Genomic DNA, 144,179 nt, shown 5'->3' with positions numbered 1-144,179 from the left:
CTTCAATAATAAGGAAAGGAAGAAAAAGAGAATGTTTTTACCAAATAATAAACCACATAAACAAATTCTTAACGCTTAGTGTACCAGGACCCATCAACATCCTGCAGGGAGGGACAGAGCCAGATGCTTCCTGGACATTATTATTGCTTGACAAAATATCTTTCATCTGTTAACTTAAATATTGGTGAAAATGTCTAATGAAAACATAGGTATCAAGGTTTCAACCACTTCAGTACCATAAGATAAAATAACACTAAGGTCACAAACAGAATTTTGAGTCACATCCTAAGTGGTGCTCATCACTCAGTGTGTGGCTCCATCAGTGAAGCATCTGCCTTTGGCTCAGTTCATGATCCCAGAAGCCTAGAACCAAGTCCTGCATCCGGCTCCTTGCTCAGCGGGAAACCTACTTCTCCATCTCCCTCTGCCTACAATTCCCCCTGCTTGTGCTCTCACTCTTCTTGTCAAACAAAGAAACAAAGTCTTAAAAAAGTTTTCCACAAGGAAAATTTTTCTTTGTAACTGTGTAGTGGCAGATGTTAACTGGAATTATTTTGCTAATTCATCAAATAATACATATGCTATATTTTATATATTTATATATATTATAATTTTATTTAATTATTTGACAGAGATACTGAGAGAGAGAGAGAGAGAGAGAGAGATTGAGCACAGGCAGGGGGAGCTCCAGAGAAAGAGGAAAGTAGGCCCCCACCAAGCAGGAAGCCTGATGTGGGGCTCAATCCCAGGACCCTTGGGATCATGACCTGAGCTGAAGGCAGACTCCCGACCAAGGGAGCCGCTCAGACACCCCTATATGTGCAATATAATGAATCATTATGTTGTACACCTGAAGCTAATATAATGTTACATGCCAATTTTATCTCAAAAAAAGAAAACTCACAAAAATCCCAAAACAGATAGTGTCTCTGAATGATAAAAATGATCACATCAGAGGCAAATTGATTAACTATGAATGAACATCTTTGTTCTGACCCTTGGTGGGGTGAGCAGTTTGCAATCATCTCTGCTGAGTTCTGGTGAGAGGATCATGACTCATCTTTATTTTTAATTTTTTTAAAATTTATTTTTAATTTATTTTCAGCATAACAGTATTCATTATTTTTGCCCCACACCCAGTGCTCCATGTAATCCTTGCCCTATCTAATACCCACCACCTGGTTCCCCCAAAGATTCCCTTGACCTCTAGTAAGTGTGGCTTACTTTCTTGCCTTCAGATCTGTTTTGTTGAGCAGTATATCAGAGAGTGCACAGGAAATGCCCACACTTCTGGTTATTTCCTAGAGTATGTTGTGTGCATTAACATCATCAACTGGATTAGAATCAAGGAAAACAATTTTATTTCCTATAGGGGCTGGATTGTGATTCAAATGGGTCATGAAATGAGGAATAGTGTGCATCTTAAGAAGAGTTTCCCACACATCAGAAACATTTTTTCTTAGGGCCAGAGGTTAGAAATTAAGGGTGGAGGATACAACCACTTGTCATTTGTACTTTCCCCTTTATTCATGTACCAAATACATGTTTGTTTTCTGTTTCTAGTGTCCAGAGCAACAAGGGCTACTTTGGGATAGACTCAGTGTTTGTTGTTGGGGATAAAACGATTAATTATGTGGTTTTGTCCTGAGGAACTCCACCTCCCAGGGACATTAATGGATGCAGAAACCTAACATTGTAATACAGTGAATTCAATGCTAAGATAAAGGCAGTCTGCAAAGTGAAGTACAGAAAGGAGCCCCAAATTTAGCCTGAAGTGATGGAGTCAGGGGGTTATTCCTGGAGGAAGAGATCCCTGGGCAAGGAGTTGTCTATGTTGATGATTGAGTCTGGGCTTATCTGGCACAGAAGGTAGCAAGGGAAAAGGTCCATATGCAAAAAGCAGCATGGGACAGAGTGCTCTTAGCAATCTGCTGAAGCACAAGGTGGGACATGGGAACAGTGAAAATGAGGTTGGAGATGAACAGGGACCACATCTCTGGGAACCTTGAAAAAAATAATGGATAAAAGGTAGGGGCCATGTAGTACCTGTGACATGTAATATGATCCATATCACAATTTTCTCTGGTGCCTGGAGTTAAAGATAGATTTAAGGCAGGCAAAACTAGGGTCAAAGGAAATAGGGTTGGGAATCATCACATCATTAATGTTGAAGGGACAAAGCTACTTGTTTTAGGAAGAGGAACAAAGGCCAGAAGAGGTGAATAAGTTAGTTCAATGTCTTGTTAATGATTCCATGTCCCTACTTAAGAATGAGACCCGATACCCAAGTGCAATCACACGAACTATGAGATAGTGACTTGCAAATTTCAGTATCTCCCAGGAAGTTCCAAGAGCAAAAGGGTAGAATGTCAAGGGGGGACTGGATGTTGGATCTTCCTGTGTGCTTCTCTGTCCCCCCTTATCCACCCTGCATCTTTATATACCATAACCTTGGATACCAGGGAACACGGACTCTTCACTCTTGAAAATCTCTATAAGAAACACAGATAAGGATGAAGAAAGAAGAAGGACAGGTCCTTTTGAAGAAACAGGAGGTGTTCCCCAACAAATGAAGGTGGTAAAGAAGGATTCAGAAAGGATCTGCCTAGGCTGAGTGAAGGTGGAGACTCTGGGGTTTTGGAACCAGGTAGGAGAAAACAAATCGATACCTCATGGTAAAAGTCTATTAGTACCTGAGGCATCCATTGGTACACCTCCCACTGGTGGCAGTGTCACTGCACAGTGTGGTTCTGGAAAGTCCTATGGTATCCAAGAGTGGGTGCTCTGTCTCTTCCTCCTCATCCTTATAATCTCCATCAATCACCCATCCAAATAACATGCAACCAATGTAAAAACTCACTCACAACTGCAACTTTGAACAAGGAGTGTACCCATTCACCCTCTGAAGCAACTGGCCACTAGAGCTCCTTCTGCACAGATATCACATGATGTCCCTGCTATATGCTTAACAGTAGTCAATGTTTTTTCTCTCCAAACACATCTTTTCCCTATTTCCCACAACACTTACTAGGCTATGCATGCTTGGCAAAGTAAGCTCACCACAGGGGCCAACTCTCCTGAATCTTGTTCTCTCATGGAGTGTGGGTAGTGAAGAAAGATTTGTTTCCCAAAAGAGAAGAAATACAGAGCAGGCATGTAATACGGGGCCTGACTTATTTCTCCTAGAGAAGGCTTGTGTGTCTTGAAAGTGGTACATGGGCCTTAGTGACTATAAGTCAGTGTGTTACAGGTTTTGTGGTCCTGGGGACTGAGTCCCCTCTGAAGCTTGTTAGACAAATTGATCAATGGATTTTCCATTCTCTGATTAGTTTGACTCCTCAAAGGTAGAGACCCCACAGGAGAAAGGATCTCTGACCTGCCAATTCCTATGCCCTGGGAGAGTAACAGTGGGGCCAGCTGTGACTCCTCTCTCCTGGGTCCTTTTTCTCTTGGAAGAATCTCTTCAGGCTTTCTTAGATCTCCTCTTGGGGATAAATGACTTGTAGTATTCATGTTAAGCAGATGGTTGAGTGATGAAGGGTCCCAGGAGTCACTAGGTAATGGTTCTCAAACTTTAGCCTGCACCAAGATGAGCTTGAGTATTTGTTTAAAAAGATTTCTGGGTTTCATCTCCAAGTTTCTGTCTCAGTAGGTCTGGGTTTGGGTCTGATAATTTGGACTTTTCACAAGTTCTAAATTTGGTGGTCTCTAGGACAATCTTCTGGGAACGGTTCCCTAAAGCAATGTTTCAAAAGGTAAGCTTTATCGAAAGTATCATCTGGATCTAGTGTTAATGTATAGCTTCCCACCTTACTCCAGACTTACCCAGTCAGTATCTCCAGGAAAAGAGGCTGAGAATTTACTATGAAAAAAAATTACAAAAATTTTACTTTATTTTATTTTTGTTTATATTTTTATTGTGGATATATATTATATATCTAATATATATATTATTGTGGATATACATACATGTCCACAATAATGTATATGACAAAATTTACCATCTTATGCATTTTTAAATGTACAATTCTGTAGCATTAAGAACATTCACAATATTATACAATCATCACACCACACACCATTCCCAGAAATTTATCATTATCCCAAATAGAAGCTCTGTCTCCATTAAACAACAATTCCTCTTCCTCCTCCCCCTAGCACCCCAACCCTTGGAAACCTCTGTTCAATTTTCTGTCTCTGTGACTTTGTTTATTCTAGGTACCGCATGTAAGTGAATCATTCAGCACTTATCTTTTTGTGTCTGGCTTATCTCATTTAGCATAATGTTTTTGAGATTCAACCATGTTGCAACATATATCAGAATTTCAGTCCCTTTAAGACTGAATAATATTTCATTGTATGTATATATACCATTCCTTTTATCCATTCATCTGTTTTCATCTTTTAGCTATTGTTCATACCATAATGCTAATGCCAGTATGAACACTGGCAAGAATCGATTTGAGTTTCTGCCTTCAGTTTTCAAGGGTGTGTATCTGGACTTGGAACTGATGGATCTTGAGAATCTATATTTAAAAGCCAAATAATCAGACATTTGAGGAAACACTGTCCTGAGACACTGAACAATAAATCCTGGAAAGTCCCAATGACCTCTGCACTTTGGTAATCCTTAGGAAAAATACTGAAGAGGCAAAGAGTCAGGGTGTCAGGTAAGTGGATCTGAAAGATTTTGGTAGGGTCTTTGAATCTAGATGTGTCACTAATTAATTAATTAGTCAAATCTTTACTAAACGACTTGGGTCTGGTACTATGTGAGATCTCCGAGTTAAAATGTAAATGAGCCATGGTAGTAAGAAAGGGTCACTGACTAATGCCTTGAGAGAGGGTCAGATGAGTTTTTCAAAGAACAATTTGGGTCGAAGTAGCAAATTCTCTAAAAGTTGTTAGATAGGTTAGGTCGGAGGAACAATAAAATGGCCGCCAGACTGCCATCTTCCCCCTACCCAGGACTTTCCTGCCAGAAAGACATCTGTCAAGGACATGTCACCTTAAGTAAATGGAAACTTATGCGAGAAACAGAAACCAGCCACTTTGGACTTTCCAACCCCCAACCTCTAATCTTACCAAATATGGTTAGAAGCCCCCACTTGGCCTTCGCCCAATAAAAACTCACACAACCCCTTCCCAGGCACAACTTCCCCAAGTCTCCTCTCCTGAGTCTTGGAAACTTGCCTGAGGGTCCCTTTAATAAACCTTGCCTTGTGCCTATCTTGCCTGGTGTTGTGTTTATCTTGCCTGTAAAACCTTACATTTGGTGCCCAAACATGGGAGGAAATCGAGCCTCCACCCTGGTGAGGAGGCTCTCTCCTCTTCCTGCTCAGACCTGGACCTGCCTCTCCCACCGCCACTTCCGAAGCTGTGCTGAGTTTTCCATGATTGCACGTCTCTCCAGAATGCTCTGTCCTAATCACGGCCATGTCAGGGCGGACCCCGCCGGTCACCAGGTGACCTCTGAGACTCCGGGAATTAGGAGATGTGCTAATTTTGTGGCAGTTGACACTGTCTCTCTGCAACCCAGTGTTGGATGAAGGGACGCCTTCCTCCAAACCTCAGATTGCCCGGCAAGGAATCATGGGGACCTCCCAATCCAAATTCGTCCCCAAAACACCCCTAGGGTGTCTACTGACTAACCTGAAGACCCTGGAACTGGACCAGGACCTGCGAAGGCGATGTCTCATACATTACTGTACTGTTGCATGGCCAGAGTACCAATTAGACAATCAATTCCAATGGCCTCTGGAAGGCACTTTCGATTACCAAATTCTTACAGACCTAGATAACCTCAGCAGACACAAACCAGATGGGCCAAGGTCTCTTATGTTCAGGCTTTCTGAACTGGTGCCCTCGTCTACCCCTACCCCTCCCCACTCCTATCCCAACTCCTGAAAAAACTCACCCCTTCCCATCCTGGTATTGCCCCCACCAACTCTCCCCTCACATCTCCTTTTTGGCCAACCCTGATAACTATATAAAGGAATTCCAAAATCTGGCCCAGGCCTATGACCTCACCTGGCATGACCTACATGTAGTCCAAACCACCACCCTCACCACAGAGGAGAGGGAGTGCATTCAGGCTGCTGCCTGAGAACATGTTGATCAGGTCCATTTCACTGATGCCACCCTGCTCATTGGCACTCAGGTGGTCTCAGCTGTAGAACCTGGACTATCAGACTGGCCAAGATGGCCACTGGCGGTGTGACAGCATGGTCCAGTGACTCATTGGCGACATGCAGGCAGCCTCCAACAAGGCGGTCAATTATGATAAAATTAGGGAAATCATTCAGGAACCCAATGAAAACCCAGCCCTATTTCTAAACAGACTTACTGAGGCGCTGACTCAATACACTTGCCTAGACCTGGCCTCCCTGGCAGGAGTGACTATTTTAGCTACCCACTTTGTTTCTCAGTCAGCTGCTGACATTTGGAAAAAATTAAAGAAAGGAGAGGAGGGCCCTCAAACTCCCTTTTCTGATCTGGTGAAAATGGCATTTAAAGTCTTTAACTCCTGAGAGGAGGCAGCGGAACTTAAGCACCAAGCCAGACTCCCAACAGAAGGTCCAACTACAGACCCAAGCCCTGGTAGCAGCCCTGAGGCCAGCAGGTTGTGGGGGACAACAGAGGGGAAACTATATCCCTCCGGGGACCTGCTTCAAATGCGGTGCCAAAGGACACTGGGCCCGTCAATGCTCCAATCCCAAAGTGCCTAAGGCTTGCCATGCCCTCAATGACGCATGATGAGCCCCTGGAAATCGGGTTGCCCCAGTCTCGGGGGATCCCTGGCACCTCCATGTGGTGGTGACCCTGAGATGGTAAGTCCCACTTTTCAACTTCTTGGATTGGAGGATGATCGATGGAGCCCGAACTCAGACACCCCTCTCACCCATGCCGAGCCCAGGGTCACACTCCAGGTAGTGGGAAAGTCCATCCTCTTTCTGTTGGACACGGGGGTTATCTATTCCATCCTGCCTTCCTACTCGGGTCCTACTTGTCCCTCCCCAGTCACAGTTATGGGAATTGATGGTACTTCCTCCACTCCAAAAGCCACCCCCCCCCTTTATGCCGCCTGGAGGGGTTCCCCTTCTCATACTCCTTCCTTATCATCCCTTCCTGCCCCGTCCCTCTATTAGGCAGGGACATTCTCCATAAACTTCAAACCATCATTCGTCTTTCCCTCTCCCTCAACTTCTACTCACCTCCTCCTCCCTCTACTCCCCACTGAATTACCCTCTATCCCGGACTGTCTCCTCTCCATAGACCCACAGGTAGGGATATTTCCAGACCTGTGGTAGCAACCCACCACACCCCAGTCAAGATACAACTCAAGGACGAGTCTACATTTCCATCCCGCCCACAGTTCCCTATTTTAGTGACTCATCACCGAGGACTTAAGCCTATCATCGATCTCCTTCTGCAGCAGGGTCTCCTAATCTCCATTAACTCTCCACTTAACACTCCTTCCTTCCCATTAAAAAACCCTCAGGAGCCTATCACCTGGTACAAGACCTAAGCCTCCTCAAAAAGTCAGTAGTCCCACTCCATCCAGTGGTTCCTAACCCCTATACTCTCCTTTCCAATGTCCCCCCATGAACTACCCACTTCTCAGTCCTGGATCTCAAAGATGCATTCTTTACTATATCCCTCCATCCAGACTCCTATTTTCTCTTCGCCTTCATCTGGGAGGACCACAAAACACATATCTCTGGACAATTGACCTGGACATCCCTGCCCCAGGGCTTCCAAGATAGCCCCCATATCTTTGGTCAGGCCCTGGCCACAGACCTCCAACAGTGTACTCTCATGGCCAGCACTCTCCTCCACTATGTAGATGCTCTCCTCCTCTGCAGCCCCCCCCCCTTCCTCTCAGGAGGATACCGGCACTCCGCTCAATTTCCTGGGCACCAAGGGATACCGAGTGATGCCTTCCAAGGCCCAACTCTGTACCCCCTCAGTCACCTACTTGGGAATATTACTAAATCCCACTTCTAAATTCCTCACAGGAGATATTTGCCTCCTACAAGACCTACAACCTCCTCAGAACTCAAAAGACATATTGTTATTCCTAGGACTTCTTTTTAGAAGTCTTTTTTAGACACTGGATTTTAGACACTGGATTCCCAATTTTGCCATTCCGGCCTGGCCCTTATACCAGGCTGCCAAAGACACACCACAGGGACCTCTAACCAACCCAGGCTCCGTCAGACATCTGTTCTACCAGCTCAGGAGCCACCTCATTTCGGGACTGGGTCTGGCCTTGCCTAACCCTTCAAAACCTTTTCACCTTTTCACTGATGAATGGTCTGGGCTGGCCACCAGCTTCCTGGCCCAACCGACTTGTCCCACCTACCAGGTGGTGGCCTATCTCTCCAAGCAACTAGATATCACCACCCAGGGATGGCAGCCCTGCCTCATGGCCTTAGCAGCAGCCACTTCTCTTACAAAGGAGGCCCTCAATCTTACCTTAGGACAGCCCCTCACAGTATACTCCCTCCATCGACTGGGAGACTTAGTCAGTCACAAGTCCTTGGCACAACTCACTCCTTCCCATCTTCAGCTCTACCACCTGCTGTTCATAGAAAACCCCCAGGCCACACTCTCTGTCTCCCCTCACCTAAATCACACCACCCTCTTGCCAACACCCTCATCTACTGCCACTCCTTCCCACTCCTGCTCTCAACTCCTGGATGAACTTACTCCCCCCCATCCAGGACTTTCAGATCAGCTGCTGCCTGACCCCAATCGCACTCTTGTTCATGGATGGGAGCTCCCTTATAGTGCTGAATGGACAGCGACATGCTACCTATGTGGTAGTCATCCTAGATGTGGTCATAAAGGCGGCCTCTCTTCCCATCAGGACTACTTCTCAAAAGGCAGAACTGGTGGCTCTCACCAGGGCCCTTCATTATTCTAAGGGCCAATGGGTCACCATCTATACTGACTCCAAATATGTTTTCCTTATTACTCACACCCACTCTGTCCTTTGGCGAGAAAGGGGATTCCTCATGACCAAGGGAACCCCCAAAATCAACGAGCCTCTCATTGCCGAACTTCTTGAGGCCCTCAATCACCCTACTGAAGTGGTTATTGTCCACTGCCATGGCCATCAGACCTCCAAGGACCCCATCTCTTTAGGGAAAACAAGGCCGACTCTATTGCCCAATAAATGGCCTAAACTCCTCACTACCCCCCCCCTCCTATTCCTCAACACTCCCCACAGTCCCTCCTACACTGATGAGGAGATTCGGGTCCTTGAGACATTACGTGGCAGGTAAGGCGACAGGGGAAGGTATTATGTCCATGACAAGATTGCCCTCCCAAATGGCCTAATCCACACCCTCATTACTGACATCCACCAGTCTCTCCACATCAGTCCAAAGGCCCTATACCAATTTCTCCAACCTCTCTTTCACCACTCCGTCCCCCAAAAGACCATTAAGGATGTACACCATACCTGCAGAACCTGTTCTGTGGTCAAAGCCCAGGGCAGCCTCTGCAGACCGGAACCCACCCCTCAGCCTCTTGGGCATCAGCTAGATGAGGACTGGCAACTTGACTTCACTCATATGCCTCAACACAAAACCTTCAGATACCTACCAACTCTCCTGGACACCTTCACAGGCTGGATAGAGACTTTCCCCACTTCTAGGAAACAGCAGATGTGGTTTCCATGATTCTCATTGAGCACATCATCCCAAGGTTTGGACTCCCTCGAACCCTACAATCAGATAACAGACCAGCCTTCATCTCCAGAATCACACAACAAGTCTCTGAGAGCCTCAACATTACCTGATACTTCATACTCCCTATCACTCCCAGTCCTCAGTTAAGGTCGAGAAGGCCAAAGATCTTCTCAAGGAGCAACTCACTAAACTCACTGTCGAAACTTGCCTCTCTTGGCCAAACCTTCTCACACTAGCACTCACCTGACTCAGGGCCTCTCCTCCAAGACCATCAAGACTCAGCCCCTTTGTATATGTGCTGCCAAAGCAAGCACAGGACTCAGCCCCTTTGAACACTTGGATGGCAGGCCCTTCCTGCTCAATCACAACCTCCCTGCCTCTCCTCCACCCCTCCTATCTTATCTGCCCTATCTGACTCTCCTACTAGCCCTTTTATGGGCTCTTGCAGACGCGACCATCCTCTGCTCTAACAGCTGGGGTGGAGACTTCCCCCGGCCCTAAATCCCAGGGACCAGGTTCTCCTACAAATATTTCACCCAAAGTCCTTACAACCCAGGTGGACCCACCCCCATACAAAGGTTATTCTTACAACTCCCACCACAGCAAAACTTCTGGGGCACAACCCGTGGGTACACATCTTCAGCCTAAAGTGAGCTCCACCGCAGGATGGCTGGACTTCCCAGACCCTGGGGCCCATGTGGTTATGGATTTCCTGCACCACTTCTCCTCACCCTCTTCCTTCTACCCCCTCATAGCCGCCACCGGTGACCCTGGGTTCAGGTGGCACTTCTTCCTAGTGGAAACTTGGATGGACCCATGTGATGAAGTTCTAGAACCTACGTGAGGTTCAGTGGGCTGAGATCCAGAGCCGATGGCCAAGAAAGAATTCTTGAGACATCTTTGGTGCAAAATGGTGGTTTATTAAAGCATGGGGACAATACCCATGGGCAGGAAGAGCTGCTGCTCCAGGTTGTGGGAGATGGCAGGTTATGTACCTTGAAGTTGGGGGAAGGTGAGGGGAAGGGAGATTTCAATGGAGCTTTCATATGCTAAAGAGGGCCTTCAAGGTGCCTGAGATACCACAGGCCTTGCGGCTAGACCAGTGTTGTCTTTTGGCAAGCCATTCACATTTCTGCTATCAAGAGTCTTTGTTAGTGAGATTTGGGTTTAGAAGAAATTTAACTTTATTTAGGGCTTGAGGAACTGAGTTATTTGCCTCTGGAAATTTGTGCTATTGATAAGGTAACTTCTTTGTTTGTAGATCTCTAGGATGTTTGTAAACCAAGGGAGACTCCTGTCTTGTTGGGTGTGATCTCTGCAAGTTAACTATTTGTTTCTCATTTATGGCAGTCAGGGATGCCTGAGGAATGTCACACACATTACGGAGGGGAGAGCGGGTGGAGAGGGGGTGCAGAGTGCCAGCTTTTGCTCTGTTCTCAGCCAGGCTCCTGCTCCCTCATCAATCTGGGTATTTGTATCTTTTATTAGTTCTGTGACATTTTGTGATAGTCTGGGATGTACACACAACGTTCTGCTTTGATAATTGCGCATGTGCCACTCTTTGCTGCTGTCAGGACATCTAAGGCCATCCTATTTCGTAGGACTGCCTTGCGTATCTGTGAGATTTCTATATTAAGTAGGGAAATTAGCTGGAGTGGTGATAGTTTTAGTAATGCACCCATGAATCCAGGCAAATCCTAAGGTACAGTGACCTATCCACCCTGGAGGAAGGAAGGGCCACAGGTTGGTTCCACATATCCAGTGGGTTCCGTTTGGAGCTAACCATCTAATGCCAGGTCACCTTGCCCAATCAGCAGCAAACCAGTCAGTAGCCTGGAATACTATTACTTGGGAACACATTTCTAGTGATAGCCATCCTAGATGTTGTGTGTTATTTGCCCAAGTATCATACGTATGATTTTTTTTTTTTGTTCCCAGCATAAAACTGCCTTTTGACTGAGCTGTCCAATTGTGGGCGTAAGCCACAGATATGTATCCCAGATTTGATATACACCATCCTTAGTATAGTGATAAGGAGGGTTTTGTAACTTAGGCCCATATTTGATTGGGGAGTTATGGCTTGACAACAATCCCCTTTGCTTCCAAATAGCTCCATGGGCATGTAGTACCGGGAAGGCATATTTGGAGTCAGTGTTAATGTTTATTTTTAGACTTTGGCAATTGCAAAGTGCTAGTGAGCACTATGGCATATCTAGCTTTTCTTATTGTTTTTTTAATGAAAACTACTGTTATCAGTAAACCAACTGTCATTCGTATTTTTAACAGGGGCATCTTAAATCTGGCCAAATAGAGTAAGCAAGATCAATAACCTCTGAACATTTTTGCTCTACAGAGAAAGAAGCACAACGGTCAGGTTCAGGCATATGGGTAACTAGGTTTAAAGTTTGACAAGTTTTAAGTATTATTTCTAGCATATCTGTAAGCATAGCCCAGTATTTAATAAGTTGGCCTCCATCATCCATTGGTGACAAATCTGGACCTGAAGTGAAGTCATTACAGTCAGGGACTGTTCCGTAGTAGCTTTGAGGCTCTTTTTATGAGGAGGACTGTTCTATGCTTAGTCAAAGCATCTGTTTGCAATTGCACATCAACAGAGGTGGCTTCTAGGATAAATATGACTAAGAGATGAAACCATTAAGTAGCCCTTTGAGTGGTCCAGCCTTAACAATATTCTGAATACATAGGATCACTGGCAAGTGGGAGAAAACTTGTCAAGAGATAAAAGGAGTCCCCATGCATCATCCAATCAAAGAAAGTGGGGTCATCCATTATCTCTACAAGTCCATAGTTAATCCTATGGAGTGCGGTATGCTGGCTTTTAGGCAATTTCATTATTCCAGCCATAAACAAGGTGTTAGTTAAGTTATACAATTGTAGGGGAATAAATCCCATTTTCCAGCTGTTTAATCATGTGCCATGGGGTTCTGCTAATATCCCCACAAATAAAAAAGCAAGAAGATCGTCTAAATGAGCTATTGTGTAACTCTTCTGAAGTTTACCTCAAATTGTTTAGCTTAGGTAAGCAAACATTTAAAGACAATCAAATCTAGAATTTATCATCCATAAAGGTGTTATTAAAACATAATTTTTCTCTCTCATTTCTAGAGATAGCCAAATCAGGACTAATTCATTTGAGAAACCAGTCCAGTTTTAACGAACTTGGCCTATTATTTACATAAGCTCAGCAAGAACAGTTGAGTGTGATCATATAGATCTTTTAGAATCTGATTTGCTGGAACTTTTTATAAGGAATCTCTAGGCTGAACTTTTAGTAGCCTCTCCGGGCCAGAAGCCAAGCCACGTACTTGCCATGAGGCATGCCTGCAATACCCGTCGATTTGGGAAAATTCTTCTTCCTGAGGTTCCCAAAGTATCCTGCCAGGAAGTGACATACTTTACTCAGCTGGTGAGGCTACTGGGAACTCTGTAAGCAAGGTATCAGGCCAACAGTCCCAAGGGGCTTTATGGCTCCAGGTTTCATAAAATCAAGCTTAGTTCCTTAAAGCTGTGTGGTCATATCTGAGTCTTTTCAAATATGACATTCCAGTCAAAGCCTTGGTAAAATAACCCATGTTTCCAATGCTGTTCTGTTACAAGGAGAACAGATTCTTATTGAACTTATGCAAATGACTGATTGCCATGGAAGAAAAAATACTTACTTTTGATTTTCAGAGGGTTCAGATAGAGAGAAAAGTTGAATGCCTTGATTTGTTTACAAATCAATACTTTTACATCTCTTTAAGTTACAGATAACTTAAGAAAAAGTATCCCTAGTCTGGAAGAGCAAACATTAGAGAACTAGCAATGTTTAAAATAAGACAAAACTATAGTGTTTTAGTTCATTTAGTCCCATGTTACTTAATCTGGTGAATGCATCTTTAGTTAGTTTTGGGAATTCTCACCCATTTCAGTTTTAGGATTTTCAAATATATCAAATATCTGTATTTGTCCTGAAAGTCCTTTATATGAATCTACTTGAAGATAAAACTCATTTTACAAGATAATTAAAACAATTATAAATGACAAAAACTCGGAATGGATATGGTTAGAGCTGATGAGACGAAAGTTTACACTTTAGCTGGCAAGGAAATCAGGTTATTTCTGTGACACATAACATTTCCATAATTACAATATCAAGTGATGATCTCTCAAAACATTAAAAATTTAGGAAGTACATAGAATCTCTAGAATAGTTATAGCATTTTCCAAATGTAACCCAAGGTTTATCATTGGTTCAGTAGTACTTCATGAGTAACTTTGCATACCAGAGGAAAGCCTGAGTTAAAGAGATTTACAACTTAAGTCTTGTCAGCATTTGCTAAAATCTTATAAAGTACATGCCTATATATAATTAGGGATGTTAAACACCTGATAAAACAAAACATAGAAACTGGGTTTTCTGGGCAGGCAAAGAGAAAACCGTTTACATTTTCTTAACAGTGGATCAATTAACCTAAGAAAACTTCGTCCTTTTGAACAGAGACAATTTCAGTCTTATACCAATATACCTTTAAAACCCATTCATTTCAATCTTAGTCTATCCTGACCATAGCTAAAATTCCTTTTCTGAAGATTTCTCTTCACAAACCTTCTACAACTTTCCTTTGCATTCAGGTTTTGTCCCAAGTCATTTCCTTCCAAACATACATCTCATTTAGGACAAAATCACCTTCTCTTACCCTCAACAAAATGTACTCCCATTCCTTAAATTCTTCTTACATATCATATACTTTTCCACAGAGTTATTTCCCTTATTTCCATCAGTCTTACAGTTAGCAGAATTTTGTACTTTTAGAAACACCTTAATCTCTAGTGAAGACTAAGTACTAACCAATTGTGAACTGTTACAACAGAATTCTTCAGATGGCAAATTTATGAATCAGTTAATCACAAAACATGTGATTTTGCATGTAAGAAGAAGTCAAAAGCAGTAAGAAGTCAAAAGCACAAACCTACATCCAGTAATTAATAACTTAGCATTTTATCCTGTTTGGTTAAGACCTAGATGTCTATAATTTAATTCTGTTTGTTATCCAAGCAAAACTTTAAACTTTCAGGTTACCAAAGACTTTGAAAGCTATCTCAGCAATTACCCGTTAAAACATTGAGACAGACAAGTAACCATCAGTTTAGTCATCTCTTTGCTAACAGATTTTAACAATAACACGAGCTTATTTGACCTTCAGTAAACTTCAGTAGAATAAAAGCTTCACATTTACTGCTATAACTTCAAAGACATGTCTATCTTAATTAAACCAACAAATTTAACTTAGTTCCAATACTGATTTATATTCCACCTGGGCCCACTCCACTTTGAATGTTTACCTGAGACACAGGTGGGGAGGTCCAGAGTGGGGAGTGTTAGGTCCAGGGGGTGCTCTTCTTGCTCCTTGACAGTGAAGAGAGAAAGAGCCATGGTGCATGATCTAGAGGCTAGTCATGCAGGCCGCACGCACTTTGGTGCAGAAACAAGAGAAAGGGGAAACAGGAAACAAAGTGCTGCCAGGAGACAGAGAAAAGATGCCCAGTTTTAGAGCTCATAAGCTCCAATAGAGGAGCAGATGCCATGCTTTCCCTCCAGCAAGTGGGGAGGGGTTAAGCAGTCCAAGTCGGGCCAGAGAAGACAGGGAAACTTCCCTGAAACAAAGAGAGTTTCGGCAGCTGCTTGGGAATATTCCTTATGGTCTCTGTCTTGAGTTAGACTAACCCCAGTTGGCTCCAGTTATAGCCACTAACATGGGAAGTGAGTGAGGGAGAAGCCCTCACATCTATTAGGAGAAACAGAGAGAGATAAAGTCAGAGTCCACTTTGCTAGGGATGGCCCAGCAACCTGGGTTTACTAGAAGAAGGCTTATTTATGTAATTACCATCCAATATGTCAGGAGGAAGTTTACTAGCTGACTCATTCAGGCAAACACACTCTACAAAACCCCTTATTCTGGGGTCCTGGTGTAGAGCAATGAAGGCCTAGGTATGAGCAGTGAAGGTATCCTAGGTCCATTTGCCCTGTTTCCTGCAGATGAGAGCTAACTGATAGATCCCACTGAGGCCATGCAGTGTTACAGAAGCTCAGTTCTTTCCTAAATTTTGCAATCCAAATTATTTCCAGTGGGTTAAAAGGCACCCTAAGGTAGAATCCTTGGGAACTGAAAAAGCCTACTGAGGCCATGCTTCCAGAAAAGTAAAGAAGGTCCATTACCAAATCCCCTGACTCCTGGGTGGCATCCCACGCAGGATATGTCAGAGGTGCCCATGTGTCAAAAGCGACCAGAGGCATCCCTCAACAAAAATCGCTATTGATCACTATCCTGCCTTCCCTAGGAAGGCATTCCTGCCATAAAAGGTCCTGGAGGGGTGCCGGCATCCCTCCCCCTCCTCATCGCATCCTAGGCTGCTGATGGGTGCCTGGTGAATGGACCAAAAGACTGTACCATGCCATGCCATCATCTGTCTTGAAGACTGCATACTGTTTCGCCATTTTAACCCATGGAAATATTAGAAAAGTTTGGCAAGGGGAAATTACCCAATTTCATAGCTTTAAGTAGTCTGTAGAAGACAATGACAAAAAACAGTAAAGACTAAAATCCATCATGGTCTATGCGACATTCCAACACATGTGGTCCTTACAGCCAACTTCCTCAGGAAATGGTCCCGGTTGCATCTTAATTCAATTGGGTACTGGTTTGGGCCAGCTCCCAGTGGAGGTCTCTCAGCCAGAAGTGGCTAGACCAGGGATGTGGAAGGGATCACATTAGATCAATCAGGAGGAAACCTCACATGGGAGTCTTAAGATTGGCAGCCGTCCTGGTGACTTAGGTGGCTGTCCCGGGCCTAAGAGAGACAACTTTATATAAGAACAGGAATAAAGAAAGGGTATCAAGTTTCTGGGTTTTATTGCCATTCTGGCCAGGGTACTAACTTACAGCCAAAAGGCAGACACTCTCCTTCCCATAGAGCAGCCTTTGGCTAGAGGATCACAGCCTGAGCAATTGACATGCAAGTGTTCCAATAAGACCATACTCCTTGAAAAGCCTCTGAAATGAGACTAAAGGAAAAGTAGAGAGAAAGTACTCACCAATTTTGCACCGAAGCTCAGAGTCCAAATGTAAAGACTCACAGCCCCACGTTGGGCACCATAGGATGAAGTTCTAGAACCGAGCTGAGGTTCGGTGGGCTGAGGTCCAGAGCCGATGACCAAGAAAGAATTCTTGAGACATCTTTGGTGCAAAATGGTGGTTTATTAAAGCACGGGGACAGTACCCGTGGTCAGGAAGAGCTGCTGCTCCAGGTTGTGAGAGATGGTAGGTTATGTACCTTGCAGTTGGGGGAAAGTGAGGGGAAGGGAGGTTTCAACAGAGCTTTCATATGCTAAAGAGGGCCTACAAGGTGCCGGGATACCACAGGCCTTGCCCCTAGACCAGTGTTGTCTTTTGGCAAGCCATTCACATTTCTGCTATCAAGAGTCTTTGTTAGTGAGATTTGGGTTTAGAAGAAATTTAACTTTATTTATTTATTTTTTAAGATTATTTATTTATTTATTTGACAGAGAAAGATCACAAGTAGGCAGAGAGGCAGGCAGAGAGAGAGAGAGAGGAGGAAGCAGGCTCCCTGCTGAGCAGAGAGCCCGATGCGGGACTTGATCCCAGGACCCTAAGATCATGACCTGAGCCGAAGGCAGCAGCTTAAACCACTGAGCCACCCAGGCACCCAGAAATTTAACTTTATTTAGAGCTTGAGGAACTGAGTTATTTGCCTCTGGAAATTTGTGCTATTGATAAGGTAACTTCTTTGTTGTAGATCTCTAGGATATTTGTAAACCAAGGGAGATGCCTGTCTTGCAGGATTGTGATCTCTGCAAGTTAACTATTTGTTTCTCACTTATGGCAGTCAGGAATGTTACACACATTACCGAGGGGTGTGGGTGGAGAGGGGGTGTAAGATGCCAGCTTTTGCTTTGTCTTCAGCCAGCCTCCTGCTCCCTCATCACATGGGGATACCACACAGTCTAGTCAGCTGGTCACGACAGATTGCCAGCCCGTAGGGTGCCAGCCTTAACAGAAATGGCCATCCTCACTACCCACCCCCCTGACAGAAAAGGGCTGTATTTCTTCCCCTGGTCATCAGGGTCTCCTTAGCGTCTTCCTTAGTGGCCACCAGACTGGGCACCGGGGCCCTAGCCCACTCCATAGACGCTACCCAAGATTTATCCAAACAGCAACAGCCATCAAGGCCTCAGCCAAGTCTTTGGCATCCCTACAGCAACATATTACCTCAGTGGCCCAGGCTCACATATGTGAGGTTTCCAGAGTCACTGTCAACCAGCTCCTCCTGCATCCCTGCTCCCACCTGCCCACATCTGAGGAACCCTATGAGGAGGCCCTCTGCCAGCAGGAAGTAGCCAGATCTGAATTGCCACCCCTGTTACACCAAAAAAGTCAGAATGTTGGGTCGGTGGCCCTGGGAATGCAGGAGGAGCAATAAAATGGCCACCAGACCTCCATCTTCCCCCTACCCAGGACTTTCTTGCCAGAAGGACATCTGTCAAGGACACGTCACTTTGAGTAAATGGAAACTTATGCGAGAAACAGAAACCAGCCACTTTGGACTTTCCAACACACGACCTCTAACCTTACCAAGTATGGTCATGAGTCCCCACCTGGCCTTGGCCCAATAAAAGCTCACTGAACCCCTTCCTGGGTGCAGCTTCCCTGACTCTCCTCTCCTGAGTCATGGAACCTTGCCTTGTGCCTATCTCACCTGGTGTTGTGTGTATCTCGCCTGTAAAACCTTACAAGATAGACTTTTAAATAAAATTAAATCACATGAAAATTCTAAAAATGAGGGAAAAAACCACGATTGGCTTTGAAACAACAAAGGATGTGGAAAAGATATCTGCTCTCCCATGTTCATTATAGTATTGTTCATGGTAGCCAGAATATGGAAACAACCTAAGTGCCTGTCAAAGGATGAATGGATAAATAAGGTATATATATACATATATACATGTATATATACATGTATATACATACACATAATGAAATATTATTCATCCATGAGAAATAAAGATATTTGCAGCAACGTGGATGGGCCTAGAGTAATTTGCAACAATGTAGATGGACCTAGAGGTATAATGTTAAGTGAAATAAGTCAATCAGAGAAAGACAAATACCATTTTGTCGCTCTCGCCGGCAAGAACGACCCGCAAACGTGATGGGTGGCAAGCTTCTTTATTAGTTCTCTCTCTGTCCCGACAGTCTCTCCGCTTTATATCCTTTACCTCGGCCAATCACCGATCTAGTCCACGCCCCTCTCCCTGATCACGCTGCGAGCACAGGCTCACCCATGCTTGCAGCCAGCCAATCAGTCTCGCTTCCTCAATCCCCGGGCACCTCCGTATACGTGACTCCTTGCATCTATTTCATGGCTCTCCACAGCTCCCCCTTTTTATTTATATATGATGGCGGGGATCGTGCCTGTCTTAGGTTGCCGCCCTCACTCCCTACGCTTACCCGTCATCGGATGTCCCTCCTGGCCGAGGGGTCCCTGTCTTAGGTTGCTATAGGGTGGGGTCGGTCTTACCCGTCTTTGACTACCGATCCAGCATATAAGCCATATCTGGGGGGAGGTACCAGCCTCTAGAGCCATCATAGCTTGAACCAAAACTTGTTGCTGCCGTTGCTGCCGTCGCGCAACTCTACAGATGCATCTTAGTAGGAGCACTTGAGCCAGAATCATTAATATAATGAGGACTCCTATGCCTGCCCAGTTTTTGAGGAGCGAGAGTGATTGTTGTAGCATGACAACCCAATCATGGACAGTGCCAATGGGTACCTTAGTGGCGTTTATAACAATTTGGGCTCGCAACTGTTTGGTCAGGTTCTGGAATTCAACGCTCCAGGAACCATTGAGCATGCGACTCAGTTGTTTGGATAAATTTGCGGCGTGAGACAAATTATTATAAGCTACCGGGGTGACACAGAGTCCAGGCAGGTTTTGTATACACCCAACAGTCCATTAATCTGATTTTGTGTTGCAAGGTCTTCAGCTACCCTCCCGGTGACATTGTTGAGTGTTGCTGCAGTCTGTATCGAGGTTGTCAACGCCACTGCAGCAGCAGTAGCAGCGGCGACGGATGCTGCAATAGCTGCAATAATGGCTGCTGTTATTCCAAAGTCTCGTTTATGTCGAAGCAGCACCGGCAGGTTGTCGGGGTTCACCTGTACTGGCATCGGGATATACGTCGGTATCTTGGCTATTACTGCCGAGTCTCCCACCGTGGCATTCCAACATTCTGATAGCAGACAATTCTGGGACTCACAAGAGAGACTAGATGACTTGTTAATAGTAGAAGCATTAAAAACTATGAAGAGAAAGGGAGCTCTAACACAGACGGGCATTGGTGAGTAACTTATGTGCTTAGCTGAGGTGCAATTGCAAGTAACATTTGTTTCAAATCGAGAGCCTACGTGATCTTAAAACCGCTCTGGCCAGGTTGGCCCAATCTGCGCCACAGCTGCAGCTTCCGCTTCTGCTTTCAGCTGCGCCATTACTTCTCCTTGCATTCTTAATTCCTCTAATGCCTTCTGCAACTCCACCTCCTTACTCTCGAATTGCTGTCTTATGGCTTCCAAATTCTGTAATGCCTGGAGACTGGGAGATTTCTCCTTCTTATCTGCCTCTCTCTCCCCTATTTCCTGCAACTCGCTATCTGAGAGTCCTTCCGAACTTTCACTTTCAGAGTCGGAGTCTTGGGAAGACCCTTTATGAGACTCCTCCTTTACCTGCTCCAGAACCTCCCCTCCCTGTTGCACTGCTTGCTTCAAGGGCTCTCGAGTAGATTGTAAACACACTCTCACCAAGGACCACACGGCAAGGGTTCCCGAGGTTACAAATGGGCATCGTTTCAAGTCCTCCCCCAGGTGCTCCCACTGTGGCACATTCAGGAGCCCCTCCTCTATAAACCAGGGGGCAACTTCTCCTACTTCTCTCAAGAAAGAGCGGGCTGTTTTCGTCTTTAAGGGGGTGCCATTTGCCTTGAGGATATCCTTTAGAGGGCCCTCCATTCTGCACCTAGCAATCTCGTTTCCCATCCTGGGAAAACTTTCTCTCTATCGTCCCTGAAGAGCCTTATAAGCAACCTTACCTCCGATCGTCTTCAGGGAACCTCCCTGTCAATAGACAGTTATTGGTGCACTCCTTACCTTATCGTTGCTCTACCTCGATCACCTCTTTGCGACGCGGGCGAAGTCCCGGGTCTCGGCACCACTTGTCGCTCTCGCCAGCAAGAACGACCCGCAAACGTGATGGGTGGCAAGCTTCTTTATTAGTTCTCTCTCTGTCCCGACAGTCTCTCCGCTTTATATCCTTTACCTCGGCCAATCACTGATCTAGTCCACGCCCCTCTCCCTGATCACGCTGCGAGCCGGGCTCACCCATGCTTGCAGCCAGCCAATCAGTCTCGCTTCCTCAATCCCCGGGCACCTCCGTATACGTGACTCCTTGCATCTATTTCATGGCTCTCCACACCATTTGATTTCACTCATATGTGAAATTTAAGAAACAAAATAAATGAACAAAGAAAAAAAAAGAGACAAACAAGAAAACAGTCTCTTTAAATACAAAGAACAAACTGGTGTTTGCCAGAGGAGAGGTAGATAAGGGGATGGGTGTAATAGATACAGGGGATTAAAAGTACACTTTTATCTTGGTTAGGTTTTGTTTTGGGCATTGTCTCTAAGTCCTAGAGACCTAATACACAGTATAGTGAATAGAGACAGCAGTCCTATATTATAATCATCAAATCTGTTAAGAGATTAGAACTTAATTATTCCAACCACTAAACAAAAAGGGTAAATATATAACATGATAGAGGTGCTAGTTATTGCTGCATTGGCATCATATTAAAATGTATAAATATAAATATGAATTTATAAATATAAATTTATAAATATATATATCTATATATATAAAATATCAAATTAACTGAACTGGGCAGCATCCTAGGAGCTCTAAGAAGCCATACAAAATGAAAGACTTTTATAGGCAGAAGGGAGTAGGGACAAGGCAGCTATACTAAGCAAAAAAGTGTCTTGGGTATTGCAAGGTTATTTTCCCTGTAAGGGGTGGCAGGGGCCCCACCAGGCAGGTCACTTAACTAGTGCAGATGAGGTGATATTAATTATCTATTTTAAAATTCCATTTCTGGGACAGCTGATTATTTAAATCTCTGGTTACATGAGGCTTGGCATAAGTGATTTCATTTTGTTTTTGTTGTTTGTTTTTAAAGAATATAAAAAACAAGGGGCACCTGGGTGGCTTAGTGGGTTAAAGCCTTTGCCTTCAGTTCAGTTCATGATCCCAGGGTCCTGGGATCAAGCCCCACATTTGGCTCTCTGCTCGGCAGGGAGCCTGCTTCCTCCTCTCTCTCTCTCTGTCTGCCTCTCTGCCTACTTGTGATCTCTGTCTGTCAAATGAATAAATAAAATCTTTAAAAAAGAATACCAAAACAAAAAGTAAAAGTTGAAATACAGTGGAGTCATTTATGTCAAGGTATTTTCAAATGGACCTGGGAAGCCATTAAGGAGAAGGGCTTATACTCCTCCTTGAAGGTAGAATTGTAAAAATTCCAAAATTTTTACACCTGCCTGAACACCTGTGACATGTTATAGTAATACAGTTTTGCTTAGTGACAGCCTTAGCAGTGAGCATTCTCTTTTTGCTGTAATAAGCCCTGACTTTTTCTTGGTGGTGGAACACTATTTGGGTTGCTACTAAAATCTGTGTACCCAAATTGCGATTCTTTGATCCCAAATACATACTTCGGCTTCATTATTGCCTCCTGGCAATTTTAGATTGACAAAAAAGACAGCAGTTCAATAGGCAGAAAAAGTATTTGATAATCTTTAATAGCCATTGCTGTAGGTGGTGGTGTGTATGTGGGAAAGAGGAGGAGGATGCAGGCTTTGGAGCTAGAAAAATAAGGATTTATCTTTAAAATGATAAATCGTGAAACACCTGGGTGGCTTGACCTGCTTTCAGCTCAGGTCATGATGTCAGGGTCCTGGAATCGAGTCCCGCTTCGGGCTCCTTGCTCAGACAGAAGCCTGCTTCCTCCCTCTGCCTGCAGTTGCCCCTGCTTGTGTCCCTCCACCCCTGACAAATAAATAAATAAAATCTTTAAAAAATAAAATAAAACAAAATGATAAATTATAATGATTTTTAAATGAGAGAAATGGCCAACTGAACATGGTACATCAAGAAATGACTAATGAGCATGCAAGGGCTGCTGCAATGAACCATGAGCCTTTCTTTTTTTTAATTTTTTATTTTTTATAAACATATATTTTTATCCCCAGGGGTACAGGTCTGTGAATCACCAGGTTTACACACTTCACAGCACTCACCAAAGCACATACCCTCCCCAATGTCCATAATCCCACCCCCTTCTCCCAAACCCCCTCCCCCCAGCAACCCTCGGTTTGTTTTGTGGGATTAAGAGTCACTTATGGTTTGTCTCCCTCCCAATCCCATCTTGTTTCATTGATTCTTCTCCTACCCACTTAAGCCCCCATGTTGCATCACCACTTCCTCATATCAGGGAGATCATATGATAGTTGTCTTTCTCTGCTTGACTTATTTCGCTAAGCATGATACGCTCTAGTTCCATCCATGTTGTCGCAAATGGCAAGATTTCATTTCTTTTGATGGCTGCATAGTATTCCATTGTGTATATATACCACACCTTCTTGATCCATTCATCTGTTGATGGACATCTAGGTTCTTTCCATAGTTTGGCTATTGTGGACATTGCTGCTATAAACATTCGGGTGCACGTGCCCCTTTGGACCACTACGTTTGTATCTTTAGGGTAAATACCCAATAGTGCAATTGCTGGGTCATAGGGCAGTTCTGTTTTCAACATTTTGAGGAACCTCCATGCTGTTTTCCAGAGTGGCTGCACCAGCTTGCATTCCCACCAACAGTGTAGGAGGGTTCCCCTTTCTCCACATCCTCGCCAGCATCTGTCATTTCCTGACTTGTTGATTTTAGCCATTCTGACTGGTGTGAGGTGATATCTCACTGTGGTTTTGATTTGTATTTCCCTGATGCCGAGTGATATGGAGCACTTTTTGATGTGTCTGTTGGCCATCTGGATGTCTTCTTTGCAGAAATGTCTGTTCATGTCCTCTGCCCATTTCTTGATTGGATTATTTGTTCTTTGGGGGTTGAGTTTGCTAAGTTCTTTATAGATTCTGGACACTAGTCCTTTATCTGATATGTTGTTTGCAAATATCTTCTCCCATTCTGTCAGTTGTCTTTTGATTTTGTTAACTGTTTCCTTTGCTGTGCAAAAGCTTTTGATCTTGATGAAATCCCAATAGTTCATTTTTGCCCTTGCTTCCCTTGCCTTTGGCGTTGTTCCTAGGAAGATGTTGCTGTGGCAGAGGTCGAAGAGGATGCTGCCTGTGTTCTCCTCAAGGATTTTGATGGATTCCTTTCGCACATTGAGGTCCTTCATCCACGTTGAGTCTATTTTTGTGTGTGGTGTAAGGAAATGGTCCAATTTCATTTTTCTGCATGTGGCTGTCCAATTTTCCCAGCACCATTTATTGAAGAGGCTGTCTTTTTTCCATTGGACATTCTTTCCTGCTTTGTTGAAGATTAGTTGACCATAGAGTTGAGGGTCAATTTCTGGGCTCTCTATTCTGTTCCATTGATCTATGTGTCTGTTTTTGTGCCAGTACCATGCTGTCTTGATGATGACAGCTTTGTAATAGAGCTTGAAGTCCGGAATTGTGATGCCACCAACTTTGGCTTTCTTTTTCAATATCCCTTTGGCTATTCGAGGTCTTTTCTGGTTCCATATAAATTTTAGCATTATTTGTTCCATTTCTTTGAAAAAGATGGATGGTACTTTGATAGGAATTGCATTAAATGTGTAGATTGCTTTAGGTAGCATAGACATTTTCACAATATTTATTCTTCCAATCCAGGAGCATGGAGCATTTTTCCATTTCTTTGTGTCTTCCTCAATTTCTTTCATGAGTACTTTATAGTTTTCTGAGTATAGATTCTGTGTCTCTTTGGTTAGGTTTATTCCTAGGTGTCTTATGGTTTTGGATGCAATTGTAAATGGGATTGACTCCTTAATTTCTCTTTCTTCTGTCTTGTTGTTGGTGTAGAGAAATGCAACTGATTACTAGTATTCTCATAATTCAAACAAAGACAAAGAGAGGGAATAGAAGCGTTGTAAAGCAAAAGACAGATGTATCATTGTTTGTAGAAAAGATTTTGGCGATGGAGAACCCTCAGACCTCAGAAGTAGCAGCCCCAAGGTGCAGCCCCAAGCGCCATCATCAAGCATTTCAACAAATCCCTTCAGGCCATTGATTTCATTTTAGCATAAGATTCACATGGGTGGCTTATTAAAGGCAAATGGCTGGGCTTGACCCTGGAGTTTCTGATTTAGTAGATCTGGGATGAAAGTCAAGAATTTACATGTCTAACAAGCTCTCAGGAGATGCAGAAGCTGCTGATCTGGAGACACTTTGAAAGACATGGCTCTGGTTTGTGTCCCTAATGCTCTGGCCTAGTAAAAGCTTTTCTCCACTGCTTACATGTCCTCCACCCAACCCCACCCTGAGCCTTTACGAGGCTACCGAGACTCTTTAAAATGGCATCAGGGAAATCCCTGGTTGTCCTGGCTCTTTCTCCTACAGTGACTTTCCCCCAGAAATTTCAAGGAGATGATCTAGGCAGGGAATTCACCACCCATGTCTCTGGGAGGCCCAACATGATCTGCCTTGGAGACACCCAGAGCTTATTCAAAGTTTCCAGGAACTTGGAGGCTGAATTCTCAGAGCACCCATTTAATAAATTGTTCTACTGTCATAGTACTTTTTAGACAATTAAGATCAAAAGAATAAGAGGAATGAAATTATCTTCCTCTTTTGTTACCCCAAAAATAGCTATGCAGAGAGGGAAATTTCTTTCCTTCATTTATTCCTTCTTTACTAGGTACATCCAAACACGGGCAGTCAACAAGAGCATGCTCCTGGAGGTTAAAAAAGCTTTACCTTCCTACAAAGGATATATGGTCCTATGAAAAATAATAAATAATAAAACTAACTAAATAAATAAGCACCATCTTATTGTAAGGGCCTATTTAGCCAGAGCAGCTTCATCTTGGTTGAACAGCCATTTTGTTGTTTATGCAGTAAAACTTAAACTGACCCTGCCCACCCTCCCAGGGGACTTACTTAAAAGCAGTACAGGAAACCAGTACCAGGTAATGGAACCCAAATACAAGGGTGGATCAGGCCAGGTAGAGACATCCAATCAGTGGGACACACATACTGTCTCCCTAAATACCAAGGAGTGTGGGCTCCACCTTTTGGGTGCCAATTCTGACCAAGGTGATAGGCTAGTTCAAATAGCTACTATGGGGTGAATTATAGTTCAACTGGCCACCTGTGTGTGACCTAGCATGGCTGTGCATTTTTCTCTGTGTGTTACAATCTCATCGGCCAACTGTGTGTGGCCAGGCTCAACCACATGGCCTTTGTTCTATAAAAGTTAGTCTGTAAGGTGTGGGGGGGAGGTCCTCCCTCTCTGTAAGAGGCAGCCCAGAATGGTCAGTTTGATTCTTGATGCTTGGCACAAAATAAAGCTTTGCCTGTCTTTTGCTTTGTATCAATCTCATTCCTTTGATTACGGACCCAACATTATTTTCTTGGGATTAAAAAAAAAAAAAAAGATACTACCCTAATTCTCGCCTCCCCTTCTTCACAGGATTTAATTTCAAAGTTAGGAGTTTCTCCCTGATGTGTGTGCTAATGTTACAAAGAACCCAGTAGATGGGGTGCCTGAGTGGCTCAGGCTATTAAGAGGCTGGCTTCAGCTGGGGTCATGATGCCAGGAGTCCTGCATAGGGCTCCCTGCTCAGTGGGGAGCCTGCTTCTCACTCTTCCTCTGTCTCTCAGCTCATGCTCTCACTCTCTCTCTCTATCTCAAATAAATAAAACATTAAAAACAAACAAACAAAAAAACCCACAAAAAAACCCAGCAGAGTTGACCTGCAGAATACCATTTTAACAAAAATGAAATGCATGAGAAATAAGGTCTCTATTTCAAGAGACAGAATGTAGTCATTAGTGACATTGATCCTGAAAAACCAAGCATTTAAAGAGTGAAAATACCCCCTTAGAATTTACTGGGCACCTGAGTTCTCTGCAGACCTTAGGGAGAGAAATTGTGATGGAGGTGGAAAGATTTCCAGATTAGTTGGTTAAACAGACAGTGAACAATGAAGGAAACAGAAGTAGCATGTATAGACCAAATCTGAAGTTTAGAGCAATGCTCAAAGGAGACGACAGGTCTATGAGTGAGTTATATTTCTACTGAAGGAAATAGGCATGTGGAACATTCCCATGTTATTGGAAATTATAACATTACATTCAGACATTGGAATATATGACTTTAAAAAAGACAAATGAAGCACAAGTTCCCCCAAAAGTTAGAAAGGGATGGGATTCAAAGCTCAGGTGAAGGTTTTAAAGAGGCAGTCATTAATAAAATAATTGTACAAGTAATTATTTAATTACAGTGGAGGCTAATGGGGTGAATAGCATTGTGTTCAGTGAGAACATATATCTGGTGGGGCCCATGTAATGAGAACTGAAGGTTTTGGATAGGATTCAGCCAGGCATTTGATTACCTAACTTGACTCTCACAACAGGAATGTCTCACTCTCCTTACAGGTAGTTGACTTATATGACTATCTGCACAGACAGAATATCACCAGACCAATCATTTGGCCTCCAAAATAATTATGCTAATGGGGTGTTCTTCGGGCCCTTCAACCTCTTTCTAAGATGTTTTATCTTCCCCCAAAATGTTGCTTCTCTGTTATCCCATCTCTTTGAAAGCTAACTCCACCAACTTCTGCACTCATGGAATTGTTTGACTCCAGTGTTCTCAGCTGGCCTGATTTTGACTCCTCTGAGACAAATTCTGGTTATCACAACACGGTGCTAGCATCAAGTGGGTAAAGCTCAGGGATGCTGTTAAACATCATAAAATTAGAGAACAGCCTCCTATGACAAACAATACAGACCCCAAATGTCATTTTTTGGTTGAGGCTGAGAAACCCTGGTCTAAACAGTAGAGGAATAATATTAAAAATTTTATCAAAACTCCCAATCATTCAGTATTATTTTAATAATGACATTGAAAGTATCATTATAAAATAGATCTCATTTTTTTTCTTTTTTTCCGTTTGTGCTGCTTAATATTTTTTATTGTGGTTAGATTAGGTTCATATGACATAAGATGTGCCATTTTAGACATTTTGAAGTGCACATTCCTACACACTTGTACTGAGTGCATTCACATTGTTGGGCCACCATTAATTACCACCATCCATCTCCAGAATTTCTTCATCTTCCCAAATTGAAGCTTTGTATCCATTAAACACTAACCTTCTATTTCCTCCCTTCTTCCAGTCCTTGACAACCACCATTCTAGTTTCTGTCTTTGTGAGTTTGACTACTCTTGGTACCTCATATAAGTGGAATCCTATAAAATTTATCCATTTGCAATATCTTAATTTCAACATTCTCAATTTTCAAAACCTGACTCCTGATGTCCAATTTCCTTTCATATTTATTCCACCATAGCCCTCCTTATCTCAATGGACACAATTCCATTCTTTCATGGTTCAGGCTCCAAACCCTGGAGCCAATCTTGACTCCTCTTTTTATCTCATACTCATGTCCTGACAGACAACATATCCTCTTGGTTCTACCTCCTGAGCATAGCCCTAAGGACCACTTCTCAACCCTTACACTACTCGCACCACCCTGGCCGTAGCTATATGTATCTCATCTGCTTGCTGCTCTCGGCCCCAAGCAGGCATCCTCACACCTTGAAACCCATTCTCAACTCAGCAGCTAGGATGATCTTTGAAGTCCTGAGTCTTATGGTGTCATGCATCTGCCCAAAGCCCTGCAATATCTCCTCACATCACTCAGAACAAATGAAAGCAAAAGTTTTTCAAAGTTAGGGACTCACATGATCCCTGTGGAAATCTGTCTTCCTCTTGCATTATGATCCCATTCTCCACTCCAGACACATCCTCGCCAGTGAAAGTCCCACCTCAGTGTCTTTGCCATTAACATTACTATCTGTCCAGAGCACTCCACCCCTAGATGTGCATTCACCTTCTTCACAAATGTAATGCGTACTCAATGAGATTTATTATGAACAGGCTTTTTAATAGGACAACCCATTCTTCACACACACCTGTACCTATTTATCCTTGCAGTGAAGCTAAAATATGACTGGCATATAGCTAAAATATGACTGACATAAAATATGACTGACATAGGACAACCCACTCTTCCCATACACCTGTACCTATTTATCCTTGCAGTGGTTGAAGCAAAAATATGACTGACACAGTAAAAACTCAGTAAACAATAAATGTTGTTCTAAAGGGGCTGCTAAAAACATTGTTTGCTGACCACAGTTGATTGGCCCAACCTGGAAAGAGAACATATTTGTGCAGATCAGAATAATTTCCTCAGATGTTTCCCCTCTTTCCCCCTTTTTCTTCCTTCCTTCCTTCCTTCCTTCCTTCCTTCCTTCCTTCCTTCCTTCTTCTTCTCTTTCTTCTTTCTTTCTTTCTTTCTTTCTTTCTTTCTTTCTTTCTTTCTTCCTTCCTTCTTCCTTTCCTTTCTTCTTTTTGGCACATGGGTAGCCAAAGTAATTCCAGTTCTTAAATAGTACAGCTGTGAGGTGTGAGTTGTGAGAGATGCTGGCCTCTATGTCTCCGTTTGAAAGTGGCCAGTTTGAGAAACCAAAACTGATAGCCTGAAAGGAAATACTCATGGTGTTTGAGTCTCAGTGTCTAGTGTGTGTCCAGCTGAGCCTCTGCTTGGTTATGTTCAGATGAATCAGGGATTCTCTTCTATCACTTGTTGTCTAAGTTCACCTGTCTAGTGCAACCTTATCTTTATGTGAGACAGGACCATGAGATGATCATACCCACTGAAAATCAGCAAGGAGTGCTGTGACAGATTCCATATCCTCAGCTCAAGGCCTTATCAACTAATTGGTGGCAAATTCTAGATCACACATCTCCTGTGGTAAGCTAATTAATAGCCTTGCAAAAATGTCCAGGTACTAATCTTCAGAATTTGGGAATGTGTTACTTTGGATGACAAAAGGCACTTTGTAAGTACTGTTAAGTTAGGGATCTCGAGATGGGAAATATACCCTGAATTATCTGGGTCAACTCAATGTAATCATCAGGGTCCTTCCAAAAGGAAGCAGAGAGCCTAATACAGATTTCAATCCAAAATCTGGGATCGTGACCTGAGCTGAAGGCAGATGCTTAACTGAGCCACCTAAATGCCCCAATAAAAATATTTTTTAAATAAAAATTTAAAGAATTTTTAAAAATTCCTCAGGGTGGGTATAAAACTTTTACTTTTGTTTTCAATTGGATTTGACACACCAATATCATGCTCACCACTTTGTGTTGTAATCATTTGGTTCCCTCCACAATGTGTACACAAAAGAAAATAAATTCACAATGGATTAGACTTAATGGAATTAAAGTGAATTGAAGCCACATCAAATTAGTCTTTTCTCTCTAACAAACTTTAATTTTTGAGTAATTTTACGTCCTATGTTCTCAATACTTAGCTCCCTTTGTTTCCTCCTCCAAAAGTTTCTCCTTTCCTGATGTTGTTTTGATACGTTATAGGTGTTACCACTTGCCTTAGTTTCTTATTCTGGGTTCACAGAGAAGCCGATGCTGAGCCAAGAATTTATGTGCAAGCACTTTATTGGAAGGAGCAAGGAATATGGAACATGGGTAAGAGAGAGAGAAATGACACATGGAAGAAAATACATCAGTTAATTTTATATTAAGTCAGCTTCCACAGGGAATGAGAGAGTTTTCATCCTGTGGGGAAATTCTGGAAAATGCTACAAAATACAAACCTCAGAAATATCCTAGACAATGAGTGAAAGACATAATAAACCTCATAACTCTCCATCAAGGGCTGTTTTTGTTGCGGCATAATTCCCTGGTATTTTTGCCATGGCTATTGGACAAAGTTGGTGCTGACTGAGGCTGGCATTTGGCAGTCATGTGGTGGACATGTAGGGAGGATCGCAGGTAATGTGGAGAAATGTGGACAGCATCTACCACTCCATCCTTCACTGAACACTCAATTCTATCAACATTCTTCTCAGATGAGCTAAGTTCAGAACACATACTACATGTGTGTAAATACCATTCTTGATGACACCTCCAGAGAGTCCCAGAAAAAAAAAATTAAACCATGTGAGAGAATAACTCTTATTCTATTGTATTGATCATCACATGTTTTAGGATCTTAGAGGGTGTATCTTAAAATTGCATATATGAGAAATAAAAGTCAAGTAAAAGAAGGAAAGAGAGGAAGGAAGGAAAGGGGTAAGGATCACAAGGAATGAAACTACATCTCAGGTATACTAGGCAGCATATTGCTATGAATATAATCATGGAAATCTAGATTCTTATTTTGAAGTTGAAAATCACATCACTGTTCATGTAAAAAGTAGAATAGAAACTCCGTGTCAGCCAGCCAGGTTATAATCCAACTCAGTTTCACTCTCTTCTTTTGAGAAGTCAGGTGAATGAGGGGAAATGTCTTCAGGACATATTTTCAAGGTGACGTAAAGTCAAACATGTGAAGGAACAAAGAGGCACAGTTCTGATATGGTAAACACTTTGGTATGATCATGCATGCATGATTTCATTCCATTTCTTGTGGGGAAAACAAGCACACAAATAAATGAAGGTGAAGAAACTTAATGTTTTAGAGGATAATTTTGGGGGCAACCACAGCAGCTCAATAAGACAGGTAGTTTAAGCCTAAAGTTAGAAATCTTAAGAATGGCTACAAGAAGGCTGGACAAACATGGAATTTTATGTACAGCATATAGAGAAGACAAGTGAGAAAGTTCTTTGGAGGGATTGCTGAGGAGAGACTAATACAAAAACAAATAAAAGAGAATTCATGGCAACTTTGGGGAATGGATAAATCAAACATGTCTATGAGAAGAGAAGAAGACAGATTCAAGGTCACATTTCCCTTTGCAGCCCCCAATGTCCACTTGGTTCTGAGGCAAGTGGCCCATCATGGACATGAAGCCTTCACAGGGCTCCCTTCACATCCTTGTTCCTCGTGCTGTAGATGAAGGGGTTCAGCATGGGGGTGACCACAGTGTACATCACTGAGGCAACTGAGCTTCTCTGGGAGAAATGGGTCACAGCAGATGTGAGGTAGACCCCTAGGCTTGTGCCATAGAACAAAGAGACCACAGAGAGATGAGACCCACAAGTAGAAAATGCTTTATACTTGCCCTCAGTGGAGGTCAACCTCATTAAGGAGGAGACAATCTGAGAGTTTGAGAAGAGGATCCCGGTGAGGGGAAACATGCACAACAGGGCAGAGGCAACATACAAGCAGATGTTATTGATGAGGGTGTCAGAGCAGGCCACCTTGAGAATCTGAGACAATTCACAGAAGAAATGTGGAAGTTCCATGCCTGGACAGAGAGTCAACCACCCTACCAGTAGAATATGAATCAGGGAAACCCAGAAAATGGTGAGCCAACAAATCAGAACCAGGAGGACACAGAGTCGTGGGTTCATGATGACAGAGTAGTGCAAGGGATGGCAGATGGCCATATACCTGTCATAAACCATCACCGTCAAGAGGAAATCATCCATTCCAGCAAAAACCATAAAAAAATACACCTGAGTGATGCATCCTATATAGGAAATATCTTTGCTGTGTGCCTGGATGTTCAGCAGCATCTTGGGGATGGTGGTGGAGGTGAAACAGATGTCAACAAGGGACAGGTTGGAGAGGAAGAAGTACATAGGGGTGTGGAGATGGGGGTCAAAGAGGATAGCCAGGATAATGAGCAGGTTTCCCAGCACAGTGACCAGGTACATGGACAGGAACAAGCCAAAGAGGAGAGGCTGTAGTTCTGGATCTTCTGAGAGGCCCAGAAGGAGGAACACTGATACTTCTGTTTTGTTTCCTGCTCCCATGTAGCTGGTATGTTTGCTGGAGAAGGAGACAAAAGCAACCTTCAATGAACAGCCAGCTGGCACTTCCTAGTATTTACCTTTGATCCCATTTTGCATGGACATCCTTTACCCTTCATTAGTCCTTCCAATGCCAGTGATCCACTCATTGAAGTGGTAGCCCATTTCCATTCTAAATGTGCATAATAATTGAGACTATCTTTGACTTGGTGGAAATCTTTCTCTTTTTATCTGCTACTTACTGGTTCTAATTCTTCTATTCAAATCTGTGGATATAAAGTGGTTTCTTCCTTGAGATGATCTTCCAAAATAATTGAAGACATTTAAGATCTTTGATAACTTTCTTTATTCTGATAACCCTATCCTAATGATTAAGATAGGTTTTCAACTCAAATAACCTTCACTCTGCAACCTGGTGTGTCCTACTGATGTCATAGTTAACTCTCAAAAAGTCTTTTCTCCCCCCAAAAATGTGTTTAGTGCTATTGCCTTTTTAAAATAATGATTCAAAATGCTTTTGTGCTACAAAAGTTGGGTGCATATGGACCACATCTTCCTTATCCATTCGTCCATTGAAGGGCATCTTGGTTCTTTCCACAGTTTGGCAACCGTGGCCATTGCTGCTATAAACATTGGGGTACAGATAGCCCTTCTTTTCACTACATCTGTATCTTTGGGGTAAATACGCAGGAGTGCAATGGCAGGGTCATAGGGAAGTTCTATTTTTAATTTCTTGAGAAATCTCCACACTGTTCTCCAAAGACGCTGCACCAACTTGCATTCCCACCAACAGTGGAAGAGGGTACCCCTTTCTCCACATCCTCTCCAACACATGTTGTTTCCTGTCTTGCTAATTTTGGCCATTCTAACTGGTGTAAGGTGATACCTCAATGTAGTTTTAATTTGAATCTCCCTGATAGCTAGTGATGATGAACATTTTTTCATATGTCTCATAGCCATTTGTATGTCTTGATTGGAGAAGAGTCTGTCTATATCTTCTGCCCATTTTTTGATATGCTTGTCTGTTTTGTGGGTGTTGAGTTTGAGGAGTTCATTATAGATCCTGGATATCAACCTTTTGTCTGTACTGTCATTTGCAAATATCTTCTCCCATTCCGTGGGTTGCCTCTTTGTTTTCTTTGCTGTGCAGAAGCTTTTGATTTTGATGAAGTCCCAAAAGTTCCTTTGCTTTTCTTTCCTTTGCCTTTGGAGACATATCTTGAAAGAAGTTGCTGTGGCTGATATCGAAGAGATTACTGCCTATGTTCTCCTCCAGGATTCTGATGGATTCCTGTCTCACATTGAGGTCTTTTATCCATTTTGAGTTTATCATTGTGTACGGTGTAAAAGAATGGTCGAGTTTCATTCTTCTACATATAGCTGCCCAGTTTTCCCAGCACCATCTATTGAAGAGACTGTCTTTTTTCCACTGTATAATTTTTCCTGTTTTGTCGAAGATTAATTGACCACAGAGTTGAGGGTCCATATATGGGCTCTGTACTCTGTTCCACTGGTCTATGTGTCTGTTTTTATGCCAGTACCATGCTGTCTTGGTGATCATAGCTTTGTAGTAAAGCTTGAATACCCAACTTTTGTAGCAACATGGACAGGACTGGAAGAGATTATGCTGAGTGAAATCAGTCAAGCAGAGAGTCAATTATCATATGGTTTCACTTATTTGTGGAGCATAACAAATAGCATGGAGGACATGGGGAGTTAGAGAGGAGAAGGGAGTTGGGGGAAATTGGAAGGGGAGGTGAACCATGAGAGACTATGGACTCTGAAAAACAATATGAGGGTTTTGAAGGGGTGGGGGGTGGGAGGTCGGGGTACCAGGTGGTGGGTATTATAGAGGGCACAGATAGCATGGAGCACTGGGTGTGGTGCAAAAATAATGAATACTGTTATGCTTAAAATAAAAAATAAATTAAAAAAATAAAAAACTAAATGCTTTTGTGCACAGTACAATGTTAATAAATAACTATTTTCATTAATGTGTTCCTTTTATGGCAATCACTTTTTGGTAAATAACTGTCCTCAAACACAGTATTATAGAACTGTCATTTAGAAAAAGGGATCTCGAGTCAGACTTTCTGGAATAAAACATTTGGTCTACCAACTTACTCTCTGTGTGACCCTGACAAAGTTGATAATCTCTTGTAGCTGCAGATATCTCAGTTCTACTATAGGAGTAGTAAATATTCCCTGCATTGCATGCCTGGGGAGTGAATTGAATGAGATGACACATGTAATGTTTCTAGTGTGGTTCTTGTGACATACAGAGGACATTTGACAAATGTGGGCTTCTGTTCTTACCATTACAAAAACATTGTCTTGTATGGCTATCATTTATCAATATTCTACTTAAACTGTGGCAGCCATCAAAGATGGAATTCTGATCATCATAAACACAACAGGTATGTCACCTCTTTTGACTACCATGTAGCACTTCTAGTTAATGAAGCCCCTATGCTTCCCTCTTTCTGATACCACCTGCCAAGTGGATTCTTCCAAGAAAGAAGAAAAAGCCTATGGACTACATAAATAAGAAGGGGGGAAATCACAAATCATCAGAAATCATTAAAATGAAATACATAGCATGTGTGAGAGTTTATATTATATGTTCATGCTCACAAGTGGGAGTGTGTTACATTAAAAACCAGAACAGTTAATTGCAAAAAAGATTGATTTGATAAAAAAAATATTTAAAGCTTCTATAAATCAAACCATCCTAAAAATTGAAAGGAAAATTTAAGATGTGAAAATAAATGTCTACATCTCAATAATAGAAAAAGTTTTAGTATTATTAATGTTGATAGAATGCTAATTAATTAAAAGGAAAACAGAACCACTGAGGACCAGTTTAGCTTAGGACAGTGGGTAGAAAAGACTTCTCTGTAATATGAACATTTGAGCTGCTAGAGATAATTAATTAATTAAGAGAAATAAGGAGAGGGGACACATTTTGGGCAGAAAGAATAGAATTTGCAGTTTCCCCAAGTTGGGTGAGCTTGGTAATGGAAGGGATTTAAGAGGCCAGTGAGATGCAGAGCAGACAGTGAGGTTCACGAGGGAGAGAGTATGTGAGAAGCACATGGGGAGCTTCCTGTACTATTCCTTAATGTGCCTATCATGTTAGTAATTATATATATATGGTTACATATATAATGTATATCTACTGATATCTAGATATATAATATATATTTTCTGGGCTAGAAACTGAGTCTGTTTTTGCTCACCATTGTTTTCCCAGGGACTTACATAGTGTCTGCACATAGTAGTTGTTCAACACATGCAAATGTTAGATATATAATAAAGACTGAGACCAAAAGTGTCAACTAGAATGCAAAAAAGAGAATCTTCAAGCTCATCGTATACCTGAATGTGAACACAAAATAGAATAGTAAGGTTAAACACAATGCATTTATACCTACTTAAAAGAGTAGCATATCATGAACAAGTCATACCTATTCTAGGAATGGAAAGATGTTTAATGCTAGGATGTTTGCAAAAACAGCTTACCACAAATAAAGGGAAATGAAGAGGAATCATAACCATAATCACAATAGAAAATGGATTTGAGAAAATGCAGCAGCCGGGTGCCTGGTTGGCTCAGGTGGTTAGGTGATTGCCTTCAGCTCAGATCATGATCCCGGAGTAGAGTCCCAGAATTGAGTCCTGCATTGGCTCCCTGGTCAGTAGGGATTCTGTTCTCCCTCTGATGCTACCCCCTCTTATGCACTCTCTCTCTCTAAAATAAATAAATAAAATTATATTTAAAAAGGTGGGGGTGCTTGGGTGGCTTAGTAGTTAGGTGTCTGCCTTTGGCTCAGGTCATGATCCCAGGGTCCTGGGATTGGCCCCTGTGTGGGTCTCACTGCTTAGTGGGAAGCCTGTTTCTCCCTTTCCCACTTCCCCTGCTTGTATTCCCTCTCTTGCTCTCTCTCTCTCTCTCTCTGTCAAATAAATAAATAAATAAATAAATAAAATATTTTTTTAAAAAAAGGAAAATGTAGTAGCCATTCCTGTAGTTAGTTTCCAGGATAGAGCTTCTAATTAAGGAGGAAACTAAGAACAATTTCTTTCTTTCTTTCTTTCTTTTTTTTTTTAAGATTTTATTTATTTATTTATTTGTCAGAGAGAGAGAGAGTGCGGGAGTGAGTGCACCCACAAGGAGGCAGAGTGGCAGACAGAGGCAGAGAGAGAAGTAGGCTCCCTGCCAAGCAAGGAGTCTGATGCGAGACTCCATCTCAGGACCCTGGGGTCATGACCCCAGCCGAAGGCAGTGGCTTAACTGACTGAGCCTCCCAGGCATCCCAGAACAATTTCTTAACCCAGTGAGGAATAGCTGTTGAAAATTACAATCAACGGAATACTCTACATTAAAATACTGAAGTATTTGTGTTAAATTCATGAAAAGGACAAGGCCAGTCCATTCCAAATTTAATCATTCAATATTCTCATGAACATTTAAAGAGACTGATGAGAAAAGGAAATTAGCCTGAGTGTCAAATGCCAGAAATAATGACATCATTTATAGATATATAGTGGATACAAAAGGTAAACAAAATAATATAGAACTATTAAGTGCTATCAGTAAGTCAGGAGATATAATAGAAAAATCTAATCAGAGGAGGAACAAAATAGTCAATACCCTGTGTTTAATAGATCTTCAGTTTTAATGAAGATCAGTTAATGACTAAATAGTGGGACAGGCAATTGAACAGGAGCCTACAATTCATGTGTAAGAATAGAGGAGGAGACTCACTGGAAAATAACTTACCAGAGAGAGGATCTAGACTCTGAAAGAGAGAAAAGGAAACTTAGCAAGAGCTAGAAAAGACTGACTTAAGTAACATATAAAGCAACTTCTAAATATAGAGACTTCAGCTTTGTTGACTAACTAAATATGGGACTGTTTCATTATTTTACAGATAAAGTCCAGTGCCCACCTTCTTACCCCTTTTCCTCATACTCCTCCAGCTATGACTGGGAAGCAATGATCCTACCCTTTCTGAGGGTCATCACTGAAGCTTTCACTTCTCTATAGTCCATCTTGGAGAAGCCCTTTTGGGTTTTTCTTTATGCTGACAACAGAGAATTGTAGGAAAGGGGCAGCAGGGATCTGTTATTATCATCTCAAAGGTTAAGTTCTTAGAGATCCTCATTAAGTAAATTGCTCTACTGGTGTTCTTCTCTCTGAACCATTCCATTCCTTTAGGATAGAAAGATGACAGAATGGGAAAATGTCAGATAATGCTATGTCTGTGTAGACAGCAGCTGACCAAGATGAAGATACTTTCTTCAAGGGGAAAGTCTTTTCTCTTTGGTTTGACTTCAATGAAAGGTTTCTCCCAAGGAATGTTAGACCTCTATGAGAACCAAACCCAGGAGTGAATGTCCCATGATGTTCATCTCTTCAGAAGTCTTTGAAGATTTCAAAAATCACTTGGTGTCTGCAGTGTTATGGGGGCAAAGAAGTTCTTCCTGAAGAAAAGCAGAGTGGTTAATAGTTTTGGTTCTGCCAAAATGACTAACCAAATGAGGACTGAAACTATCCCTTGATATTTTCTGGTGACATGGAGGCTAGGGAGGGCTCCATTTTTCATCTCTAACATGAGGGAGAGGGTCATAAACAATCCAGGTAGAGTGAGTTGATGAATAGATGATATACAGATGCCAATATAAATCATCTATAAATTTTGTCAGGGAAGGTGAGGATAGAGGTAAAACATGCTATGGGAAATCATGGAGTATGGATGGGTAACACAATTTTTGTTTAATGGAAAATAAGGGAACACATTTCATTTCAAAGAGTGTGATCATATTTACTGCAGAAATTTGAGTACACAACACATACAGACTACACAATTCAAAGGATGCATGTACAATCTAAATCAATGGCAATCATAAGGTGATGTATCACTGATGTGTAGGATATGTGGGTCCAGAAATCAAGGCTTGTTAGTAGAAGCAGCCCTCTCTAATGTCATGCCCAGTGAGATGAGTGGGCAGTATTTGCTTCAGGTCTCCTCAACTCTGGCCTCAGCAGCTTTAGAGCTCTTGATGCCTACAAGGGTAGCACTTGCAGAGACATAAAAAAAAGTCCCATAGAACTTCAAGTTATGCAGTTGCCTGGTACTTGAGGTCCCTCATAGCAGAAAGAGGAGTCACCATCCTGGCAGAGTTAATTGACCCTAGTCATGAATATTATTGTTTGAGCATGACATTGGCACACACTGGTATCCTATTTTGTTCAGTCCATGGGTGGGAGCAGCCAGAAGCATCCTCAGAGCAAAGAGTGGTGGGTATAGATGGCTCTCAGGCAGTTATGCTCCCACAGCAAGAGATTCGAGTAGTATGATCTTAGGTAAGTGAGTCAGCTTCCTTTAGGTGAGGGCAATTCTCTTCCGAGGGTTAAAGGCTGGGAGCTGTCAGAAGGCCTCACTCCCTGAATCTGGAGAATAACCCCATAATTCTGAAGGGAGAATTTGGCAACCCAGTCCCAGTTTACTGTCCACCCCATCACCATTTGGATAGTGACCCACAGCCATGTGTACAGGGTCCATGAGAGTTTATTTGTGATACATGAACATCAGGATTTGGGAAGAACTGTCTTTAGGAAGTGGGAGCCACACTGAGAAATTAAGGATCTTGAGTAAGGCTGAACCAAGTATAATGTTGTCTTTCTGACCTGCTCCTTTGTAACCCAATTCTCTCCCACTAAGGCCATTAAAACAACATGAGATCAACCCATGCCACTACCAAGTGGAAATTATTTGCGGGGTATTTTACAGGCACATCAAACTGAACCTTTCCAACAACAAACTCAATTTTTTCCCTCCCTCTCTCCTTCCTTTCTTAATAGGGATGAGATTGGGGGCACTTGGATGGCTTTTTGGTTAAGCTGTTAAGCATCTGCCTTGGCTCAGGTCAAGTTCTATCCCAGGGAGACTGCTTCTCTCTTTCCCTCCACACCTCTCTCCCCACTCATGCTCTCTCTCTCTCAAATAAATAAATAAAATCTTAAAAAATTTAAAAAATAAGGATGAGATAGGTATTTTGCATGGTCTATCTTTTCAAAACTTTTTAATGAAAAACTTTCAAAACTTTTGAATTTGAAACCTGAACCTATTCCTAAGACAAATAATAACTATTTTAAAGCAGGATAATAAGTCTCAAATTACTAATATCACAAAATTACTTTAGGGAAAGCCTGGTGTAGATGCAATTTGTGAAGAAAAAATATGGAAGCCTTATTTAAAACAATTTTGATAAACAGGAAAGTGGACAAATTGGAGTTCATAGAAAGGATATTGGTAATTTGGGAAATTGTATCATAAAATGGATAGATTATACAAATTCTTTCACCTACTTGAAGAGTGATGTATTAGTTTGGGCTGTTATAACAAAATATCATAACCTGGGTGGCTTTAACAACAAAAATTATTCCTCACAGTTCTGGTGGCTAGACATCTGAGAGTAGGGTGCCAGGACAATCAAGTTGTGGTGAAAGCCCTTTTCTGGGTTGCACATGGCTGACTTCTCATTGTATCCACACATAGCAGAGACAAGAAATAAATTCTCTTTTGTGCTTCTCATAAGAATATTAATTCTATTCATGGGGACTTTATCTTTATGGCCATCTAATCCTAATTACCTTCCAAGGATCCACCTCCTAATATCATCACTTTGTGGGTTAGGGTTTCAATGTTTGAATTTTGAGGGAACAGAAACTTTCAATCCATAATAAGTACTAATGGGGAAATAAGCTTCCATTGAGGATGTGAATGGCTGCTACAAAGGTTAATGGCATAATTTCATTCTTTCTTATAGATGAGTAATATTCCATTGTATATATAGACGACATCTTTTTCCATTCATCTATTGATGGGCACTTGCATTCCTTCCAAATCTTGGCTATTGTAAATAAATCTGGAATAAACATAGGGGTACACATATCTTTTTGAATCAGTGTTTTGTTTTTTACTTCTTTGGGTAAATACCCAGCAGTGAAATTACTGCCTCATATGGTAATTTTATTACTGTGCCATGAAAAAATAATGAAATATTGTCATTAAAACAACATTGAAATGGGTTGCAAATGGAGTCTATAATGGAGGGTATAATGCTAAGTGAAATCAGAGAAATCAGAAAAAGACAAATACCATAAAATTTCACTCATATGTGGAGTTTAAGGAACAAAACAAATATGGGGAAAAAAAACCAAACCCAGACTCTTAAATATAGATAACAAGCTGGAGGTTGTCAGAGGGAAGATGGGGGGGGGGGTATGGGTGAAATAGGGGAGGGGATTAAGAGTACATTCATTGTGATGAGCATTGAGTGATGCATAGAATTTTTGAATCATTCTATTATACACCTGAGATTTATATAACACTGTATATTTATTTGTGGAGCATAATAAATATCATGGAGGACAAGGGGTGTTAGAGAGGAGAAGGGAGTTGGGGTAAATTGGAAGGGGAGGTGAATCACGAGAGACTGGACTCTGAAAAACAATCTGAGGGGTTTGAAGTGGCGGGGGTGTGAGAGGTTGGGGTACAAGGTGGTGGGTATTATAGAGGGCACAGATTGCATGGAGCACTAGGTGTGGTGAAAAAATAATGAATACTGTTTTTCTGAAAAAATATAAATTGAAAAAATTAAAAAAAACACTGTATACTAATTATGCTGGAATTTAAAAAATCTAATTTTTTAATGAAATGAAGAAAAATATTAGTGGCACATTTGTTCCAAGAAAACTGTAGTATAGTTTAAGTTCTATAATGTACTTGGAGAATGACTCATCTATCTTCCACAAACAGTCCTTGGTATTAGCGGATCCATTACAGGGAATTCAGTCTTGCTTAAGGAAATCCATCTGCTCATTTAAAAATTTTAAGATTTTTTTTTCTGAAAAACAATCTGAGGGTTTTAAAGGGGAGGGGAGTGGGAGGTCAGGGTACCAAGTGGTGGGTATTATAGAGGGCACAGATTGCATGGAGCACCGGGTGCGGTGCAAATACAATGAATACTGTTATGCTGAAAATAAATAAAAAATAAATTTTAAAAAATTAATATTTTGATGAAGTCCCAAAAGTTTATTTTTGTCACTCTCGGCTTGCAAGAACGACTCGGAGACTCACGTAGCGGTGAACCTTCTTCTTTAATCGCTTTTTTCTTTCTCCCTCTCTACCCTCGGTGCATGTGTTTTTATACAGGCAGTGTTAACCAATCAAAATGCAGTGCTCATGCACCTCCCGTGAGAGTGGACCTAAATGAACAGCCAATCATATTCAGTCCCTTACAGCTCTTAGAGTAGGCCTCCTGTACTGGCTCCCGACATCTCCCCCTTTTTTATTTATTTATAATGGCTGAGATCGTGCCTGTCTTAGGTTGCCAATCCTCAGCACACATGCTTACCCGTCATCGGGTACTCTCCCTGGTTGAAGAGCCCCTGTCTTAGGTTGCTATGGTGTGGGATCAGTCTTACCCGTCTTTGACTACCGATCTAGCATGCTTAGCCATATCTGGGGGGAGGTACAGCCTCAAGAGCCATCATGGCTTGAACCATGAGGTGTTATTGTCGTTCATTGCAACGGACATGGCCACACACCCAACGTAACATTAGTATGTTAGCTGTGATTAAGAGAACAGCCATGGCACCAAGTCCGGCCCACTGTTTGAGGAACGAAACAGATTGCTGTAACATTTTTTCCGCTCACTAACAGGTGCAATAGTTACTTTGGTAGAATATATGGATATAATTTGAGCTCGTAATTGCCTAGTTAAATTTTGAAATTGACGGTTCCAGGTACCATTAAGAATTCTTCCCAATTGTCGAGACCGATTGGCCGCTACTGACAAGTTATTGTAAGCTACGGGAGTAACACAAAGTCCCGCCATATTATGTATACATCCTGTTGAGATTATAGATTCTAAGACATCTATTTGTTCCTGTACTAGATCAACTCTTTGATTTACAATAAGGATCCCAGCATGCAAATGTCCGTTAATTTGTTCTTGCGTAGCCAATGCTTCAGCGACCATTCCTGTGACGTTGTTGAGCGCAGCTGCTGTCTGTACCGAGGTTGCCAACGCTACTGCAGAAGCAGTAGCAGCAGCGGCAGATGCTGCAATAGCCACAATGATGGCCGCTGTTATCCCAAAATCTCTTTTATGCCGTAGCAACACAGGCAAGTTATCGGAGTTCACTTGCACCGGCATAGGGATGTATGTCGGTATCTTGGCTATTACTGCCGAGTCTCCCACCGTGGCATTCCAACATTCTGATAGCAGACAATTCTGGGACTCACAAGAGAGACTAGATGACTTGTTAATAGTAGAAGCATTAAAAACTATGAAGAGAAAGGGAGCTCTAACACAGACGGGCGTTGGTGAGTAACTTATGTGCTTAGCTGAGGTGCAATTGCAAGTAACATTTGTTTCAAATCGAGAGCCTACGTGATAGTTGTACATACAGTTATGCCATGTAGACCCATTAATAAAGTGAAGGCTTTCCAAGCCTGTACATGCCTGTGCAGCGTTGCAGAGCAGCCACCTATCTAGAAGGTGAGCTGACGCGCCTTGCGCCGGGTCTTGGTAGGTATAATTATAGCCAAAAAAGGTGGAGTTAGAGTAAGTGGGGATTTTAGGAGTGAATGAGAATCCTGTTCCCACCCAAACTCCTGAGAGGCTACTATGGCAGCCACTCGTGCGGTGTAGCTCGCACAATAGCAGGCCTTGGTGCAGCAAGGTTTATACGGAGGAGGCCCCTCATAAGGTGGCGCTGTTGGGGCTGGGCGCGTGGGCATAGGATCTAAGTTATCTACCACTTCCGTCTTTGTTTGTAACTGCGCCATAGCTCCTTCTTTCGCTTTTAATTTCAGCTGCGCCATAACTTCCCCCTGCATTTTGAGCTGCGCCATAGCCTTCTTTAGCTTTTCCTCCTTTTTTGCAAGCTCTCTTTTCATCTTGCTCACCTTTTGGCTTTTGGGTGATTTCCCTCCTCTGCTCCTTTCATCATCACTCGAGCTAGATCCCTCACTGTCTGAGTGTCCGTTTGAGCTTTCACTCTCAGAGCTAGTGTCCTTCAAGGAGCCTTTACAAAATTCCTCTTTCACTTGTTCTAAGATCTCCCCTCCCAGTTGCACTGCCTGGCGTATGGGCTCTCGCGGGGATTGCAAACAAACTTTCACTAAAGACCAAATGGCCAGGGTTCCCAGCGTAGTGCGCGAATCGCGTCGTAGGTCTTCTCCTAAATGCTCCCACTGAGGGATGTTTAATATCCCTTCCTCCAAAAACCAGGGAGCCATTTGTCCCACTTCTCTCAAAAACAAATGAGCTGTTTTATTTTTTAAAGGAGTACCAATTGCTTTAAGGATATTAGAAAGCGGCCCCAGCATTTTATATGTGGCCATCTCGTTTCCCATACCGGAAAGCTTTACTCTCGTCCTTATCCTAGGAATTTTGCAGCCATCTCGTTTCCCATACCAGAAAGCTTTCTACACTCATCCTCGACTTGAGGAACTTTCCCTGTCACTAGACAGAAATAGGTGCCGACTCCGTGCATCTCTCACGATGAGATTCTCGGGTTTCGGCACCACTTGTCGCTCTCGGCCCGCAAGAACGACTCGGAGACTCACGTAGCGGCAAACCTTCTTCTTTAATCGCTTTTTTCTTTCTCCCTCTCTACCCTCGGCACATGCGTTTTTATACAGGCAGTGTTAACCAATCAAAATGCAGTGCTCATGCACCTCCCGCGAGAGTGGACCTAAATGAACAGCCAATCATATTCAGTCCCTTACAGCTCTTAGAGTAGGCCTCCTGTACTGGCTCCCGACATATTTTCGCTTTTGTTTCCTTTGCCTTTGGAGACATATCTTGAAAGAAGTTGCTGTGGCTGATATCGAAGAGATTACTGCCTATGTTCTCCTCCAGGATTCTGATGGATTCCTGTCTCACATTGAGGTCTTTTATCCATTTTGAGTTTATCTTTGTGTACGGTGTAAGAGAATGGTCGAGTTTCATTCTTCTACATATAGCTGCCCAGTTTTCCCAGCACCATCTTTTGAAGAGACTGTCTTTTTTCCACTGTATAATTTTTCCTGTTTTGTCGAAGATTATTTGACCTAGTGTTGAGGGTACATATCTGGGCTCTCTACTCTGTTCCACCGGTCTATGTGTCTGTTTTTATGCCAGTACCATGCTGTCTTGGTTATCATGGCTTTGTAGTAAAGCTTGAAATTAGGTAACGTGATGCCCTCAGTATTATTTTTTTTATTTTTTTAATTAATTTATTTATTTTCAGCATAACGGTATTCATTATTTTTTCACCACACCCAGTGCTCCATGTAATCTGTGCCCTCTATAATACCCACTACCTGGTTCCCCCAACCTCCCCCGCCCCCCCCGCCACTTCAAACCCCCCAGATTGTTTTTCAGAGTCCATAGTCTCTCATGATTGACCTCCCCTTTCAATTTCCCCCAAATCCCTTCTCCTATCTGACTCCCCTTGTCCTCCATGCTATTTGTTATGCTCCACAAATAAGTGAAATCATATGATAATTGACTCTCTCTGCTTGACTTATTTCACTCAGCATAATCTCTTCCAGTCCCGTCCATGTTGCTACAAAAGTTGAGTATTCATCCTTTCTGATGGAGGCATAATACTGCATAGTGTATATGGACCACATTTAGCTTATCCATTCGTCTGTTGAAGGGCATCTTGGTTCTTTCCATAGGTTGGTGACCATGGCCATTGCTGCTATAAACATTGGGGTACAGATGGCCCTTCTTTTCATTACATCTGTATCTTTGGGGTAAATACCCAGGAGTGCAATAGCAGGGTCATAGGGAAGTTTTTTTTTAATTTCTTGAGGAATCTCCACACTGTTCTCCAGAGAGGCTGCACAAACTTGCATTCCCACCAACACTGTAAGAGGGTTCCCCTTTCTCCACATTTCCTCCAACACATGTTGTTTCCTGTCTTGTTAATTTTGGCCAATCTAACTGTTGTAAGGTGATATGTCAATGTGGTTCCAGTTTAATTTTTGTTTTTCAACATTTCCTTATCAATTTGGGGTCTTTTCTGATTCCATACAAATTTGTGGATTATTTGTTCCAGCTCTTTGAAGAATACCAGTGGATTTTTGATCGGAATGACATTAAAAGTATAGATTGCTCTAGGCAGTACAGACATGTTAACAATGTTTATTCTTCTGATCCAAGAGCATGGAATGGTCTTCCATCAAAATCAAAAGCTTCTGCACAGCAAAGAAAACAGTCAAGAAAACAAAGAGGCAACCCACGGAATGGGAGAAGATATTTGCAAATGACAGTACAGGCAAAAGGTTGATATCCAGGATCTATAATGAACTCCTCAAACTCAACACCCACAAAACAGACAAGCATATCAAAAAATGGGCAGAAGATATAGACAGACACTTCTCCAATCAAGACATACAAATGGCTATCAGACACATGAAAAAATGTTCATCATCACTAGCCATCAGGGAGATTCAAATTAAAACTACATTGAGATATCACCTTACACCAGTCAGAATGGCCCAAATTCGCAAGACAGGAAACAATATGTGTTGGAGGGGATGTGGAGAAAGGGGAACCCTCTTACACTGTTGATGGGAATGCAAGTTGGTGCAGCGTCTTTGGAGAACAGTGTGGAGATTCCTCAAGAAATTAAAAATAGAACTTCCCTATGACCCTGCTATTGCACTCCTGGGTATTTACCCCAAAGATACAGATGTCGTGAAAAGAAGGGCCTTCTGTACCCCAATGTTTATAGCAGCAATGGCCACGGTTGCCAAACTGTGGAAAGAACCAAGATGCCCTTCAATGGATGAATGGATAAGGAAGATATGGTCCATATACACTATGGAGTATGATGCCTCCATCAGAAAGGATGAATACCCAACTTTTGTAGCAACATGGACGGGACTGGAAGAGATTATGCTGAGTGAAATAAGTCAAGCAGAGAGAGTCAATTATCATATGGTTTCACTTATTTGTGGAGCATAACAAATAGCATGGAGGACAAGGGGAGTCAGAGAGGAGAAGGGAGTTGGGGGAAATTGGAAGGGGAGGTAAACCATGAGAGACTAAGAACTCTGAAAAACAATCTGAAAAACACCCTTTGAAGTCAAGGGTTTGGGAGGTTGGGGGAACCAGGTGGTGGGTATTAGAGAGGGCACGGATTGCATGGATCACTGAGTGTGGTGCAAAAATAATGATTGCTGTTATGCTGAAAATAAAAACAATAAAAAATAAAAATAAAAATTTAAAAAGTGGGGCACCAGGGTGGCTCAGTGGGTTAAATCCTCTGCCTTTGGCTCAGGTCATGGGCCCAGGATCCTGGGATTGAGCCCCACATCGGGCTTCCTGCTCAGTGGGGAGGCTGCTTCCTCCTCTCTCTCTCTACCTGCTTACTTGTTATCTCTGTTTGTCAAATAAATAAGTAAAAATCTTTAAAAAAAATTTTAAGAAGTGAAATGAATGACATGGATTTCTTTCCCACCTCTATGAGTCTATAAACCTCTTGGTCCACATTTATTTAAAAAAACGTGGTTCAAATCTGGTTTCATTCATTTAACAAATATTTGAGTGCCTACCATGTGGTATGGACTCACTGTGTATAGTCAGATCAAAGTTGGCTAAAAACAGATCATACAATGACTATGTTGTGTAAGAGGTGGCAGATGGCCACAAACTGGTCATAGGCCATGGTGGTCTTGAGAAAAATGTTCAAATACCCAAACACTATGAAAAGATACATCTGAGTGATACAGCTTGCAAACATAACGGCTTTGTTCTCTGTATGGATGTTCACCAGCATTTCTGGAACCATGGTGGAATTGAAACAAATATCAGAAAGACAGGTGAAAGAGGATGAAGTACATGGGTGTCTGGAGGTCATAGCCAGAGCTGATGGCGAGAATGACAAGTAGGTTTTCAAGGATTGTGACCAGGGATATGGACAAGAATAGCCTGAAGAAGAGAATCCCAAGAAGAAATTCTTGGGGAAAAAAACCTGTTTGGTTTCCTGCCCCAATTTAGTTGATGATTCTGCCAGGAAACAGGCAAAGCAATGCTAATTCAATAATTAGCATTACTTTATTTATTTTTTAATTTTTTCAATTTATTTATTTTAAGAAAAACAGTATTCATTATTTTTTCACCACACCCAGTGCTCCATGCAATCCGTGCCCTCTCTAATACCCACCACCTGGTACCCCAACCTCCCACACCCCCACCACTTCAAACCCCTCAGATTGTTTTTCAGAGTCCATAGTCTCTCATGATTCACCTCCCCTTCCAATTTACCCCAACTCCCTTCTCCTCTCTAACACCCTTTGTCCTCCATGATATTTCTTATGCTCCACAAATAAGTGAAACCATATGATAATTGACTCTCTCTGATTGACTTATTTCACTCAGCATAATCTCTTCCAATCCCGTCCATGTTGCTACAAAAGTTGGGTATTCATCCTTTCTGATGGAGGCGTAATACTCCATAGTGTATATGGACCACATCTTCCTTATCCATTAGCATTATTTTAATTAATTAAACGTTCCTTTGGTTACTTACTTTTTTCTAAAAAATATTTTATTTTTAAGCAACCTCTACACCCATTTTGGGGCTTGGATTTATAATCCTGAGATCAAGGATCTCATGCTCCACCGACTGAGCCAGGCAGACGCCTCCTGTTATTTTATTTCTAAACAGCTTAGCTAATTGGGAGAGCGAAAACCATAATAAAATGGAAACTGTGCTTGACAGTTCTATTCCAGTGTGGGAAATTTGAAGGTGATCATGTTTTTCCTCACAGTGGGAGTTCTTCTCTCCCTAGGTATGATCTCATAGCTCACATTTCCTTCCAAAAACTATCCCATTAGAGTCTGAGCTACATGTTCCTTGCCAATCAAAATACTTAAATAACAATTGAAAAAGGGCCTTCTAAGTGTCTGATGGCACCCTTAGTCAAAGACTTGCCCTATCAGATATGAATATAAAAACACATAACAGTGTCAATAAAACCTACTAACAAAACCAATAGTAAACACCATGGTCTTTAACATTATTATTTACTATGAACAGCACCCCCTTACATGTGTTATCATTTTTATTTTAGAGATGAGTAACAGATGTAGAGAGAAGCTGACTGGCTTGCAAATGGCAGAGCTAGAATTGGACTAGATGCCTGACTTCAGAATAGGTAGAAAATGCAGTTTGAGAATTTGAAAATTAAAAGGTGACTTTATAAGTCAGTGGGAAAGAGAGGACTCACATAAAGTGTGAGAACAGATTTGTTTTTTCATTTGGAAAGAATAGATTTCTACCTCTCACTGAACAGAAATATATCATTGGTAGAGTACATTTTCGAAATGAAAAGACAAATCTGAACTCTAGGAAAGAACTGTTGAAAAATTTGTTTGTTATAATACATGGACAAAGATATTAACAGTATGATGCAAAACCCGAGCGGATTACTCACCCCGGCCCCGGGTAAGGGCGGTGTAATTCCGCCTGGGGCAAAGACACTTGAGAATCACTACAACAGGCCCCTCCCCCAGAAGATCAACAAGAAATCCAGCCGAGACCAAGTTCACCTACCAAGGAGTGCGGTTTCAATACCAAGGAGAGCAGCAGAATTCCAGAGGAGGAGAAAGCCAAGCACGGAACTCATGGCTTTTTTCCTGTGATTTTTTTTAGTCTTGCAGTTAATTAAATTTTTTCTTTTTCATTTTTTTTTTTTCTTCTGGCCTTCGGGTAAAATTTTTTTTTAACTGTTACCTTTTTCTTTTTTAACGATTTTTTACTAGTTTATCTAATATATATATATATATATTTTTACATTTTTCTTAGGTGTTTTCTTTCTTTAAAAATATTCTTTTCTTTTCTTTTTTTTTTTTTCTTTTTTCTTTCTTCCTTTTTGAACCTCTTTTTATCCCCTTCCTCCCCACTCACGATTTTGGATCTCTTCTAATTTGGTTAAAGCATATTTTCCTGGGGTTGTTGCCACCCTTTTAGTATTTTACTTGCCCCTTCATTTACTCTTATCTGGACAAAATGACAAGACGTAAAAATTCAACACAAAAAAAAGAACAAGAGGCAGTACCGAAGGCTAGGGACCTAATCAATACAGACATCGGTAATATGTCAGATCTAGAGTTCAGAATGACAAAATCCCAATCCAAATCATGTCCTATTAGAGATATGACATATCACACTGGAAGGAGATTGTGAATTATGACACTAAAGAAATGATATTTATATGTTAAAAACCCTATTCAAAATAGAACTTCCCTATGATCCTGCAATGGCACTCCTGGGTATTTACCCCAAAGATACAGATGTCGTGAAAAGAAGGGCCATCTGTACCCCAATGTTTATAGCAGCAATGGCCATGGTTGCCAAACTATGGAAAGAACCAAGATGCCCTTCAACGGATGAATGGATAAGGAAGATGTGGTGCATACACAATATGGAGTATTATGCCTCCATCAGAAAGGATGAATACCCAACTTTTGTGGCAACATGGACGGGACTGGAAGAGATTATGCTGAGTGAAATAAGTCAAGCAGAGAGAGTCAATTATCATATGGTTTCACTTATTTGTGGAGCATAAGAAATATCATGGAGGACAAGGGGAGTTAGAGAGGAGAAGGGAGTTAGGGTAAATTGGAAGGGGAGGTGAATCATGAGAGACTATGGACTCTGAAAAACAATCTGAGGGGTTTGAAGTGGTGGGGGTGTGGGAGGTTGGGGTACCAGGTGGTGGGTATTAGAGAGGGCACGGATTGCATGGAGCACTAGGTGTGGTAAAAAAATAATGAATACTATTATGCTGAAAATAAATAAAAAATAAATTTTAAAAAACCCTATTCGAATTACCATTTTGGGAACTAGACTAATATTCTTGAGGGGTCCAGTTAGACAATGTGATATCTCCTACAGTCCTCTAAGTGGTTAGTGCCAGTCTTGTTTTAAGTTATACAGGACTCCAGGGCTACCATAGAAAGTATTACTTCTTCAGAGGAACTTACCTTCCATTGAAAGAACATTTCTGGGAGCACCTGGGTTGTTCAGTCAGTAAAGTATGAGACTCTTGATTTTTGCTCAGGTCATGATCTTGGGCTGTGAGATTGATCTCCCCATTGGGCTAATGTGCTGGGCATGGAGTCTGTTTAAAGCTGTCTCTTTCCCTCTCCCTCATCCCTCTACACAACTCTCTCTTAAAAAAAAAAAAGAGAGAGAGAGAGAGCATTTCTGGTACAATAATAAATTAATTCTCCTCTTTTAAGGATGTTGGCCATGTACATATTAACATATATATGTACATGTGTATTTTTGTGTGTATAAGTATTAATGTGAAATTGAGTTAAATTTCTCAATAAAGAGTGGAAGGATCACAAAGGAATGAAAAACGTGACCTCAGATTTACTCTTAGCGTGACAGTAAAAATCATCAAAATAATGGATTTCCAGCTTTGGGATAGATAACAGTCAGAATAGGTTAGGCTCTATTGTTGAAAACAGCAACGGTGTATGTAACAGAACTAAAATTTTTGATTTAATGAATAAATGATTTAAAGAACAAATTCCGGTTTAATAAAACAAAATCTTGTTTCTTTCTCTTGAAAAGTGTCTACCAACTTGGGCAACCATCCAGCGGAGTCCCCCACCTATTGGCCAGCTTTCTAGACTCTTTGGATTTTGTGATGTCTTCATCCACAATAGCTATATCAATGGAAGAATGAACATGAAGTATAATGTACCAGCTCTTCAACTGTTTCGGTCTAGAAGGGACCCACAACTTCCATTCATATTTTAGTGGACACATCAAAACCTATTATTACCACCTTTAACTTCAAGGGACAAAGAAAATGCCATTCTTTGGGGTATCCAATAGGAGACGATAACCAGAAATATTGTCAACCAAGCAATAAAATTCACCATTGATCTGTACACATTGAAATGCATGTGAAAAGCTGGGCAGCCTGCTCTAAAAATATGGGCTCAGGGTCAGAGTTCTGGATTTTAATCCTGGTTTTGCCACTTGGTCTCTCTGTAATGTTGGGAAAGATTTTTAAGCTCTTAGATTCTCAATTTCCATAACTCTAAAACGAAGACAGTACTCATTCCCATTGAGAAAATCTCATAAGATAGTAGAGAGATGTTAACATAGGCTTCCCATATAATAAGTACTGAAACACTGACTGTATTATGATATGTATTTTATCCAGTTAAAAAAAACCCAAAACACTGTTGGTAATACATGCACATGAACAACACAGATCTACAACAAAGCACATAAAAACAAGTTAAGGTAAATTATCAATAGTTTAGCATTCTCTGCCAACATCTGAGATAACAAGGCTAAAGCAAATGCTCCAAATCCAAGTTAGAACTCACTTGTGAGGAAGTAAGAGAGAAGATTGAGGACATAGTTTTTGGCCAGCAGAGAGGGCAGAAAGATCATCAGATAAATTATGTGGAAGTTAATTGTTTAAAAGTGTGTAGAAACTAGGAGAGAGCAGTCATAGACTTCAGGATTAGGTGAAAGAGGATATGCAAGATTCAAGAGTAAATTTTAGAATCGAAGTTTTTTCCCTTGGGATCCATAAAACTTCTTAGTCCTGGGGCCAAGAGATCCATCACAAACAAGAGGTCACTCTACTGAGAAGTCTTCCCAAAGCCCCCTTCACATCCTTGTTCCTCAAGCTGTAGATGAAGGGGTTCAGCATGGGGGTGACCACAGTGTACATCACCGAAGCCACAGAGACTTGCTGGGGGGAATGAGTTACTGCAGAAGTGAAGTAGACCCCAACACCTGTCCCATAAAATAAAGAAACTACTGAGAGGTGAGACCCACAGGTGGAAAATGCTTTTTGCTTCCCCCCCGATGAAGACATCTTCCTAATGGATGAAGCAATCTGTGAGTAGGAGAAAAGGATCCCAACAAGGGGAAAAACACCCAGCACACCAGTCATAAAGTAGATCAGTGTGCTGTTTAGGAAGGTATCAGAGCAGGCCAGCTTGAGAATCTGTGTCAGTTCACAGAAGAAATGTGGAATTTCAAGATCTCTGCAAAAGCTTAGATGCATCATCAGAGAGATGTGAAGAAGGGATGTCATGACACCAACAAACCAGGTCATAAAAACCAGCAGGCCACAAAGGCGGGCATTCATGATGAGTGTGTAGTGCAGGGGGTGGCAGATGGCCACAAACCGGTCATAGGCCATTACAGTCAGGAGTAGAGTGTCCAGGATAGGAAAGAACATGGAAAAATAGACCTGCGAGAGGCAGTCCATGTAGGAGATGGCTTTGTTCTCTGTGTGGATGTTCAGCAGCACCTTGGGCACTATGGTGGTGCTGAAACAGATGTCGACCAAAGACAGGTTGGAGAGGAAGAAGTACATGGGGGTGTGGAGGTGGGGGTCAGAGCAGATGGCCAGGATGATGAGCAAGTTCCCAAGCACAGTGACTAAGAACATGGACAGGAACAGCCCAAATATGAAGGGCTGTAGTTCTGGATCCTCAGAGAGCCCAAGGAGGATGAACTCTAAAATTCCTGTTCGGTTTCTTGCTTCCATGTACCTGATAGAACTACAAAGGAAGAGACAAGAGCAACATGAATGAGCAGCAAACTGGTACCCTCCATGTAATAAAAATGTTGGCCATGCCTTTCACTCAAGTTATTTATGAAGTCAGTCACTTTGTCTAAGTGTTGGGTCTCCTTTCATTTATAAGTGAAATCTGAAAAAAATGGAATCTCTTATGCCATCCACTTATCTTGAGCAAACTAAGTCAGCTAGAGAAGGACAAATATATGATTTCACTTGTATGTGGAATTTAAGAAACAAAACAAACAATTACAGTGGAAAGAGAGAGGAAAACCAGAGTGCCTGGGTGGCTCAGTAGGTTAAGCATCAGTTTTCAGCTCAGATCATGATCTTAGTGTCCTGGGTTCCAGGCCCATGTTGAGCTACCTGCTCAGCAGGGAGTCTGCTTCTCCTCCCTCTGCCCTTCCTACTCTCATGCTCTCTCTCTTTCTCCCTCTCTAATAAATCAATAAAATCTTAAAGAGAGAGAGAGAAACCAAGAAACAGACTCTTAACTATAGAGAAGAAGCTGATGGTTACCAGAGGAGGGACTGGTAGGGGGTTGGGTTAAATAGGCGATGGGGATTAAAGAGTACATTTGTTGTGATGAACATGAGGTGTTGAATGAATGTGTTGAATCAGGGACACCCAGGAGGCTCATTCAGTTAAGCATCTGCCTTTGGCTCCAGTTGTGATCCCAGGGTCCTGGGATGGAGCCCTGCATTGGGCTCCCTGATGACCTGGGAGCCTGCTTCTCCCTCTGCCACTCCCCTGCTTTTGCTGTTTCTCTCTGTCAAATAAAGGAAATCTGAAAAAAAAAAAAAACACAAAACAACAACAACAAAAAACCCAAAAACCAAAAAAAGAGAAAGTGTTGAATCTCTAAATTATACTTGAAACTAATATTATACTATATGTTAACTAACTGGAATTTAAATAAAAACAACCCCCCCCCAAATTGAAAAAAAAATCCATTTTACAACAACAGAAGTAAAATGCAATTCTACAGCATCGACTTTAGAATTCATAATTACCTATCTTTTAAAAAATTTTTTAAATTTAAATTCAATTTACTCAGCATATATTATATTTTTAGTTTCAGGGGTAGAACTTAATGATTCATCAGTTGCATGTAACACCCAGTGCTCATTACATCAAGCACCCTCCTCAATGCCCATCACCTAATTACCCCATCTCCTCCTCCTGACCTCCCCTCCAGCAACCCTCAGTTTGTTTCCTAGAGTTAATAGTCCCTATGGTTTGCCTCCCTCTCTGTTTTATCCTAACCACCTCTCTTAAGCATCCATTTTATAGTAAGCCTGTCACATGTTTATGGAGCCTCAAAAATGGCACATCAACATTATGTACCTCCTAGTAGGAGGCACCAGAAAGGATCCAATGCTACTTCCCTGAGATTCCTGCCAAGGATGCAGGACTTCAAACTAAAGACTAGGGAGCATTGGACAAACCCAAATTGAGGGACATTCTACACAAGCTCTGACCTGCGCCCTTCAAAAATGCCAATGTCATCAGATACAAAGATAGTCTAGAACTATTCCAGATTAAAGGAAGCTTAAGAGATGTGTCAACCAAGAAATGCATGATCCTGGACCTTTGTTTGCTTCAGGATAATTTTCAAAATAGGAATGAGTTCTGTAAATTTGTAGTAGTATTATATCAAAGTTACTATCTTGATTTTGATCATTGTATTGTGGTTGTGTGAGGAAAATGTCCTTGTTTTTAGGGAATACCAAAGAGTTAGAGGTAAAGAGGTACCATATCTGCAGTGTGACTTACTTGCAAACGGTTCTGAAAACACATATGAAGAAGAGAAAGAGAGAAAAATGGTTGAAGAAAAAGTAAAGGTGGTAAAATTTAACATTTGGAGGATCTGGTCAAGGATATACTTAGGAGCTCTTTATGTTGTTCTTCCAACTTTTCTGTCAATCTGAAATGAGGTCAAAATTAAAAGTTAAAAAGTAGCAGTTTCACACAATGCGCAGTCCAAAAAACAAAAACAAAAACAAAAACAAAACAACCAACCAACAACATAAAAACCCATCCATGATTGCATGGAGCACTGAGTATGGTGAAAAAATAATGAATACTGTTATGCTGAAAATAAATAAAAAATTTTAAAATTAAAAAAAAAAAAAACCATCCATGAGATATTGTCAGGAAAGAGTCAAACTTCTAAGACCACTGCAGGTGAAGTAAACATTCACAGATTTAGAGCCCACTTTCACACTTCCCTAGAAACCTCAGCCAGGGGAAGTAGTCTAATGTGGTCCTAGATGAAACGCATTCAGGTCTCAGGCAGAAGCAACACAAATCTCTTGGAAAGAGCTTTCACTTGAGGATGTCTGCCTCCGTGTCCGCAAGGGAGATTGGTCTGAGATTTTTCCATCTTTTAACAGCCTTTCCATGCTTGCCTGTCAATGCTGGTGCCATCCAACTTCCCAGTCTTATTAAGGGTCACACCAGCCCTTCCCTTCTGAAGCACCAACACTTCTGCCTTCTTAGGAATTCTAAAAATGCTGTGATTCTTCCCCTAACCATGCCTGTGGAGCACTGCCCTCCCTGCCAGGGTTCTTGCATGCCTTTGTCTTTCCTGTGATCATCCCCGTCCTTATTTCTCAGAGGAAACATCACTTCCTCAGAGGGGCCTTCTCTGAGCCCTCCCTCTCTGCCCACCATGTGTAGTTCCCTAATCCATGCCTTTATAGTCTCCTGCATTTTTCTTCGCTGCACAAATCATAACTATATATTCACATTTACGTATGGAATGCTTAATATCTGTCCCTCTCACCACTGAATCATAAACCACACAAGTTCAGATCACATGTTACAAAATTTACTTTTCCTCACATTCTCCCCGTGCTTTGTACTCAAACGTCATGGAAAGTGGAATAAAGACTGAAACCAAAAATGATCACATATATTACAAACTAGAAAGCTAAAGGTTGATCTCACATTGACTGTGGAAGCAACAAACTGAAAAAGAAAAAGATTCATGGAGCATGAATCAATTGATGCAGAAAATAGTATAGCTTCAAAAGAAATCAAAATACATTTAATTAAATCAACAGTTACTGATGGGAAGGGAACAGGGTAAAATTTTAGTCACAGGTAATCAAGAATACTGCCAAAAGGTGATCAAGAATAGCTATGCTAAAGCAAGGGTTAATCCAAGGTCTGTTATTAAACCCTAAGAAACAGACCAAGGAAACAAAAAGCTGAAAGGGGAAATAATGCCCACTGTTGTAATTATTTAACATTGTCTCCAATTATTCAAAAGAAACGCCCTAAGACAGAAAAGTGAATGCAATATATTAGGAAATCAGAAGAAAATCTGGCCGCTGTCAGTTGCTGCAATACTGAAGAAAGTCAACTTAAACACAATGAGGATGAATCAGTGTCATTAACCTCTTATGGATCTGTAAACAACCGTTAGGAAAGACAAGAGAAAGGCCTGTTCACAATTGCAATGACAACATAGATAACACCCGGCACGGAGTGAGCGTTCAGTACATATTTCATGAATCACAGAGTGTATACAGCCTGGTAGAAACCAAGTCATGGTGATGGTGGGGTGGAGAAGCAGATATCCTTCTGAACAGAGATTCTTCAATTATTGCACGCACTAGAATCACCTAGAGGATTTGCTAAAACAGATTTCTGGGTCTCCCGCCCAGAGTTTTGTCAGCAGGTCTTGGGCAGGGACTGGGAAGATGCATTTCTTTTTTTTTCTTTTCTTTTTTTTTTTTTTTTAAGATTTTTTAAATTTATTTGACAGAGAGAGAAAGAGAACACAATTAGGCAGAGAGGCAGGTAGCGGGGAGGGGAGAGGAAGCAGGCTCCCCGCTGAGCAGAGAGCCTGATGTGGGGCTTGATCCCAGGATCCTGAGATCATGACCTGAGCCGAAGGCAGAGGCTCAACCCACTGAGCCACCCAGGTGCCCCAGAAGATGCATTTCTAACAAGCTCCCAGGAGATGCTGCTGAGGCTGCTCCAGGAACCCCATTTTGAGAGCTACCACACTAGAGAAGCACAAGGAAGCCATGAGCAGGTGGGTTAGAAACTCTTAAGAGTCCACTTGAGGGAATGCCCATGCCAGTGACACTGAGAAGTCGCTAGTTTCCAGAATGAGGGCCCATTAGAGCTGGCAGCAACAGAAAATAGTAGCAGCAGAATCCAAAAAGACATAAATAACCAGGGAAATAAATTCCAGAGGTTAAAAAAAAAAACCAGCCATGAGTCATTATCCATCCTATTACCTCCTTCCCCCAACCGATTTTTAATCCTCTTTTTCACACCCAGTACTCACTAGGACAGTGTGACTCAACTGGTTGGCACTGCATAAAGAAATATTGGTGAAACCTCTTTCTCCTCTACTAGATGTGGATGACAGATTCTATACCAGAGTATAGCAGGGAGACAGAACCTGTCACCAAGTCATATCCGTGAGAGGCACAGGGGTGGTCTCCTCCTGGTCAGGTGTCACTGAACTATGGGTGAGGATGCTAGGGATGTGTTTATGGTTTCTAGAGTCCCTGGGGGGATGATTTCTCATTGCTCTTCATTAAATAAATTGTTCCTCTGATGGGCTATTCTTCAAGTCATTCAACTCCTTTGGGGTAATGAGAAAATGGTAGAACAGACCCATGTGTGCTAATTCTGTTTTCCAGGAAGGCATCTTTGGAGCCAGATGAATCTCTCTGCCCCCATGGGCTTATAAGTTCTTGGAAGAGCTTTCATCACTATGGATTTGCCTTTGAGGAAAAGAGGTTCCCCCTCAGGAATGTGTCCTTGCTGCAAAGAACCATCTCCCATAGCCACAGAACTTGGGATCTGTCTCAAAGTAACCCAGAAGAAAGAAAGTTGCACCTGTCTCAGTGAATCTCGTGTGACCATACTGTGACTGTATGGTATTGAACACGGGTATGTAGATAAACAGTCCTGCTTCAAGAGAGGGAGGGTCAACCGTGTAAAATGATGACACTAGTCAAGTAGTAAAGGCTGAACAATGCCCTTTGGATTTATTAACATGGAAAATAATAGATAGAGTGATTTGGTAAAGGGGTGGGGAGGAGTCTGCTTATACAGGGACTGGGGGGTGACTCAGCAGTGAAAAAGTTGACCTCTTGAGTTGCAGAAGAGTGACCTCTTCATCTGTCAAGAATGTTCTCAATAGAGGGAGGGTAATACCATGTATTTTTTTCATTTTGGACATGAGAAAATATTTAAATGACAAAGGAAGCACTCCAGTTGATGGTACAAATTAAACTGATATTCCATGATTTACCATAAAAACAAGTTCTGCCATATGTGTTTTTTTACATTCTTCACATAATCTTTATTTATTTATTTATTTATTTTTACATTTATTTTCAGCGTAACAGTATTCATTGTTTTTGCACCACACCCAGTGCTCCATGCAATCTGTGTCCTCTCTAATACCTACCACCTGGTTCCCCCAACCTCCCACCCCCTGCCCCTTCAAAACCCTCAGATTGTTTTACAGAGTCCATAGTCTCTCATAGTTCACCTCCCCTTCCAATTTCCCCCAACTCCCTTCTCCTCTCCATCTCCCCATGTCCTCCATGCTATTTGTTATGCTCCACAAATCAGTGAAACCATATGAAAATTGACTCTCTCTGCTTGACTTATTTCACTCAGCATAATCTCTTTCAGTCCCGTCCATGTTGCTACAAAAGTTGGGTATTCATCCTTTCTGATGGAAGCATAATACTCCATAGTGTATATGGACTACATCTTCCTTATCCATTTGTCCATTGAAGGGCATCTTGGTTCTTTCCACAGTTTGGCGACCGTGGCCATTGCTGCTATAACATTGGGGTACAGATGGCCCATCTTTTCACTCCATCTTTTATCTTTGGGGTAAATACCCAGTAGTGCAATGGCAGGGTCATAGGGAAGCTCTATTTTTAATTTCTTGAGGAATCTCCACACTGTTTTCCATAGTGGCTGCACCAACTTGCATTCCCACCAACAGTGTAAGAGGGTTCCACTTTCTCCACATTCTCTCCAGCACATATTGTTTCATGTCTTGCTAATTTTGGCCATTCTAACTGGTGTAAGGTGGTATCTTAAAGTGGTTTTAATTTGAATCTCCCTGATCTGCCATATGTTTTTAAATGAATAAATCAAGGGCACTTGGGTGGTTCAGTTTGTTAAGCATTGACTCTGATCTCAGCTCAGGTCTTGATCTCGGGTTCATGAGTTCAAGCCATGAGTTGGGTATGGAACTTACTTTAAAAATGTTTAAAAATGAATAAATCATTTATTTTACAAAGTATTTACTCTTAATTATAAGTGAAATGTATTATTTTTAATTAGTTGAGTAAATTAAAACTGGAATGATGAAATCAAAGTCATATGTATTATTAACACAACTTTAGTGACTAGATGAAATTTCCTGTCAACAAGTATAAATAGCTTTCTACCATATGTGTGTGTGTGTGTGTGTGTGTGTATAAAACTGAACAAATAGCATGGAGGACATGGGGAGTTGGAGAGGAGAAGCCAGTTGGGGGAAATTGGAAGGGGAGGTGAACCATGAGAAACTATGTACTTTGAAAAAAAATATGAGGGTTTTAAAGGGGTGGGGGGTGGGAGGTTGGGGAACCAGGTGGTGGGTATTAGAGAGGGCACGGATTGCATGGAGGACTGGGTGTTGTGCAAAAACAATGAATACTGTTACGCTGAAAAGAAATAAAAAATTAAACAAAACAAAACAAAACAACTTAAAAAGCATTTGTAATCTCAGTGGTATAACCCAACAGCCATTGGAACCATAACTATAAGACTTCAAATAATATATGGAAAATTTCTTCATCCCTTTTAGTAAATAGTCTTAGAGAGCAAAAAATTCATAATAGCAAGATTCAAAAAACCTATGACATGAATTCGGATTTTTAGACTATGAACAGAACACATTGCTTAATAAATTTAGAAATTCTTTGAGACAAAAATGTATCAAAACATTAATTGGACAGGGTCTCTTATACCACAAGACTCAGTTAAAGAAAATTATGTCCATTTTTTCAAAATTTGAATCAAGTGCTGTGTGATATTCTTTAGACTGTGGACAATTATACAGTTGAAACTTCTATGTTAAAAATATCCTTTTTCGACTTTTCCTGATATTTTCCTAACAAAATTTTGAGAACTGAAAAATATGTTTTGTCATCCATCTAAAAAATCTTTCTCTTTATTTTCTGTGTAAGGTACTGACCAATACATGTAGCTGATCAAAGTTCTAAGAACAAATCTGGAAAAAAAGGCTTCAAAACATCTGTTGGTTATACACCCATGTTCATAGAAGTTTATTCACATAGACAAAAGCTGGAAGCAACTAAAGTATCCACTGTGAGACTCACAGATGAACAAAGTGTCGTGTAAACATACGGGGAATATTATTCACCCTAAAAAAGGAAGAAGTTCTGACACACACTACAACATGGATGAACATTGGAGACATTGTTCTAAGTGACATAGGGCACTCCTGAAACTGAAAACATAGACAGAAACTATATGACTCTGTTTATGGGAAGTTCCTAGGGTAGTCAAATTCAGAGAGACAGAGAGGAGATGGCGGGATCCAGGGGTGGGGCAGGGAATGGGGGTAGTCATTGTCTCATGGGGACAGAGTCTCAGCTTGGAAAGATGAGAAAGTTCTGGAGATGGATGGAGGGGATGGTTGCACAACAATGTGAATGTACCTAATGCCACTGAGCTGTGTACTAAAAGTGGTTAAAATGGTACCTTTTTTTTTTTAAAGATTTTATTTATTTATTTGACAAAGATCACAAGCAGGCAGAGAGGCAGACAGAGTGGGGGTGGGCGGGGAGCAGACTCCCCGCTGAGCAGAGAGCCGGATGCAGGGCTCAATCCCAGGATGCTGGGATCATGACCCAATCTGAAGGCAGAGGCTTTAACCCACTGAGCCACCCAGGTGCCCCAAAATGGTAACTTTGATATATTTTTTATTAATATATAATTATTAATATATATTATATTTATTATATACTTTATATAATATAGTGTGTGAAAAATCATATGGAAAATAATAGAAAGAGTGATCTGGTGAAATAGTGGGGAATTCCCAGTGCATATATATGATATACCATATAATATATACACATACACACACATATATATAATATACAGTGATACATATTATATATATATAAGAAGTTGTCTGACTTCTAAAATTGATGCATGTTCATTTTTTTAAAAATATTTATTTATGGGTTGCCTGGGTGGCTCAGTGGGTTGAGCCTCTGCCTTAGGCTCAGGTCATGATCTCAGGGTCCTGGGATTGAGCCCCACATCGGGCTCTCTGCTCAGCAGGGAGCCTGCTTCCCCCTCTCTCTGCCTGCCTCTCTGCCTACTTGTGATCTCTCTCTCTCTCTCAAATAAATAAATAAAATCTTTTAAAGAATTAAAAATATACATTTATTTATTTCAGAGAGAGAGAGAGCAGGAGGAAGAGCAGAGAGAGAGAATCTCAAGCAGACTCCCCACTGAGTGACGAGTCAGGACGTGGGGCTTGATCTCAGGACCCTAGGATCATGACCTGAGCCGAAATCAACAGATGGACTCTTAACTGACTGAGCCACCCAGGGCATAAAAATGAAAATAGTTCATTTTTACTATTAATGACTTACATGTGTTGTCCCATTACAAAAATTAGTTGCTATCAACAGCATCTCATTATTATTAAGGGATGCAATCAAAATTATCCTTGAAATCTGTCTAGGAATAATGATTCTGTTGCTTAAGAGGGTATGTGTGAACTAAGGATGTGTCCTGGAAATCCTTCAAGTGAATGTCTTAATTAAAATATAGCAGATAGGATAAAAAAATCATAGGTTTCTATAGCTTGATGATGCTCTGTGGTGGTTATACTTGCATACTGCCAACAAGATTGAGCTCTGGAACAATTCCAGCACCCCAGAAATATACATTACTCCCCAAGATCATCATTATTCCAACATCCATCACCAGAGATTTGCTTTGTCCATTTGGGGCCTTTATATAAATGAGATCATGCTGGAAAAACATTTAAAAGAATGATTCCAGGACATCTGGGTAGCTCAGTGGGTTAAGCATCTGCCTTTAGCTCAGGCGGTGATCCCAGAGTCCTGGGATGAGTCCTGCATTGGGCTCCCTGCTCTGTGGGAAGCTTGCACTCCTCTCCCTGCCTCTGCTTCTCTCTCTTGGCCTCTCATGAATAAATAAATAAAATCTTAAAAAAAAAAAAAAAAGACTTGACTAAAGATGTTTCTCAATCCTTAGATTTGTAAAGAAACTGGAGATGAAGTGAGATGTTCCTTAAAGGAGGCTGTGTACCCTGGAGGCCACACCCAAGAGGAAAGGAATATTTTAGGGAGAAAACATCCCAGTAGGGACTGAGGAGTGGGGCTGGAAGACGTGCATGTATGTCCGGGGGTGGGGGGAACCAGGGCTGGTGGAAGTTGTACAGATCCTACATGCGGCTCCAACTCTGCTCTCAGGGTATAGACATGGCACTAATTCACCTCCCTGCCCCTTGAGAGGGGGTGGGGAGTCTCCAGAAACAATCAAAACAGCAATTTAATGAGAAGGGAGGGAATTCAGCCCCAAAGAATCCTCCTGTGCCCTTCACCTCAGGGTCGCCTCTCCCTTGTCAGAAGGAAATGCCCTTGGGTCAGGCCAGGTGTCATTGTGGCCCTGGGCCCCCATGCTTAGTGGTCCCTGTTTCTCTGCCCTTATTTGTCTTCCATTGGGAGAAGCTAATATAACAGAGCCCAAATCTTCAGCAGTACCATTATGCTGCCCTAGCGTTGCTCAGAAACTGCAGTGGCAAAGAGGTAAGACGAGGGCCGAAGACTTCACTTGCATGCTTTCCTGGCACATAGGTAGAAATGCAGAGAGGAAAAGCCCACCCAAATCAAGAAAAAGTCCCTGGCTCTGGACAGGACTGTCAGAGCCCCACTGCGCTTGATGTCCTCACTTCATCTCCAGCTCTGTTCTCCTTTCCCTGCCTCTTAGTTCTCGGTCTCCCCCTCGGTCTCTACCCACTTGAGCATCCCTCCCTTTTATTTTCTAGAGGGAACTTGACACATGTAGGAAGTGTCTCCCTTATGCCTAACACTGAGCTAGGTACTGCATATAAGGAGGAAACTACAATGCTTTGCTTCCCTGAGAAGATGAAAGCCTCAGGATCAAACCCATGCAGGCACTGTGACAGCTTGCCCCACATGTGGCCGGTGTCTAGAAGGTACAGAGGAGGTGCAAAGAGAGAGTGGTCAGCACTGCCTGGGGCGCGTCAATGAAGATTTCAGGATTTCAGGACAGAGCATGGGAGGAGACATAGGATTTTCCCAGGTGAATAGGCAGGAAGAAGTCTCCAGGGGAAGGTAAATGCAAAGGTCCAGAGCTACAAAATTGCATAGGATGTACCTAGAATCGTAAGAACTGTCGAGTAGCTGATGTCAAAGCCGTAGTTTCCGATAGATAAAAATGTGACTCTCATATAAATATATGGTGAGTATTTGTCAAAGACTTACTTATTAATAAGGGAGCCAAAGAGAGTAAAGCTAGTTTGCAGAGCATTTGAGGAACAGGGATTTATACAGGTAGGAAAGGAATAATGAAATGAGGTTTCCAAGCTGGATGCAGAAATAGGCTCTCTGCTCAGCTTCTCTCTCTACCTCAGCCTCTCCCCCTGCTCATGTCCTTTCTCTCTCTCAAAGGAATAAATATTTTTTTAAAAAGTGCTCGTAAAAAAGGGGATAGGGCATTGCCATAAAAATGTTGTGAGGCTCTGGCACCTTGTTTAGATTCTTAAAAATTGGGGCACCTGGGTGGCTTAGTTCGTTAAGTGTCTGACTTTGACTCAGGTCATGATCTCGGTGTCCTGGGATCGGAGCCCCATGTGGGGCTCCCTGGTCAGCAGGGAGTCTGTTTCTCCTTCTCCTTCTGCCCCGGCCACTGACTCATGTGCTCATGCTCTCTCTCTCTTTCTCTTAAATAAATAAATAAAATATTTAAAAAATTTTTTTTAAAAAACCCTGTAGCTTTTGGCATTATCTTCTTTACCAGATAGAGATTCATTGTCCCACAGGGCAAGGAACAATAACCATTGGGGTGATCTTCTTAGCTGAATAGAAACATTTTGCATCTCTACTAGACAAAAATCACTTGAAGTTTATTAATCTCTATGTGTTAGCACTGATGTCACACAGTCCAGGTCTCAAGCAAATGAAGGGACGTTCCCTCAGAAAATGGGAGAATTAGGGGCGCCTGGGCGGCTCAGTGGGTTAAAGCCTCTGCCTTCAGCTCAGGTCACGATCTAAGGGTCCTGGGATCGAGCCCCGCATCCGGTTCTCTACTCAGCAGGGAGCCTGCTTCCCTCTCTCTGCCAGCCTACTTGTGATACCTCTCTCTCTGTCAAATAAATAAATAAAATCTTTTTTTTTTTTTAATGGGAGAATTAAGTTGGCCCATTCTGCAATACTTCAAGGTAGTGTTCAAAAGAAATGCAGCCATCCTTCTGAGTAATTTAAAAGTTTTGGGTAATTTCCTCCTTAATACAAAGGATGGATCAGAAGACAGGAGGGGATTGGGGGAATCAGTGATGAGGCCAGAGCAAGAAGACAGGGGCCAAACCATGAAGGGAGTGGAGTTAGGACCTTCCCCTGGAGGGATACCGAGCGGCTGAAAGACTTTTTTTTTTTTAAGATTTTATTTATTTATTTGACAGAGAGAGAGAGATCACAAGCAGGCAGAGAGGCAAGCAGAGAGAGGAGGAAGCAGGCTCCCTGCTGAGTAGAGAGCCCGATGTGGGGCTCGATCCCAGGACCCTGAGATCATGACCTGAGCCGAAGGCAGAGGATTAACCCACTGAGCCACCCAGGCACCCAGCTGAAAGACTTTTAAAAGATGTGAACAATGATGAGGTGGGAACCATGCTGACCTCTCCTGCATAATGGGCAAAGAGGGTGCCAGTCCATGTGTGGCCCATATGAGAAGCTATAAGGACCTGAATTAAAGCCCCACTGGTGAGTGAAGGTGTTCAGTGAAAATTTTTGTTGCCATTTTGATACCAAAGACAGCCAGATTCTCCCAAAATACCGATCTTCAGGATAAGTTTTGCATCACAGCCATCCTTACCCATTCCTGACTCCTCATGTCCTACTGCATGGAAGGTCTCAGATGCTCCTACTAGCAAAGTTCCTCTCATTTGTCTTGCTACTATCCATGGAGTCCCAAAGCAATCAAATTTGCATTTGCCATCTAGGCTAATTATATTCTTCTCACATCTGAAGAATCAGCCCTAAATCGAATCTTTCATTCTGCATGCCTGCCACATGCACACCCCACCACCACCACCACAACTGAGAGCACATACTCAGAATCAAAGCATGGATCTCCAGCACTTTGCCGGAGACATCAGCACGTCCACCTTCCATCAGTGGCCTGCAGATGGTGAACATTATTCCCAGTTCACCATCAGACTCATTAATGTTGCATCCCAGTGGAGAGGTTTTAGTTCTGCAGGCTGTTACCTTTTATTTGCAATCATCAGATACAATTCAAACGCTTCTGTGATGGGAAATATTGGGCCAATTCTGGGTATATGTGTGTGTGAGGGTATTTCTGTCCAGGAGATGGACATTCAGACCCCTAGATAGAGCAAAGAAGATTGCCCTTTCTGATGTGGGTGGGCCTCATCAGAGCTACTGCAGGCCTGTAGAGATCAAAAAGGCTGAGTAAGAGATCATTCCGTCTTCCTGACTGCCTTCTGGCTGGCTTGTCCCCTTGCAAAACTCGAGCCTGCCAGGCTTTTCAGACCAGAAACCACGCCAACAGCTCTGATTCTCAGGCCTTCAGGCTCCACCTATAAATATCTGTCGCAGATCTGTTGGTTCTGTGTTTCTGGAGAATCCTTATTTTATAGCTTCTTCCCCTTGTTTCATCTCTGGATTTTTGTTTCTTTTACTGCTGCTTTCCCTTTTCTTCCCTCTTCCAAACTCCATTCCCTCTCTCCACCTGGCATAATGGCTCATGCTATCTTTTATTTAGGGATTACTGTGTTCCTGACCTGCCCAGGGGAACAGGGAGAAGAAGGGGCCATCCTGAAATCGGCTCAAGTACATGAATATATTTCTCCATAATTTTTTTATTATCACAAAGTAATATATGCTAATTATGGAAAATTAAGAAGACATAGAAAAAGAGGGAAAAAAAGAAAATAGGCACCTAGACTCTTACCTCTCAGGAAAAGCAAGGTGGACACTCTGGTGAGTTTCTTTCCATTACAATTCACCTCTGGATGGCCCCTGTTCTCAGTAAACATCTCTTTAGTCTTCCCATTTCATTCTCTTCTTTCTATGTTCCACTCTACCATGGACACTTTGCTATGTTAGTTAAGGTTTCCTAACTGTCCTATTTAGGTTTTGAAAATATGCACTAATATAAACATTATGTCTGACAGCAATACTTCCAACAGCATACTCTAACTTGGCAACACCTGGCAAATATTCTACTCCAACAGCAGAACTCCGATGCCAATATTCTAAATAATGTGATTGAACAGGAGACTCTACAGTGATTCTAGAGAACCATAAACAGCAATGCCATCAACAGTCTCATACCTAACTCTTTTTCTGGCCCATATAACCTTTTCGTTTTTTCTTACTGCTTTTATTTTCTTATTTTGTAGCTCTTTTGTAGTTTTCAGTTTTTACTTAAATCCCCATTAATGTACAGTATAATATTAGTTTTCGATGTAGAATTTAGTGGTTCATCATTTACATACAACACTCAGTGCTCATCACGAGTGGCCTCCTTAAGGCCCATTCCCCATTTAGCTCATCCCCCACCCTCCTCAGTTTGTTCTCTATAGTTAAGAGTCTGTTTCACGGTTTGCCTCTCTCCTTTTTTCCGCCCCATATTCATCTGTTTTGTTTCTTAAGTTCCACATATGAGTGAAATCATACGGTATTTTTTCTCTGACTTTTCACTTAGCATAATATACTGTATCTCCATCCACGCTGTTGCAAATGGCAAGATTTCATTCTCTTTATGGCTGAGTAATACCACAGTGTATGTATACACCACATCTTTATCCATTCATCAGACAATGGACATTTGGGCTCTTTCCATAGTTTGGCTCTTGTTGATAATGCTGCTATAATCATCAGGGGGCATGTGTCCCTTTGCATCAGTATTTTTGTATCCTTTGGGTAAATACCCTGTGTTGCAACTGCTGGGTCATAGGGTAGCTCTATATTTAACTTTTTGAGGAACGCTTTCTAGAGTGGCTGCCCCAGTTTGCATTCCCACCAACAGTAGAAGAGTGTCCCCTTCCTCCACATTCTCACCAATACCTGGTGTTTCCTGTGTTGTTGATTTTAGTTATTCTGACAGGTGTGAGGTGGTATCTCATTGCAGTTTTGACTTGTATTTCCCTGATGATGAGTGATATTGAGCATCTTTTCATGCGTCTATTGCCCATCTGGATGTCTTCTTTGGAAAAATATCTACTTATGTCTTCTGCCCATTTTTTAACTGGGTTGTTTTTTGGGTGTTGAGGGTAATAAGTTCAACTATTTTTAAAAGTTTTCTAATATATTAAACTGTATTTTTACATTTCCTTATAATTTTTCCCTCTCTCAGACTTTAATTCGCTTTTTAATGCCATTTGATATTATTATTTTTTTGTGTGTGATGATTTAAAATTTTTTTAAATTTTTTATTTTTTAAATTTCTTTTCAGTGTACCAGAATTCATTGTTTATGCACCACACCCAGTGCTCCATGCAATACATGCCCTCCATAATATCCACTACCAGGCTCACCCAACTTCCCACCCCCTGCCCCTTCAAAACCCTCAGGTTGTTTTTCAGAGTCCATAGTCTCTCATGGTTCATCTCCCCCTCCGATTTCCCCCGACTCCTTTCTCCTCTCCATCTCCCCATGTCCTCCATGTTATTTCTTATGCTCCACAAATAAGTGAAACCATATGATAATTGACTCTCTCCGCTTGACTTATTTCACCCAGCATAATCTCTTCCAGTCCTGTCCACGTTGATACAAAAGTTGGGTATTCATCCTTTCTGATGGAGGCATAATACTCCATAGAGTGTATGGACCACATCTTCCTTATCCATTCGTCCATTGAAGGGTATCTTGGTTCTTTCCACAGTTTGGTGACCGTGGCCATTGCTGCTATAAACATTGGGGTACAGAGGGCCCTTCTTTTTACTCCATCTGTATCTTTGGGGTAAATACCCAGTAGTGCAATTGCAGGGTCATAGGGTATTATTTTTTTAAAAAGATTTTATTTCTTTACCTGAGAGAGAGAACATGAGCTGGGTGAGGGTGAGGGGCAGAGGGAGAAGCAGATTCCCCACTGAGCCCAGTTACAGGGCTTGATCCTGGGACCCCAGGATCACAACTTGAGCTGAAGGTAGATGCCCCACCAACTGAGCTACCCAGGCCCCCTATCATTTGGTATTATTGATAAAACCGTAATTTATTGTATATACTTTAAACAACTGATCTAATTCTTTATAATCTATCACTACGCTGCTTAGGAACTTTGTATACATTTTTTTGAATGTATATAAAATTGAAGGCAACTGCCTCTGAGTCTAGAAATTTCCTCCTGTCACAGAGACCTAATATCCAAACATAAACTAAGGCTTCTTACTTTTTTTTTACCAGGTGAAATAAAAGGTAGGGCCTGCATTCCCTTTATGTTCATTTGGAAAACCTTCATGATAAATGGTGTGTCTTCCTAGTTAGAGGATTTTATGATAGGGAATTGTCTTTACTATACCCTGAAAATTTCTTCTGTTACTCTCACTCAACCAAAATATACAGAGAGCACCAGGTATTGTGTTAAGGGCTTGGGATATGAAATGAAAATGAAATAGAAAAGGCAGAGTTGTCCTAACCTAAAGAAATGAAAGGAACTACAATACGAACTTGCAGAGAATAATTAGAATGTATGGTTCGGGGGTGGGGAGGGTGTCTGATTTACTCTTTGGAATTGAAGCATATTGTGGTACCTTGATCATTATGATGGTGATTGAGGGACAAATTAGGACAGCAATGGAGGAGTTACTGTAATAATTAAAGAATTATCTATAAAATCTTTGCACAGTATCCTTATCAGAACCAAACAACACAGAGAATGTGCTGTTCCTAGATACTAATAAGATACCAGGCACACACTAGTTAGGCATGAGAACAAAAAATATTATTAAATTCTGCAAGTCTCGATGATCTCCTTCTTCTCTGTTTCCCTGGACTTGAAGAGACCACAGACACAAGGCAGGATGAAGATTCTCATGAGGCTAGTGGTCCTCTCATAGGAATTATACAGCAGAGGTGGGGCACCCATGCATGGGGGATGATGCAGAGGAGACCCCGACATGGTTTGGAACATTTATTTTTTTATTTTGTTTTGTTTTATTTTAATTTTTAAAAGATTTTACTTCTTTATTTGAGAGAGAGAGAGAATGAGCAGGTAAAGTGTCAGGCAGAGGGAGAAGCAGGCTGGGCTGAGCAGGGAGCCTAGCCTCCGCCCCTGATGCAGGGCAAAATTCCAGGACCCTGAGATCATGACCTGAGCTGAAGGCAGACGCTTAACTGACTGAGCCACCCAGGAGCCCTTTATTTTATTTTTTTAAGTTTTTATTTTTAAGCGATCTCCACACTCAATGTGGGACTCAAACTCATAAACCCAAGATCAAGTGACCCATGCTCTGCCAACTAAGCCTACTGGCTGCTTTGGGACATTCATTTTAAAGAGGTGATCCTGGTAGTAGTGATACAAACAGGAAGGGGAGGGTGTTACTGAAGAGATTTTGGTCAACTAAAGAAATCACAACCACAACTCTTATGTAATGCACAAGACCTCATGAGTTTGAAATATAATGGCACATTCTTCTTTTGTCATTGTTTTAACATTGCCTCTTTCCAGGCAATTTCCATAAGTTGTATGGAAGCTGGGAACCAAACAGTGGTTTTGAAATTCATCCTTCTGGGACTTTCAGAAGATATGGACTTGCAGCCCCTCCTCTTTGGGTTGTTCCTATCCATGTTCCTGGTCACCATGCTTGGGAACCTTCTCATCATTCTGGCCATCAACTATGACTCCCACCTCCACACGCCCATGTACTTCTTCCTCTCCAACCTGTCCCTCACTGACATAGGTTTCACTTCCACCACTGTCCTCAAGATGCTAGTGAACATCCAGACACAGAGCAATACCATCACATATGAAGGCTGTCTTACCCAGATGTGTTTTTTCATGATTTTTGCTGGACTAGATAATTTGCTACTGACGGTGATGGCCTATGATCGGTTTGTGGCCATCTGTCATCCCCTGCGCTATACAGTCATTATGAATCCTCGCCTTTGTGGTTTCCTGCTTCTACTTTCTTGGTTCATCTGCCTGACATATTCTTTGTTGCAAAGCTTGATGTTTTTGAGGGTGTCCTTCTGCAAAGAGATAGAAATCCCCCACTTCTTCTGTGAACATACTCAGATCCTCAAGCTTGCCTGCTCTGACACCCTTGCCAATGACATCCTGCTGTATTTTGTAACTGGCCTGCTGGGTATCATTCCCCTGACTGTGATCCTTTTTTCTTATTATAGAATTATTTCCTGCATAATGGACATTTCATCGGTGGCAGGGAAGTATAAAGCCTTTTCCACCTGTGGGTCTCATCTCTTGGTTGTCTCCTTGTTTTATGGGGTAGGCCTTGGAGTGTACCTCACTTCTGGAACAACTCATCCCTCCAGAAATGGCTCAATAGCCTCAGTGATGTACACGGTGGTCACCCCCATGCTGAACCCCTTCATCTACAGTCTGAGGAACAGGGACATGAAAAGGGCTCTGAGGAGACTTTTCAGGAGAGGAGTCTACTCTCAGTGAGATAACCAAAGCTAAGGACAGACAACAGAGATCCAAAGTGCTGATAGCTGGTGTTCCTGAGTATGTAATCTGAAGACAAAACATAAATACTACTCATGATTTACTAGAAGAAAAACATCCCTAAACTGAAGACAAGCTTGAAGCAGCACACCGAAAGTCTTATTGTTCATGCAAGAAAAAGAATGGTCAACCAATAACTAAACTCATGAAAATATGTTATTTCCAGGACACAGACTCCTGTAAGCAAGCATCAGGGGAGGAGAAAGCAAATTGAGGAGTGCTTTGGGGAGAAGGGGGGCAGGAGTGACAAGCATTTCACATTACTGATTCGACTTTACTCCTCTCAGTTATATTCTGGATTTTAGCACCAGGAATGCTGGCCCATGGGTCTCCCTGGTCTCAGTGTGGAAACCGTTATCTATCTGGGCAGTCTCATACTGATCTCCCTCACTCCATAAAATTTTACATACTGAATCTTGATTTTGTGGTGGCCATTGACCTATACATGGGATGTTAATAATAAGCTTCTTTAGGAAACTCATTGCGGTGTCTATTTTAAGGGAAAGAGAATCCTGGCCTTTGTTGATCCAAGTAAGAAGCAATCTACTTGCCATCTTCCTTGCCTGGTACACGCTTTGCCAAGTCTTTGCGTGCCTGACTCCTTCTCACAATCAGGCTTCAAATCAAAACTGTCAACTCTTCAGAGGCCTACGCTGACCACCAGCTTCCTACAAGTCCAGATTTCATGGCACTTGCCATATTTTGAAGGGCAGCAGAGCAGTGTGCAAGAGGACTCTGGGCTCAAATCTGCCATCATTCACAATGGTGTGATCTTACACAAGTCACATCTGTGTGCCTCTATGTCCTTATCTGTAATAGTGATGACAATACATTTCCTGAAGAGTTCTGGTGGGGATTAAATGTTACACTTGAGTGCTCGGAACAGTGTCTGGTATAAGCACTCAGTACGTGTCAGCCATCATGATCCATGAGGGCCACCAAACTCTATATTGGCCACGAAAAGGTGCAGAGCTTTTCAACAGTCTCCATTCCTTTAACCCTATTAACTATAATAGCTTATACTGCCATGGAGCGAGGGGGATGGCACAGGGAAAGGATCTCCATTACCAGCAGGACAGGTTTGGAAAAACCGGGTAGAGAGGATTGAACAGGCTATGGTAGATTAGATGGAGCTGAGTGACTCTCCAGAGCTGACTCAGGGCACCAATGGAGCCACATAGGGGAGAGGCCTTGTTCAAAGCCAGCTCTCTGAACAGCCCCAGGAGCACATGCTGGAGGCTAGATCTGCACAAACCAGGAGAGGACCTTCCTGAACTTAGAGTTTAAGGATTACACCAGGAAATGGCCCCAGATAGAGACTCCCCACAACAGGGAACTGAGAGGGCAAAGCATCCTTTTTTACTGGTTGAGACAGAATGGGTAGAATGGGTAGAGTCTTCTGAACTGAGAACAAAAACTGTCTTACATTGATTTGAGGACCGTTGAACCCTCTTGGTGATCACTAGATTTGGCCTCAGGCAGATTCCAATGTCTGAATCCTAACTTCACCATTTACTAGGATATTTACTAGCTCTAAGCTGCCTCAAATTTTTCATCTGTAAATAACTGTTGGGGTGATTACAGAAAACTAGTGTTAATTGTCTCACATAGAGATTCTCACAAAGTAGTGGGCACCATATTTATTAACACCATTGATTTATTTGAGTCCCCATCTAGTGCCAAAAAGTTAGCTCTATTGGCTTGGATCCTGTAACCTGGAAAACTATGCCCAGTTGCATTCTTCCCAGCAGGTGTCTGAGGGTGTGATGCAAACTGACTCTCTCAAACAAAGTCACTTTATTTTATTTTATTTCTTTATAATTTTTTATTTTTTTATTAACATATAATGTATTATTAGCCCGAAGGGTACAGGTCTGTGAATCACCAGGTTTATACATTTCACAGCACTCATCATAGCACATACCTTCCCCAATGTCCATAACCCCACCACCCTCTCCCTACCCCCTCTCCCTGGCAACCTTCAGAAACAAAATCACTTCATTCAGTGCAATAAGGTCTTAGCTTCCAACCTTTTCATGAAACTTCTTCCCTAGTGACCTCAGCAGAATTAGATGAAGCCAAGAGGATAGGACCATCCTAATGAGCCTGGAATACTATCTGATTGTCTTCTGTCTCCCATTTAGTGCCTAGTATAGAAATTATTACTCTACCACAGAGTTTTTCAACTTGGGGACTGTTGACATTTGGGTCCAGATGGGCTCTTGTGGTGGAGGCTGTCCTATGTGTTGTAGGATGTTTTGCAGCATCTGCGGCCTCTGTACACTAGATGCTAGTGGCATCCTCCCCAACCCTAGTTAAAGATAAGAAAGGTCTCCAGACACTGCTAAATGTCACTGCTAAATGACTACGAGCAAAGTCACTCCTGGACGAGAACCACCTGGTCTGCCATGAAACAAAGGAGTCAAGGAAAGGAAAAATGAAAGAAGTATGAAGCAAGGGGGAAGATCCTGGTTTTCCTAAGTCCCAGAATAGAATGAATCCAGGATACTGGCCTGTATTCAAGAGTCTTTGTATGCAGGAGGCCACAGGTCAGGAATGGAAGCACCAGTGCACATTCATCGAGTAAACAGATGAACACTTTCAGTGGTCTCAAAACCCCAGGGAAAAGAACCCTGTCTGTTATTATCTGCTTGAACGCCAATGCCAAGTGTGTGGAACATCCTAAGAAAATACTTATTAGATTGACTGTTTTGTTCTCACAGTATGACTGGCCTTAGTCCAGGCACCTACATGTGTTAACTCAGTTCATCTTCACAACCACCTTAAGGAAACAGATACTACTATTATTTCCACTTTGCAAAGCGGGGTGCAGTGGCACAGACTGCTGATTCACAGTAATCTCTGTAACTATATTATCTGAAAATATCCTCTGCTGATCTCTGAGGTGAAACATTCCTATGAATTCTGTCTCCAAGTGGATTCCTTTGGAGAAAGACATCTCTCCACCTGCTGACCTCCCTTCTTGGAGGAGCTCTGTCCTCCTTAGGTCTGAGGCCGGAAGTAATTCCCAATAGCCTATAAGGTGCACTTTCTCCCACCAGCTGAAGGACTAAGAGGTTCTTTTGGACAGAGTTGGCTGAGTCTCTATGGCCTTGTCTCAAGGATGTGGAACCTCACTCTCTTGTCCCATCTAGCAGGGAAACCCAACTCCATCAAGAAATATTGCCTAAACTTACCATAAATCCCATTGTAAACCACTGGAGACACAGCCAGTACAAGAAAACACATAGGATCAAAGGCCAATGTCATCCAACAGAGTTATATTTCTCTACTGAAAAGGGACTTCTATTAACCAATCAGATAGGATGCCATCCATAGACAACACCTATCATTTCCAATGCCCAGAAAAGAGACATTAATAAAGGCTCAAATGTCTCTAAAAACACAAAGCAATGGTGGGACTCACATAGAACCTGGCTGGAAAGTGCTGCTTCCACTTGCCTACATCAAGACGTCAAGGCACAGAAACATGAAGCCAGTGATTCGAGCTTGTAGGATTTACTCTTCCCCAGTAGTACCCAAAAGCTAATTAGCCAGATTTATAGTTTTTGAGGCCTTTCAGATAAAAGCTGCTTATTACTGGGGTCTTAGCAGCTGTACAACGGCTTGCAGTCTCCTAAAAGAATGTGCTTTGGTCTCCTGGGGTGATCAGCTTCTCACTGGCAAGCCGAATTTTCTCCCATTTCAGCTTACTTTGTTTCCAAGCGTGTTCCAAGCCTGTACGCCACATTAACTCTAAGGCCCCTCAGACAAGTGCTTGCTCAGATCTCTGAATGTTCCACCAGAGAGCATGAGAACCTCCACCGTGAGCTCTGGACACAGGCAAAAAGGTATCAACTTGTTTGGTAAGCAAAAACTTAAATTGTTCAAGTGTGTGCAATTCATTAGATGTCAGTTATAGCTCTATAAAGCTGTTCTCTCATTTGGACTGTTTTTTTTTTTTTTTTTTTTTTTTTTTTTTTTTTTAAGTTTTACTTATTTGGGAGAGCGAGAGAGAGAAGGAGAGAATGAGCAAGGGGGAGAGGTAGACTCCCCGCTGAGCAGGGAGCCCGCCCTCAGGACTCGACCCCAGAACCCTGGGATCATGACCCAAGCTGAAGGCAGACATTTAACTAAGCCATCCAGGTGTCCTCTCATTTGGTCCTGTGGGGATTCCAGAAATGGCCACCATTTCTTCCCTTTCCTGGACCCACACCCCTTCTGTGTGACTGGTTACCTTCACTCTGGGCCCAGCCATGTGATTGCACTCGTCCATGGGGCGCAGGCAAAGAGGACACAAACAGGGACTTGATGGAAAAATTGCACAGGAGGGGGTCTTAATCTTCTGGAATGCTCTGGAAGGGCAGGTACAGGCCTTATCTGGACTGTAGGATGAGGAGCTCTTGAGTGAAGGTGCTGGCCAGACAAACTGGCAGTCCATGGCAGACACGAGGGAGCCTTGCCAAGCACAGCGCAAACTATCAATCAACAATAAACCATATGGTGGTGGTTTTAAGCCACCGTTCTGGATAGTTTATTATGCAGCAAATATAAATAACTTGTCCTAAAGGGCCTAGGTTACCTTTCTAAACAGCAAATCTCCTCACATAGCACTGGATTTTCACCAACTTCCAATTAACATTTGAGGCTGATAAATAAAACGTTGATAGATGGGTGGGGGGGCACCTGGGTGGCTCAGTGGGTTAAAGCCTCTGCCTTTGGCTCAGGTCATGATCTCAGGGTCCTGGGATCAAGCCCCACATCGGGCTCTCTGCTCAGGAGGGAGCCTGCTTCCCCCTGCCTCTCTCTGCTTCTCTGCCTGCTTGTGATCTCTGTCTAACAAATAAATAAAATCTTTTAAAAAAAGTATTGATAGATGGGAAACCTCAATGGCTCAGTTGTTTAAGTGTCTGCCTTTGGCCCAGGTCCTGATCCCAGGGTCCTGGGATCGAGTACTGCACAGGGCTCCTGCTCAGTGGGGAGCCTGCTTCTCCCACTGCCTGCTCCTCCCTGCTTGTGCTCTGAAAAATAAGTAAAATCTTTTAAAAAATGTTGATTCATATGTTGTGTATTACATAATCTATCCTATGTTGCCCCTTCAGCTTTATCTACTATTTCAAAGAGAATCCTGTTACCTGTCAAAGAATGTGCCTTTGCACCCAAGACTGGCATGTTTCTTCAATTCTGATCATGAACAGCATACGTAAGCCATCTACACTTAGCTTGCATCACCCCTATCTGGTTTTCATTGATTGCCAATATACCCTCCTCGGGACTTCCCGAATGGACTAATTGCCTACACTATCTTACTGTTTACATGTCTCCTTCTAGACTACTATTCCCTTGAAGACGGTACCTAGTCTTACTGCCCCTCTTCTCGAAGTGGAATTCAGTGTAAGGCACTTCAGTGATACTTGCTGGCTCCCTAGAGGGTGACCTGACTGGACTGGAGTTCCCAAAACAGTAGAGGGTATAGCTGGTTCCTAGTGGAAAGAACCAAAGGACAGAAAGCTAGAGTAAAACATGAAGACTGGGCAAGAGTGTAATTAGAAGGTCTCTCCAGAGAGATCATGTGCGAGATGACATTTGTCCTGACAACAGCAGGGCAGTGCAAGGAGAAGCAAGAGTTCCAGGCCACCGAGGTGTCACTGGGAATTGAGTTTTCCTTCTCCTCCTGTAATTGATGTGATTATGGGACTGCACAGACTGTGTAGCTGTGCTGGATTCCCAAGGCTCCTAATTACACAGCCCCAATTTCATCAATGCAGAGAAAGTGCTCTCCTCCTCCTGGGCCTGGCCTCTAGGGTACACCTTTTTTCTTCCCCACCGACCCAGCAAATGCCAATGACTGCTCTTCACTAATGAGCCTGGGAACACTTTCACCGAGGCCTTTGGGACGTTGAGCACTTCTGCTCACAGATGTGCAAGTGCCATCACTGCTCACACAATTGCCTGTGTGGAGGCACTGCACGTGGAAAGGAAGGGTGCAGAGATTCCAGGAAGGCAAATGGAGGACGCAAACCCATGACCATGCACCCCTGTTCGCCATGCACCATCAGCCAAACTGATCCACTGCAGTGTAAGCACCTGGCAAATAAATGGTTTGTTTCTAGCAGGTAAGCACTCTTCTTACCTGTGTCTTCTGTAGGCAAAAGACTACCTCACAGTGGTGTGCAGAGGACAGCAGGTTTATCTGGTAAAGTATTCAAATTTGCCACTTCTTCGATAAAGTGGAGAAACTCTTTTTAAAACAATTATGACAAATATTAATTATGTCAAAGGCCCAAGGCTGGAACTTGTCTTTAGGAAGCGTATTTATTCATTTTATTCTCAAGGAGTAATTGGTAGGCTTAAAAAAAAAAAAATCAGCTTTTATCCTAAATTCAGAAAAGTAGCAATGGGCTAAAAAACACACAAAAAAAGAAACTCCTGTTGCTTGTAACTGAAGAATGAGAAGGATCTCCTGTATGAAGAGGACTAGTTAAAAAAGTTGCTAGTCTTAATCCAGATTTAAGGAATCTCTAGAACCCAAAGGAAAGAGGGACACCAGAGGAAACTCTGGCCTCTCACATAATAGCTACAGCACCCCATGAACACAGGCTAACCTCTAGTCAGAAAAACTAAAACACACTGAGGGACTATTACTGCTGATCCTTTAACCTACCACATCATGTTCAACTTAAAAATAAAAGAACAACAAAGAAACAAAAACTGCAAGGCATGTTAAAGGCAAAGTAAGAACAGTCTAACATGAGATAAGCATTGGAACCAGATTCAGTTATAGCAGATTTTGGAACGGTCAGACCAGGAATCTAAAATAACTATAGTTAACATGCTACATGTTGTTGGTTTTTTTTTTTTTTTTAAGATTTTATTTATTTGACACACAGAGAAAGATCACAAGTAGGCAGAGAGGCAGGCAGAGAGAGAGGGGGAAGGAGGCTCCTCTCTGAGCAGACAGCCCGAGGCGGGACTCAATCCCAGGACCCTGAGATCATGACCTGAGGTGAAGGCAGAGGCCTAACCCACTGAGTCACCCAGGTGCCCCCATGCTTTGTGTTCTAATGGAAAAAGCAAATGTGCAAGAACAAATGAGTAACATAAGCTGAGAAATGAAAACTCTTAAGAATCAAAAGGAAATGTCAGAAAGCAAAAACACAGCAACAGAAGTGAAGACTGTCCTTGATGGGTGTGGCAGACTGGACCTGGCTGAGAAGACTTGGTGAACTTGAAGACGCTTCAATAGAAACTTCTAAAACAGAAATACAAAGAGGGGGAGGAAAAAAGGATGAAAGACAAAATATCCAAGAACCATGGGACAATTTATAAAAAGTGTAATGTAGGTGTTATGGAATATCAAGGTAGGAGGAGAATTAACAGGAAAAAACAGAATATTTTAAGTAATAACTGATGAGAACTTTCCAAATTAGTGACAGACACCAAACTATAGATCCAGAAAACTGAGAGATCATCAAAGTAGGATTAATGCAAGCCCCCCCCATCCCCCACCCAACACATCTCTATCTAGGCTTATTATATTCAAACTGCAGAAACTCAACATTCAATAAACCTGTAATTCATGAACAAAAATGAAAAAAAAAAAAAAAAACCCTACTGGGAAACTTAAAAACCCCTTATTAACTCCTGAATGAAAAGGGAAGTATAAACTGAAATTACAGAATTTCAAAGAAACAGTGATGATGGAAACTATGTATCAGAAGCCATGGAATGCAACTTAAAGCAGTAATCAGAGGAAAATTCAGTGCAGAAAGCACTTAATAAAATGAAAGATTAAGAATAAATTAATTGCTGGTTAAGAAAAAAGGCAAAAAAAAAAAAAAGAAAAAATAAACCAAAACAAAGTGTAAGGAAGGAGTGGAGATAAAAGCAGAAAGTAAAGAGGAAAACAGAAAAATAATAGGTCTAATTAGTCAAAATTTCATTTTTAAACAAGCAAACAAAGCAATAGCTCATTTGACCCAGGAAAAGAGCAAGTAAATAGATAAAAAGAGATGATGACCACTAAAACAGAAAACATTTTAAAAATCCTTAACTACTTTGCTGATCTCCATGCTAAATGAAATAGACAATTTCCAAGGAAAATACAGATTACCAATACTCATTCAAGTTAGAAAGCTCAAGACTAATTTCTATGAGAGAAAATTCCTAAAGAAATATACCACTAAAAGACACGACTCAGATGGTTTCAAAGGGAATTCTACCAAATCATCCAAAACCCACATTGTCCTAATGCCATATAAATTATCCCCAAGCACTCAGAAGGAAAAATTCCCAATACTTTTTATGAAGCAGGTATAATACTGATACCTAACCAGACACAGTACAAAGTACAGACCAATTATCATACATGAATACCAATGAGAACTTCTAAACAAAATACTAGCAAAAAGGATCCAGCACCACATTTACAAAATAATAGACCACGAACAAGTGAAATTCACTCCAGGAATGCAAGTTTTGTTGAATATTGAAATATTTATTAGTATCACATACTTTATTAATAAGTCAGAAGACTCATGATCCTCTTCATAGATGTTCAAAAAACCTGACAGAATTCAACCCCCATTCATGACAAAACATTCAAGAATATAGGATATCTTCTCAATATGATAAAATAAATATAACACCTTAGTTCTAAAAGACATTATCTTAATTAATGGGAAAACAACAGGAGAACCTCCTCTAGAAAAAGGCAAGGATGCCCTCTATCTCTGCTACTATTTGTCACTGTACTAGAGGTTACTAGCCAATGCAATTAGACAACCAAAAACAATTAGAGGTGTAGAACTGGTAAACAAGATATTTCAATTTGCAAGTGATACGGCAGCATACCTAGAAAACCAGTAATACAACTAACTCAAAAACTAATTCAGTGCACTGGCAAGTTACAAAATTAGTAGCTTTCATGTACAAAAACTGTGAACAGAAAACATAATGGAGAAAAGCTCATTTATAATAAATGACTAAATACTTAGAGAAAACGTAACAGGAATGTATAAAACTTGTGTAAGGAAAAATTTTTAACATTCCAGATAAACACTAAAATAGACCTGAACAAATGGAGAGATACCCTTTGTTCTTGGATAAGATGACTTTACAATACAGAATTGTTAGTTCTCCTCAAGTTAACTTATAAATTCAAGGCAATGACAATAAAAATACCAACAAGGTAATTTTAATAGAGTTCAACAAGATAATAGGAAAGTGCATATAAGAGTGCCTTGCTGGTTCAGTCAGCTGGGCATGGGACTCTTGATCTCGGGTTGTAATTTGAGCCCCACGTTGGTTATAAAGGGTACTTAAGAGAAAAAAATAATCTTAAAAGAAAAACAGACAAGAATACCTAGGAAGACACTGAAAAAGAATAATATGAGGGGGAACTAGACATTCCAAACATTAAAGCTTATTATAAAGCTTCTTATAATTTAAACACTGTGGCAAGGGGCATAAACAAATAAATCAGTAGACTAAAAAGCCCAGAATTAAACCAGATACACATGGAATTCAATATATGACAAAGATACATCTCCAATTCTTAGGGCCAAGATGTACTTTTTATATAAACAATGCTGGGTCAATATGGAAAAAATAAAACTAAGATTAACAGCTCACACAGTACATACAACAATTAATTTCACATGGACTATAGATCTAAACATAGATCTACAGGTATATACTAAAGCCAAAAACCAAACCAAAGCCAAAACCAACTTGTAGAAGAAATCATAGAATGTCCTCTTGCCTTCTGGGTGGCAAATATTTCTCATGCAAGAACTGTCCATAAAATTAAAATTAGGAATTCATTTCAACCAAAGACACCACTTAAAACACTGTAGACAAGCCACAGAGTGGGAGAGAGCATGCAAGACTCCCATCCAGAGGATTCGTAATACATACATCACAGTAAGAAAAAGGCAGGCAACTTTAGTACTTTATCCAACTCTACAAAATAGCTTGCTGGGAAATAACCTTGCACAAGCACTTTCGAAATTTGGCGTCATCTACAAAAATGAACATACGCACCTTGTAAGACCCAGCAATTTCAGTCCAGGGTATACACCCAAGAGAAATATACATGCACCTGTGCATGATCAGGAACGCTGAAGTATGTCTGTAGCAGCATTATTCACAACAGCCCCCAACTGAAAAGTGAAATGTCCACTGACACAAGTTGCTTAAATAATTGTGGAACATTCAGTGTTCAATATGCACGCGCGCGCGCGCACACACACATACACACAAAATATACTAGCTAGAAATACTCTAAATGCTAAGGATCAATTTCACAGAAATAATGAGCGAAGTCAGACCGACAAAAGAACACATAGCGTATGGTTCCGTATTGAGCTCAAAGACAAAACAAAAACAAAAAACCCACGCCGTGTGGGTAGTCAGAATTCTGGTTACCCATGCACAGTAGGGCAGGGTTTGTTGTGGGCGCAAGGCAAAGGGATGTCAGCTATGCTGGTAGTTATTCTTCTTGCCTGATCACATGGATTTGTTCACATAATAATTAAGTTGTATGTGTGTGAATTAAGCATTTTTGTGTTTTCAGTCAAACCTGTTTTAAACGTTTACACACACACACACACACACAACACACACACAACACTGTAGACATGATTTTGGCATCAATACCGTTAAGCCGAACATGCACAGACCTCACACCGACAATTTGCTTCTGGGATAACTCACCAAGGCTCCACAAAGTATGCACGCCATCTCCTAAAGTAGCCATGCTCTTAACTGGGGAAAATGGAACTAACTGTAAGTCATGTCAGCGAGAGGAAAGGTGCACTGCCGGGGAATAAATGATTGCTGTCTGGTAGTGAAAATTAACAGCTACATTCATCCCTGTGCTTCTCAGACCTCCCCTGCTAACACCAGTCTGGCCCCTAGTGTCTCTTAACTGTATTCTGCAATGGCTTGCTAGCAGGCTTGTTTGTCCTTTGTCCTTCCTTAGTCTGTCAACTCAGAAGCCAGCGATTCAAACAGAACTTGGACAGTCACCACCCCTCTGTTCAAAGCCCTCCACCGACTTCCTACCACGTGAAAGATAAAAGGCAAAGTCCTTCCAGGAAACCCACAAGATCGGGATCCTGACCCAGCTCTGGCCTCATCTTCTGTGACTCCCAAGCTTCCTCCACTCCAGCCACACTGGCCTCGTTGCTACTGCATGGCGGTCGCAGGCCGAGTTTTCGTTCTCACGGCCCGTGAACTGCCAAGGGTGCTCTTCCCGATTACATATGGCGCACTCGGAGTTCAAGGACATCTCCGCTCGAACACCCAACTCTCTGGCTGAGCTCACTCTTTCCCTGCCCATCTGACCGGTCTGCTGAATCCCTGTACTCCCTCACTGGCGCCATGCTTAATTTTGCCTTCACTGTATGTACCACCACTTGATATACGATATATTTAGTTACTCATTTGTTTATCAGGCGCCTTACCCTAAGCAGAATGTAAGCCCCATGAGGGCAAAAATCCCAATTCGCTGCTCTAGATGTGGGGCATAGACAGAATGGGGCCTGACACAAGAGGAAGCATGGACTCAAACACCAGCACTAGGACCGGCCTGAACCTGGACTGTGTGCCTTTGATTCTCCATTTGCCAGGGGGAGACAGTGATGGTACTGGCTTCTTAGGGCTTTTGTAAAAACTGATACACTTGAAGTCAAGAACTTAAATACTTAAGTATGTCAAAGACTTGAAGTACAATTTTAAAACGTGGCTTAAAGATGTAAAAAAAAAAACCCATTTCCAACAGTTCCGAGTGTTAAGCCGGTAATAACCCCACAGACAGCAGTTATAGAACCTTCCAAGGACTGAGTGTATGTATGAGACGGCAAACACCAGGAGTGGAACCCTCCCCCGACTGAAAAAATTATTAAATTGACAAACAATGAAATATCCAAAGCTGCTTACTCCAGTAATGTTTTATTTTTTTTCTCCTGTAATAGGAAGTCTGGAAATAACAAATCCATGGCTAGTGGAGACAAAGAAGTTATTGGGGAGGCCAGGATCATTGTGACTTTTCTGCAGGTTCCTCTGGAGCCTGTGGCTTGCATCCTCATGGTCCCAAGACCGCTCCTGTAACACCAGGTACTTGGTTTCCTTGCAAGGTGAGCAGCAGGGCCAACAGCAAAACAAAACATAGAAGAATCCAATTAGGGAGAACTCCTTTTCAAGCACTTTCTCTCACAGCCCGCACAGGGACATCTGCTGATCTGTCAACAGCCAGGCTGTGAGACAAAGACTTACTAACCGCAGAAAAGTCGCAAGAGGCTTTTAAAAATAGCATTTGTCAGTAATCTGACAAAAGCTGGATTTTCCTGACATAAAGAGAAGACACTGGGAGAGCAATGAGAGGTGTACGTCCCTCTCAGCTGGACAGGAAACCAAGAACATTCCAGAGGATCCATCGGATGGAAGACATTGTGTGGTGATCCAGTACACCTGAATTAGATACTCATAATAAACAGGTATTAAAAAATACCCACGTTACACAGTATGTAACATAATTCTAACCAGTCCACTGGTCAAGTAAGTTATCCAGAAGGAAATTAACATGTATCAGGAATGGAATTATAATAAAAATATTATATACAAACCTTCTGTGATAAAGCATTAGCGTTAGAGGAGCATGATCTTAAAAACAGAGACTACAAATTAATGAGCTGGGGTCTGTTTTCATGAATAAAGACTGACAAATGAAATTTTATGGTCAATGGAAAATTCCACCAGGGTAGCAATTCTCCTAAGCACAAGTGAGGGGGGCTGTGGCTAGAGTCATCTCCACGTGGGGATTGTCTAAAGTGTGGGTTCTCACGTTCCCTGAATTACACTGATTGTATTTTTTGAAGTTTTAAGTAGAAACCTCTCCTAGCATGAATAACATTTCACAAAAACTGTGAATCCCTTAGCTGTCCCTTAACCTCGGCAATACTGACATTTTGGGCTGCGTAATTCTCTGCTGGAGGGACTCCTGTGCATTGTGTGCCAGAAGGATCTCCCCCCAGTTTTAACAACCTGAAATGTCTCCAAACAAGCAAAATCACCCCCGGTTAGAAACTGCTGCGGTAGACCCAAGGCTGGCCATGTTTTCCTGTAAAGGACCAGAAAGCAAGCATTTTAGGCTTTGTGAGTTGCAAATGGTATCTGTCACACATTTTTCTCCTTTTAAAAATGGAACAACTGGGGCACCTGGGTGGTTCAGTGGGTTAAGCCTCTGCCGTTGGCTCAGGTCATGATCTCAGGGTCCTGGGATCGAGCCCCGAATCGGGCTCTCTGCTCAGCAGGGAGCCTGCTTCCCCGCTCTCTCTGCCTGCCTCTCTGCCTACTTGTGATCTTTCTCTGTGTGTCAAATAAATAAACAAAATCTTTATAAACAAAAATGGAACCATTCTTAGCTTGCAAGCCATACAAAAATAGGCAGTTGGCCCATTTTCTGACCTATTATAGACCTTTGCACATTCCTACTTGACAAGTTTTTCTCCTTAGTATGATTTCTTTTATGAGGAATACAGAGTGAGACCGGCAAAGGTTTGCCCAGACAGCGGATTTACAGAGGTTCTCCCTACTGTGCTTACTCAGATGCCCTGAAAGTGCCAGGTGGTGCCAAAGTCATTTTGACTTTAAATACGAAGCTACGGTTTCTCTCCCTGAAGTCCTCATTTTCCTCAAAGAGCTGGATGTACACAGTTGGCTTCTGCCCAGGTTATGTCTTTGCCCCCAACATGAGTCCTCACAAACCCCACAGTGATGAGAAGAAACAGCTCTTCCGCAGCCATGACACAAACTGGGTCTCTCCTGTCACAAAGTACGTACTCTTCTGTGTCCAGTAGAGCTCATCAAAGTGCTCCTGCCTCCCTCACACCAACAATGCTTCTTCCCAGTCTAAGCTCTTGTGGCTTCCCTTAAAGATGACGCGTCACTGGAGCCTCTTCCACACGGATGACACGAAGAGCTTCTCTCCCCGGTGAGTCTTCACATGACTCCGGAGGGACGAATGGTCACTGAAGGCTTTCCCGCAGGCCAGGCACTCGTAGGGCTTCTCGCCAGTGTGTATCCTCCTGTGCACATTAAGGTTGGAGCCGATGCTGAAGGCTTTCCCGCAGTGATCGCACTCGTACGGCTTCTCTCCTGTGTGACTTCTCATGTGTGTCTTGAGGGTCGACTGGTTTCTGAAGGCTTTCCCACACTGCCTACATTCAACACGTTTCTTTACCAGGTGAATGCTCATGTGCCTCCTCCGGGACAGGTAGTCCCCGAACACCTTCCCACAGGCCGCACACTCATAGCGTCTCTCTTGAGTGTGGATTTTCCGGTGGGTGGTCAGGTTCGAGCTGGCGCTGAAGGCTTTCCCACACAGATCGCACCCATAGGGTTTCTCTCCAGTGTGAGAGTTCATGTGTGTCTTAAGAATGGACTGGTTTCGGAACGCTTTCCCGCACTGTCTACATTCAATGGGTTTCTTGACGACGTGAATTCTCATGTGTCTTCTCCGCGACAGGAGATCACCAAAGGATTTCCCACATTCTTTACATTCGTATGTTTTCTCTATCGTGTGGTTCTTCTTGTGCAAATTGAAGTTCGACTTCCATCGGAAGGCTTTCCCACACTGTGTGCATTCGTAGGGCTTCTCTCCGGTGTGATTGCGGACGTGCTCTTTGAGATGGGACGGATGCTGGAACGCTTTCCCACAGTCGTGGCATTCGTACGGTCTCTCTCCAGTGTGTGTCCGTTTGTGGGCAATGAGGTGGCAGCTCCTGCCGTAGGCCTTCCCACACTCGTCACACTTGTAAGGTCTCTCCCCAGTGTGAACTCTCATGTGTATCTTCAGGGAGGAGAGGGTTCGGAAGGCATTTCCACACTGGCTGCAGTCAAAGGGCTTCTCTGTGAGGTGAGTTCTCGCGTGACTCCGGAGGGCAGAGGGATCGTTGAAGGCTTTCCCGCAGGCGCTGCACTCGTAGGGCTTCTCCCCCGTGTGTATTCTCCTGTGTCGTGTGAGGGACGCGCTCGTGGTGAAGGCTTTCTGGCACTGGTGACATTCATGCATTTTCCTCCCATTGTATATGCTCACGTGTTGGGCGAGATGGGGCCGGTTCTTGAAAGCGGCCCCACAGTCCCGGCGGTGATAGGGCCTCTTGCCAGCGTGCCTGCCCATCTGCTGAGTAAGATGAGAGCCCACGCTGAAGACTTCAAACAGGTGTGCGTACTCGGTGGATTTCTCTCCAAGATGAGTTCTTTCCTGCTGATTAAGAGAGGAACGCTGACTAAGGCACTTCCCACAACTCACCACGTTCCTATAAATCATCTAGTCATCCCCACACGAGCAGATGGAAGCAGAAGCGCGTCACTGTGACGAGTGACCTTGTGATCTGCAGTGCCAAAACCCTGTTCCTGCCCCATCTGGGCTCGATCACATAAAATGCAGGACACCGGGGCACCTGGGTGGCTCAGTGGGTTAAAGCCTCTGCCTTTGGCTCAGGTCCTGATCCTGGGGTCCTGGGATCGAGCCCCACATCGGGCTCTCTGCTCAGTGGGGAGCCTGCTTCCTCCTCTCTCTTTGCCTGCTCCTCTGCCTACTTGTCATCTCTATCAAATAAATAAAGAAAATCTTAAAAAAAAAAAAAAAAAAAAGGGCTGGATGCCACCCCCTAAGGCTCCACAGATAAGACCTTCACAAAGCTTTTTGCATGCATATTTTGTTAACCGTTTAAATCTGAATCCAGCCCTAACACTTACTACCTGAGGCACAGGTACAGAAAGAGTTAGTTGTCATAACCTAAGCCAAGAAATTTAAGGCTAGGTTTAGAGTTTCCCCGCTAAGCTGTGACAGTCAAGTGTCTGAAACAACCGCCCCTCAGGGAAGGCCACTCACTTGGTTCTAGATCTGCTTCTCCGAGGCTGTCCCTGTCTCCTCCCAGCACGGGAGACCTGGGATTATCCCAAGGGAATCTTACCACTATCAAACTGCTGGGGGCTTCCTTCCCAAAAATATCTTCCATGAGGATGGACCATTTGTTTTTAGATGGAGTCTCCCAATCTGAAACAAATTGGTAAAGTATTAACCTGGGGAGAGAAATAGTAGCTGCAGAAAGAAGACGGGGAGATGGTAGTGACAGAAACAGGGGGGATTTCTTTGCAATATGAGCCCTAAAGAAGGAAAGGTGATGTCAAAGGGGAGAAACACACGTGAGGAAAAAAGTCTATGAACCAGAGAGAGCCAATTATCCTATGGTTTCACTTATTTGTGGAGCATAACAAATAGCATGGAGGACAAGGGCAGTTAGAGAGGAGAAGGAAGGACTCTGAAAATCAATCTGCGGGTTTTGAAGGGGCGGGGGGTGGAGGGTTGGGGGAACCAGGTGGTGGGTATTAGAGAGGGCCCGGATTGCATGGAGCACTGGGTGTGGTGCAAAAACAGTGAATACTGTTACGCTGAAAAGAAATTAAAAAAAAAAAAAAAGATGTCTGTGAACCGTGGCTGTGTGAGACATCTGCCAGTGACAGGGAGGACATTTAACTTGATTCCCTAAGGAATAAATTCTTCAAAGACTGACACTGATAACAATGGAAAAAGTATGACCAGGAATGTGGAGTATGAAAGGCGGGGACAAAGCTCATGTGGACATGTCACATTTAAAGGGGACTCCAAACAATTCAGCTTCTAGTAATTTACCCAAAGAAAACAAAAACACCACCCTGAAAAGACACCCACATCCCCACATTCGAAGCAGCATCATTTACAACAGCCAAGGCAACGGGACTGATCGAAGTGCCCGCCCCCCCGGTAGATACAGTAAAGAAAATGGGGTATATACAGACGATGGAGTATTATTCAGCCATAAAAAAGAAAGGCATTTCCCCATTTTCAACAAGGATGGAGGGCATACTGCTAAGTGGGATTAGACAAAGAAAGGCATACCGGATCTCACCGAAGTGTGGAATCTAAGAACCAAAAACCAAAAACCAAACCAAACCACCCTCCCCTCCCCCAAAAACAGTACAACCGAGTTCACGGACACAGAGAACAGACTGGTGGTAGTTGTCAGAGGTGGTGGGTGGACAAAATGGGTGTGAAGGGGGACAAAAGGGACATCAAAGGTACAAACTCCCAGTGATGAAAGAAGTCCTGGGGATGTATCACCCATTGCAGTGAAAGATACTGCAATGCACGGAAGTTGCTAAGACAGTAAATCTGGAAAGTTCTCATCACAAGGAAAAAATACTTTTGTTAACTGTGCGGCAATGGATGTTAATGACACGTACCGTGGCGATCACTTTGCAATACATACAAATACTGAATCATTATGTTGTACACCGGAAACTACCACAGTGTCACGTCAGTTCTATCTCAGCAAAAAGTAAGTAGGTAAGGGAAAGCGACAAAAGAAATACACACATAGGCAAACACCCTGGAGAGGACAGAGAGACCAAAGCGCCTGTGACAGAATGGGGAGGGTTCATGCTCAAATTTCCCTGGGTGGCATTTCCTAGTGGCTCTCCCTCCATCCCATCACTGAACGGAACAGGTACCGACAAGCATTTCCTCCATCGCATCACCGAATCAGCAGGTACCCAGAAGCACCTGCGTCTGCCTGCTGCTTACCAGGAGATGTGGCTCGGTGACGTGTCCTCTCCTCGGTCCTCAGCTCCTCTTCTTGCTCCAAGTGGGAGATGAGGCTGGGTTTGCCCACCTGATACCCTACTCACAGGGAAAGACGTGTGTTGAGGATCGTGGAGAGAACAAGCCCTCCGTTACGCTGGGGTCAGTGTTTTGGTCTTCAGTGTTCTGAAGATGGACAAGTCTGACTTAGGAGCGGCAATTTTATGGTGCCAAATTTCTAAGGAACACAGTGAAAGGCTTTCATAAAACACAACACCACCAACACCCACATGCACTGCCCTTCAAAAGAATGAGGATTTCCTAACTCAGAAACCTAACTCAGACACACGTGACAACGTCTAAGGTCAAGGGAATGAACAGGTCTCAACAACCACCAGGAGACACTGGGGGTGGGGTGGGGGCAGCACCAGGTCGGCTTGGTCACAATTATGTTCCAATTCCCCACAGTCCCGGGGTAACACCAAGTACTTAGAACAAAAACACTTGCGACTCAAGCCTTACCCACAGAGGCGAGGTTGCTGTAGTTCTCCAGCATCACATCTTTGTATAGTTTTCTCTGAGAAGAATCCAGCAGGGGCCATTCCTTCTCCGTGAAGTCCACAGCAACATCCTGGAAAGTCACTGACTCCTGAATCGCCACACACATTTGGGGTCAGTTAAGAAACCAGCCTATCGCGTTCACAGAAAAGACGGCTGAGGCTGAAGCCTGGGCAGGAGAGACTCCACACACGGGATTTTCAGATGGGGTTCTGGGGTCTCAAATGTGTTCCAGAAGCCAGTCCTCAAGATTCTTCCTATGAGATGATCTCATCTTTTCCAATTCAAACACTGCTGACATGGGACCAAAGCTCTCTCCATGTCTAGCCCAAGCCTTCTGAGCTCTATGATGAGAGATCCGCCAGCTACACAAATTCATTTCCCCCGACCAGGTCCCTGATATCGCGGGGAACACTGCAGCCGTCTCGGGCTTTTTTCCCCCCAGTGCCCTGATCAGGCACTGATCAGCCTGGCTGAGGCTCTCAAAGAACTCGAACAAGTGGTGCTGGGGGCATTCTAGGGAAGTGCCTCTCCCACCCCTAGGGGCCCAGAGAGCTCCTACCTGAGAACCAATACCAGCCGGCACAGGGCATTCCAGGCCATTGCGAGCAAATTGCTCCACGTCCTGAGAACAGGAATGGTCTTTGGAAGGAGGAGGAACTTCCGACTTACGGATATAGGCGGGGTCCTGGGGGGACACAGCTGGAGAAGAGCAGATCCATGAGGATTAGAGCCTGCCAGACACTCAGAGATCAGGAAACTGGCCCACACCCGCTGTCTAGGCGTGCGGTGCCTATCCCTGTCTCTCACCACACACGCCATGTCTTGTAAGGAGCCAGAGCAGCCCTGCTCCACGCAGGGACAGAGAAAGGATGGTGGGCTCACATACCCACAAAGAAAGTGATGTATATGCTCAATCAATGAGTGAGGAAATTAAAGCTCTAAGAGGCAGAGCTGCTACTTCAGATTCACCACAGTAATAAATGGATAAAGGAATACAACCGGGTGCCTGTCTGGCTCAAGTGGTGGAGCACGTGACTCTTGATCTCAGGATTGGCAGTCTGAGCCCCACGTTGGATGCGAAGATTACTTAAAAATGAAATCTTTAGTAATGATAATAGTAATAAAAACTAATTAAGGGTTGCCCATTATAGTCCTTCCTTATAAACCAACAACTAACAATCCCTACTTCACCCAGACCCACAAAGACCCCAAATCAGACGCAGCCACTAGGAGGCTACCAAGACTTTGCTCCTACCCCTATTCGGTTCCTCCATGCTCTCTGGCAGCCCTCCCTCTGGCCATGCACAACCCTGAGCTCTGTGAAATCCAAGGGCCACGAGAGCTGACTTCTGAGGGCATCCATTCATCACACCCAGAACTTACCACATGTGGGAGACAGACCAAGGGCTGCCATCCCGTGAGGATGACCGTCAATCTGCCTGCACAACTGGGCACTGGCTGTAGGAGGCGTCCCTCCCGCTGTCACGGGACTCTTCGAGCAGGCATCTGCAGCAAATGAGAGAAAGACTTACTAGAAGCAGTCCAAGGCTTTCTGCCTCTCAGGCTCAAAGGACAACTGTGACTTTTGCTTTCCAGCATCTTCTCTTTAGAGCAGCCAAGTTCTGTCTAATACGGGCCTTTATCTTCAGGAAATCCTCCAGGCGATGTAGGGAAGGTCCCTGATGTGCCTCAAAATTCAGATCCACTCTCCCAAGTAATCTGTCCCCGAGCACAGCTCAGTCAGACTCCCTTACTCATAAATGCCTGGGCTCCAATTTCCCTTCTTCCTTTCAACTTCAAGGCTCACCATGGCTTCAGATGGCTCTAGCGGCCATGGGATGGTCCACCTATTACCACGTGTTCAAATCTCCAGAGCCTTTTGGCCGCACACTCCATACACATACACCAACATGTCCACCCTGGCCATAGACCAGGCCTTCTCGTCACTGGAATCAGCTTCATGTTGCAGATACTGATTCAGAAATCTTACTCTCTACAAAACCTCCTCCATAATACTTCACCCAAACTCTCCCACTTGAGAGAGGACTCCAGGCCACCCATGCACCTACCATCTTGTTCCCTGACAGCAAATCACCTTTTTTCACCACCCTACCTACCCAGCCAGAAGTCATCGTGGATCTGTAACATCCATGACTCTCTGCCCATTGTAACTACTACTGACCAAAAGACCGGCCCTGGATGGTTTCAGCCATTTACCCCCTGTCTGAAGGTACCTGGCAAAATGATGCTGCACACAACCCCAAACTTTCAAAACTCCATCGGGAAAGGAGCACCTACATTCAAGAAAAGCGTCCTATGCAACCTGACCTTACAACCTCCCCAAAACCACGTACGCATCCTACCAGTTTGTCCTGAGTCACAAACTAACTTATCATTACTCTTACTTTCAACAAATCACCTTATTTTCATTTCACTGTAATCTCAACTAAAAAAACATACCTCAGCAAAGAAGTGGGAAATGAAACATATAAGAAAAAAGCCATTTACGGTAGCCTAAAAACTTTAAATACCTAGAAGTAAATTGAAAGCTGCTTAAGACCTTGACAACAAAAACTGTTTAACACTGGTGAAAAATACTGAAGGCCTAAATAACTAAGCAGGGACATCATTTTCAGAGACTACAAGAGTCATTATTATTAAGGTAGTATTTATTCTCCCTAAGTGTACCGGTCAATACAATGCAATCCCTATCAAAATCTTAGGAGGCTTCTTCTCTAGAAGTTGACAGCCAAAATGTACACCAGAGGTGCTGAGTGGAACAGCTGGTTAAACATCTGACTCTTGATTTCAACTCAAGCCTTGATCTCAGGGTCGGGCAGAGGGAGAGGGGCGGAAGATAAAAAGGAAATAAATACAGGATGTGTGCGCGGCTCAGTTGGTGAAGCGTCTGCCTCCAGGTGAGGTCATGATCCCAGAGTCCTGGGATTAAGTCCTGCATCAGCCTCCTTGCTTGGTGGGGAGACTGCCTCTCCCTCTGCCTGCCGCTCCCCCTACTTGTGCTCTCTCTCTAACAAATAAAATCTTTTAAAAAATGTATAACAAAATGCAAAAGATCTAGGGAAGCTGGAATAATGTTAAGAAAGAAAAACAAATTTGGAGGATTCACACTTCTAAGTTACCACAATAATGAAGAGTTACTGGAATGAGTAACAAATAGGTCAACGGACCAGAACAGAGTTAAAAACAAATCTACATGTGCACAAATTATTTTCAGTAAGAGAACGAAGCGATTCAGGAAGGAAAGAAGTCTTCTTTATAAATGGCACTGAAAGGGACTTCTGGGTGGCTCAGTTGGTTGGACGGCTGCCTTCGGCTCAGGTCATGATCCCGGAGTCCCAGGATCGAGTCCCACATCGGGCTCCCAGCTCCACAGGGAGTCTGCTTCTCCCTCTGACCTTCTCCTTGCTCATGCTCTCTCTCACTGTCTCTCTCTCAAATAAATAAATAAAATCTTTAAAAAAATAAAATAAAATAAATAAATGGTACTGAAAGAACTCAATGGGTAAAAAATAACTGCATTTTCTCTTATCACTGCATAAACAAAGTGAAATAAGCAGTCTTAGAATAAGCAGACAGAAAAATAAATATTTTATGTTTTCACTTCTATGTGGAATCTTTAAGAAAAACCAGAAAACAAAACCAAAACAAAACAAAACAAAAAAACACAAGAAAAAGAAGAACCAGAAAACAACCTCATGGATACAGAGAACAGACTGGTGAGTGACTGAGGCAGGGGATGGGTTAAATGGGTGAAGGGGGTTAAAAGGTACAAATTTCCAGTTATAAAATGAGTAGGTCCTGGCGATATAAGGCACAGCATGGTGACTATAGTTAATAATGCTGTAGTAGATATTTGAAGGCAGGTAAGGAAAAGGGTACAACGCAGGCAACGCTGTCCAAGGTACTGCAGTAACACTGTATGATGACAAGTAGTGGCTACACTTGTGGTGAGCAAAGCATAAGGTTTTTATACCCCAAACTACTGTAACATGGTGTGTTAACTCTACTTCAGTTTAAGAATATTGAGGGGAAATCCACTAGGAGTTGATCTTGAGAGTTCTCATCGTAAGATAAAAAAATCTGTAACTAAGTATGGTGATGATATTAACTATAGACTTATTCTGATCATTTTGCAACATACACAAATATTGAATCTTTACACTGTACACCTGAGATTAATATAATGCTATGCCAATTATACCTCAGTTAAAAAAAAATGAACAGGCAAGCCACAGGTTGGGAAAAAATGTTTGTAGTACATATACTTAATGAAAAGTTCATGTTCTGAGTATATAAAGACCTCCTACAAAATTAGAAAAAATCCAACTCAAAAAAAGGGGCTCGAGACACTTCACAAAATTTAATGAGTGACCAGTAAGTTTCACAGAGGTAGTCAACATCATTAGTCATCAGATAAATGTAAAACAAAACTGAAGATGTAAGATTTCAATCCACTGGAATGGCCAAAATGAAAAAAATGCCATCAAATGTTGGAAAAGATGGATGGCTGGGGTTGAAATAGTTCAACCACTTTGGACAACAGTTTGCCAGTTTCTTAAAAGTACACTTTCAGGGGTGCCTGGGTGGCTCAGTGGGTTAAACCTCTGCCTTCAGCTCAGGTCATGATCCCAGGGTCCTGGGATCGAGCCCCACATCCAGCTCCCTCCTGGGCAGAGAGCCTGCTTCTCCCTCTCCCTCTGCCTGCTGCTCTGCCTACTTGTTTTCTCTCTCTCTCTCTAAGAAATTAAAAAAAAAAAAGTAAACTTCCAACTTGACTCAGCCATTCTATTCACGGAAATTTACCCAAAATAAATTTCTAAACACATGTTACAAAGACTTATACAAAAATGTTCACAGCAATCTGATTTCATAACAGCCCCAAACTATGAACAATCTACCTCAACAGCAGAATGGGTAAACAAATCGTGGTGTGTACGATGGAATACTGAGAACAAAAACTGAGCCATACAACATGGCTGAATGCCTACAATGCCAACAGAAACTAGACAGAAGGGTGCCTGGGTGGCTCAGTCGGGTACACATCTGTATTCTGCTCAAGTCACCATCCCCGAGTCCCAGGGTCTAGTCCCTGCATCAGGCTCCCTGCTCGGGAGGAATCTGCTTCTCCCTCTGGTCCTCTCCCCTCTCGTGCTTTCTCTCACTCAAATAAATAAATAAATCTCAGAAAAAAAAGGAAAAAGGAAAAAAAGAAACTAGATACAAGGGCATCGGTTGGTTGTTGTTAAGCCTCTTCCTTCAGCTCAGGTCATGATCCCAGAGTTCTGGGACTTAGCCCCTCATCGGGATCCGTCTCAGAGAGAAATCTCCATCTCCCTTTGCCCCTCACTGTACTGTCTCTCACTCTCTCTCTCTCAAATAAATAAAATCTTTTTAAAAAAAAGAAACTAGGCACAAAAAAAATGCTCTAATTCCAGTTATATGACATCCACAAGTAGGCAAGCTTATTTCGGTTGTTGGCAAAACTTGTTTATTTTGGTCACCAGAAAAAAGTGGCTGTCTCGATGGAAGAGTATGAGATGGAGAGACTGAGAGAAACAAGAGGAACTTTCGGGAGCAACTGAAATATTCTTCATATTTTCATTAATTTTTTTAGTTAGTCATTACACAACATACACAACTGTCAAAAAAGTCATCAAACTGGATCTAACATCTATAAATTGTCTTCAATGTAAATTATACTTGACTTTAAAAGGAGTATTTCTGGGGCGCCTGGGTGGCTCAGTGGGTTAAGCCTCTGCCTTCGGCTCAGGTCATGATCTCAGGGTCCTAGGATCGAGCCCCACATCGGGCTCTCTGCTCAGTGGGGAGCCTGCTTCCTCCACTCTCCCTGCCTGCCTCTCTGCCTACTTGTGATCTATCTGTCAAATAAATAATAAAATCTTTAAAAAAAAAAAAAAAGGAGTATTTCTAACCCTCTGGTCTCCAGTTCTACCGAAATTCCTCCCCAAACTGGTCTTGGATATTCTCTTCCTCTCCTATTACTAACAAGGATGGAGATGTCTGCCCTTTCTTCTAAGGCCAATGTCTTCAGGGTAAATAACACATAAATAAATTCAAAAAGGAGAAAGGGGTGTCTGGGTGGCTCAGTTGGTTTAGCAACTGACTCCAGATTTCAGCTCAGGTCATGATCTCAAGGTCCTGGGACTGAACCCCATGTCGAGCTCTGCCCTCAGCATGGAGTCTGCTTGTCTTTCTCCTTACCCCCTTGCTTGCAAATAAATAAATAAAATCTATTTAAAAATAGACAGAGAGAAAGGTGAAATTAAAGAAAAATATTTAAATCAAAGACAGCTAGAGGAAAGAAAAAAACAGAAAAAGGGCCAATTCAACAACTAAATATATTTCAACCAAAATACAAAGAGTCTCAGAATGGATTAAAAACAATCCAATTATATGTTGTTTATAAGAGCCATCTAAAACACAAAGATAAAACAAGAATGGAAATAAAAAGAAGATATACAGGGCGCACACACACACTTTTTTTTTTAAAGCTGCTTAAACATATTAGAATTGGACAGAAAGGATTAAGGCAGAATGGTTCATCGAGAAAACTGAGGTATTATAGAACAAAGAGGTATAATTCAAGAAAAAGCTGTATATATGTTTTCATAGCCTCAAACACATGAAAAAAATAAAAAAGGGCAGAACTCTGCAAATGGACAAAGCTACCAGCAGAGCTCTTACTAATACTGTTCGAGCAGACAATTCAATTAACTACAGGCAGACTGAACAGGATGAAACCGTATCCCACACCTACTATAAAATGCAACCACACTGGCACGATGTGTCTCAGAAAATGGCATCTGTCTATGAAACCAGCGAAATGAGGTTAGCAAACAATGCCCAAAAGACAACCAGAAAACTGTCAGAGCAATGGATATTAAGGGGGGAAAAAAAAGCCTAAATAATTCATATGTCAAAGAAGTCCTAATATTCAATATTTAGAACTGAAATGCAGTAAGGTATTCCACTGGAATCCTCTGGAATGTGACAGGTGTGCAATGTTAGAAACTGGAAAGAAACATCCCAAAAAAATAAAAGGAAGAAAGCTATAAAGAACAGAAAAGTTCTAAAATAGAAAACATCCATACAATGAAGTGGCTCAATCAAGCCAAAAGTTCTCTAAGAAAAACAAAACTGACAAAATTCTGGCAAGATTTATTTTTTAAACAAGGAAAATATAAAAAGGAAGAACTGGATTACATTACAGATGTGATGAACACTAAAAATACAGTAAGAACTTAAATTAACAACTTTGACTATACAATTCTAGTAAGAACTTTATTAACAACTTTGACTATACAATTTAAACCTTAGAAGGAACAAATTTCTTTTCTTTTTTTTTTTTTTAAAGATTTTATTTTTTTATTTCACAGATCGAGATCACAAGTAGGCAGAGAGGCAGGCAGAGAGAGAGCGGAGGAAGCAGGCTCTCCTTTGAGAGTCCCAGGCGGGGCTCCATCCCAGGACCCTGGAATCGTGACCCAAGCCGGCAGAGGCTTTAACCCACTGAGCCACCCAGGCACCCCCGCTAGGAGGAAAACATTTCTAAAGATATTTTATTCACCATAATGAAATAAAGAACTTAGACGCCGTACTGATGAGGCAAACAAAGCCAGAAGAAAAATTATTAAATTTCCTTACTACTTACAGCCTCTTGGCCAAGTCCTTGAAACAGGCAGAGTGACATTCTTCTAGGGACTGCTTTGATGTTAATTAACACGCTGCGAAGAGCAAAAGTCCATCTTAGCCCGGCTGCCCAGATCCTGTAAGTCTACTTTAACATATAAAAATTCCTTCAGAAACTTCCTTCATCTCCCTTATCCCCCAAGATACATGATGGCAATCACCCTCCAAGCATATGACCCACTGATGGACATCTGAAGGGTCTCAAGACTGCGGGTTTACTAAATAAATGACCTTTTCCTAACAATAGGTAGAACCTCAGAATCCTGTAAACCTTGATTCCAAAATACCTGGGAGACTTACACTATCCCTAACCCCCACCCAACTTGAAAGTATGTAATGGGCCACTCCTCGTGACCCCAGTGCAGCTCTTTCTACCCGCAGGTCCCATCTTCATGCTTTTCCAAGTTTTTAAAAAAATTTGTATTTACTTATTTATTTCTGTCCTGGTGCTTTAATAAAACCACCTCTCTGCACCAAAAAAGTCTCAAGAATCCTTTCTTGGCTGTCGACTCTGAACCCTAACATCCTTCTTACATCACTAAGACCCTTAAAGGAATTGAATCAAGAGCTCGAAAAATTTCCACAACAAAAACTCCAGACCAAAATGGTTCTTCTGGCACAGCTCCCCTTTAAGGAAAAACTGATTCTATTCTTAGTCAAAATATTCCAGAGTTTAGAAAACAGTGGGAGTATTTCCACCCTATTTTATGAGGTTGGCATAAACCTGACACAGAAAGGAAAATCGCAGGCCCATTTTACTCACACACAGATCCAAATAACCAACTACTAGCAGACAGAAGCCAAAAAATCGATAGAACAGTGCCTGTCTTTCTCAAGTTATTTTTCAAGGCAAATGTAGTGAATCACTAAGAAATCAATTGGTTTAATTCTCAACATTATCAGATAAATAAGAAAAGCAAAGTATTCACTCATTTGTTCAATGCACTACAGTAGAAGCACCTACCATAAGCGCCATTGTTTTCGGAGCTGGAGATACACAAGATAAACATATCGAAGTAGATGCCAAAAGGAAAAAAAAAAAAAAATCACTCGTTAAAAACCTAAAACCATTCAAGAGGAAAAACTCTTAAACTAGGAAAAGTAGGGAGCCTCCTTTACTATCTTAAAAAAAAAAAGCCCCCGGGGGCACCTGGGTGGCTCAGTGGGCTAAGCCTCCACCTTCGGCTCAGGTCATGGTCTCTGGGTCCCAGGATCAAGCCCTACATGGGGCTCTCTGCTCAGTGGGGAGCCTGCTTCCCCCTCTCTCTGCCTGCTTGTGGTATCTGCCTAATAAATTAAAAAAAAAAAAAAGCCTCCAGCAAACAAGGTCAATTCTCTTCAAGTTCAGAAAAAAAAATGTAGGACTGCTAGAGTTTCCTATCCAAACTCCACGCAATGCTACCAGTCCTCAGCCCGTCCAAAAAAATAAGTAAATAAAACATGAATGATGCAAATGGAAAGTAAAAAAAATTATCTATTTATTCTAAACAGATGATAACACTGTCTTTGAAGAACATTCAAAACACTATACAAAAACTAACCCAGGGGACCTGGGTGGCTCAGTGGGTGAAAGCCCCTGCCTTCGGCTCAGGTCATGATCTCAGGGTCCTGGAATCAAGCCCTAAGTCGGGATCTCTGCTCAGCGGGGAGCCTGCTTCCTGCCCTCTCTCTCTCTCTGCCTGCCTCTCTGCCTACTTGTGATCTGTCACATAAATAAATAAAATATTTAAAAACAAACAAACAAAAAACCAACCAAAATTCAATACACCAAGAGGTTGGGGGGAAAAATCCTAAGCGCTAAAAATGAAAGCTCCTATGAATAAATCCAACAACAAAAAAACCCCCTCTCTCTTACACAACACAGCCCTAGGGGCACCTAGGTGGCTCAGCAGGTTAAGGGTCTGCCTTTGGCTGAGGTAGTGATCCCCCAGGCTCCCTGCTCAGTGGGGAGTCTGCTTCTCCCTTGCCCTCTGCCCCACCCCTATGCATGACCTTTCTCAAGTAAAATCTTAAAACAAAAAACAAAAAACTCTAAATCCTTTAAAACTTTCCTGAAAGGCATTACAGTATATAAATAAAAAGACATAAATTGTAAGATACAACGGAATTATGCCAATATTATCCAAATTCATATACAGATTCCATGCAACTTGAAAATAAAACTCCAGTATGTGGAACTTCGCAGACTCTAAAACTTAAGCCATGAAGTGCCTGAAAAAGAATGGCTAAGTGTACTTACTTCATCTACAAGATACTCAGAAATCTCTCAATTAAAAACTGAACTTGCATTAATGGAAAAAAGGATATTTCTGAAAACACTTAAGAATGGGAGTCCATTCACAAATAATTACCAAAATTAAGAAATGCTTTTTTTTTTTTTTTTTGAAAAACATGTAAGCAGTAAAATCCATAAAGGAAATCATGGGGAAAGAGGAAGATGCAGGAGAGCACCCAGGTTCCAAGGATTTTATCATCTCTTTTTGGTCTGGTCTGTAGATTTGCTTTAGAGAGAGAGAGAGGTGTGTGTGTGTGTGTGTGCACACAGCAAAAGTGTGAAGTGGGTTCTGGACACTAGCTGGACATTAGTTAACCACGTCATTAACCATCCTTTTATCTGACGGTCCTGACTGCCACACTTCATCATCGTATGTCTTTGTTAGTGCTTTCATTCCATTCTACTCTAAGTGGGTCATAAATTTCCATTATTCATATTAAAAATGATTAAACCCCGACGCCTGGATTTAATCTGGCTCAGCTGGTTGAGCGGCTACCTTCCGCTCAGGTCATAATCCCCAGGGCCTGGGATCGAGTCCCACATCGGGCTCCTGGCTGGGCAGGGAGCCTACTTCTCCCTCTTCTCTGCCTGCCACTCTGCCTGTGCTCGCTCGCTCTCTCTCCCTCTGACAGGTAAATAAATAAAATCTTAAAAAAAAATGATTAAACCCTTAAAAAAAAGAGAATGTGTGTGTTTTCGTACCCTTTTTGGCGTATGTTTTATATTCCAATTAAAAAAATACCTGACAGTCAAAAGGATAAATAACAAGCACGTAAGACGGTAAAAATCAACGCAAAATATCAGTAGTCACAACAAATATTAATGGATAAGTCTCAAATTAACAGAATGTTGAAGGGAAGTGGGTCTTTTTTTTTTTTTTTGACGTGTACTTTTAAAACTAGTTACAGGCTGTTTACGGGAGTCAACTAAACAGGTAAGTGCACCAGAAACTTTAAAAATTTAAAATTCAACACTCAATACAAATGTTACATAAAGCCAGCGTGCCTCTTATTAATGCCGGGAGAAAATGGACCGCAAAGCCAAGGATTATGTGCTTCTCTCCTCGCGGTCTCCCATCCCTGACCGCACCATCAAGTCCTGAACTCACTTCCGTGGGGCTTTTCCCTCCCCCACCCCGAGGAGTCCTTTAAAAAAATAATAATAATAATAAAACCAGATCACCACTGCCTTCCCCTTGTCATAAACACAGGGGTCCTACATTCCGGTCCTCGCGTTCCAGCGCTTCATACCGCCGATCAGAGTTCAAAGCGCACTCCTCGCCGGGCTGCCGGACTTTCCCGTCCCAGGTCCCTGAACCCATTTACTCGTCTCTGCCTATGGGCCTTTCCCGTTCTCGGAAAACCGAGGGTTAAGGGTTAAGGGAGGAAAGCAGAGCTTACAAGGCTGAGGGCAGAATCGGGTGGAGTGGAGGTCACGGAGGCTGCAGGTGAAGGGACGCCAAGTGCACACAGCAGGTCCGGTCTGCGACGGGGAAGCGGACAGTCCCCAAAAACCCAGACGAAGCCACGACGGACCCCTCCCCTGCCCATGTGTATAGCCGCAATCGCCTCCTGAGAGCAATGGCTTCCGCTTCACTTCCGCCTTCTAAATCTCGCGGGACTTCATGAGCGGCCTCGAACTCGGAAACATGGGGCGGAAAGGATTCTGGGAAATGTAGTTCTTCAGTTTAGACGGTCAAGGTGGTGGTTCCCAGGACGAGTCTGGCGTTCCACAGACTTCCAATTGTTCCAGGATCCCGAGACTCAGTCCTCAGGTTTCTTTCTGTTTTCTTATCGTTCTCTCTGTGGTAGCAGTGAATCTCACCATTTTAAGTACTGTGGATGCACTCAAGGCTCAAATTTCCATCCACAGCCCCACACGTCTATCCTGGATTCCAGATCATATGAGACTTGCTCTCTCAGCTTGGCTATTTTATAGATACTTTTAAAATGCCACAGATCAAACTCCTGACTTCACCCTCTCAACCTCAAGTAATAGCAACCCTGTCTTTCCACTTGTCCACTAAAAACCTTGACAACACTCTCAACCCTTTGGTTTGTGCCATCTATCCACTGGAACGTTCAGTTCTTCCTTGACGTCTACCCAGAGCCTGATCACTGCCAAAAAAAAAAAGAAAAAAAAAAAAAAAGTTTTCCTTGCTTCTGAGTCAAGAGAAGTCATGATGGGGCTTGGAAAAGTCCGAGTTTGTGTTTTGTGGTCCTCTTACAATGCCTTAGCCAGAAGTTTAGGAGGCCTAACTTCCAAGTGAGGGAAGGTGACTACAAAAGGAATGCAACAGTGGTCCGTGTCTGCTTCTTAGCACGAGTTCTAATTCCAACTCCACCAAGACAGGCATTCAGTATAGTGCCTATAGCCTGTCCCTTCTATAGAAATGAGCTACCTCCTAAATTGTTGTAAGACTCAAATGGGAAAAGTAAGTAATTCTGATTTCTCTTAACAGGAACAAGATGGGGACAGAACAAGCCCACTGCAGAGAGGAGAGCAAAAATGGAATGACCTGGGGCAGTGGGTGGTTGGGTCAAGACTGGGGGAAACTCCAGAGAGGGGAAAGGGTCACATCTTAAAGATCTGGAACCAGCACAGAGGAGGAGAAAAGGGAGAAGATTCAGTTAGGACTCAGGCAGGACCTGGGGGCATAAAAACAGAAATTGGGTATTTGAAATTAGTAAACAATGCTCGGTCAGGATCAGAGTTTGTCTAGTCAATGCTGAATCCCAGTAAACTCACAAGGATTAATTGGTGGAATGAATGAAAGGGAAAAATATCACTCACCGAAGTCTTCAAAATTAAGAGTAGGAAAATTCTGCAATACTCCTTGGTGCTAAGTATTATTAAGGAGGATAGTGCTCTGAAGGTTGGACACACTTCATGCACATCGTATTTCTATATAAAGATATGATTGGGGCGCCTGGGTGGCTCAGTGGGTAAGCCTCTGCCTTCGGCTCAGGTCATGATCTCAGGGTCCTGGGATCGAGTGCTACATCAGGCTCTCTGCTCAGTGGGGAGAATGCTTCCCTTCCTCTCTCTCTGCCTGCCTCTCTGCCTACTTGTGATCTCTCTCTGTCAAATAAATAAATAAAATCTTTAAAAAAAAGAGATATGATTATTGTAATGAGATAAAATATGTTAACCTTAAAAATGAAACTACCAGTTATTTTACCAGCAAAAAAAAAAAAAAAATTATGTGGGAATAGTAGAGAATTGCAACTCAGGACCAGCAGCTACGGAGTCCACAGAATAAAGGAGAGGAACCGTCTATGATAAAGGAAAGCAGGAAGTTGGGAAGGCTGTCATAAACAAAAAGTCCTTTGGAATGAATTGGTAGATTGAAGTATAGTGGTTTTTCGTTGGCTGAGTGGTGAAGTCTCATTGCCTGGGCTGTTGCTAGGAGAGGAGAAACCTTTCATCCTCTTGCTGGGGTAGTAAAGTGGTATTAACTTGCAAGGTACCTCTCTTCCTGTTTGGTCTGCAATTGGCAACCAGTGGTGGGGCTGAGAACACCCCCCCCCCATCTTCCCACCTTCTAGACTCCATTCTAACAAGATTTCCTGTTATTATTAATTTTTGCAGTTGATGAGTTTATACTGGTAAACATTCCCCTACTTGTTTAAATGGCTTTTAGTCGTTCACACTACCTTGAGAAGATGGAAAGAGATAAAACGGACTTTTAAAAATTATTTGTTGAAGTATAACAGGGGCGTGTGGGTGGCTCAGTGGGTAAAGCCTCTGCCTTCGGCTCAGGTTGGGATCTTAGGGTACTGGGATTGAGGCCCGTATCAGGCTTTCTGCTCAGCAGGGAGCCTGCTTCCCCACCCACCCCCCTGCCTGCCTCTCAGCCTAGTTGTGATCTCTGTCTGCCAAAAAAAAAAAAAAAAAAAAAAAAAAAAGGAAGAAGTATAACAAACATGCAGAGAGTCTGTGAATAAATTTTAAAAGTGGGCACATCTATGCACAAGTCATCAAAGTGTTCACAAAGGATACATACCTATGCAATTGCTACCTAGGTTTTTTATTTTTTATTTTGTTTTTATGTATTTTTTTTACTTTTTAATTTTTTTTCCTACCCAGGTTTTTTAAAAAGAAAATTACCAGGAACCCAGAAGCCTCTTTCATGTTTCTCCTGGTCACTACAACCCCTCATCCTCCAAGAAAAACCCTATTATAAATTCTTTTAACATCTGACAGGGTTCCAAATACGGCTGCCTTAAAATATGACATCTTCTGACATTGAATATGCTAAGTTGAAGGAATTTGAGAAATGGCGGGTTCAGCAAGGACTCTCTGCTTTCCCCTGACGCAGACCGTAAGATGGGCATATGATGGATGTCCTTTCTATACCCAAAGGAAAGAAGCATCCTTGTTTCTAAAGATGGAGGAACACATGGGGTGCCTGGGTCGCTCAGTGGGTTAAGCCTCTGCCTTCCGCTCAGGTCATGATCTCAGGGTCCTGGGATCGAACCCTGCATCAGGCTCTCTGAGCCTGCTTCCCCCTCTTTCTCTGCCTGCCTACTTGTGATCTCTCTCTTTTTCTCTGTGTCAAATAAATAAATAAAATCTTAAAAAAAAAAAAAAAAACAAAAACAAAAGATGGAGGGACACAGAGAGGAATCCAAATGAATGGGATTGCTAAATTTGCCTCAGTTTACTACTCTTAAACTCATACCCTATTGCCCTAACACATTTTCCCACGACTTTCTACTCTTCATCAAACCTAGCAGAAAAACGTCTAGGTTAACAACTTTGTGCTTTCATTTCCCTTTAAAGGGTCCCGTGCCAAATAAAACTTAAATACATTTGCATGTTTTCCTTTGTTAATCTGACTTTTCTTACAAAACCCCAACCTAGAACCTAGAAGGGTAGGAGGAAGTATTTTTTTCACCCTGTCTTATGCATCATAGAATAGTTCTGCCTGGTTTTTGAACTTTGCGTAAATAGCCTTAAATTCCCCCTTTGGGATTGATGCGGGAGTAAAACCTGACCAATGCAAGAGAACAGTGCCACCTAGTGTATGATGGCAACGAGTGCAGTGAGGTAAGGGACCATCTTTTCAGTAAAGCTGAATCCATTCTCATACTATCCATAAAAATCAAAATCATTCTAGAATGAATGCAGAAATAAATGTGAGAGGTAAAACAAAAAATATAGAGAAAAATGTGTCTTCATGTCGTGGAATAGGAAGATATTTCTTAATTAGGAGGCAAAGGAAAGAAATATTTGATAAACCAGAATGCATTAAAATTAGAAACTGCTCAAAAAACCCCAACCAAACAAACAAACTACTCATCAAAAGATATCATTGGGGTGCCTAGGTGGCTCAATCTGTTCAGCATCTGACACTTGGTCTCAGCTCAGGTGTTGATCTCAGGGTTGCGATTTCAAGCCCTGCATAGGGTTCGACATGGAGCCGACTTAAAAAAAAAAAAAAAGAAGAAGAAGAAGAAGACATCATTGATGGTGAAAAAGCAGCCTTCTCTTAATAGACATAGGGTTCCACACTACTCCTTGTGAATTTCCTAAGCCCACCCATACCTTTGTAAATATTGCCTTATTAAGCTCTACTCAAGTTATTCTTGAGTCATCTGAATCCTACTGGGCCTTGATAAATATAGTAAGGGGTACCATGATTGGCCTCAAGAAAGAGGGTCTCTTATAGGGGTCTGAGGTTGGGTTGGTTACATGCTTGAGGAGCTCATGGATGACCTCTTTGTGACGAGGGAAATGGGGCATGGATAACACGGCTGATAGTGGTACCGTGATTACTCAAATGATCATCCATGGTAGTTAATGAAGATCAAGAGAAAGCACTGGGGGGGGAGTGAAGTGGTATTGCACCCACTTTACTGCTGTAACAATAGTGACTATGAAATTTGTAGAATCTCCTGCTTTTTAAAACATCCCTAGAGAGAGACACACGGGTGAAAGGAGAAACAAAAAGCTGTAAAGACACAGCTGAGACCATGCATAGAAAGTTAGAACCTTGGGGGGAAAATTGGGAATTTGGAGGGTGTGTGTCTGGCTTTGTGATGAGTAAACAAGGGGGTCACCAGTGAGTCTTATCCAAGTCATAGGGGGAAGGGAGCTCTCTGTGGTAAGTAGTTTCTGGAACACGAAAGGGTGGGAGGTGGGGGGATTAACCGTCTTGGTTTTCCAGCAGCACAGATGACGTTGAATATTGTCATTCTCCTTTACATGTTGGTATTCGAACAACAGACATAAATGACCGGTTTTCTCTGAGATGCCTTACCTGTTTTCAGTAATAATAATAATTATTATTATTATTTTGAGCAGGGGTTCTCAATGAGAAGTGATTGGATGTCATAGCTGAGTTTGGGCGGTGAGCTCCTGGCACCTGGTGGCAGAAGCAAGGACGCCGGTAAACATCCCCCAATGCGCAGGACACTCCCATTACAGGTACACTGGGCTCCAAACGCGGTTAGTGCCCAGGTGGGGGTATAGGGGGCATGAACACAAAAAAATCACTGCTTGTCTCTCCTTTGAGAACAAGAGCTCTACATGCTGGGCGGCCATATCTGAAAACCTCTCCTCCTTCGGAGATGCAGGAAGCAGACAGGATCTGAGGATTTTGAGGTGCACCTTGATTTTCCCTTGGACTTACTGATCATATGTTTGTTAACTTGCATTTGAAATAGCAGTTCAGACTTCTAGGATTTTTATATGGAGTTTGTCGAATTTAATTATAAAAATTCAGAAGCAAGGGCCTCTGAGTTTTCGCTGAGAGACAGAAAAGAGTAAGAAGCCAATCTTTTTCTGTAATGGACCATATGGTAAATATTTTAGGCTTCATGGGTCTAAAGAAAATTTTACTTCCCCTCTGCATCTCCTTTAACCTCACACAACCCTTAGAACTCCTGATACCTCTAGCCTCCAAATGTGCATGTGTTTGTTTCCTCACACTGAATGACACACGTTCTTTCTGGCTACCAGCTGGGTGTTTTGTCATTCAACTTAGTTCTGATTCTATCTACCTGGATAGAGTGTCACATCCCACGAATTAAGGGTTCAGTCCCACAAGGCTACTGCTGCCCCATTTGAGAAACCAGTTGCAAGTCCAGATTGTCTCCTATGCTACTGACTGACTGGCTGTAAATCAGAGGGGTTCCCTTGGCCCTCTCCTCAGGTTTGATGAGTTTCCTAGAGCAGCTCACAGAATTCAGGAAAACAGGTTACTTACTAGATTACTGACTCTTTTTTTTTTCTTTACAAAGGATGAGAATGAATAGCCAGATAAAGATATGTAGGGCCATGTCCAGAAGGGTCCCGAGCTGCCGTCCCTGGGCAGCCTGGGGTGCTCTACCCTCCTAGAACATGGGTGTGTTCTTGTCCACCAACCCGAAAGCTCTCTGAACTCTGTCCTTTTAGTTTTTTGGTGGGTTTTTTTTTTGTAGGTTTCATTACATAGGTTGGGTTGATTGAATCCTTGGTCATTGGTAGATTAGTTCAACCTCCAACACCTGGAGGATGGAGGTTGGAGCTGAAAGTCCCAATCTTCTAACCACTTCTTGGTCTTTCTGGCAACCAGCCCTGAGGCTATCTAGGAGTCCCAGAACAGCGACTTGTCTCATTAGCATGCCCAGGACACTCTTATCAATCAGGAGAGTCCCAGGAGTTCTGTGCTGGGAACTGTGGACAAACACCAAATAGTTTTCCATAGAGACAAAAGCCAGCCTTCCATCTGTACAAATTTCCTTCCCACGCCACTCTCAGAGGGCACACAGAACACACCCCAGAAAGTAAGTTCTGCTTAAAAACAGTTTCCTCCATAAAGCCTGCTTAGTAAGGAAATTTAGCTTCGGGGCGCTTGGGTGGCTCAGTTGGTTGAGCGACTGCCTTCAGCTCAGGTCATGATCCTGGAGTCCTGGGATGAGTCCTGCATTGGGCTCCCTGCTCAGCAGGAAGCCTGCTTCTCCCTCTGACTCTCTCCCCTCCCATGCTCTCTCGCTCACTCTCTTGCTCTCTCAAGTAAATAAATAAAATCTTTTTAAAAAATTTTTAAAAAGAAAGAAATGTAGCTTCAAGCATGATAGCATTGATTTAATAATCAAATGTAATATTACTCGGCCCATTTTATAGATGTTGATGTGAACTCAGAGAGTTAAGTTAGTTAATAAATGACAGGCACTAAAACATGGGACTGTAGGACTTAATACAAAATCTGACCTGAAAGTCATGATTAACCAGTTTGTTAGAATTCAATTAGGGGGAAGTCAGAATTTCTAGCATACGCAGTATTTCATTCCCTTTTAGTCCTTACAGAAACCTATACCCAAGCCAGATGACAGAATCATGAAAAGGAAGGTGTCGCAGAGATGATTTTCCTCAAGGCTCCCTTCATGTCCCTGTTCCTCAGGCTGTAGATGAAGGGGTTCATCATGGGCGTAATTACCGTGTACATCACTGAGGCCACTGCTCTCCTCCTGGAGGAGACCGAAGCTGCAGAACTAAGGTAGACTCCAACACTAGTCCCATAGAATAAGAAAACAACAGACAGGTGAGACCCACAGGTGGAAAAAGCTTTGAACTTCCCACCAGTTGATGGGATTCTCAGGATGGAGGAGACAATTCGAGTGTAAGAGAAAATTATCCCTGAGATGGGACCAACCCCCAACAGATTGGTCATGAAATACACCAGAATGTTATTGGTAAGAGTGTCAGAACAGGCAAGCTTGAGGATCTGAGCAAGCTCACAGAAGAAGTGGGGGATTCGTAAGTCTGTGCAGAAGGACAGTGGCAAGACCATCAGACTGTGGAGCAGGGCATTCCCAATGCTCATGAGCAAGGAGAGAAGAATCAGCAGGCCACAGAGGCGGGGGTTCATGATCACCGCGTAATACAGAGGACGGCAGATGGCCACATAGCGGTCATAAGCCATCACAGTTAGCAGTAAATTGTCCATACATAGAAAAACCATGAAAAAATACAGCTGAGTGAGGCAGCCTGCGTAGGTGATGGCTTTGCTCTCCGTCTGGATGTTCAGCAGCATCTTGGGGACGATAGTGGAGGTTAAACAGATGTCAACAGAGGACAGGTTGGAGAGGAAGAAGTACATGGGCGTGTGGAGGTGCGGGTCAGAGCTGACCGCCAGGATGATGAGCAGGTTCCCAAACACAGTGATCAGGTACATGGAGAGGAACAGCCCGAAGAGAAGGGGCTGCAGTTCTGGATCCTCGGAAAGTCCGGTGAGGAAGAATTCTGATACTTCTGTCTGGTTTTCTGATTCCATATGGCTGACGTGTCTGCTGAGTTAGAGACACGAGTTAGTGACAGTGAAACAGACACACAGACATCCCTTGTTGGAGAGAAGTCTTTTATCTATTGCTTTAAAATATTTTAATATTTAGAGGCACCTGGGTGGCTCATTGGGTTAAAGCCTCTGCCTTCAGCTCCGGTCATGATCCCAGGGTCCTGGGATCGAGCCCCACATCGAGCCCCACATAGGGCTCTCTGCTCAGCAGGGAGCCAGCTTCCCCCCCCCTCTCTCTGCCTGCCTCTCTGCCTACTTGTGATCTCTCTCTCTCTGTCAGATAAATAATAAAAAATTTTTAAAAATCTTGTAATATTTAAACAATTCTTCTCATCAGGTTCCTTTATCCTTTCTTCCCTCACCAAGGAAATTTTGAATGACTTCTATGTATCACCCATTTTTCTAATTCTAAAATTAAGAATGAGAATAAGTGCTGTTTTATTATTTTTTTAAGGAACTATCATGCCTGCATGCCAGTTTAAGATCTAGCGCTAAACTCTAATGGTTTCTTCAAACAATTAAACCTTGTTAGACAACTTTACTTTCTCAGAAAATCTTAACTGTGTAGTTAACTCTGAACTGGGTCTGCTCATAATTGCCAATCTCAGGTAATCCTGGAAATTAAACTCTGACATTCTCTACTGCCTCCATGTGAGGAATAACACTATTAATCCATTCCTTTAAATATCCTGAATTTTATAATTACATCAGATCCTTCTGTCGGGACCTGTCTGTTTCAAAAGAATTGCTTTTGCAGGACTCGTGATTTGTCATCACAAGCCTACAGTGACAATAAACGACATTCTAAGAAAAGGCTGAATAAGTCTGTCTGTTGTGTCTATTGAGGAAATGTCACATCGAGAGGGAAAATTCTTGTCTGTTCCTTAAAACAAGAATAGCTAATGGGCACCTGGGTGGCTCAGTGGGGTAAAGCCTCTGCCTTCAGCTCAGGTCATGATCCCGGGGTCCTGGGATCAAGCCACACATTGGGTTCTCTGCTCTGCAGCAAGCCTGCTTCCCTTCTCTCTGCCTGCCTCTCTGCCTACTTGTGATCTCTGTCTGTTGAATAAATAATAAATAAAACCTTTAAAAAAAAAGAATAGCTAATTCTTTTTATGAGCAACTGATTATTTTCTCTAATAATCATATTTCTTTTTCTCTTCCCTTCTCTCCCTCCCTCTCTTCCTTCCTTTTTTCTTTTCTTTCCTTCATCTTCTTTCTGCTAGTAAGCTTAGAGCCAGATACATGGGTCATGTCCAGAATCTGAGGAAGAGTGATTTGATTTTATTTTTAAAATTTTTAAAAGATTTTATTTATTTATTTGACCAAGAGAGACAGAGCAAGAGAGGGAACACAGCAGGGAGAGTGGGAGAGGGAGAAGCAGGCTCCCTGCTGAGCAGAGAGCCCAATGTGGAGCTCAATCCCAGGACCCTGAGATCATGACCTGAGCTGAAGACAGAGGCTTAATCCACTGAGCCACCCAGATGCCCCTAGTGTATTCTTTTTTTTTTTTTTTTAAGATTTTATTTATTTGGCAGACAGAGATCACAAGTAGGCAGAGAGGTAAGGTGGCGGGGTTGGGGGGAAAGCAAGCTCCCTGCTGAGCAGAAAGCCCAATGCGGCGCTCGATCCCAGGACCCCGGCATCATGACCAGAGCCAAAAGCAGAGGCTTTAACCCACTGAGCCACCCAGGCACCCCTATATTCTTTTTTAAAAAAAAAGATTTTAGTTTGAAGTAATCTCTACTCCAGTGGGGCTCAAATTCGCAAACCCATGATCAAGGGTTCCATGTACCAATAGGTGCCCCTATAGCATATTTCTTTTGACCGATTTTTTTCTGAGTAGCCATTCTCTAGGATATGTCCAAATAGCAATGGTTTTGTAATTATTCCCTACCTTCCAAGTACTCTTGAGTGCATTTGATTTTGTGCATCTTTACAGAGCAATCTTCCCCCTAGGGCCAGCAGAGGTCTAGCACAACCTTGCAGGATTCTTCAGTGACATTCTGAAATCCATGAAACCACCAAGTCCTCAATGGCATTCAAGTCCCTTCATTATCTGGCCCCTGTAATAATTACAGATGGGATGATGTACTCCCAGCAGCTGCCACCTCGTAAAAGCAACACTCCACCTCACCGCTGAGTCAAGAAATCTTCACGAGTGAGTAATTCTAGGCGCTGGTATGCTGGTTCGTCATTACTGACAAACCTGTATCATTTCCTGCTCTAATCAGAACCAAACTCTCTTAGGAAGGATCCATATTCATAACAGAAGTACAGGGAGGATGGAATGTGCAGAGTCTTGAGAGACCAGAGTGGGTAAGTGAGCATTTTTTCTTCTGCCCTCAGACTGGCCTAAGTTGGGGAGAGAACTGTTGAACCAGCCAGTGCTAACATCCAGGCCACTGGACAGGATCACAGTCCGCAGGATGGTTTATGAAGCAAGGGTGGCAGGATAGTTCATGAAGAGAGAAGCCGACCAAAGTTCAAAGGACTTTTATGTCCTTCAAATGAGTAAGATGCTCTATGCATTAAACAAGAAAAGGTCTCAGTGCGAGGGACATAGTGAATACTCCAGAAATATTGGCTATAATTATTGCTGTTGTTGTTATTTTTATAAATAACAGTATAGTGTTTATACTAATCTTTACATTTGATCTTAGCCAAAAGGCCAAGAAGCAATGTAGTAGTCTTTATGGAGAAGAAAATGTTGAACTTGGTTTAGGATATTCCCTTTCCCTTTGATTTCCTGACACACAGACTGTTACCTTTTTCAACAGCAACTATTGCAGAAACATGAACGGAGGTTATACATTTGGGAAACTTAAAAATGTGCAAAAGAGTCTTTATAATTCTTCTGTTAAAATGTTGAAGGGTTTCATAAAAAAATATTCAATAGTAGAATTGCCATATGATTTAGCAATTCCTAATCTGAGTATATACTTGAAAGCATTGAGATTAGGGTCTTGAAGATATATTTGTTCATCCATGCTCATAGAAGCATTATTCACAATGGCCAAAATGCGGGAGCAACCCAACGGTCCACTGATGAATGGATAAACAAAATGTGGCGTATCCATACAATGGAATATTAAATATTATTCAGGGTTGGAAAGGAATGACATTCTGACATCTGCTACAACATGGATGAACTTTGAGGACATTATGTTAAGTGAAATAAGCCACTCTCAGAAAGATAAATACCGGTGGCGCCTGGGTGGCTCAGTTGGTTAGGCGGCTGCCTTTGGCTTGGGTCATGATCCCAGGGTTCTGGGATCGAGTCCCACATGAGGTTCCCTGCTCAGTAGGGAGCCTGCTTCTCCCTCTCTCTCTGCCTGTCTGTGCCTACTTGTGATCTCTCTCTGTGTAGCTCTCTGTCAAATAAATAAATAAAAATCTTTAAAAGAAAAAGATAAATATTGTATGATTCCACTTCTGTGAGGTCCCCAGAGGAGTCACATTTATAGAGACAGAAAGTGGGATGATGGGTGATGGACCTGGCAGAGAGGGATAGAGAGTTAGTGTTTACGGGGGACAGTTTCAGTTTTGCAAGTTAAAAGAATTTCTGGAAATGGATGACGGGGATGGCTGTTCAATGTTGCGAATGTACTTAATACTACTGAACTGGACACTGAAAAATGGTTAAAACAGTACCTTTTATGTCATGTATATTTTTTATGGTTAGAAAAATAAGTTAATTAATACAAAACGTTGAAGAAACCTTTATCTGATTTAGTTCATTATGCTCCTGTCCTTCATAGTGCTTTGAGAAATCAGCTGCCCCTCATTTCTCACACTTCACGGATGTTCTTAGAGAACACAACGCCAGGGGCAGATGGATGAAATAGGCAAAGGGGAGGAGTGCCTGGGTGGCACAGTCGGCTAAGCATCCGGCTCTTGGTTTTGGCTCAGGTTATGATCTCAGGATCCTGGGATTGAGCCCGAGTCAGACTCTGCACTCAGCAGGGAGTCGGCTTGAGATTCTCTCTCTCCCTCTGTTCCTCCCCACACTCCTAGGCACTCTTTCTCTAAATTAAAAAAAAAAAAAAATAGGCAAAGGAGATGAAGAAGTACGAGCTTCCATTTATAAGAGAAATAAATCATGAGGATGAGGAGTACAGCATAGGGAATATAGTCAATAATACTGTAATAACTTTGCACAGTGGGAGACAGTGACTACACTTACATGGTGTGAGCATTTTTTAACATATATAATTGTCAAATCGCTGCGTCATACACTTTAAACCAATGTAATATTGTAGGCTGACTATATTTCAATGAAAAAAAACCCACACAGATCTCTCTTCCCTACCCAAGAATTTCCAGCTGACTAGGTGTGGGGTGGAGCCCTAGTATTCACATTTCTAATGAGTTACCAGGTGATGCTGATACAGTTGGGTGGAGGGCCGGGAACCACACTTTGAAAACCATTGCTGTGGAAGTTTCTAAAGCACAGTGTAGAATGAGCCCATCTGGATTCAATCCAATCAAAGCCAATTTAGGAAACCCATAAACATGCTTGAGGTTTTGTTAGGGTGTTTCTTTCTTTTTTTATTTTATTTATTTGACAGAGAGACACAGTGAGAGAGGGAACATAAGCAGTGAGAGAGGGAGAAGCAGGCTTCCCGATGAGCAGGGAGCCCGATGTGGGGCTGGATCCCAGGACTCTGGGATCATGACCTGAGCCAAAGGCACTTAACTGAGCCACCCAGGCACCCCTGTTTCTTTCTTTCTTTCTTTTAAGATTTTATTTATTGGGGTGCTTGGGTGGCTCAGTGGGTTAAGCCCCTGCCTTCGACTCAGGTCATGATCTCAGGGTCCTGGGATTGAGCCCCACTTCGGGTTCTCTGCTCAGCGGGGAGCCTGCTTCCCCCCTTTCTCTCTCTGCCTACTTGTGATCTGTCAAATAAATAAATAAATATTTTTTAAAAAGGATTTTATTTATTTATTTGCCAGAGAGACAGAGAGAAAGCACAAGCAGGGGGAGAAGCAGGCTCCCTGCTAAGCAGGGAGAATGACGCAGGACTCGATTCCAGGACCCTGGGATCATAACCTGAACCAAAGGCAGATGCTTAACCAAGTGAGCCACACAGGCATACAGAGCTTTCATTTTTTATGTGCATAATAGAAATGAGAATATAGTATCAACATTCCAGGAATGCACATAAGAAGGAAAAAGCAAAGTACATATCTGAGTGTCTCATATTATCATGAGTGTCTCATACTTGTTTGCTCATATTATGTATATTACTATCACTGGAACTTGAGAAGATCTTGACATGATTCCTCCCTTTGAATGGCATGTATTGGAGGGTGTAGGGGAAAGGGACAGGAAGATAAAGGAGCAGCAGGAGGAGGAGAGAGAACAACTATGGGGCAACACCCCTGAGTTATGAGGGAAGAAGACCGTTTTGAAAATTCTACTACAACTCTTAAGTGGCAAGTAGACTGGGGAGATTGGCCTCCTTCCCTTGAATTTCAGTGCCTTCCTCAAAGGATTGGATTTAAAACTAGAAATGTGGGGAGAGAGCAGAAAGGTCCCCTCCTGTTCTACCAGGGAGAGAAAGTGGTGCACTGGAGCAGCCTGGCATCTTCAGGTGAGGAAAAGGTGTCAGCAGAGACAGCAGCAATTGTGAATCCAGAGTCAGAGGACTTGGAAATACGCCAAGTAGTTAGTGAAAAATCGGGAGTGCCTTTATGAGACTGACTCAGGACCTTCTTTGGAGTGCCTTTAGACAACTATTCCAATCTGACCACGCATCAGACTCACCTGAAGGGTTTCTTAAAAACTGATTGCTGGACACCTCCCCAGATTTCAGCATATCTAGGTGAGGACTGAGAAAGTGTATTTCAAAGAACTCCCCAGGTAAGCATACTTCAGGTGAAACCAGCTGCACCATTTTCAGGTCCTGGGGCAAAATGAAAATGTAGGACCCCCTAGTTCAAAAACTTCAAGACTGTGACAGCAAAGCATTAAACCAAGAGTGGGGTTCCCTGTGACTGTCCATGTTGTAGATATATGAACCCAGTCCTGGCTCCTAGTCTGGGGACAACATTTTGAGAACCACTGCTTTAGCCTTCCTACTTAACCTAGGACTACCCCTACATGGGAATAATAATAATAATAGTAAATAGCCCCTTTTCTCCAGAACTTACAGGGGATTTCTGTATCTCCAGGATGGTCCCACAGAAGGCCCCAGGAGTTGAGTTTCTTTCCAGGATGTAGATGTTGAAGACAAGTTGGCCTTTGAGAAGTTCAAGGAGATGGTCTTGTGTGGAGTTTCTGGACAAGAAAATTCTCTAAGAAGTGATGTGGTGTCTTCCTCCCTGGTCTGGTTAGGTGCAAGATTGTGTTGATAGGGGACAGGGAGTCTATTTACATTTTTTTCCTGTCCCTAGAGGCCTCATTTCCAAAGCTCCTCATTAGCCAAATTATTCTCTCTCTTTCCTTTTTAAATATTTTATTTATTGGAAAGAGAGAGAGAGAGAGCGTGCGCGTGCTCAAGTGGGGGGAGGGGCAGAGGGAGAAGGAGACGCAGACTGCCTGCTGAGCCTTGAGCCCCATGCGGTGATCAATCCCAGGACCCTGACATCATGACGGGACCCAAAGTCAGATATTTAACCGACTGAGCCACCAGGTGCTCCCAGATTGTTCTCTCTTCATTCTACTCCCGCAGCAGAAGGCGGGAAACTGCCGGCTTGCTAATTACCTCACAGGGCGTAATGCATTTGCCCTTTCCTTCTCCTGCCTCTCCTGTGTTCGAGGATTAGAGCTCACAGTCCAGGGCTGATGAAGATTATCATTCGTCATGTACCACTCCCCTTTCCAGGAGGCAGTTTCCCGAAGCCCAGTCGTTCCTGATTGTCTTCATGGTTCTTGCCAATACCCTTATTGACTTGAAAGCATCTCTTTTTTTTTTTTTTTTTTTTTTTTTATTTTTTTATTTTTTATAAACATATATTTTTATCCCCAGGGGTACAGGTCTGTGAATCACCAGGTTTACACACTTCACAGCACTCACCAAATCACATACCCTCCCCGTTGAAAGCATCTCTTAATTGGCAAAGTTTAACTTACCACAATCCTAAGCAATTTTTTTCCCTAAGCAAATGTTTTGTGAGTATGTGTTGGCAATATATATTTTTTATAGGTTCTAAAATATGTAATATTTAAAATAAAATATGTAGTGTTTAAAAATGCTTTCTGCATTCTATTGTGGAAACACTAGTGATGGCATCTCCAGATTTTTGCCTTAGCAGCACCTGCTTGACTCTGGTCCTGGGCAAGTGTTCTTGATTTGGGGCTCTCCTGCATGGTGGCTAGTCATTGATGGCACTCACAACTGTACAGAGATGCGGGATTCCTGCCATTGTTCGAATAAAGCCCTCTTTGTGCTGTAAGCTCCAACTCTGAAAGAACAAGGACTTGCCATTTTTTGCTCACCATGACCCAAATAAGAGTCGATTAAATATTACTGGTATGAGCCAAGAACTTGTCTCAACCTATGAGGTAGGTGCCATTTTTATACCCATAACAGAAATGAAGAGACCAGTGGTAAGAGGCAATGTTTTGCTGGGAAGTTGGTAAAAAGTTCTCATTTGTGACAGTGGCGGGTTTCTGTAGTGTAAATTCTCCTCCCATGATTGCATTCCACTAGTGGGGAGTCGTTGAACGTAGGGTTGGAAAAGGACTGAGTGGTCAGCTCTGCAGAGGAACTTGGCTCCCCCATGAGAGGGAGTCTGTCTTCTGCCAACTCTCCAAGCTTGTTCATGCCTGAAGACCTTTGTACTGGCATTTCTCTTTGGAAATGTCTTCTCCCAGGTAGTCCCCATAGTCGGCACTTGTAATTCAGGTTGATAAATTTCTTTTCAAAGGGTACTTCAAAATTAATATGGAAAGACTTTTTTCTTTCTTAAAATTTTTAAATTTTTTTTTTATTTGACAGAGAGAGAGAGAGTGTATGTGGCAGGGGCAGAGGGAGAAGCAGACTTCCTGCTGAGCAGGGAGCCCGATGTGGGCTCGATCCCAGGACTCTGGGATCATTACCTGAGCCAATAGCAGACACTTAACTGACTGAGCCACCCAGGTGCCCCCGAAAAGACTTTCTTAAGACTTTCTCTTGCGACGGGAAGACATGCAAAGTTTATGCCACAATGGGGGAGGAGTGGGTGAGCAAAAGTTTAATATGCAGAGAGGCTGGTAGCTGGGGAAAGGGAAAGAAGCCTGTGTCTTGAAACTCAACGGCCTGCATTAAATATTGCACTAACAGGAAAGTTGAGGTAGGAAGGTTCACGTGTTGTGGGCTGTGGGAATCTGGACCTGATGTGGATGAAACAAGTTCACAGAAAATTGAGGACCCAGATGTCTCTGTCAATTTGGCCTAAATTACGTCAAGCAGGAAGTGTGATCAGTCTTGTCAAGGTCTCAGCTGCAACATTAGCTCCTCAAAGGGAGCCTGTGTTGTGTCAATTATAACTCATTAAAAAAAAAAATAAAAGCCCACAATTGCTAACTAGGGAAATAAGAGTTCCTGTCTTCACCTACACTAATCACTCACTATTCCTTTACCATTTACTTCTCTTTAAGCAGTTGTCATTGTGAGAGCTTTCTTACTTGATTTTTCTGTATAATTGTATGTGGTTTCTTCTACATTCCCGATATTTAGAATCGTGCATGGTACACAGTAGACACTCAATTAATATTTATTCAATTAATGAATGAATGAGCGAATGATAAAATACCCTGCAAAAAGAAGCAATTTAGACTTTCGTAGGCAGGGAATCACTCTACTGAGATTTCTGAGTCCTCGTATTTTTCTGGATATTTAGGAAATACCAAGTAAGTGGAATTAAGGTCATCAGGGCATACTCTTTGGTTATCAGTACCCCTATCCAAAGTGCACTACTTAAGTCTAATTGAGGAGACCAGGGTGTGTCTTTTAATCCTTTTGTCCTTTCAATTGCATTACTAGGAAAAGGCAGTGACCTTGTGTGCTTCTCCAGACCAGAAGCATGGTATGGCTCAGGAATTTGTGAACAGCCATCTGGCTCAAACCCTTACCTTGCTCACATATGGATTTCTGTGTGTCTTGGTGAGTAATTGTGGCGGAGGTTCTCCTCTACCCTTTGCTTTGTAAGAGAATTTTTAATTTATAGAATGTTTGCTCTTTTTTTTTTTCTTCTTAAAAGGTTTTATTTGTTTACTTGAGAGAGTGAGAGAGAGAAAGCATGAGTAGGGGGGAGGGGCAGAGAGAGAAGCAGGCTTCTCATTGAGCAGGGAGCAGGGAGCCCAGTGCCTGACTCGATTCCAGGACCCAGGGATCCTGACCTCAGTTGAATGGACAGAGTCATCCAGGTGTCCCAGAGTGTTTGCTCCTGACTGTGGGCATCAGGGTACACTTTGTGATTGGGGTGTTTTGTGAGATGTAATTTTTCAGTTCTTTATGTTGGGTAGGTTTTGTTCATAGGGTATCAGGATGGGGAATGTATTACCTTGTGAGTTCTGTTACCAGCTTTGTTCCTTTCAAATGAGCTCAACTAAAATTACAAACCCACCACTTGAAAATCAAGAGATTGTAGAAGAAGTAACACAACTTCATTAAGAAGTTAATGAAATTGGAGTTGAATTGACTACACGAGATGAGTTTTGTCTAGTGTTAATGAGATACATGTTTATTTTCCCACAACCAGATAAAATATAATGGACAAATTAGGTATCAACTTCGATTTTAATACTAAGGATTTGGTCCAAAAAAAAGTAGTCTTTTATAGAATTTGAAGCCTTGTTTACTTAGATAGAATTCATCTTATTTTAAACTCAATAAACTTCATTGTTTTAATCTCTTATTACATAAATGTCAGTGATTCTTATCATTTAGTGTGTTCACACTACAAGGTTTGGGGGCTGTGTTTTTGCATTTTTGTTGCCTGTGTGGGCCACAGATAGTTACTTCTTGCCTACGCTAAGCTTGTTACTGTTAGCTCAGTCCCACAGGACTAAGCAAGCAAAATTAATAAGGGTCTTATCCCCTGGATTGTACAGTCCAGCCATTAAGTGTGATAAATGATAGCTTTTGGTGAGATATTGTAAATCAATGGATGCCAGAGGAGGACTTGATCTGAGCTTCATAAAGCTTTTTGGAAAGAAGAGATGTTAAAGCCACAGTGTTAGAAATAACTAGTGTAGAGGCTGCTTTTAGGCAAACAGGCTTGAGCGATGGAACCCAGAAAGGGTCACCATGACCCCCTGGCTGAAGGCAGGCCCATCAGGCAGCCCACTTCAAATTATCCATAGGCCCTAACTTACCAATGGGCAACTTATAACCAGACACAGTTCCCAGAAAAGGGAAGATGCCATTTGTTGCTGTACTTCCTTACCTTGCCCTTTTAAGGATTAAAAAAAAAAAAAAAAAGATTTTGAGAGAGAAATATAGTGAAAGCGGGGGCAGGGAGAGAGGTTATGGGGAGGGGGGTGTGCAGAGGGAGAAGCACACCCCTCACTGAGTAAGGAGCCCAAGGTGGGTTCCCATCCTGGGACTCTAGGATCATGATCTGAGCCAAACGCACATGCTTAACTGACTGAGCCACCCAGGTGCCCCACAAAGATTTTTTTTTTTTAATTTAGAGTGTGTGGGAGTGGGGGGAAGGGCAGAGGGAAAGGGAGAGAGAAAAGCTGGAACAGACTTTGAGCGCAGAGCCAGATATGGGGCTCATCTCAGGACACTGAGACCATGACATGAGCTGAAATCAAGAATTGGGCACTCAACTTGACTGAGCCACCCAGGCACCCCACCTTCCCCCTTTAAAAACAGCCCTCCTCACTGCCTCACTGCAGACAGCCTCTCTCTGCGGTCCTGCCTGCTGTCCCTTGTGTATTCAATAAACTTACATCTCCTTTGTTCCCCTTCTGAATCCTTTCACCAAGTATGCCATGGGCTTCTACCCAGTCATCCCTCACATTCGAGGGGCTCCACATCTGATTGAGATACTCTGTTTAGACACCACAGCTAGGCAGTTAGCTGGTATGTGGTGGGCCATGAATGGGAAGAGCATTTTAGCAGGTTTGCTCTTCCCATGCAAAATGCCTGGGGCAGCTAAGAGCTTGGAGTGTTCTGGGAACTGAGCAAGACAAGACTGGGCTGAAAACAAAGCAAGAGAGGAAGAAGGTGAGCTAGATGGTCTGGTTTCCAACCTTGAAAGCAAGATAAGGGTTTAATGCTAAGGCTGGTAGGAAGCCATGGTGAGCTGGGGTGACCCACGGTTGGATTGGTGTTTAGCTTAGAGCTAGGTGCACACTGAACCTGGAGGGCAGAAGGACAAGTTTGAGGGAATGGAGATAAGATTAAGGGTTAGTAGTAGGGGTTAGGAATGGAGGATGGCAATCTAGACTCTTGGTTTCATTTTTTTTTTCAGTGGCTGTTGGGCCAAAGGGAGAGAAATGAAGGATTCTGTTAGATTTTGATTGCAGCCCAAAGAGGCCACATGCTCTTGTCAAATGGTTAATCTTGTTTCAATTAGTTGCAGCTGTAGGGTGGGATGAAGGGTGGGATACCAGTAATCCCTCCTGCCCACTTTGAATAGCCGGGGAACTCCCATGCCTTACCAAGTGTGCAAATGGTTTTGTTGGGGGGGGGAGGAGGAAGAGATAAGTTCAGTTTTTTACATTTCTATCGGTCTATGAAAATTTTAGATGACAGTAATTGAAAAGCAGCAGGATATAGGTCTTAAGCATTAATTTGAGGTCCCTCACTGGAGATTTGGGTGTTACCAGCATAGAGATGAAAATTAAGTTCAGGGGGATGTATAGATAGAGAAGACACACAGTGCGGCAAGAAGTAGGGGCCAAGAGGTAGGGGCCAAGACTTACCCTGGAGGATAGTCTTCCCGAGGTGAACGGAGGGTAGCGAGAGCTGTAAGGTGTGGTCACAAAAGCCCAAGGAAGAGAATAACTTAGAGAGTATACAATAGAATTTCTCTGAGGGACCAACTTAGTCAAAGACAAGTGTATTTACTGGATTAACTCTCATTAATTCTCTCAAACCCATGGCAATCTTGGCAGAGGGGTGAAGGGGGATAGTGGGGTGCAAGCCAGGTTGGAGTATATTAAGGGAGGGGAGGAATTGGGAGCAGTGGGAGGGTAGACGACTCTTGAGAAGTTTGGTGGTAAAGAGGAGATAGCAGTAACCAGAGGGTAAGTGGAACACGAGGTATTAATTTGTTTCAAGATGGGAGAGATTTATTACGTTTATATTATGCTTAAGTATTAGAGGTGTGTATACAGTGAAGTAGAAGTTGATGGGGGTTTCCCAAAACTGAGTTCACCTCGTGGTGGCTGTTAAGTCAGAGGACACAATTAAGCCAAAGGAGAGGAAAAGAAAAGGTTTTACTTCCAAAAAAATAAAAGGAGAAACTTCGGGGTGAAAGACCCTTGATCCGCACCCAAGAAGCAGACACCAAGCCTCCACTGGATGCAAGTTGCAAGAGGTTTATTGGTTACACAGGTGCCTGTGGACGCATCAGCCTTTGTGGGCTGAGCGTGCCGGGCTAAGTTGGGGAGCAGATTATATAGGGCAGGGTTGGGGTGGCGGGAAGCGAGCTTTGGTTACAGGGATCTGATTGGTTAACTTAAATCAAGCATTGTCAGGCACTGGGTTTAAGGCAAGGACACAACGATTTGTTCTGGTGGGCCTTGGCTCAGCACTCTGGAAAGTCCCAGGTACACTCTATTCCTCATTTGTCTTTTCTTTTGACAGACCGGGTGATCACAGACAATAGACATCCTGGTATGTGTTGTCATCCGGCTATGGGAACAATCAAGCCTTCAGCAAGGGGATAGGGGGTGCTGTGGGGACATCAGGTTCAGGTTACTTAAACAAGCCTTTAGCAAGGGGAGAGGGGGTCTTTCAGGGGGTGTTTCCCAGAGCAGTGCCATCTCCAACAACAAAATGGGAAGGTTTAAGCTAAGGGCGCATACACATTCACAAACGGGCTTATGCGTTGGAAAATTCAGCCTGAAATTGGGGCAGAAGTCATTTTAAGGTGACAGACTCCAAGTCTTAGTTGATGGAAGTGACCCAGGCCTACAAGGTTCAGTATCTGTCAGTTCTCGGGTTCCTGTTCATCTGGTATTTGATCAATGGAGTTTAAATCCTGCAAAGATAATTCAGAAATGTGCTTCGGGTAAGTAGTCCTGGTCACGCATAGATCACAAGGTGGCCTGGGGCCTAAAATGTCTTTTCTTATGTCAAGAAAGCTATGTCTTACTGATGAAGTCCCAGAACCTAAGTCAGGTTCGGTGGGGTGAGGAGGTTCGGAGCCGACGACTACAGAAAGAATTCTTGAGACGTCGTTGGTGCAAAATGGTGGTTTATTAAAGCACGGGGACAGGACCCGTGGGCAGGAAGAGCTGCTGTTGCCCTGGGTTGTGAGGGTAGGCATGTTATATACCCTGTGGTTGGGGGAAGGTGAGGGGAAGGGAGGTGTCAGTGGAGTTTTCATATGCTAAAGAGGGCCTACAAGGTGCCAGGATGTTCCAGGCCTGCCAGAGGAGGCCTTGCCCTTGCGGCTGGATCTATGTTGTCTTTAGACCAGCCATTAACATTAAGATAGTTGGGAGACTTTTTGGTGGGGTGTCACAATCCTGCTACCAATCGTCTTTGTTAGTGAGATTTAGGACATTTGTAAGCCAAGGGAGACTCCTGTCTAGCAGGATTGTGAGCTCTGCAAGTTAACTATTTGCTTATTGTTCATGGCAGTCAGGGCTGCCTGAGGGATGCTACACTTATGGAGGGGAGCGGGTGAAGAGGGGGTGCAAGGCGCCAGCTTTTGCTTTGTCCTCAGCCAGCCTCCTGCTCCCTCATCATTACTTTTTCTGGGGACCCATAACTCTTTGTGCTTACAGTGGTGATGGAAAAGAAAACCAAGGAATAACCATAGAGTGAACCTTTGGAGAGAAGATGTGAAGGGATTAGACGAGTACTTCTTTATTTTTATAATTTTTTGAAATTTTTTTATAAACATACGTATTTTTATCCCCAGGGCTACAGGTCTGTGAATTGCCAGGTTTACACACTTCACAGCACTCACCATAGCCTCCCCAACGTCCATAACCCCATCCCCCTCTCCCTCCCTGCCCTCCCACCAGCAACCCTCAGTTTGTTTTGTGAGATTGTGTCACTTACAGTTTGTCTCCCTCACGATCCCATCTTGTTTCATTTATTCTTTTCCTACCCTCCAAACCCCCCATGTTGCATCTCTACTTCCTCATATCAGGGAGATCATATGATAGTTGTCTTTCTCCCATTGACTTATTTCACTAAGCATGATAACCCTCTAGTTCTATCCACGTTGTTGCAAATGGCAAGATTTCATTTTGTTTGATGGCTGCATAGTATTCCATTGTGTATATATACCACATCTTCTTGATCCATTCATCTGTTGATGGACATCTAGGTTCTTTCCATAGTTTGGCTATTGTGGACATTGCTGCTATAAACATTTGGGTGCACGTGCCCCTTTGGAGCACCACATTTGTATCTTTAGGATATATACCCAGTAGTGCAATTGCTGGGTCATAGGGTAGTTCTATTTTCAACTTTTTGAGAAACCTCCATGCTGTTTTCCAGAGTCGTTGCACCAGCTTGCATTCCCACCAGCAGTGTAGGAGGGTTCCCCTTTCTCCACATCCTCACCCACATCTTAGACCAGTACTTCTTAATGGGGGCAGTTTTGCCCCATAGGGGTCACTTGGCAATATCTGGAGATAGTTTTAATTTTGCAGCTGGAGAGGATACTACTGACATCTACTGGGTAGAATCCAGAGATGCTGCAAAGCATATGGGTCCCCCATAATAAATACATACCCAGTCCCACATGTCAGTAGTGTCAAGGATGGGAAACCCTGGCATAGCAAAGTCAGAGATCCTGGCTTTAGATAGGAAAGAAGAGGGGCACCTGGCTGGCTCCATGGGAAGAGCTTGTGACTCGATTTTGGGGTTGGATTTGAGCCCACTGATTGTAGAGATTACTCAAAAATTAAATATTTTTTAAAGATTTATTTACTTACTTGACAGAGTGACCGTGAGAGAGGGAACACAAGCAGGAGGAGTGGGAGAGGGAGAAGCAGGGTTCCTGCTGAGCAGGAAGCCCGACTTCGGGCTCTATCCCAAGACCCTGGGGGTTATGACCTGAGCCGAAGGCAGATGCTTCATGACTGAGCCACCCAGGCACTCCTCAAAAATAAAATCTTAAAAAAAAAAAAAAAAGGAAGACACTCCCTTGTTTCCAAAATGAAAGGAGAAAGAAACCATGATGGTAAGGAAAGGATCCTTCTCATCCTCGTTACTGTTTGTGGAGTAAAATACAAGATCATTTGTTGTTGAAGAGGGAAAGTTGAGACCATGTGAGATTCAAAGTCCTGGAGGAATTGTGAAAAGAGCTTTAGATAACTAAGAGATTAAATTACTTGTGGGGTTTTTAGTGATGAAGACCTGTTTTAGAGTCGGTGGCCTCCAAATTTTAGTGCTTCCCATATAGCTGCTTAGGTAGGAATCACCCAGCTGGGATGGACAGATTGCTGAAATTATCCAGAACAGGTGTTATAATAGGCCAGAGAGAGAATGGAATTTGAGTTTTTGGAAAATACATGATTGAAATAAAGGGCCATGGCATTTTATATGTAGTGCCAAGGAAATAAGGGGTTATAAATAGCAAAATAATGGGAGTTTGGACAGCTTGGATGCCACTTTGAGGGAAGAGAGCAGGTGCAGTACAGATTAAAAAGCGAACAGGGTAGGGGTGTAGTTACTGTGTTTGGAGCAGGATGGTTTGGCTTTTTGTCTTCAAGAGAGCAACAACAGTCTCAGGTGAGAAGTTCAAGGTATGTGATTGAGATGTGAAAGTATGGGTGTTTGCTAGCTTACGCCCTAGAATCTTGAATCAAGATGGAGAGTCAGAGTGGGAGTCAGGTGCTGATGACTTAATGAGTTAGGTCTATGCCTTGGGGCCATTGCAGATGAGAAACCAGGGAAGTACCTCAGTGGAGATGGCAGTTTTGATAAGTGATGGACAGTGTGGTTTGTTAATATGGTAGGTTTACATTAGGGATGAGGAAGATAAGAATGCCTGTCAGATTGCTTTGAGGTTGTCCATGGCAAGAAAAACAAGGACCCATGATCAAAGACTGCTTGAATCTGAAAGGAACACATGCTACATGGGCTATGATGGAATTGCCCTCAGTGCAGAGGAGAAATGGAAAGCTTGCACATTCTTTTGTTAATTCCTCTTCATTTCAGAGCCCTGCCTGCGGTGGACCAGAGAAGCAAGAAGAGGAGCATCCTGGGCGTACTTACTCAAGAGTCTTACAAAATGGCAGCCACACGTCTGTCTGCTGTGGTCGGTAAGTTCCTAGGGTAGATGCACTTCACTAGAATTAAATGCCCTTTCCCCTTTAGAAAGGGAAGGAAAGAAGAAAGCTGAGTAGCCATGGAGGAGGACTGGGAAGGAGAGGTTAACATGAGAGGAGATGCTGTGGAACTCTACAGGCCAATGGAGCCCCATAATTTGTTCCCATATGATTCAGCCATCTTTGGGATTTTGGAAGGAAGGCATTTGTGCATCATGGGGAGAGAGGGAAGAACATTTAGAGGTGGTACCTCATTACCTCATTATCCCATCCATTTGTTCTATACCATTCTGAGTTTCAGTTTCTGTGCCTAAGAAAATTGAGACTAAATCCGTTCCTCATGGATATCAAGGCTCCCTATTTTCTGACTTTGGGGAGCTGGGCAGGTTGTCTGGCTAATATGCTTTGTGTATGTGTGTACGTATGGATGACTCGATTGATGATACTGGGAAATTTTAGGCTTGTGGGTGGTAACAATAATGGATGTGCCCAGACTCTCATGGCACCCTGTTTTCTGTCTTTGCTTGTTCTAGACCCTGCTGGTGCCCATGAGAGGATCACAGAGGTGGAAAACATCTACTCTGCATTACAGGTGAATTTTCTTCTAAAATACATTTCTTCCCTGAAGTGAATGTGTTTCCTGCCAGTATCCCACAGGGTGTTAACCTTAGAAATAAAAGTTGTCCATGATTTTACCAGCAGAAATGGGTTTATTCAGGAATAGCAGGAAATTACAATTCGGGACAAGCGAGCTACAGCAAAACTACAGGCAAGTCTGGAGAACCAAGGAGAGGACTCTTCTGTAGCAGAAAAAGGGAGTTGGAAGGCTGTTACAAACAAAATATCTATTGAATAAATTGGGAATTCAGTGTATTGTGGCTTTCTGTTGGCTGAGTTGTGGCAGTCTCTCATTCCCTGGGCTGTTGACTAACGAGGAGAAAACCTTTCTTGCTCCTCTGGGGTAGTAAGTAGTAGCTAAAGTAAGGAATGCCTTGCAAAGTCTGTCTCTTCCTGGTGGGTCTGCAATGACCACTGGTGGTAGGGGGTGAGAGCTATCCCTGCTGGCGAGCTGGTTCCATTTCAGTGAGGCTTCCTTTCATTAATTTTCACAGGGGCCTTATAACCAATCTTTTATCTTGAGACCTGATGGTGGTTCAGGAATTTCTAAGAAATTACTCCACTACTTAAAAAAATTTTCAGGCATCTTTTCTACTTAGTGATGTTAGAGAAGGTAAAAGGATATAAAATTTATGGTCATTCTGTTGGGGGGGGGAATGTATTTATTTAGCAAGTATTTTTCTTGCAATGTCTTCAGGTCTGTTTTGGATCCTAGAGATAGAGTAAGACTGTAAAAACTCTCAGGCTAGAAGTAGAGAGAAACATGAGGTGTTAGAGAGATGCTTTAAATTCTTGAGACTGAATGAGATCTTAAGGAGTAAGAGAGAAGAGGACTGAGTTCTAGGATCTTGAAATTATTACGAAAGAGGTCTTTCATCCCTAGTGAAGTCACCATGACTCTCTTCCCAAGAATGTTTGTGGGGTTGGTTGCTGATGAGATAAAATGTGTTCATGTTTTAGAACTCAGTAACCTTTGAGGATGTGGCCATGGACTTCACCCGGGAGGAATGGGTGTTGTTGAATTCACGTCAGAGAAAACTGTACAGAGATGTGATGCTGGAGAACTATAGGAACCTGGCATCTCTGGGTAAGGCTGACAATCCCTCCATTTATTTGTTGAGTTTGAGCATGGGTTTCTGGGGGTAAATAAGCCCCAGTTACCTTGTAGTTTATATGAATATTCCTGTTGGTTTCTGGTAGGTTTTTGAAGACTTTCACACTTAAGAAAAATAGCTTGTATTAAGATATAACACACCTACCATTGAGCCATTTAGAGAACACAAAGAAATATGTTGTATATGTTTGGTGTCCTTTTTTTTTTTTTAGTGTATTCAGAGTTGTGCCACCATCACCACTATCTAATTCCAGAACATTCTTTTTTTTTTTTTTTTTAAGATTTTATTTATTTATTTGATAGAGATCACAAGCAGGCAGAAAGAGAGAAGGAAGCAGGCTCTCTGCCAAGCAGAGAACCTGACATGGGGCTCAGACCCAGGATCCTGGGATCATGACCTGAGCTGAAGGCAGAGGCTTTAAAGCACTGAGCCACTCAGGGGCCCCTAATTCCAGAACACTCTCATTGGCCTGCATTTCATTCCTCCTTGTTCCCCAGACCCTGGCAACAACGAATCTACTTTCCATATCTATAGACTTGGCCTATTCTGAATATTCATATGAATGAATTCATACCACATGTGGTCTTTGTGACTGGTTTCTTTCACATAGTATAATGTTTTCTAGGTTTTTTTCATGTTGTAGCATTTATCAGTACTTAATTCTTACTTACTGCTGAATAATACTCTGTTGTATAGATGTACCATTTTGTCTGTCCATTAGCTGATGGACATTTGGATTTTTGTCACTTGCTGCTACGAATCGTTCTGCTATGAGCATTCATACAGTGCAAGTTTTTTTGTGGACATATGCTTTCATTTATCTTGGGTATATGCCTAGGAGTGGAATTGCTGGGCCATTTGATAACTCGGACATTTTGAGGAACTGCCAAGCAGTTTTCCAAATTAGCTGTATTATTTTACATTCTCTCCAGGAATGTATAAATGTTCCAAAATCTCCACTTTCTTGCCAGCACTTAATGCTGCCTTTTTGTTTGTAGCTATCCTAATGTTTGTAAAATAGTATCCCATTGTTGTTTTGATTTGCATTTCCTTAATGACTAATGATACTGAGCAATATTTCTTGTGTTTATTGGGCATTTGTATATCTTCTCTGGAGAAATGTCCATTTAAATCTTTTGCCCATTTGGGGTGTCTGGGTGGCTCAGTCGGTGAAGAATCTGACTCTTCTTAGACTCAGGGCTTGATCTTAAGGGGGCTCTGTGCTCAGTGGGGAGTCTGCTTGAGATTCTCTCTCTCATCCTCTGCCCACTCAAGCATGTTCTTTCTCTCTAAAATAAACAAATGTTTAAAAAAATTCTTTGCCCATTTAAGAATTGGACTGCCATTTTTTTTTTCCTGTTGAGTTGTACGTGTTATTTATGTATTCAGGAAAGAGATTCATTATCAGATACATGATTTGCAAATATTTCCCTACATACTCTGTGTTCCCTTTTTACTTTCTTGATGGTATCATTTGTGGTATAAAAGTTTAATTTTAATCTAACTTTTCGATTTTCTGGACTCTCAGTTCTGTGCCACTGGTTTATATTTCTACCCTTACACCAGTACCATGCTGTTGATTATGGTTGTAGCTTTGTAGTAAGATTTGATTTGGTAAGTGTGAGTTTTTCAACTTCGTTTCTCTTTTTCAAGATTGCTTTGTATGCTATGTACCTTACATTTTCATATGAACTTTAGGCTAAGTTTGTCAGTTTCTGCAAAGAATGTAGGTGGGAGTTTGATAAAAGCCACCATGAATCTGTAGATCAGTCTGGGGAGTGTTGCCACCTTAGCAATATTAATTATTCCAATCTATGAACATGGGATGTCATTTCATTCGTAGAGGTCTTTATTTGTGTTAATATGGTTTTTTTTTAATTTATCATTTTTTAAAAAAATTATTTATTTATTTATTTGAAAGAGAGAGAGAGAGAGAGAACACGAGAGAGGTCAGTGGGAAAAGCAAACTCCCTGCTGAGCAGGGAGCCTGATGTGGGACTCCATCCCAGGACTCCAGGATCATGACCTGAACTGAAGGCAGTCGCCCAACCAACTGAGCCACCCAGGCGCCCTTAATATATTTTTAATTAAAATTTAAAAAGTATAATGGTGTTTTATTAGTCTCGGGTCTACAATAGAATGATTCAACAGTTTTATACATTACTTCGTGCTCATCAAGATACGTGCATGCTTCATCTCCTTCACCTTTTTCAGTAGGTTTGTTGTCCATACTTTGTTTTCTGTAGTTAAGAATTTGGGTTTTTTTCTTTTGTTTTTTTGTTTTTTGTTTGTTTGTTTGTTTGTTTGGTTTGTCTCTTTTTTCTTTGTTGGTTTGTTTTGTTTCTTGAAGTCCATATGTGGGTGAAATCATACAGTCTTTTTCTCCAACTGACTGACTTCATGTTATACTCTAGATCTATCAATATTGTTGCAAATGGCAAGATTTTATTCTTTTTATGGCTGAATAATACTCCATCATAGACACACCACATCTTATTATACATTCATCTGCCAATGGACACTTGGATTCCTTCCAGATTTTTGCTACTGTAAATAAGGCTGCAATGAAAAGGGATGGAGATACCTTTTGAAATAGTGTTACCATTTTCTTGGGGTAGATACCTAGTAGTGGAAGTACTGGATCATATGATAAACCTAATTTAAAATTTTTTGAGGAACCTCCATATTGTTTTCCACAGTGGCTGCACCTCTTTATGTTACCACATCTTACCTTTTTCTCCACATCCTATACTTACTATTTCTTGTTTCTGATTTTAGCTGTTCTGACAGATGGGAAGTGATAGCTCACTGTGGTTTTCAATTGCATTTCTGTGATGATGAATAATGTTGTGCATCTTTTCATGTGTCTGTTGGCCATCTGGATGGATGGAAAATGTTCGTGTCCTCTGACCACTTTTTAGTTTGTTATGTATAAATTCATATATTTTGAATATTAACCTCTGATTTGATACGTTATTTGCAAATATCTTCTCCCATTTAATAAGTTGTCTTTTTGTTGATTATTTTCTTTACTGTGAAAAAGTTTTCTATTTTGTCATAGTACTAGTAGTTTAATGTTGCTTTTGTTAACCTTGACAGAAAACTTGTATATAGAAAAATTTCTTTGCTAATGGCAAAGAAATTACTGCCTATGTTTTCTTCTAGGAATTTAATGGTTTCAGGTTCCACATTTAGGTCTTTAGCCCATTTGAATTTATTTTTGTGTATGGTGTAAGAAAGTGAACCAATTTCATTCTTCTGCATGTTGCTGACCAGTTGTGCCAACATCATTTGCCAACACCCTGAGATCATGACCTGAGCCCAAGGCAGATGTTTAACTGACTGAGCACCCAGGAGCCCATTGTAGAATAAATTTGGAGATTTTCCTTTCTAATATATTTTTTTTGAATAGTTGGAGATGAATAGGTATTAACTCTTCTTTAAATGTTGGTAGAATTCACCTGTGAAGCCATCTGGCTCTTGACTTTGTTTGTGGGAGTTTTTTTTTTTTTTCTTTTGTTTTGTCTTAAAGATTGAATTTCATTGTTCATAATTGGTCTGTTCAAAAATTTTCTTCCTGATTCAGTTTTGGGAGTTTATGTGTTTCTGGGAATATCTCCATTTCTTCTAGGTTGTCCAGTTTGTTAGCACATAACTTTTTATTCTCTTATAATCGTTCTGTGGTGTCGGTTGCTATTTCTCTTCCATCATTTATGATTTTGAGTCCTCCCTCTTTTGATGAATGTGGATAAAAAGATACTGATTTTGTTGATTTTTTTTTTAAGATTTTATTTGTTTATTTGACAGACAGAGATCACAAGCAGGAAGAGAGAGAGAGAGAGGAGGAAGCAGGCTCCCTGCCAAGCAGAGAGCTCGATGTGGGGCTGGATCCCAGGACCCTGGGATCATTACCTGAGCCGAAGGCAGAGGCTTTAACCCACTGAGCCACCCAGGCGCCCCATGATTTTGTTGATCTTATGAAAGAACTAATTCCTGGTTTCACTAATCTGTTCTATAATTTTTTAGTCTTCATTTTACCTATTTTCTAATCTTCATTATTTCCTTCCTTCTGTTGGATTTGGGCTTTGTTCTTTTTGTAACTCCTTTAAGTGGAAGGTTAGCTTGTGTATTTTTCATGCTTCTGGAGATAGACTTGTATTGCTATAATCTTCCCTCTTAGAAAAGTTTCTGCTGCATGCCAAAGATTTTGGACAATTGTGATTTCATTTTCAGTTGTTCCCATGTATTTTTAAACTTCCTCTTTGATTTCCTGGTTGACCCATTCATTGTTTAATAATGGTGTTATTTAAGCTCAATGTATTTGTAGTCCTTCCAGATTTTTTTCTTGTGGTTTATTTCTAGTTCTATACCATTATGGTTAAAAAAGATGATTTCAGTCTTTTGTTTTTGTTGAGACTTGTGACCTTATGACCTAACAGGATAATCTTCTGTAGAATGTTTTGTGTGCTCTTGAAAAGAATGTATATTCTGCTGCTTTGGGATGGAATGTTCTGAATATCTGTTAGATGCATCTGGTCCAGTGTGTCATTCAGATCCATGGTTTACTTGTTGACTTTCTTTTTCTAAATTTTTTAAAAGATTTTATTTTTGCGAAGGAGAGAGAGGGCATGAGCAAGGGGGAGGGTCAGAGGGAGAAGCTGACTCCCTACGGGGAAGTCAGCAGGGAACACAGTATGGGACTCAATCCCAGAACCCTGGGATCTTGACTTGAGCCAAAGGCAGATGCTTAACAAACTGAGCCACCCAGGTGTTAGTTTTCTGTCTGGATGATCTATCCATTGATGTAAGTGGGGTGTTAAAGTCCTCTGCTGTCATTGTATTACTATGAATATCCTCTGGTTTTTATAGTTTTATGTATTCGGGTGCTCCCAAGTTGAAAGCATAAATATTTAACAATTGTTACATTGTCTTGTTGGGTTGTTCCCCTTTATGATGATGTATTGTCCTTGTCTCTTGTTATAGTCTTTGTTTTTAAAGTCTATTTTGTTCCATGTGAGTATTGCTACTTCAGCTTTCTTTTCACTTCCGTTTGCACTGTAAATGTTTTTTCATCCCTTTACTTTCAGTCTGCATGTGTCTTTAAGTCTGAAATGATTGTCTTATAGACAGTATATAGATGGCTCCTGCTTTTTTTTTTTTATCCATTTAGTGCTCTGTCTTTTGGAGTGTTTAGTCCATTTACATTCATAGTTATTATAGATAGGTATGTACTTACTGCCATTTTGTTACTTGTTTTATGGTTGCTTTTGTGGTTCTTTGTTCCTGTCTTGTTCTGTTCTGTTGTGATTTTGTGGCTTTCTTTAGTGATATGCTTGAATACCTTTGTCTTTTTTTTTAGGGTATCCATTAAAGGTTTTTGACTTATGATTACCATTCTTCAGCTGAATATACAATGTCATATTCATATAGCAAGTCTATATTAGGTTGGTCTCTATATTAGGTTGAACCCATTCTAAAAGTACAAAATTTTTACCCCCCTTTTAAGTATATGATGTCATACTTTACATTCTTTCATTTTGTGAATCCTTTAACTGATTTTTTTTGAAGATTTATTTGAGAGAGGGAGAGAGAGAGAGTATGAGCAGGGGGAGGGGAGGAGCATAGGAATAGGGAGAAGCAGACTCCTCACTGGCCAGGAACCCTGATGCAGGACTCAATCCCAGGATCCTGAGATCATGACCTGAACTGAAGGCAGAGGCTTAACTGACTGAACCATCCAGGTGCCCCTCTTGACTGATTTTTATAGATGTAATTAATTTTACTATTTTTATGCTTTAACCTCCATGCTGGCTTTATAAGTGATTAGTCTGCTACTTTTATTATGTTTGAATGTATCTATGAAAGTTTTTACTTTTATAGTTTTATTACATCTGGTTATGGCCTTTCCCTTCCCAGTCAAAGGAATTCTTTATCTTGTATTATGAATGACAGCTTTGCTAGGTAGAATATTCTTGTTTGCAGGTTTTTTCCTTCTAGCACTTTGAATATATCCTACCACTTCCTTCTGGCATGCAAAGTTTCTGCTGAAAAATCAGCTGGGAGCCTTACAGAATTTTCCTTGTATGTAACTATTTTCTTTAATCTTTCTGCTTTTAAAATTCTCTGTCACCACTTTTTTCCATTTAGTAAGTTTGTGTCTTGGTGTGGACCTTCTTAGGCTGATTTATTGGGGGTGACTTCTGGATCTGGATAATTGTTTCCTTCCCCAGATTAGGGAAGTTTTCATTTATTATTTCTTCAAATTTTATGCCCCCCTTTTACCCTTCTTCTAGGATCCATATAATGCAAGTATTACTATGCTTGATGGTATCATTGAGTTCCCTCAAACTGTTCTCAATTTTTTTTAAGATTTTATTTTTAATTAATCTCTACACCCAATGTGGGACTCAAACTCCTAACCCTGAGATCAGGAGTTACTTGCTACACAAACTGAGCCAGCCATTACTCTACCTTTAATTTTAATCATTCTTTTTATTTTTTTGCTGTTCATCTTGGTTTCTTTCCACTACCCTATCTTCCAGCTCCATGATCTGCTTTGCTTTCTCTAGTCTGCTATTTTTTAGTTATTGAGTTCTTCATCTCTGATTGGTTGTTTTTGTGTTTTCTATCCACAGAGGTCTTTAAATTCTGTTATCAGTGTCTAAGTCTTAAAATTCCTTTTAAAAAATACTTTAAAAATATTTTATCTGTTTACTTGGGGGGGGTGGTGCATGGACAGGGGGAAGAGCAGAGGAAGAGGGAGAGGGAGACAGTCTCCAGCAGACTCCACCTTGATTATAGAGCCTGACACTGGGCTCAATCCCATGACCCTGAGACCATGACCTAAGCTGAAACTCAGAGTCAGTTGCTTTTTTCTTTTTTTAAAAATTTTTATTTATTTGACAGAGAGAGATTACAAGTAGGCAGAGAGGTAGGCAGAGAGAGAGAGGGGGAGTGGCTCGATCCCAGGATCCTGAGATCATGACCTGAGCTGAAGGCAGAGGTTCAACTCACTGAGACACCTAGGTGCCCCCTGAGTCAGATACTTAATTGAGACACCCAGGCACCTGTAAGTCTTAAACTTCTTAGTGTTAAATTTATCCCTAATCATTTCTTTTCTTATTTTTTTAAATTTTTTAATTTTTTATAAACATATATTTTTATCCCCAGGGGTACAGGTCTGTGAATCGCCAGGTTTACACACTTCACAGCACTCACGAAAGCACATACCCTCCCCAATGTCCATAACCCCACCCCCCTTCTCCCAACGCCCCTCCCCACAGCAACCCTCAGTTTGTTTTGTGAGATTAAGAGTCACTTATGGTTTGTCTCCCTCCCAATCCTATCTTGTTTCATTGATTCTTCTCCTACCCACTTAAGCCCCCAAGTTGCATCACCACTTCATCATATCAGGGAGAACATATGATAGTTGTCTTTCTCTGCTTGACTTATTTCGCTAAGCACGAAAAGCTCTAGTTCCATCCATGTTGTCACAAATGGCAAGATTTCATTTCTTTTGATGGCTGCATAGTATTCCATTGTGTATATATACCACATCTTTTTTTTTGATGCTATTGTCAATGAAATTGTTTTCTTGGTCTCATTTTTATTATATTAATTGATTATATATAGAAATACAGTTGATAAATTGTATATGATCTTTTAGCTTGCAACCTAATAGTTTTTTGTGTGGATTATTTCAGATTTTCTATTTATAAGTTTATGACATCTGTGAATAGAGATGGTTTTTCTTCTTTCCAAATGGGATAACCTTTATTTCTTTTCTCCTTGCCTAGTTGCCCTGGACAGAACTTCCAATGTAATGTTGAATATAAGGGGCAAGAATGGACATCATTTTGTTGTTGTTCCTAATCTCAGGGGGACAATTTTCAGTCTTTGTCCATTAAATCTAATTATAATAGATGATTTTAAAGATATTTTATTTATTTATTGGACAGACAGAGATCCCAAGTAGGCAGGGAGGCAGGCAGAGAGAGGGGGGGAAGCAGACTCCCTGCTGAGCAGAGAGTCTAATGTGGGGCTGTATCCCAGAACCCTGGGATCATGACCTGAGCCAAAGGCAGAGGCTTTAACCCACTGAGCCAACCAGGTGCCCTTGTTATTTTAAATATTTGTTTACTAACTGCAAAGTATGGCCTTTAAAGGGCAACTTTATTATTTTATTTATTTTAAATATTATTATTTTAAATATTATTTTACATATTATTTTAAATACTTGTTTACTAACTGCAAAGTATGGCCTTTAAAGGGGTGTATTCTATTGGCTGCTTTTCTTAACCCTGTATGTGTGGTATACTTTCCTGTCTCTTTGCGTGTTTCAGTTTGTTCTTAAAAATGAGATTTTACTTAAAAATTTTTTTAAAATTTATCTATTTATTTGACAGAGGTAGACACAGCTAGAGTGGGAATACAAGCAGGGCCAGAGGGAGAGGGAGAAGCAGACTCCCCTGTTGAGCAGGGAGCCTGATGCAGGGCTTGATCCCAGGACCCTGGGACTATGACCTGAGTTAAAGGCAGATGCTTAATGACTGAGCCACCCAGGTGCCCCTAAAAATTGTTTAAATTTAAATTAAACTAGCCAACATACTGTACATCATTAGTTTCAGATGTAGTGTTCAATAATTTATCAGTTGAATATAACACCCAGTGCTCATCATATCACGTGCCCTCCATAATACCTATCACTCAGTTACCCCATTCCACACCCACCTTCCCTGAAGCAACCCTCAGTTTGTTTCTCATAGTTAAGAGTCTCTCGTGGTTTTTCTCCCTCTGATTTCTTCCCATTCAGTTTCTGCTCCATTCTCCTATGATCCACTGGCCCATTTATTAATTTACACATCTAAGTGAAACCATATGATAATTGTCTTTCTCTGATTGACTTAGTTCACTCAGCATAATACCCTCTAGTACCATCCATGTTGATGTAACAGGCACATGAACAGGCATTTCAGGATAATAAATTTTACCAACTCTAGTAATGGATGCCTTTGCCATCAGGGTTCATTGTTGTTTTCTTCTCTGTGCTTATTTGTTTTGTGACCTTCCTAGCAGAATCCACAGATTCTGTATGCCCTGTAATGTTCAGCCACAGAATTTTATCCTAACTTTTCTTTTCTTTTTCTTTTTTAAAAACTTGATGTTAGGGCGCCTGGGTGGCTCAGTGGGTTAAGCCGCTGCCTTCGGCTCAGGTCATGATCTCAGGGTCCTGGGATCGAGTCCCGCATCGGGCTCTCTGCTCAGCAGGGAGCCTGCTTCTCTCTCTCTCTCTCTCTCTGCCTGCCTCTCCATCTACTTGTGATTTCTCTCTGTCAAATAAATAAATAAAATTTAAAAAAAAAAAAAAAAAAAAAAAAAAAAAAAAAACTTGATGTTAGTCACCATATAGTACATCATTAGTTTTTGATGTAATGTTCCATGATTCATTGTTTGTATATATATTTTTTAAGATCGTACTTATTTATTTGACAGAGAGGGAACACAAACGGGGGGAGTGGGAGAGGGAGAAGCAGGCTTCCTGCCGAGCGGGGAGCCTGATGTGGGGCTCAATCCTAGGACCCCAGGATCATGACCTGAGCTGAAGGCAGACACTTAATGACTGAGCCACTCAGGTGCCCCTCATTGTTTGTGTATTTTAAAAAGTCCTTATTTGGGGGCATTTGGGTGGCTCAGTCAGTTGAACGTCCTACTCTTGATTTCAGCTCAGGTCTTGATCTTAGGGTTGTGAGTTCAAGCACTGTGTTGGGCACCACACCAGGCATAGAGCCAACATAAAAAAAATAAAGATAAATAAAAATTTAAAAGTGCTTATTTTAATTTTTAAGCCTGGTTTCCTGGTCATTGTAACTTGAGTAGTCCAACAGTGATTAGTATCATTTTCTTAAATGCCTTGCCTATGTCTCTTCATCTCATGCCAAGTAGATCTATGTAAGAAGTCATGCCTTTAAGCTTCAGGCAACTTATAAGACTAATTATTTTTCACTGCCTGCCTGGGCAGGGTCTAAAAGTCAACCAAAGCTAGGTGACTTGGGACTTACCCTCTTTTTCTGGCCATGTGCCTAGCCTTGGCTTATGCACAGAATTCTGGATCCCCAGGAACTGATTGGAGCTGTTCCAAGGCCCTAAGGTGATGCCTTGGGGATAAGAGTTTTTTCCTGCTAAGCTGAGCTCTGGCTAAACTCCAATAGCTACAACAGCCTGAGGATATAGATTTTCTAGGGAACTTCACGCTTAGACTAATAATACATCTTTATTTATATTCATATATATGTTTTATATCTATACAGCTACAGTGGATATTAATGTAAGAGTACAAAGGACTCATTGATACAGTTTCAGATTCTGTGTTGCAAATAACCTAAAGAAACCTCTATTTTTACTGAGTTTTGGTGCCTTATCAAAGAATGTCAACACTCATTTTTAGAGAGTATTAATATATTCCTCTTCTCCCCAACTACTTATCTCTGAGTCTAGATTTTCTTCATACCGTTTTTTTAAACTTCATTTTTTCAGAGTTCCAAGATTCATTGTTTATGTACCACACCCAGTGCTCCATGTAATACGTGCCCTCCTTAATACCCACCACCAGGCTCACCCAACCCCCTACCCCCCTCCCCTCCAAAACCTTCAGTTCGTTTCTCAGAGTCCACGGTCTCTTATGGTTCATCTCTCCTTCTGATTTCCCCAATTCCATTCTCTCCTTCTCCCAGTGTCCCCCGTGTTATTCCCTTATGCTTCAAAACAACATAGAAAGCTGCACTGTATTCTGAAGTGGATATAATAATCCAGTGATCTTCTTTTGAGCCATGCATTAGTGAGGTGTACAAAAATCTAAAACAAAAAACAAAAAACACTGTTCTCAATAGCTTTTTTTTTTTTAAATTTTTTTCTTTTTAGGATTTTATTTATTTATTTGACAGACAGAGATCACAGGTAGGCAGAGAGGCAGGGAGAGAGGGGGGGGAAGGAGGCTCCCCACTGAGCAGAGAGCCCGATGCAGGGCTCGATCCCAGGACCCTGGGATCATGACCCGAGCCGAAGGCAGAGGTTTTAACCCACTGAGCCACCCAGGCGCCCCGCTTTTTAAAAATAAATGTAAGATTTTAGAAAAATAATAACTGTTCTGGGGCTGGTTATTTTACCAGCACTCCAGTCTCTTTGTTGGCTGCAAGGTTGGTGGCTTTTTCCTCTTACCAAGGTTCAGTGATTTTTCTTGGATAGACAACTTTCCATTTGTTCTGTGTCTTCAGTTAATTTCTAGAGTTCTGAATTGATTTGAGTCTACTTATTTTGCCCGTTATTTGTTGTTTTAGTGGGGGAGATGAATTAATAGGGTCCTCATTCCATCATTATAAAAGCTGATCTCACAGGTGCTTTACTTTTGTTTTATCTGTTAGAAATTTGTCATAATCATTTTGCCACTCCTAAAGCCACACTTTTCTATCTTCAGAACCTCAAAGATAAAGTTGCCACTGTTGTTTCCTTATACACTACATGGTTCTCTCTCATGCATTGTTCCTATTATAGAAAAGCAGCTCAGCAAACCCACTCTGATCACCCGGATGGAACAAGAAGATGAGATGAAAAGAGAAACAGGAAATCACCAAGATACCTGTTCAAGTGAGCAGTGGGCATAAATGAATGTTTTTTTTTTTTTTTTTTTTTTTTTTACCACATCTGGTGGGGCTGAGGAAGAGGTACATTATGAAGAGTCAAACAGGGGACTTAAAAAAAATACCCTCTAAATTTGAGTATAGAGCAGAGACCATTTGGTGTGAGTTTATTCATGTACTTTGAGAATTCCCTAGTCTTTGGCTTTTAACCTGTCATTTCATACTTTTTTAAAATGTTATGTTAGTCACCATACAGTACTTCTTTAGTTTTTCATGTAGTGTTCCAAGGTTCATTGTTTGCATGTAACACCCAGTGCTCCATGCAGTAAATGCCTTCCTTAATAACCATCACCAGGCTCACGCCTCCCCCAGCCCGCTACCCTCTGAAACCCTCAGTTTGTTTCCTGGAGCCCATAGTCTCTCATGGTTTGTCTCCCCCCTCTAATTTCTCACCTTCATTTTTCCCATCCTTCTCCTTATGTCCTTCATACTTTCCTGTGTTCTGAAAGAAAGATCTGTCTTGTGCTTTAATATTTACATTTAGAATCACTAATTCTTCCCCCTTTTTTTACACTCTTTTTAAAAAAATTTTTTCAATTTATTTATTTTCAGAAAAACAGTATTCATTATTTTTTCACCACACCCAGTGCTCCATGCAATCCGTGCCCTCTATAATACCCACCACCTGGTACCCCAACCTCCCAACCCCTGCAACTTCAAACCCCCATTTTGTGTGTATAATATACCATAGCCTTTGCTTATTAACACAAAAACATGTAAATATCATTCTTTTGATCAAAATACATTTTTTCTTGCACATTGTCTTCCTAAGTTTAGGGTCTGTTTGAAGAGATCCACATGGATGTTAGTTTTGGTCCTTGTCATCCCACCATTTCAAACTCAAGGTTGTTTCCTGTTTGTTTCAGATTGGGCTTGGGCTTTGCCTGCTTTTGTCAGCATATTGACAAAAACTTACTTTCCCCCACTTTGTTCAGATGGAATGGTTCCCCTTAAAACCAAACAATCACAACATAAGCAAGATATTTTGGAGAAAGAAGCACTCAGTGGCAAGAAGGTAGGAGTCACACAAGAATTTCTTGCTGTCTGTTAGAAGTCCAGAGTTCCATGTAGTAGAAAAGGAAAACATGAACTAAGGGGGCAATTTGAGGCATTCATTTTACCAACAAAAAATAGGAAATTCTCTAAATACCATGAATATGAAGGAAGCTTACCCACTAGCTCCAAAAATGGTTGCAGAGAATCCTCAAAGTAAATATTTTCACAATGGACATTAGATACTAAATATTAAAAACATTCACTCCAAAGCATTTGTGTATTAAAACTTTAAAGAACCCTGATGAGAGCCATGTGGTATAAGATTCATCTTATTTAAGCTAATAAACTTGGATAGGAACTGTGTATATTCACTTAAAAAAAGTGTTAGGTAAGCTCTAATTTTAATAAAGTGAATGCTTATTTATTTATTTATTCATTTTTAAAAGAAAGTGCGTGTTTAAACCTGTCAGAATTTGAGTACGGGTTGGGGGGAGGAGATTCTCAGCCAACATAATGATTGTGATAAATCTTGTGATCACAACTAATTTTAACCAATAGGAGCAAACTCTTGGAGGAAGATCCGTTGAACAGAATAAAATTGCCTTGAGCATGAAATCTAGCATTACTCAGAATCAGAGGATTCATCCTGGCAAGAATCCCCATCAACACCTTCATCTTGGGAAAGCCCTCAGAGGTTGTTTACACCTTAACTCACATGAGAACATTCTTTCTGGGGAAAAATTCATTGACTGTAAAAATGATAAAAATACCTTCATCAGGAGTTCTTTCTTAGCTGTGTACAAGAAACCACATACAAGAGAGAAATCCTATGAATGCCCTGACTCTAGGAAAGTCTCAAGTTCAATCTTAAATGGTAAGCATCAAAAAACTTGCATTAGGGAGAAATCTTTTCAGTGTAGCCAGTGTGGTAAAGTATTAGTGAACCACTCATCCATTGCATTGCACATGAGAACCCACATTGGAGAAAAACCTTTTAAGTGTAACCAGTGTGGGAAAGCCTACAGTTCAAACTCTTACCTCACACGACACAAGAGAATTCACACTGGGGAGAAGCCCTATGAATGCCATGACTGTGGAAAAACCTTCAGAGATAGTTCACTTCTCAGACAACATGAAGGAATTCATTCAAGGGACAAACCCTACAAATGTGATCAGTGCAGCAAAACTTTTAGTAGGAGCTCTAGGCTTACCATGCACAAGATAATACATACCAAAGAGAAGCCCTATGCCTGCACTGATTGTGGGAAAACCTTCAGCATTCTTTCATACCTCACAAGACATAAGAGAGTACACACTGGTGAGAAGTCTGTTGAATGCAGTCACTGTGGAAAAGCCTTAAGTAGTCCATCAGCTCTGAAGACACACCTGCGGATACATACTGGAGAAAAACCTTACAAGTGTGATCAGTGTGGGAGAACTTTTAGAATGAGCTGTAATCTTAATGTTCACAAGAAAATGCATGCTGGAGAGAAACCGTGTAATTGCATTGACTGTGGGAAAGCCTTCAGGGATCACTCATGCCTTAAAGAACATGTGAGAATTCACACTGGAGAGAAGCCCTTTGCATGTAATCAGTGTGGGAAAGCCTTCAGAGTGAAATCTTTCCTCACTTTGCACAAGAAAGTTCACATGAGAATGAAACAGTATGAGTGTAAGGAATGTGGGAAAGCCTTCAGTGGTTTCTTATCTCATAGGAGACATATGAAAAAGCACACCAGGGAAAAGAAACCCTTCAAGTGTAGTCAGTGTGAAAAAGCTTTTAGGAGGCATGTGTCCCTTACAATACACATAAGAACTCACACTGGAGAGAAACCCTATGAGTGTGATCAGTGTGGGAAAACCTTTAGCGTAAGGTGCAATCTTACTGTGCACAAGAGAGTCCATACTGGAGAGAAGCCCTATCGATGCAGTGTGTGTGGACATGCTTTCAGTAAGCTGTCATCCCTTCGGCGACACCACGAGAGCACTCATGCTGGATAAAGCTCCAAGTAATGTCCACGTACAGTAGTTTTCAGTGAACTCTCAATCTTGAAGGCGTATAAGCAGATACTAACTGCAGAGAACTGGATGTAAAGAATGGAAAAACCCCTCTAAAAATCTGTAGGAGAAATATAAGTTATGCAGTGACTTTGATAAATCCTTTAAACATCTCCTAGATACATGACCAACTGATACTAAACGTAAAAACTTTGTAGTGTCTTCAAGACTTGTTGAGAAAAATAAATGCCTAATGTTTTAAGCCACCATGTTTACAGTGTGTGTGTGTGCATGTATTTTGGAAGGGAGGTTTTATTCACAAATGTGTCACCAATATAACCCATGTCAGGTTTTCAGAAATTTATGTATATAATTAAAAAATTGAATTGCTACTGGAGGTTATCCATATAACTCACACTGGTCATTCCCTTTTCACTCTCTAATCACCCTAATTCTTGATACCATAACATGTGTACTCTGGATTCAATGCATTTTTTAAAAGGTTTTTCTTTTTAAAGTAATCTCTATAGGAACTCACAGCCTGAGATCAAGAGTCGTATGTTCCACTGACCTGGCCAGTTTCCCCTTTTTAACAGTTTTATTTAGATGTAATTTACATGTTGAAGTATAAAATTCAATGGGTTTTAGTATGTTTACAGAGTTATATGCCCTTTTCTACCTGATACGGTATCATTGTACCTGGATTCTGCTCAACAGTCTTTGTGAGAATCATCTGTGTTCTTTCTTCAGCAGAATTTTATTGTCATTGATACATAGCTTCCCATTTTATGAATATGCACAATTAATTCAACTGTTCTGGACATTTGGGTTGTTTATAGTTGGAGTATTTTTTTTAAATAGTTTACTTATTTGAGAGAAGAGAACACAAGCAGGGGAAGAGACAAAGGGAGAGGGGGAAGCTGACTCCCCACTGAGCAGAGAGCTCAGTCCCAGGACCCTGAGATCATGACCTTAGCTGAAGGCAGGTGCATAACTAACTGAGCCACCCAGGATCCCTATAGTTAGGGTATTTTATAAGTAATTCTGCCATGAGCATTTTTTTACATGTTTTAGTTCACAGCTGTACATATTTTTGTCAGGTATATATTTTAGGAGTGCAGTTTCTGGGTCATAGGGAATACACATAGTCACATTTATTCAACACTATCTAGTCACATTTATTCAACAGTATCCCACAGTTTATGAAGCAGTTGTTCAATTTTCAAGTATGTATGTCTGCTCTCTTGTTAATATTTTATATTGTCTTTTTCATTTTGGTCATTTTGATGTGTATGCTGGAAGAGGGTCATATTTTAATTTTTAAATTTTTAAAAACTTTTCATTTGGAACCAGTTTTTCACTTAATAGAAAAGTTCATATATCCCTCAGTTTCCCAGTGTTACTACAATTAATCTGTCACCTGCTTTCATCTGGTTAGTATTTTTTTGTGTGTGATCTCTAAGATTGTTTTTTAAAATTTTTTTCCTTTTTTTCATTTATTTTCAGCATAACAGTATTCATTATTTTTGCACCACACCCAGTGCTCCATGCAACCGTGCCCTCTATAATACCCACCACCTGGTACCCCAACCTCCCACCCCCTGCCCCTTCAAAACCCTCAGATTGTTTTTCAGAGTCCATAGTCTCTGGTTCACCTCCCCTTCCAATTTCCCCCAACTCCCTTCTCCTCTCCATCTCCCCTTGTCAACTCCATGCTATTTGTTATGCTCCACAAATAAGTGAAAACATATGATAATTGACTCTCTCTGCTTGACTTATTTCACTCAGCATAATCTTTTTCAGTCCCGTCCATGTTGCTACAAAAGTTGGGTATTCATCCTTTCTGATGGAGGCATGATACTCCATGTATATGGACCACATCTTCCTTATCCATTCGTCTATTGAAGGGCATCTTGGTTCTTTTTGATGTCCGTTTTCCAGACAACCTCCAAAAGCCTTCCCAAGTAATTAGTAAATTGGCTTCTTTGCATGTACTCTTTACTATTACAGTATTTACCTCACTCACAAAGTGTTTTTAGTTAAAGAAAAATTTGAGAGAGTTGACTTTGTGGAGATGATCCCATGGTACATGCTCTATATCCCCAGTCTCTATCCCTATGAGGACTTAAACACTACCTTGCTTCTCTTACTCTTCCAGTGATAATCTCTGCCTCAGAGAAAGCTGGGAGTTGGTCTGATGAGAAGTTCATCAGTTTTTCTTAAGGTCAGCCCCAAGAAATCCACGAATGGGATTCCCAGTCTGGAGATGAGAGGAAACATATGGGAAGAGAATTTATGTACAGCTCTCCTCTCAGGTTCAGGAAATCTGGTCATTCATGAATCCTCTCTATGAGCTGTTATCCTCAAAGATTTGAAATGCTTTGGGGAAGAAATGATAGCA

At 42.0% G+C, this 144,179-nt stretch overlaps 7 protein-coding genes across 8 annotated transcripts in view; 2 read left to right on the top strand and 5 right to left on the bottom strand.

Annotated features, from left to right (window-relative positions):
• The window catches only part of LOC131823482 (olfactory receptor 7D4-like), a 3,953-nt gene extending 1,411 nt beyond the window's left edge, over positions 1 to 2,542 (bottom strand). The window contains exon 1 of the mRNA XM_059159880.1: positions 2,524 to 2,542. The gene's annotated coding sequence lies outside the window, so the exon portion shown is untranslated. The remainder of the gene's footprint in view (positions 1 to 2,523) is intronic.
• A 29,387-nt stretch (positions 2,543 to 31,929) lies between these two features.
• Positions 31,930 to 32,835, bottom strand: LOC131823471 (olfactory receptor 7D4-like). The gene has a single exon (XM_059159870.1). It carries the CDS (start codon positions 32,833 to 32,835, stop codon positions 31,930 to 31,932), a length of 906 nt encoding a protein of 301 aa, XP_059015853.1.
• Positions 32,836 to 52,508: 19,673 nt separating this feature from the next.
• On the bottom strand, positions 52,509 to 53,447 carry LOC131823466 (olfactory receptor 7D2). The gene has a single exon (XM_059159866.1). The coding sequence runs from the start codon at positions 53,445 to 53,447 to the stop codon at positions 52,509 to 52,511; it is 939 nt and encodes a 312-aa protein (XP_059015849.1).
• Positions 53,448 to 70,478: 17,031 nt separating this feature from the next.
• Positions 70,479 to 71,417, top strand: LOC131823087 (olfactory receptor 7G3-like). The gene has a single exon (XM_059159069.1). It carries the CDS (start codon positions 70,479 to 70,481, stop codon positions 71,415 to 71,417), a length of 939 nt encoding a protein of 312 aa, XP_059015052.1.
• An 11,996-nt stretch (positions 71,418 to 83,413) lies between these two features.
• ZNF317 (zinc finger protein 317) lies at positions 83,414 to 101,273 on the bottom strand. Of its 2 annotated transcripts, none has more exons than XM_059159859.1 (7): positions 101,074 to 101,273; positions 91,051 to 91,173; positions 90,227 to 90,366; positions 89,629 to 89,755; positions 89,110 to 89,205; positions 87,461 to 87,543; positions 83,414 to 86,748 (listed from the first exon to the last, which is right to left on the bottom strand). In XM_059159859.1, the coding sequence occupies exons 2-7, from the start codon at positions 91,079 to 91,081 to the stop codon at positions 85,426 to 85,428; spliced, it is 1,800 nt and encodes a 599-aa protein (XP_059015842.1). In that variant the 5' UTR covers positions 91,082 to 91,173; positions 101,074 to 101,273; the 3' UTR covers positions 83,414 to 85,425. The 2 variants fall into 2 exon arrangements, with proteins under 2 accessions (XP_059015842.1, XP_059015843.1); XM_059159860.1 differs by having other exon boundaries at positions 83,414 to 86,745.
• A 6,723-nt stretch (positions 101,274 to 107,996) lies between these two features.
• Positions 107,997 to 108,935, bottom strand: LOC131823467 (olfactory receptor 7G3-like). The gene has a single exon (XM_059159867.1). The coding sequence runs from the start codon at positions 108,933 to 108,935 to the stop codon at positions 107,997 to 107,999; it is 939 nt and encodes a 312-aa protein (XP_059015850.1).
• A 31,811-nt stretch (positions 108,936 to 140,746) lies between these two features.
• On the top strand, positions 140,747 to 141,781 carry LOC131823085 (zinc finger protein 85-like). The gene has a single exon (XM_059159068.1). It carries the CDS (start codon positions 140,747 to 140,749, stop codon positions 141,779 to 141,781), a length of 1,035 nt encoding a protein of 344 aa, XP_059015051.1.
• The last annotated feature ends 2,398 nt before the right edge of the window (positions 141,782 to 144,179 follow it).

The sequence above is a fragment of the Mustela lutreola genome, chromosome 2, assembly GCF_030435805.1.
Source record: "Mustela lutreola isolate mMusLut2 chromosome 2, mMusLut2.pri, whole genome shotgun sequence".
NCBI classification, from domain to species: domain Eukaryota; kingdom Metazoa; phylum Chordata; class Mammalia; order Carnivora; family Mustelidae; genus Mustela; species Mustela lutreola.
The sequence above is the reverse complement of the archived record's forward strand: the minus strand, read 5'-3'. Positions and strand labels throughout refer to the sequence as shown.

Excerpts from the sequence above, each read along its gene's own strand:
- LOC131823471 (XM_059159870.1), bottom strand. The coding sequence starts at position 32,835 with ATGGGAGCAGGAAACAAAACAGAAGTATCAGTGTTCCTCCTTCTGGGC.
- LOC131823466 (XM_059159866.1), bottom strand. The coding sequence starts at position 53,447 with ATGGAAGCAAGAAACCGAACAGGAATTTTAGAGTTCATCCTCCTTGGG.
- LOC131823087 (XM_059159069.1), top strand. The coding sequence starts at position 70,479 with ATGGAAGCTGGGAACCAAACAGTGGTTTTGAAATTCATCCTTCTGGGA.
- ZNF317 (XM_059159859.1), bottom strand. The coding sequence starts at position 91,081 with ATGGCAGCCCTTGGTCTGTCTCCCACATGTG. Across the intron at positions 89,756-90,226 it reads CGGCTGGTATTGGTTCTCAG|GAGTCAGTGACTTTCCAGGA; the intron begins GTAGGAGCTCTC and ends GTGGCGATTCAG. Across the intron at positions 86,749-87,460 it reads CCCCCAGCAGTTTGATAGTG|CAGGAAAGAACTCATCTTGG; the intron begins GTAAGATTCCCT and ends TCTCTTAATCAG.
- LOC131823467 (XM_059159867.1), bottom strand. The coding sequence starts at position 108,935 with ATGGAATCAGAAAACCAGACAGAAGTATCAGAATTCTTCCTCACCGGA.
- LOC131823085 (XM_059159068.1), top strand. The coding sequence starts at position 140,747 with ATGAGAACCCACATTGGAGAAAAACCTTTTAAGTGTAACCAGTGTGGG.